Below are 140,867 nucleotides of genomic sequence, written 5' to 3'. Positions count from 1 at the left end.
ATATATTATTTTGATATAATAATATATATTAATAATATAAAAATATAGTCCAGGTCAATATGAAACCATCAGTAGAAATAAGGCCGATAACACAGTAGAAAATGGGCAAAGATTTGAACACGCCCTTCTCAACGGGGGAACTCTAAATGGCCAATGAACAGTGCTCCGCCTCATCGAGGGTCAGGGAAAAACTACAGTACGACATCATCAGGTGCCACGGCGCTGCCGAAAGGTCAAAGATCTGGTAACGATACCAAGCGTTGGCAAGGGTACGGCGCGGCTGGAACCGGAGCTCCCGGCCGCCGGGCGGATAAACTAGCTCCACGCTTTAGAAAACTCTCGGCACTGTACGCGCCTCCGAGCAGCCTTCCTCCTCCTGTCTAAGGAGCACACAGCCCAGAACGGTCCACGGGCCCTGGAGAGGCTCAGGGACACGCGCCCCGAGGAGCGCGTGTGGGACGGTCAGCGGCAGTCCCGGGCGCGGTCATCGCAAGGCACCGAGGGCCGGGGGCTTGAACCCGACCTGCCCCCCATGTCCGTGCGGGTGGCCGGGGGCGCCGCCTCACGCCTCAGCAGGCGTTTCATGCCCAGGCCTCTCTTCCGGGTTTGCAGGGGACCGTCCCCCCCGGTCGTCCCTCCGTGTGTCCGTGTACTCACCTGCACGGGTCACGCGGAACAGGGTCCCATCCCAACAGCCTCATTTAACTTAATTACCTCCTCAAAGGCCTGATCCCCACATATTGTCGCCTTCCGAGGTGCCGGGTGGTCAGGACTTCATGTGAATTTTGGGGTGGGGGGGAACACAATTCGGCCCAGAGCACAAACTCAATCAAGCCTGTCAGCAGGAGGGCGGATGAGGAACTCGTGGCGTCTTCATGCCGTGGAAATCGGCCGCAGTGCAAACCGCTGAACATACGTGAGGAAAAGCGCGAGTGACTCTGACGGAAACAGGACTGAGCTAAAGAAGCCGTCGGACTCTGCGATGTGCCCCTTGGCCTCCTCCTCCAGGAACGGCTGGACGCCGCAGCCGCGGGGGGCGCACCTGGCCGGCGCCTTCGGCCGCTGCTCCTCCGGGGGGACTTCGGTTACAGACGGCTGCCTCGCCCAGGGCTCGCCCACCCAGGACCTCGCGTGATGACTAATCGTTGTGGTCATCGCGGCCCGTCCTGGGACGCCAGATGCCTGGGTTTAATTCGATCAGTTTTGCATTTAACTGAAATATGGGTAAACAAAAGGTCACGAAATAGTCAAAAGTAACTTATAACTGATAAGGAATCATAGCTATTTAAATAAGAGAAATTATTATTTCTATTCGTATTATTTCCCATGTTCAATCTTACCATTTTACTGGATAGAATCCATGATTTGACGAGCACTAGGTTCTTTATCTTTTTTTTGCAACTAAGGTCTTCAAATCCTCTTTTACTAGGTTATTTTTTCTGACCGCCTAAATCTGAAATGAAACTGTAATTGTTAGACTGTTTGGGGCAGGGATCTAGTGTGCGAATCGTTCAGGAGAAGAGAATTCAGATCTGAGATTTGGAAACGCTGCGGTGTGTCTAAGCGAGTCAGCAAGGCGCAGCTGCCCCCTGGGCACGCCCGGGGTTGGTTTGCTGATGTTTGGCGAGTTCATTAGTTACACACACAAACTGGGCACTATGCTCGACCGCTCTGTGAATGTAAGAGAACACCCGAGTGCAGAGGACACTGTCTCTGTCCTCGTAGCAGTCACGACCCAGCGGGCGAGTCTGACAAATGAAGGACTAGTTGTGGTCACATGAGAGGCAAAGGGCGGGAAGTGGCCGGTGCCAACTGAGAAAGGCTCTTGAAATAGGATGTGCTCGAGCTGCGCCTTCGAGGCCACGTGGAGGAGCTACCCAGGCAGAGGACGTGAGATGCAAGCCCGCGCCCACTGCAGGGAGGAGAGAGAGCATCGGGCGATGGGGACCGAGGGGGACACGGGGTCAGAGGCTGTTGTGAAGAGGGGAGAGAGTTGTTGGCCAGCCAGACCGAGGTCATTCAAGTTCAGCCAGGGAGGCCGAAGGGAATTTGCAGGGTGGGCAGGAATTCAGCAGGTCGGGCCAGTCCGGCAAACTGTGCCCAGGTCGCGGGGCCGTGCGCCTGGGCTGGGCTGTCCGGGGTCTGTGCGCCTGGGCTCACCCTGAAGTTAAAGTAATTTTTCTGATGTGGCCGGCGCACTGCTTCTACCTTTCACTCATCTTCGCCATTTTTCCTAATTCTTCCCTGACATTCAGGAAGTTTTCGTCCTGCGTAGAGCAGGCACTTTGTTATTAGGGGGTCCGAGAACAGACAACGGAAAAAAAGTAGAGGGAATGAAGCAGGTGTTTGTTACATGTCATCAGCTGTATGACATTTAACGCCATCGCTGCTAAAAAGGGTCACTTCGTCGTGGAATCACAATGTGTCTACACTGTACCCAGTAGAACCATGAACCAGCTGGGCTATAGGAAGAAAAGGTAACAGGTGTTTGCTAAAAGTCATCAGCTGGAAGTGAGTTCATGCCGTCTAGGGAGCTGATGAGATGTCATGTCTGATATAATTATGGGTGTGGCCAGGACACCCAGTGAGTCATTCACTCAGGGATCTGTCTGAGCTCAGACAATTCCTAAAAAGCCTTTTGTGTCAAACCACCAAGGATGTTCTCAAGATGCCATCATCTCTGGGAATGGGAAGCTAATGGCGAAGAAAAGAAAAAAGAAGTTGTAACGATTCCCACTACAACTTGAGGGGGTGAGGGGAGGGGCAGGTAACTTTACCGAAAGGATCGGGTTGATTTCGATCCCAACGGTTTGTTCTTTGTCTCCATGTCAGTCATAAGAGAGGGAACATTCTCGGAGTGGAATCTGTAACCTGTCCCTTTAGAAGAACACATTAAAGCACCCAGTCCTAAGTGGTTTTGAGCACACAGCATCACAGGACTCGATAAATAATTGATATAAATTAATGCCCAATGAAAGACACATATCTGCACTGATCTATAATTACTGGAAGCAACCTCATCTATTTTTCATAAAAGTGTTTCATTGCAGTTTTTTTTTTTTTCTTTAAAACTCAGTGTCTTTAGAATATAAATGGCTTTCAATAATTGCTTTGACCGCCTTCGGCGGCAGGGCTTCTCCGCCAGCACGGGCATCGGATCAGGCTGTTCTTTCTCATCTTCTGTTCTGCCTGGCTCTCTGACCTGGGGCGGTGATGCCACGGGAGGAGATTGGGACAAGCAGGGACCCCTGTGGACACACCTCGGTTGTCGGCACTCTGCACATGGCTCCCACCAGGCCTCAGGGCGAATGCCATGGCTTCCGAAGTTTGTGGGAGCGGAAGCCAGGTCCAAGGTTGGCCCGAGAGCGAGCTCACAGCCCAGCCGAGTCACGGTTTCATTGGGTACACTGTAGACACATTGTGGTTCCACGACGAAGTGACTCTTTTTAGCAGCGATGGAGTTTTCAGCGAGTGTTGTGAATGAACTTCCCCCAAACAATCATTCAGACGAGTCAACAGGAATGAAAACCTGGTCCCGCTCTGGGAGGAAACTGGCCTTTGTTATCAAGGCTGTGAGCTCTGGAGTCGGACAAACTGGGTTTCAATTCCTGGCTCTGACACTTGCTGGCTAAACTCGGGCAAGTTGCTTCATACTTTTGAGCCTCAATTTCCTCATCTGTGAACTGGAATAATAATACCTGCTCTATGGGTTGAGTTACATGATTAAATGAATTGAAATATCTAAAGCTTTCGGTACAATAACTGAAAGCTAGTGTTTGACAACCGATCAGGACAGTTGAAATTGATCATTTGAAAAGATCTGTCCCCAAGGTGTGCATGTGCCTGTGGGTCCACGTGGACCACGCGGGGAGAGCAGCAAAGAGCAGGGCCACATCATGAAAAGACGACGAAGTTTTGACAATCAAACTTATCAATGAGGAACTGGTGCGTATGGTATTTTTCTTTCGATGTGTTTTTGAACATACAAATTGCAAATTTCCTGTTAAGTGTTGTATGTTGGAAAACCCTATTTCCCACCATTAGAAATGATTTCCTATCATAACATGCAACATTACAACCTTCGGCTGAAGACTGGGCTAAGGGTTAACACAAACGAGAATTCCGGAAAAACGTTGGGTTATAAACTCATTTGCGTTTCTTCTTGTCCTTCCTCTACTTTCTCTTTCACCACCAACCACTTCCTCCCTGTCTGCGTTTCTTCTTCTGTTCCTGATCGGCCTTGGGAATTTGAACTTTTTGCACACTGTCCGGAGCCATGAAGAGACGCTGAAGAAGTCCCGTAGCTGATAGCCATGAAGCAGCTGCTGAGACTGCTTAACAATGGTTCAAGGAATCAATATGTTAACTTAAACATTACTGACCCTGGGGGGAGACTTGCATCATAAAGAAACCCTTTTAAGGTAGTGGAATGTTTTACAGCCCAGAAAAGGATGTCCGTACCCTGAGGGAAGGATGTATAGGAACTTATGTAAGTGTCAGCATTCCTATGGTAATGTACTTTGTGCTTTGCCATTGTACTCTGTACTTTACTATTGTTCCCTGTGCTTTACTATGTTGTACCCTGTGCTTTGCTATTGTATCCAAAAACTTATATAAAGGCTGTTTTAAATAAACTCGGGGCTGCAGCAGTGACTGTATGCTCTCCCGAAGCGCTTTCCTATCTTCTTTTTTCTGAGGCTTCACCCCCTTCTTTCAGGTACTGATCGACTTTAGCCGGTTGGCTCCGGCAGCACATTAGGATGAAAAAGGTTTTTTTTCTTGTTTTGGTTTTGCCATGAATCATCAAATGTCGTAAAGATGTGGTGCCTTCCGGCTTCTGGTAGAGACCGGCTGGTCGTTCATAGGTCCTATTTTCTTTTCTTCCTGGTCATACAGCTAGACTCAGTGTCCGACCTCTGCAAGGCAGATGTAGGCACAGAGCTGAGTTCTGGCCGGTGTAATGCAGTTAGAAGCAGTATTTGTCACTTCCAGGCCCAGCCTCACAATGTCCCAGCCTTCCACTTGTCTGCGGCATTAACAGGTGATCTTACAGAAGACTCCAAGGCCCGGGGGAGGCCAGAGCCACAGAATGGAGGAGACTGGTCCTGGAATACCTTGTGGATAGCTACCTGTCGAACACTCATGTTCAGCTTGGACAGGAGCAAGAAAAACTTTTTTTGTATTAATTCTCAGAGGTCGGGGTTGCTTGTCTCAGCAGCTAGCCTGCCCTGACTGTTACAGAAATAGCCCTCGGGCACTTCTGCACATAGACGCCCCCATTTTATCCTCGCCGGAGCTGCTAAGGCACCGAGATGGCCCGAGAGGGTCTGTCTTTGATCTTAATTTCAGCTCACAGTATGTAGCACGGCCTTTTGAAGCAGGTCTCACGAACTGGTCAGTCAGCCAGCGTTTGCTGGGCGCTGGCCCGGTCAGGACCCACGGGGGCCACTGGTGTGGTGCCGGGCACTGTCCTCTCTAAGGCTTCGGGTTGTTTGCGCCTGAGACGTCGGGTCTCACGGCAGGCGGTGTTCCTTGGGCAGTCTGTGGGAAAGCGAATGACGGGCATTGGACATATTCGAGTCTGGATTATTTATCCCAGTTCAGGATTAGGAAAAAGCGAGTCAGGGGCCAAAAGAGTAAAAATACGCCAATGCCCCCGTGGTTCCCAGGACACCGCAAGTCTTGGCTGTCACCAGAGCCGTGACTTCTCTCGTGTGAGGGGTAGAGGTGCCTAAGTTGGAGCTGATCCTTAACCCGGAGTCTACAGTTGACCCGAGAGAGAGAGCACATTCGAAGGGAAGTTCGAGGCTTTCTTCTGTGTTCAGTGACTCTAGCGGTCTCCACCGGGGGGTTTGCTGCTGATTCGGGTGGCGGTGGCCGCTTCCCCCCAGAACCCTCCGGGAGACCTGCCGCCGCAGCATCCGCTAAGCCCGACTGAGCACCCGCACTTGCTGGCTGCACTTTCTCATGACCTTGGGGAACAGAGTAAGAGCCCCAGGGAGCAAGGGGAGACCAGGTGCCAGCAGATCATTTCCGCACGTGGGGACCCGACTTCTGAGACAGGGCGGGGGCTGCCTGCTTGGGCGGCACAGCTGAGGACATCGCGGGGCGGTGCCCTGAGTCCCAGAGCAAGCGCGGCGGCCGGCACTCAGATGAACCCAGAGAGGTTAAGAAACTCGCCCAAGGTCACCAAGGTGAAGTGGCGGAGCCAGGATCTTCGCCCAGGCCGTCTGCTCCTGGGGCCTGAGCTTCCAGCCTCTGCGCTACGTGCGAGCTCGAAGGTCTGGGGGAGCTCCAGACACGGCACATGGAGAGCAGCACCTGTAGCCTGCGGCAGGACATGGGGGAGACGCCGGGAGGGGAGGGCGCAGGGTCTTATCCCGGCTGTGCTGAGAAGCCCCATGAAGGTTCTAGAAAGGGACCCGGCGTGCTCTGACAAGTGCTTCGACGAGATGGCTCCGGAAGAGATTTGGAGCACACGCAGAAGCCAACAGTCCCGCCGGCTTCTGGGAAAGAGAGGGCAGCGCCCTGGACGACAGAAGCGCTGACCAGAAAAACGGTCAGACTTGGGGCGCACGAACCAGCCGGAGGCAGAGCCGACAAGCAGCTGCCTCCCCGTGCCTCTAATCTGAGTAACCTGGAGTGTGTGTCGCTGTGCATCTGTGAGCGCGTGTGTGTGTGTGTGTGCGCGCGCGCAGGCATGTCTGCGTGTGCGCACGTCTCTGTGTGTGTCCATGTGTCTGCGTGTGTGCACGTCTGCATGCTTACGTGCTCATGCGTGTGTCTGGCAGTTTGTCAAAGAGGGTAAGCAGAGGCGTCTGGAAGCGGACAGCCTGCATCTCAACCCTGGCTCCGCCGGTTGCTAGTTACGTAACTTTGGGCAAACTTCTTTAATCTGTCTGCGCCTCAGTTGTGTTCTCTGTGAAACGGTGCCGGTGATTCTCACGGCGCCGACCTCCGGGTTTGCTCGGAGGCTCAGTGAGTCTCCGCGTGGAGCACTTAGGACTGCGCCTGGCCCGGAACAGGTGCCCAGTGGGTGTTAGCTGTTGCCGCGCGCACATGGCCGGAGAGAGCTTCAGGTTGTAAACTCGTTACCGACGGGGAGCGCTTCATCTGGTGGATGGTCCGATACTTTCCTGCTCGCGATATCACTGTCACAGAACGGATCTAAGGAAAAAGCTGGACGGAAAGCGTGTCCCCGGAGGCTGGCTGGAATGCGTCACGCAAACAGGACCGGATCCCCATAAAACCACCTGTTTCTTCATGCCTAACGTGGTTTTCACTGGCCTGAATTCCTCGTGTGCGGGGCCTCGTTTCCAGCGTGTTTGAATTCACAGTCCCCAGCCCAATGCCAGGTACCCCATACCGGTATGATGGATGGGGACAGGGCTTCTAGGGGTCAGCTTACTGTGGTGCCCACTGTCCCCGTGGAAAATGTCCTTCCCGTCAGGTTACTTTGGGGGCAAATATTCAATGATCATCTAAGGTCGCTGAGCTATTTTCACGCCTGACATTTGAACCCTGTTCCACTCAGGGACCGCTCTGTGGGATGGTGATACTTCTAATAATCCTAATTGTCCACTGCTTTTCATGTTCTCTTTCCATTACACTCCGTCCCCTGTAGCCATCACGCTTTTAAGCGGCATCGGGCATCTCTCGCCTGGTGGGTTTTCATCCCCCGAAGCAGAGGCAGATGGAGCAGTTCTGCGAACCCAAGTGGGCCTGGAATGTGTTTTTCTTCCCGTCCCATTACCACATAAAAGTGGTCAGAAATCACTCAGAACTTATTTTGTCTCCTTAGGCAAAGTTTCGGTAATTTGGATAAAAAGGAGGAAATGGGTTCTTATTGCCTGGAGCTTTAAAATGGGGCAGAGCGGGGTCACATAGGCCACATTGAGGACTTGTGTGAATTTCAGTGCTCAAAGTGGTTTCATTTCCTCTCACACTCAGGAGCTTGGGCTGGAGCCAGGGCAAAATATTTCCTCAAAAGACCCCCTCCGGCACCCAGGTCCCTTTGTCTATTCGAATGGCAGATTTTTAAACGCAGGTTCTTCCGAGGCTCTTTGAAATCACATGCTTTAGGTCTCAAACCCCGTTCCTAATTCCTCGTTTATAAGCACCAGAGACAAGCTTGTCTCCTAGCCACGAATGCTCGTGCATGGCTGTGTGACAGGCACAGCTCGGCAGCCATGCACGCTCACCGATTCTTTCCTCTGAGTCGTGGCACCTGAGCTGAGAGCGTTACAGGTGAGGACACTAGGCTCAGAGAGGTCGGGGACCTCGCTCGAGGTTTCCCTAAAGCCTGGACTTCAATCCAGACCTGTCCCCCCGGGATGGCATCCTTAACGACTATGGTATCCTGCCCAGTGCCGAGCGATTTACTATAAACGCCTAAGACGGTCACTGTTTATTTATGCCGGTGAATATCAAATACTTGGTCTGTGAGACGGAGTTATTCTCGGTCCTTGTCCCTTTGATATTCCATCCTCTCTCTCTGTCTCCATCACTTTCTACTTCCGTCCTCATCCGTATCCACACCCACCTCCGTCATCTCTCTCTCTGTCACTCTTACCTCCATCATCTCCATCAGCCCATTCTCCATCATCTCCACCTCCATCTCTTTATTTGTCTCTATCTCCATTTCTAGTTCCGTCTGCGTCAACTACCGTTTAGTCTGGTGTCTGGTCCCAGTGTGGGTTCTCATACGCGAAGAAACTTGGATGCCTGATATATATTAAAAAAAAAATTATTGATTAGCTTCCTTTAGCCCCTTATGTCTGGTATCACGGAGCGAGGCTCCCCACAAGCATGAGTTTCAAGCTCCCGCTTTTTACCAAATCACTCACAACCTTGTCTCTAAAGAGGGGTCGGCCCCACGGTTCCCTAGCGAGGTTCCCTTGAATGGATTTGGAAAGGTGCAAGTTTAAATAAGGTGTTCAGAGCGGGCCAGGCTAAGGCCGGCCGATGCTGGAACAGTGGCTTCTCACTTCAGAACAGGAGAGACACACTGGTGCTGGAAAGAGCTGACGAGGTCCTATTCTGTCAGGGGGAGCAGAGGTCCAGGGGCTGGGGCGACATCTGAAGAACACCAAATCCAGAGGGGCCCCTTCCCCCCTGCATTCACCTGATGGGCCACCTCCAGCTGGACGGCAAGTTATCTTGGCCACTCTTCTGGCTTCTACGGTTCTCATGGCTGCTGGCCTTGGAGCTGACCGTGGTGCTGGCGGGAATTGGGTTTTCCCTGGGTCCTTGCTATTCAAAGAGTGCTCATGGACCAGCAGCACCGGATCACTGATTCACCTGGACATGAGCGTTTGAGAAGTGAGCTTTTCCTTACCCTGCTGCAGAACCCCTGGGGGTGTGCAAAGGAAGGCTAAAGGCAGAAGGGAATCGTAAAAGATGGTGTAGATGCATGGATTTGGTTCACGTTAGGGTTGATACGTGAGGAGCCTTACTTAGGGCTTCCGTAGTTTTTGCAAGGGCAGGTGATAGATGCTGGAAGGTGCATGTTTCCGGGGCCTGTAAACGCGCCCTTTGTACTGTTCATGGTGTGACAGAAAGTCCTGTGGCTATCTGCCTCGGGGCCTGTAAACACACCCTTTTTACTGTTCATAGTGTGACAGAAAGTCCTGTGGCTATCTGCCTTGGGGCCTGTAAACACACCCTTTTTACTGTTCATTGGTGTGACAGAAAGTCCTGTGGCTATCTGCCTTGGCTAGACGTTCCTCCAGGTACAAAAATGTGGTTCAGAGGAGGTCGGGATGAAGCCACAGTCCCTATGGAATGGTGCATTGTTGATGGGGGAGTTGCCTCAGTCATAAGCAATGCTGAGCTGGTGGGATAGCGGCCCAGCCACGTAGCAGTCTGGCCAAGGCCTTCGTTTCTTTTCGACTGTCAGCGTGTCGGTCATGTGGCTCGTGGAACCCGGGCGGGGAACTGAGGGCTGTGGCCAGAGAGCAGTGGCCAGGTGTCTGGGGGGTTAGCGTACGGCTTTGATGAGGGACGTGAAAGGGTTTGGTGGAGCTGCAGTGCAGAGGGCAAAGCAAGTGAAAGGAAGAGAGGCATGACCGCCGGGAGACCACGAGGGGACCGTCCCCACGGGGACAGCTCAACGATCAGACGCAGGCGGCCTCAGACTGTGCGCCTGCGCTCACGGGCTCAAGGGCGTTGGGCTGGCTGTGGTGCCGCCAGCTCCTCCGGGGCATGGCCATGCTTCGGGACCCGTCTGCGTCGCCCACCAAAGCACAGACCTGGCCTCAGCCGGGCCCGCCGGTGGGGCAGATGCCCTCTACTCGATGCCCTCTGGGTTTTCCTCGGATGCCTCTGAGAAGCCAGGGGCTGGCGCGGTCAGCCCACGGGTCTGGAGTGAACACGCTTATTGGGGCAGATGCAGGGCCTGGCGCCAGAGCTAGTGTACATTCGCACTCCTGGCGCCATGGTAACCTCGCTCCTCCGTGATGAGCTGTGTGTTCTTTGGCATTCGTAAAGGGCAGAAGTGGTTGGTGGCCGCAGGTGAGCAGAAGCCATGGAGCTTGCAGAAGTGAAGGGTAAGCTGTTGGTTCTCCTGGAAAAGGTGGGACCTTGGGTGTCCTTCCAGGAGAGGCCAGGAGGTGGGGTTCAGGGCGGCACCCCCTCTACCCTTGTACTAGAGGAGGGGAGGCTCTGTGAGTTGACGGGTCTCTTGCATGTTGGTCATCAGTGAGTGTGTGCGGTTAGTATCTGTGCTTCCTGGACCAGGCCTGGCCCAAGAGATGCCTGATCTTTGAACAACCCAAGTTCTAACAAGGGGCAGGTGCCCGCCTCCGTCTAGCACTACCAGTGTGCACAATTCTCTCCTCTGATTGGCCAGGGCAAAGACTAGTTGAGAGGAGCAGAATGTGCCTGCTGGTCCTCTCTCCAGCTGCTAGATTTGGGGTTTCTGGCCATGGGAAGTCGCCTCTTCCTGCAGTGTGCACCAGCTGCCCCTGGACCATGTGCCCACTCAGCTAGAACCTGAGGCCTCTCTCCTCACCCAGGCTTTGGGGGAATCCTGGGGCTCTGGTCGAAAGGCAGGGCCAGGGCCCACCTGGGACTCCAGCTTCATGCAGACGGTCTGGGAAGAACACAAGTTCACGGAGAGTTGCAAATGTACCTCCACACAAAGGGCAGATTCTCGGGTAATGTCCAAGTGGGCCTTCCTGCGTGGGGGCAGCAGCCACATCCTCCCAGCCAGGTCTGGCGGAGCCAACTCTGCTGGAGGGCAGGGCTGCCATGCACGGCTGTGCCCAGTGTCCAGGGGCGGGGAGAGCCATCCCGATTCCTGGAGAGGAGGTAACCCTCGGAAGGCCAGGAAGCCTGGAGTTTGGAGAGGGAAGACAAAATTGGGAGCAGTCTGGGGAGATGGCAGGGGCCCTGGCCGAGGGCCTCGTACACCTGCTGACGTCCGGCTTAGTTTCATGGCCGGCATGTCTCCTGTAGTGCTAGAGGTGTGGTGGCCACTTGGCTCCGGCATTGCCCGTGTGCTGGAGGTGGGCAGGACAGCGGGGCTTTCAAGCGGGGTTTGTTGGGAGCACAGGTGGCCAAGAAATATGTCCCACAACCCACAGGGTCTACAGTAGCTGAGAACCAGCATATGGAATATACCGTACACATACTATATGTACGTAGTACACACTGGACCAGTACGCACTGAGCCAGCGTAGCAGAAGAACCCAGGCTTGGGTGAAAGGTGCTGGTGTTGACCTTTTCCTTCCCTTGCAGGCAGCGAGCCTTGGGGCTGAAGTCAGCGTGCGCCCCCAGGAGTGGGCCCGCCACCCTCGCGGCTGGCTGCCCGGCTCCTGCCAGCCCCCCTCTGCACACTCGCCCCGGCTCGGAAGGCTCTGTTTTTGCCTTGTTCCTACTGAGCGATGGGATTTCTTCTGATCTCCCTTGTTTCTTCAGAGCTGCGATCCTCTAATTCTATCGAACTTGAGAATCATCCCATTTCTCAGACCCGCCCAGAGATCCTGGTTCAGCAGGTCTGGGGTGAGGCCGGAGTGTCATTTCAACTCATGCCCCCGAAATGCTGAGGCAGGTGGTCATGGGCCCCCCACCTAGCAATGCTGGCGGCAGCGTGTAGGGCTCAGTGTCCATGGGGGGTGGGCTGCAGAAGAAAGGGACCCCCTCTCCCTGCTCTCATCTGCAGAGGGCGACCCCAACCCCAAGGACACTGAGCTAGAGGACAAAAGAAATCAGAGAGGAGGACGCTGGTGTGGTTGGTGCGCACACTGGGGCTGGTCCTGACAGGATGGCCCCTCCACCAGGTCCTGACGCCGTCTGAGCCACCGGCCTTAGGGCTCCGTGTGCCGGAGGGGGGCCTGGGCTCGGGTTTGTCCGAGCTCCCACACTTAGCTCAGAGTCCGCGCTCAAACCCCCAGCAGGCCCATTCCGTAGTTTTAAACATTATTTTTATTGTGACAAAATAAACATAAAAGAAAATGTCCCATGTTGCCCACCGTAATGCGATTCGGTGGCGTTAAATGCATTCGCGCTGTCGCGCAGCCATCGGGACGTGTTTCCTCACGGCACAAAAAATGGCAAAGAAAGCCGAGAGTCGGGTCTCCGTATTTAGGAGGGAGCGTGCCGGCAGGCTCTGCTCGTCTTAGTGGGGCAAAGAAGGGTCTGGAGCAACACACCAGGCCAATGTTGTCACGCACCTGCGACACCAGCGTGCGGGCGGATGAAAACGTCTCTCCTGCAGCCGCTGGTTTTGCTCACGGGAGCCACCTTCTGGCACTGAAAGGTACTGCAACAACCTAACGTTTAATAAAAAATCTTTAAAAAAAATTCTCGTATTTGCCTCAGTCGAGGAACTGGGGCACTTTGTTAGGTCTTGGATAAAATGGCAGCTCTGTAGGTTATGTACCTATATACCTGTACATCTCATCTGTACCTGTGCACCTCTGTCTCTGGCTTATCTGCCCCCTGGCCCGAGAGTGTGTACCTCCAGCAAGGATCCGTCAACCAGGATGCCTGGAAGACGTTTGAATGGAATTGTTTCTGCCAGATGCTTATTGCTGTAGATACAACACATGTGGAATGAGAAGGAAAATCAGGATAGAACAAAGAACTTGATGGTTTAATAATCAAAGAAATGAATGAGAAATGTCCCCACTACCCCCAGTTAATATCACTTTGAGACCAGGACAGGGTCTCTCGGCTGTGCACGTTTCTGGCAGTCACAGCGAAAGCCCCTCTGCTGCCCCTCGTGTGGACCCGCTGAGCTGTGCAGTGCTGAAGGCGGAGGCCTGGCGTGGGGGCCAGAGGCTTTCATAGAAATTCTCTGTTCTTCCGTGCTGGTCCTGGCTGTCTCAAGGGAGGGGTGGACAACCATGCCTGGTCTCGGGGTCTGTGTTAGTCTGCTAGGCTGCGGGGGATTTAAACCACAAAAGTTTCTTTCCTTATAGTCCCAGAGACTGGAAGTCCAAGGTCAAGTCGGCAGGGCCGGTTTCTTCTGAGGCCTCAGTCTGTAGCTCGCAGGTGGCCTCCTTCTCCCTGTGGCTCACGTGGACGTCCGTCTGTGTGTCTGTGACTCATCTCCTCTTTTTATGAGGTTAGGCCCGTCCTAGCGAACTCGTGTAACCTTGACGCTGTAAAAACCCTTTCTCTGAGACTATCGCAGGGCTTGGAACTTCTCCTATGAATGTAGCCTGGGGGATGGGGCTGAATCCAGCGTCCTGGGGGAGGCGGCAGAGCTGAGCGCGGCTGCGTGGCTGCGGGGGGCGGGGCGGGCACGCAGCAGGTGCGGCCTCCGGGCCTGGGTGTGGGCCCTTCTCATGCTCGGGAGACCCGGCTTCCCCGAGCCCCCTCAGGACTGCATCCGCCTGGAGACCCTCCTGTGTGCCACGCCGACGCCTCCAGCGGCACGTGACTTCCGGCAGACCTGCGTCTCCTGTCACTGTCAAGGACCTGTGGGGCGTGGCTCACCAACTAGAAGCCGAGGCCCCCAGCCCGGCACTCAGAGCCCCGCCGTCCTGTTATTCCTCGGCCGTGACACCCCCCGGTGCCAGCCCCCAGGCTCCTGACACCACCCCTCGACTTCGGTCCCCAAGCCGGCCTCCTTGCCCTCCGCACCTTCCGCTTCTTCGCCGCTAGGTGTTTTACACCCGAGATGAAACTGGGTACCCCGTTTTGCACCTGACACGGGTCCCTCGGCCACGTGTATTTTGACTCTTTTCCTGTCAACACGGCCCTAAATCAAGGCGTCTAACGGCTCCACGGCACCCCATCCGATGAAAGCATCGTTCTCCCCCAGCGCCTCTCATTCCTCACTCCGCGCCCCTTCCCCTCCCGCGGCCGGCTTCGTCCTGCCCGCCTGGGGGCCCGGCGCCGGCGCGTTCTGCACGGCAGGTCCGCGTGCCCTTTGGACGTCAGTCTCTACCCTTCCCTAGTCTTTTCCAGTTCATTTTCTGGTTTTCGAACTAGATGTTAGGACTGTTTTCCCGTTCCTTTGCCTCTGGAAATACCTGGGAGCATGCCGGTTAGACTGCGGCCTAAGGAGAGAGGGTGCCCTGGCTCTGTCCGGCAGGTGTGGGGGGGGGGGGGGGCGGGGGCGGGAATGGCGGGCAGTGGCGTCTTTTAACCCTGGGGTCCACGTCGGGCAACTTCGAGATTTCTCTGATCCCCTCTCCCGTTATTTCGCGGATTCGCCTTAGTTTCCCCCCTTTCTGGCTGATCCTGTGGGTCTCCACGCACATCCTCCCTTCCCTATAGCCTTACGCTCCATTCGTTTTCATTACCTGTCTGACCCTTGGAGCGCTCGAGTTTGTGGTTCTATCTTAAGTGTCTGTGTCTCTTTGTCAAAAGGGTTTTCTCCCCGAGTCGCATGTGCTCTCTGTCGCGATGACCACGGTAGCTTATCGCATATCTAATCTCTTGGATTTTGCCCGAGTCCCTCCGCCTTTACAAAATCCCAGCCGGCACCCATTACGTTCAGCCTCCAACCCCTTCGCATTTGTTTGTGTCCTGTAATCAACTTTTAAATTACACTGTTCTATTTCTACTTGTCTGCGACATATACTTCACATATAAATACATAATAAAAATAATAGCCAACACTCAAGGGGCATTAGCTATCACAGAACTATTTAAACATTTGTGGTGTATCAGTGAGATACGGCCCCCGATAGCTGCCCACTGGCTGTTCCCGCCACCCCTGCCCAGCTAGCCCGGGGCTGAATGTACAGTGGCGAGGAGAAAGTTATCAAAATCTGCAAAACAAAAACAAAAACAGAAACAAAAACAAACAATGTGACATTTTCTCTGTTTAAGAATTTCCCCTTAATTAAAAGCTTCTAATCTGCTAATTATTCTTGTCATTACTCTCCATAATCAACATTTCCTATTTTATTTGTGGCTTTTAAAAGGTGCCACTAAGTGGAGAAATCCCATTCTAGCATGTTTCAGCACTGCGATACTGTTGGGAAAGAAAGCAAGAGTGGGAATTTTGCAGCTTTACCGTATGAACATTTAACATACCAGGTTTCACGATCATGTGAACCTGACTCATCTTCACTTGCTAAATTGCTACCGAATGCCATGGTCTTTTAAGAGTCTTCTTTCGGTGGCTTCAGGGTTTTTTTTTTTTTTTTTTTTTCTATTTCTCTTAAAAGAGCCTCAGAGAAGAGGCGGAGCGAGGAGCCTTGGGTTATAAAAGCCTCTGTCCTCCTGCAAGGCTGGGGGCAGAGCCTTTGGAGGGAAAACGCAGCCCGGACCTCTGTCACGGTATGTCACCCGCCTTTGCCTCTCCGCAAATGCTGCAGGTGTGGGAACTTGTGGAATCCACGCGAGTTTAGTGTCTCTGAGGAGGGCGTCCTGTAGTTTTTCTATGAAGATTTGAAACTAAGGGAAGGCAAAATTTGAAATTTCTCAAGCTGTGGGGATATGCAAAAGACTAGTTCACAGGTATACGTAGCACTATTTGGGTTCATTTAGAAAGGCAGAAATCTTTGCTAGATTTTTCAATGATTTTAAATATAAGTATAGCCTTTTTTTCCTCCTATTTTCCCTCTGATTGACAGAGTCACAGATTTCCTCAAACGCGCTTTAGCAAAAAGTTCACGGACATCTTAAGTCTGTGGCTGGCTATCTAACCCAATCCTATGTTCTAAACCTCTTGGAAACATAATGAAACAGTTTTCCTTAAATCAAGACTATGCCAAAACATTAGTTAACATCGAGAAAGAATGCATTCAAGTAGGCAGTACTCTTTGATAGTAAAAGGAGAAAAGTATCTTTGACTTACTTTTACATATTGTGGCTCCTTTCATTTTTTTTTTTCAGCTTCTGAAACATGCTCATCATTTATATTAGTTAGAAGCAAGAGAGAAATGCTAAGGGGTTGGATGAATAATTAAAGGTTTTCTTTCTATTTAATTTTGAACCCATTATTGCCAGTGCTGACTTTTTCAGTGTGAAGGTTCGTAGGCTGGAAATAAGGGAATGGTTACAGCTTCATTCTGTTCTCTCTGCGCTGAGGCTAGTGTACTTGTCACAAGAGGCATTTCAGTTCATCGGTCTCTTGAGAGAGTAAAGAAGTTTCTTTCAAAGTCGTGACTTTGGATTTATAATTCTTTAAACTTTGGAACAAAGTTGTCCTCCATTGTCATTTATTTTTTCTTTTGTCTTGCTTAAGCACCGATGTTACTCGTAGCATCTGTGAAGACGATAGGGTCCCAGGTTCCATGGGGACCCCTGCCTTTCCCCTTATTCTAGGGGGTTCTCAGGAAATGGCACCTTCAAGCAGCGTCTGTTGCCGGGTCCCGCCTCTTGTCTGTGTGTGTGTGTGTGTGTGTGTGTGTGTGTGTCTGTGTGTGTGTGTGTGTCTGTCTGTCTATCTGTGTGTGTGTGTGTGTCTGTCTGTATGTGTGTCTGTCTGTCTCTGTGTGTCCGTCCGTCTGTCCATCTGTCCGTCCATCCATCTATCCATCCATTGGGGCAGGAAACACCGGGATCGGTGGCTTCAGGAGCTTCCAGTGGCTTTCATCATTTGCCCCAGTTTTTACCCATCTATTCAAACTTCAGAAATGTGGCCGTTAGAAGCGCAGGGCGATGCCTGTAACACAACGAATCTCAGTCCCCAGGCGGCGGCGAGTGGGGTGCGGAGGCCGCGTGTGCATCTTTGCCCCGCGAGGTCGTTGTCAATCCCTGTGTACCGCAAGTGCGCCGTTGCCCAAAGGGGAACCGAGGCCATGTCTCCGGGTGGTGTCGTTTATGCTCGCAGCTTCTGAAAGTGTCACGCTCTCCATCATAGTGAATAATTGATGGCAGATAAGAGTGGAGATGCGGGCCCTTTGGAACCTTCTCGTCAGGGCATGAAATTTAGGTCTTTCAGGCGTAACATAAGGAGAATTTATTCATTCGTTCTTTTTTCCTTTATTTTATTATTACTATTTTTTACCATAAGTAAACTTAGAACTATACATCCTGCTTGAAAATGGCATCCTAGGACTGGTTCGACTGTGGCAATGGGCAGGAGAAAATAAAATTAAAAAAAACATGCCTAATGCCATTCTTATATTAGGACGATAATCAGTATTAGCAGATTGGTTTTTGTTTTTGTTTTTGTTTTTTTCCATTGGGCTCAGATGATACAAGAGTATTCTGTTGTGAGTGGGTGACTTAGAGATTCTTTAAAATTATTCATGAGCGCCAATAATAAAAAGAACATTAGGCCAGCCTCTCCCTCAACCAACAAACTGAGGTTTCTAATCTTTTATTAATATTTTGATACTGTTTTAATATGGTAAAAATGACAATCTGTCTCTTTGCAAAGAGGTATTCGTATTAAAATCGCACAGACCAGCTTAATGTTTAAGGATTGTGCTCTCAGGCTAGCCAGTTTGGGTTTGAGACCTGCATCCTCTACTTATCAGCTGCGTGACTTTGTGGAAGTTACTTGATGTCTCTGTGCCTTGTTTTCCCGTCTGTTTAAGTGGGAGCATAATAACTCATAAAACTGATGGGAGACTTCAGAGTTGATACATAAGAGTGTAGCATGATGCCCGGCACGTAACAGGCCTTTCATGAGACATAGCAGTTACTTTCTCCCGGTATTAGGATGCTAATCCTGTCCCGATGAAGATGCATGTTTCACGTGTAGCAGAACAAATTGCACTGTTCACAAATCCAAATTGCGATCACAGAAGAATACTAAGCCAAGATTGGTATGATACTGCCTCTTAAGCATCCCATCAATTACATGCTTTAAAAAGATTCAGTTACAAGTTCTGAAAAAACGTGATTGCAGCCTAAGACAAGGGGTCGTTGGTGTCTCCTGCAGCATCTGGTTTAGCCCCCTGGTTCCCTAACTGGGGCCCCCTGACCAGCAGCAGCAGCAGCAGCAGCAGCAGCTGGGAACTCGTTAGAGATGCGGAACCTGTGACCCACCCCGGAGCTGCCGGGTGCTTTAGGCGGGGCCCCAAATCTGAGTCTCCACGAGGCCTCTGGCGATTCAATCTGTCCAGCGGGGGTGTGACTGTCTGGGTGGGAAACCGGAAGCTGTCAGTCCTGAGTTCGGGGATGCCATCAGTCCTGGTATGTGTGGGAGCAGCAGCTCTGTGCTCTACTGTGAAATTTCAGAAAATGCGAGTGGAATTTCAGAGCCCACCTCATATTTCAGTGTTTCCGAGGGAACCTCCATGGTGGGTGTTAGGGTTCCGTTAATTTCCTCAGACCCCTCTGCGGTCTTTGAGAGTAAGGACCACAAATAAAAATAATTAAGATATTGATGAAACTTACGAGAGCAAAGCTTTCCCGTGGTTGAACAAGCAAGTCCTAAATCCGGCCGCGCTCTCAGCGAGTGCTGTCCCGGGGGGTTCCACACGGGGCTGCCACCGAATGCTGCTTCGGTGATGGACCTTCGGCTGCCTTCGGGGCTTCGTAAGGGCCCCGCGGGTGCGTGCTGTGAGCGTTGCGGGGTGTTACCTGGGATGTTTCCTACTGCCTGGCCCAGAGTTCTTTTTACACAGGAGTTTTTTTTCCCTTTAACTTATTATTTTAAAATAATGATAGATTGACAGGGAGTTGGGGCGTAGTACAGAGAGGTCCCACGTACCTTCGCCCAGTCTCCCTTGGTGCCAGCGTCACACACAGCCATCGTACAATGTCAGAACCAGGAAATTCATGTCCGTGTAGTGCCCAGACTATATTCAGATTTCATGAGTTTCCCACGTTCTCATCCAAGTGTATTGTTTCGTACCATTTTAGCACAAGGGGATTTGTGTGACCCCCGCCACGATCGAGTTATGCAGCTGTTCGTTACCGGAAAGACCCCCTCGTGCTGCCCCTTTGGGGTCACACCCGTGCCCCTGGCCCCGTCCCCTGCCTGCGGGAGCTCTTTGTCGGCTGGCCTCTGAGTCCGGGCACAGGGGTGTGATTTTATGTCTCCGGTGCGGCGAAGGTCGCACTGAGCATGTTCATCCCTTTGCGTTGGCCCTGGAAAGAGCAGGGCGCAGCTCCCAGCGACCCCCCACGAGCGGGCTTGCCGAGGCGCATGCGGGCGCCTCGCTTTGCCAGTTCCTCTCTCCTTCCTTTTGGTGGAACGCCCTACTGATAGAAGTTTAGGTTGTTTCCAAGTGCCCCTATTATAAACGACTCAGCAACGAACGTCTTTCGTGTACAACTTTGCACGTGTTTCTCATGGCTTCTTTGGTCCCGGTTCTCCAAAGCCGTCTCATTGGGTCGACAGGATGGTATTTAAGGGCCTTGCCGCGTGATAGCCACATTGCTTCGCTGGCTCCAGAATGATTTTACCCCCCAGTTAACCGTCTTCTATCCTCACTCATCACCCTTCTTCCCTGCATCAAACACTATCATCTGAAACCATCTCCTCTTGGCCTTCCATTGTTGAATTTGTATCATTGTTATAATAAGGGAGGCGTCGCGCATTTAGCGTATTTTCGCATTTATAGGCAATTTGTGTTCCCTGATTTGGTGGATTTGGATTTTAGCCCTTCGCTCATTTTTCCGCTGGGTTTTTGCACTGTTCAGCCTGGCGGGACGACTTCCTTCCCTTTCCTCGGCGCGTTGCCGTGCCGACTGACCCCTCCCGGGTGTGGCTTTGACGTCTTCCTCCCCCTCTTGGCTGTCATCTTACTCTTCCAGTTCACTCATCCTGTCCCGAGGTCCCTGGGGCACCCCGGGGACCCTCTCCTTTCACTCTTCAGCAACCCCACCCCCCTCCACCGCCAACCCCGCCGGGACCTCTTCTGACCTTTCCCCTCCGTCCTTGGTCCTGGGTCCCTTCTCCTAGTGGCCTGGCTTCTTTCAGACCTAAGTCTTAACTTCTTTCTGTGTTTCGCTGACGCCGGACGGTGAAGCTGGGACGCCCGTCCCGTGAGACACTGGGCAGGTGCCTGGACACCCAGTCAGTCGCCCCGAACGTCGCCCGGCCTCCGACGGCCAGTCAGAAGCCCATACCAAGCAAAGGCGTTTGAGACCTCAGAGCAGGGCGGCTTGCCGCTCGCCTCACGGGCTTCCCCACGTCTTCAGTGATCAAAATGCAAAACGACAGTTTCCCCTGAAATGAAAGGAGCAGCTTCTTCGCTGCGAGGCTGATGAAACCGTTTCCGGACCTTGGGAGCCCTCCTTAGAAGCACTTTGCTGCGCGGGGATCATCGTACAGACCTCGCAGGATTGATTTGTGGTTTTACAATAATGTATGTAAAGTACCAATTAATACTCGGCTGCGCCTCTCTGCGAAACGCCTGGGGAGAGAAGTAAAGGGAGCTCTCACTGTGTTAAACAGCCTGGACCGCCTGTTTCGGTAGAGGTGTAAAGAGGCTTCCTGTCCCTGAGGGGTCCGGGAGGGGGGGTGTCAGAGGCTGGCCGGGACAGGGGAGTCAGGCCCACAGGGCCGAGGGGTCGGGAGCAGCATGGTTGAGTGTGGGCCTTAGGCCTTTCCACATCGGGGGTCATAGAAGGTGATGAGGACCGTAGTCTGCCAACGGAAGGGGGATTTGGAGGGTGAGGAGTGTTACTTCCACGTTTAAATTATTCACTCACTAAATATTTGTATAGCTCTACTCTGTGCGCTGGGCCGGGCCCTGGGAAATAAGTCCTGGGCAAGACCGCTCTGGTCCATGGCTGGAGCAAGCCAACAGGGGCCACACACGTCGTGAAACAAAGCAGACGGTCAGAAGCTGCTGCAGGACCAGGGTACCTCCCTGAAGAAGGGGTGCATCAGAGAGACGAGTGGGGGATGGGCTGATGGAGAGGGCCTGGGGCGGAGGGCTCCAGGGGTGACTGAAGACGGGCAACGGGGCCGACAGCGGCGGGCCCGGAAGGAGAGGAAGCAAGTGGGCCGGGGGCCGCTGGGGGCTGCTGGAGAGGCCAGAGGGGGAGAAGGAAGGGGGACTGCCCCTTGGGTGTGGTGGTGACAGGGGGGTGTCCTGGGCGGCTGGGAGCTTTGTGCCAGAAGGAGGCCCGGGGAGCCGGGGCGTGCAGAAAGGGGGTCGCTTTCGCTCTAGCAGCGTCGTGCTTACTGTGTGGGGGCGCCGCGCGGGGCTGTGGAGTAGCCGGTGGTGGTTGCTGCCTGCAGCCTGGGGTAAGGTCTGCGTGGTGTTGGGGAGCAGGGCTCCTGTGGTGAGATGGGGAGGGGGCTCCGGGCGTGGGAAGAGCAGGAGGTTCAGCCTGAGGCATCCCCATGACAGGGCCGCGGGCTCCGAGCCTGGGAGGGCATCGCCTGCATCCCCAGGGCCTGCGGCGGCCGCAAATCTCGGGGTGACCAGGGGCAGCATGCCGGCCCTGCTGCGGCCGTCCGCCAAGGCCCTCCTCCCTGCTCACTTGCTGGGATCAGGGCCAGGAGCCCTCCCTCCCCGACCCGCCAGCTGCAGTTCGTTCTGCAAGTTCCCTTGACTCCAAGTTCATTCCCTCGGAGGTGGCTGTTTCGCACCTGCAGTGCACGGTGGTCTGGGATGACGCCCCACTGCTGAGAGGGCCGCTGGGAGGGCCCCGCCCCGGGCGTGAGGGACCAGGGAAGGTGTACGAAGGACAGACACTCAAGCTGGGCCTCGGAGGAGGAAGAGGAGGAGGAGGAGGGGGAGGGGGAGGGGGAGGAGGAGGAGGGGGACCGGCATCCGGTCTCCTCGTTGCGGCCGGCCAGAGCCTGGGCGCGCTGCGCGTGGCCAGCCGCGGAGGGCGCAGGGCGCAGGGCGAGGGCTTCTCGATAAAGAGTTCAGGGAAGTCCTGCCCCTGTTTGTAACTCAGACCGTCTTTGCCCCCGAATCTCCGCAGGAGAAGACATGGCTTTCGAGGGCGCCAGGCTCAGCATGCGGAGCAGGAGGAACGGCACGCCGGACAGCACGCGGACGCTGTACTCCAGCGCGTCGCGCAGCACGGACGTGTCCTACGGCGAGAGCGTGAGTGGGGGGCGCGCGCCCCGCGCGGCGTCGCCGTGGCAGTCAGGCTTGTTTGGGGACCGAGAGTCCTTCTGTAAAAAGGTCGTCTCTTAACGTGGGGTATTCTGTCCTGAGGGTTATTTTTTTGTTGTTAAATGTAGAAGCGTTTTGTTTTTCTGTGTTGTGTTTCAAGCATCCAACGATTGTTTCTATAACCTGAGATAAGTTAAGTCATGCATTCCTTCGCCGAGTTTTCCGAACATGTGAGCAACGGCACTTCTGACGTTCATTCCGCTGCTGAGTGCTTGGCGTTCTGGCTGGCGCTCGCATCAGACCGCCTCAGAAGTGATTCTCGATTCTGTCCTTCGCATTAACTCTAAGGCTGGGGTCTCGCCAGAGCTCCTAACTTGTTCCACAGGACGTGGGGGGGGGGCACACCGTCATCCCTTCCTGGATGAGCCGGGCTCGAGGGCGGGTGCCAACAGAAGGCACCCTCTCTTCGTGCCGGGCGCGTGGGAGTTTTGCCCTGGCAGGTGGTTCCATGGGCTGATTTTGTGATATGCCAGTGAGCTGTTAAAAACAAACAAACAAACAGACAAGCAAAAACGCTCCCCCCTCCCCGCCCCGCCGCCCCAACTGCGTGTTTAAGGAGGTGCTGGCTCCCAAGCGCTGTCTGGCTGTCCACGCTCCCCACACCAGGCACCTCGGCCCTGTGAGAAGTAAGCAGGGGGCAAGGGACAGTGGTGGCCTCTCCAGCACTGTCCTCTGCTAGCTTTGAGTGATGAGAGACCCCCGGGGGGCAAGAAGGTCTTTCTGGATCACAAGAGGACTCCGGCCTGCGTGCCCCAGGGGGTGGGGTACGGGCGAGACTGGGTCTTTCCCTTGCTGCACTCCGGTGAGCTCCCACGGCACCCCCGATTTCCTGCTCCCCTGCACTCACGAGCTGTGCATCTGCTGGGTTTTTGTTGTTCGTGTTATGTAGACTTAAAATTAGTTAGGAGTAGTAGAGAAAAAATACGAAGAAGAACGAGCATCCTAGGTTTTCAACATTTTTGCACTCAGATGAATGTAGAAATTATTTTTGCTTCCTACATTTTTATTGTCCACGGAAACGAATGTATAAGTGGAAATTTCCAGCCTAAGGAAGGGTAACGGAATGAGCATTCTTGTACCACCAGCCCAAGGATCGGGGCGTCACCAGGACTTCCGAAGCCGTCTATGTGACCCCCGTTCCCCGGGCGAGAGGCGACCACTACCCTGAGTCGCTACCCGTCCCTGCTTTTATTTGAATATATATCCCTAAACAGTATGGTTTAGCTTTGTCTGTTTTTGCTCTGTGTGGGATTATACACTATGTATTCCTTGGCGAGTTTTTGTTTTGCTCACTTGTTTCTGAGATTCGGGGTGTTGACAGGTGTAGCAATTGCCGGTTCATTTCACAGCTGTGCGCCCCCCAACATGTGCGTTTATCCAGCCAAGGGGGTGTGTGTGTGTGTGTGTGTGTGTGTGTGTGTGTGTGTGTGTGTGTGTGTGTTGTGCGTGTGTGTGACTGTTTGGGTTTTCAGGCTTTGTGCTGAGGAGCATGCCGCTCCGGACGTTGTATGTGTGAGCTGAGGCTCCTGGAGATCGTGGGAAATGGGTTCGGGCTGCCAGCGCCCCCTCCGCAGGGCGAGAGGGCCCCCTGCAGCTGACGGCCCACCCACCGCCAGGCACTGGGGACAACCCCCCTTTCTCTCCACGGGGCCTGATTTCCAGCGGCGTAACTCTACTCCCTAGAAATCGGGGCCAGTGTTCTAGGCCGGTCCTCCCGATGTTCTCACCCCTGCAGTGGGCCCCCCCATGGCCTGGCCTCGCGCAGAATCGCTGCCGATTGCCTTTCTCATTGTCCCAGCCCGTGGGCGTGCGGCGGGGGCGGGGGCGGGACGTCACTGTGCTTCCGCTTCACGGTTCCCTCGTTGCCGACAGGTCGTGCGCGCTCCTTTGCGCGCACGTGCGGGTTATTCGCGCGTCCTCTTTCGCGCCTCGGCTTCTCCAGTCGTTTGCCGTTGTTCCCGTGAGGGGATCTGTCGTATTCTCAGTGGTTTATAGTTCTCTGTATATTCTGTTTACCAACTGTACGATTAATGTCTGTCGCAAATATCTTCTCTCCCTTTGAGGAGCGTTGGCGGTTTTGAAGTATTTTTCATCTGTTCCCAAATAGTTTGCTCCTGCCAATTAAAAAAGGGAGCTTTTGGCTTACAAAATCTCTTGGCTGTTTGTCAGAATTAGGTCCCGGGTATGCCAGACTGCCTTGCACGCGGGGGAGAAACACAACTGTGGATGGAGTTTTGGGAATTTATCTACTTTTGAAAAGCAAGCAGGAGAGGAATGGCATCTGCAATAATACGCTGTTTAGGCTAAACCACCCACAAACGCTTTAATTCCCCCCGTAGCGCAAGAGACAAAAAAACGTAATTTGTATGTGTGTAATGACATGTATTACAAGACAACTCCAAGTAATTTTCAGAAAAATTTGCATTTAGTTATAAAAATGTAAACAAATGCCTCTTCTAAAAAAACTTTATATACTCCAAAAGTGTGAACAGATGTGGGTGCTGCGAATTTGTGGTAAGTTCCTGACCCTTTGAAGGTTTAGGTCACATGTCGGATTCGTCGGGAGCAGCAGGGGGTAAGAATAAATCAGTGACGTGTTGTCCGATTTTCTTTCTCCAAAGGACTTGGTGAATTTTATTCAAGCAAATTTTAAGAAACGGGAATGTGTCTTCTTCACCAAAGACGCTAAAGCCATGTAAGCAACACTTTTCCCTCCGTTTTTGCTTCCATGTTTGAAGATAAATTATTAACACCCATTACGACAAGCAAACAGATGCTCACTAGTTCATTATTAAAGCTGTTTTCATCTTGCCATTCTCAGAAATGGTGCTTGAGCAGGAAGAATCTGGCGAGTAGCTTCAACTCGGTCCCCAGAGTGGTCACATTCTGATTTACGTTTTTAGCTTTGGCGATAGTTGGTAAAGGTGCTAAGAGGGGACGTCACCCCCTTCGGCATCCCCGCAAGCCTGGGAGCCCGCCCCCCGCCCCCGCGCGGCCGCGGCAATGCATGCTGCCGCTTCACGGTGGTCCGCGGCATCGCCCAGCACGTGCACTTGTGTAGTTTGACTGGCTCCTCTGTCAGGCCGTTGACCTTGGGCCTTCCTGGCCAAGCGGCGCTCATCTCCTGTGAGTCTCCTGTGTTCTGGAACATTGAGGCTGGGTTCCAAAAGCCCTGGGGAGCAGCCCCCGGCGGCGGCGATGCGCGGGGGAGGTCCTCAGCGGAGGATCGCTAAGGAGCAGGTGAGCAGTGGACTGACTTCCGGTCTTTGCCACGGAACACGCCCCAGGACCGAATGCAACAATGTAGCCCTGGACCCTTCCTCTCCTCTGGGTCCTCTCTGCCGCCTCTCTTTCTCTGCTGGTGACAGAACAGTGCAGCTATTAATTAGCTCGTCGGATGGGTGTCGTTGCGGTTTGTAATGAACACGTTGACCCTCTGCCGAGTGGAGGCAGTGAACACAGGATAAGGACAGCCCGAGCCCAGCCCTGGCCTGGCTGCCTGCTCACTGCGTAACCTTGAGCCAAGTGCTCTCTTCTGAACGGAATTCTCTTATTCTCAAATGCGGGCAAAGTGTATATCTCACGGGCTGTGGTGAGGATTCAATGGGGTAACAAGTACAATACCTGTCAGAGGGCCTCAGAGCATAAAAGCTTATGATAAAATGCTTTTCCTTACTTTGTGGGAGTTAGAACATGAACACCAGAAACACTAAGAATCGCTTTTGTCATTGGTGTGAATTTCCCCATCACGAGTCACCTGACGGTATAAACTCCGTGGGTCGCCTGTTTACTCCCTGAATGTTTCGCTGAGGCATTTTGCTGTTAATCTCTTCGACTGGCAGAAAACATGGTTTGGATGCACCTGCCACGCAGCAAGCATTTCCCGGACAGCTGCCGAGCCACGGGGCCTTCGCGCGCCCGGTTGCTAATCCTGCAGTTTCGCTGCAAGTTAGCTGCGGTCGTCTCGTTATCTGAGGTCACGTGGCCAGTGGGAGACAGACGAGGGCCTGAACCCAGGTTTCCTGACTCCTAGGCTGTCGTTCTTTTCATCCGACCTTTTCTAGGACCAGCACCGCCTCAGGCAGACTGAACCACCTCCCCCCCCCCCCCCGGACCTCCTTAGCGGCAGGTGGCCGGTCTGACTGGCTGCTGTGAAAGGGGTCGTAATGGAAGCGCGTGCCTGAAGAGCACAGCTACATCAAGAGTTCACTGTCACCAGGACCCTGTCCCTTTCCGCCTGTCGTTTCTGCCCTTCTCGGGTTGGGCAGGCTCGTCACGGTGTTAGCAAAATGGCCACCGTATCTTTGATTTATGTGTTATCAATTTACCGTTTTACCCGTGGGGCAGGAGGGTGCCTCGTTTCTAGAGATTCCACCGAAAGTCCGGGGCTGACGTTCGCAGCTCTTACTGGCCCGACCTGGGGCCTGAGTCCCTCTCTACACTGATCCCTGGGCCGGGGGATGGAACGTGTTGATTGGCAGGCGCAGGTTGTGTGCCCACGTGGACCCTGTGATTCCTCCCAGGAAAATCCTGCTGCCCCTACGAGCAGAAGGGGTGGCGGGTTGAGACGGGAAGCCTGGAGCCGACCTCCTCGCAGTGCGTGATTACAGCTTGAGTCTGGCTCTGAGCGCCGGGAGGGGCAGTGCCGGGTGGTCCCCGCCCCCAGCGACACACGCAGGGGACAGGCGTGCCTCAGAGCCCGCCAGGCCCCGGCTCACACGGCTGTGAGGCTGCCGGCCAGCGTCAGGACCCTGTCCTCTGTGCGCTCCCCCGTACTTGTGAATTTTTACCTCTCTGTAGACGGAATACTCTGTTAATCCGAACTACCCGTCAGACGGGAATCCAATGAAGTGACTGTTCATACTGCCACCCCGGCTTTGCTGCTGCTTGTCACACTGGCTGACGTAGGCTGCCCAGGACTCCCGACAGTGTCCCTGCGTCTGCCTCAGGAGCTGAGCCCAGCACACCCTTGTCTCCCCACTCGAAGCCCCGCCGATGTCTATTTCTTGGTGGCCACTGGAGACTGATGTCCTACCATTGCCCCCACACCCGGTGCCCAGCTCAGGGGCCTGGCCTTCCTGGCCTCTTCTCCATTTGTAATCAGACGTGTGACTTCCAGCAGGGCCCGCACCGAGGTGTCGCTCACGGCAGAGGGTGAGCTGCTTGTGGAGCTTCCTGCCAGGATACGTTTGTTTCTCATTATGAAATACCTTTGCTGCATGACTTCGGCAGTTACCCCAGGCTTCTGCTGCTTCAAAAACAGATCTCTATTAGTGGAGAAACTCATTCCCCACCGCACAGCTGAAGCCAGTGGCTTCCAGGCAGTAAAACCTCGGCCACAGCTGGAATCCATCTGCTCCTGGAGCAGTCAGAAAACCTGCCTACAAAGCAGCTAGCTTCTGCTCCTATTGTATTTTTAGAAGCAGTCGCAGAGAAGAAACACATCATTGCAATCATTTTACAAAATGAAAATGTGACCTACGACCATGGACTGCTTTTAGAAGGCATTCTACACTTGGCCATCTTTCCAATAAGCGCATCGGTGAAGAAGACCTAGAGACTACGGCCCTTCCCCTGGTCATGACAGCTGTGTACGCACACTTACGTCCACCTTCTAGAAGGCAAAAATACTTACTTTGCATAAATCATTGAGGAAAGATGAGGATCCAGACTATTTACAAGACCCATCATTGTGTTCATTCACTCGTTTATTTCTTCCTCATTGGGAGGATATTTGCTGAAGTCCTTGTGCTCTAGGAGCACAGAGTGAAAGATGAAGAGAGTCCAGCTGGAAGCAAACCCTGCGGGTTTCCTGTTTGTGTACCTTTATTTGAGCCAGCCCGTCCAGGAAGTCCTTGCTCCAGGGTCATCATGTATAGTCGTCTGGGTTGTATACTTTGCAGAGGTGCCGGGAGCCGGTGGGGGGTGGATGCTGTGCTCTCCCTGCACCCCAGCCAGGCCCACGCCTGCCAGAGGGGGCATCTCTCCTAGCGGGTTGGTGATCACGGCGACTGTGTACTTTATTGTGGCACCTGGGACCCCGGTAAGAGAGACGGAGGCACCGATCCTACTAGGGCTTGGGCGGCAGGGGAGACCTGGGGCTGTTTTGGGTGAACCAGGACATTTGCTCACACACTGCGGGCGGCACTGTCTGGCTCCCCTGTCCCTTTGCCCTCTCAGGAAAAGGAGAGCTCTACCCCTGAGGCCAAACGCATCTCTCACCTGTCAACTCCTCAGCCCCTTGGGACAGGACCCTGTGTTCTCCTCGCCCCTGGCTGTGGCCCCTTGAATTCTTAGCACCCTTCCGAACCTTGCCCAAAGACTGATTGATGGGAGAGAGAAGGGGGAGAACCAGGTGGGCGGGACAGGCAGAAACCGCCAGGAGCGTGAGCTGCATCTCGCCGGGAGACTGGCTTTGGCTGCCTTAGAATTTCGTTGTGGTCATTTGGCTCTGGGGACCACGGCCTGAACAGAGGAGCCAGTCGTCTTGGGCGCGGTTTTAGATTTGCTTGTTTACTGCATTTTTGCTTCCTTTCTGCTGCCTCTGCCTTGGCCGTTCCTTGATTTGCATGTATGGCATCACCGTAACCTGAAGGCGCTGGGCAGAGCCTGCACCACGTGCCCGGCCGGATGCTCTGCGTCCTTTCCAGGCCTCTCGGCGAGCCTGAGAGGAGAGGGGTCGTGCAAGGACAAACAGAGGTGTTTCGTTTGTTCCTTGCTGCATGCTGCCAGGTGTACTTTTCCTGAGAGATCGCCGGCAGCTAGAGGGCCAGACGTCCCCTGGGTGCCCTGGAGTTCAGCCAAGGTCTGACTCCCAGTGGATTTTCAATTCCTATCTGTTGAACGATTGTAGCATGTTGAGCGGGGGAAGGGGGGGAGGCTCTACCACTTCCTGTGCGTCTTTTCATCTCCGATTTCACATCACGCACATGTCATTTAACAATTAAACTCAGTTCTGTTGTCCTTTCAATGGAAAGAAAGAACGTTCATTCACTGCACGGTCTGCCCTTGTCTGGTCCAAACTATTGAAAGTGCCCGGCGGCTGAGGTCCCATACAGAAAGGATGGGCTTTCTAAACTCTGGAATGCTTTGCGCCCCCGTGGGGAGCCACCCATGGAAGGGGGCCTCCCTTGAGAAGAGCATCACTGGCCTCGTGCCACTGAGACCGCCCCCGGGGGGCCTGCGTATTGTGGAGTCTCCGAATCTGTAAGACTCCGCCCCAGAATAACCGCACGGCTACTTATGCAGAGGCTGGACTCCTAGGGGCCAGGTCTGCTGTCCCTAGGTCTGTCCTGGCTCTCGACGCAGAGCCCGCTTTCTGGTGGGCGGCCCACAGACAACAGAGACAAAACACCAAGATCGTTTTTAAACAACCAACCGAGATGATGAAAACAGTCTGACAGTAAGACTTGACTGTCCGGTCTCTCTGTCTGTGTCTACTCGAGCCAGTCATGTGTGGTTTATTCTAAACGCGTGAACGGAGTAGGTGGAATGAAATCTTCCTGTCAATGTCACCCTGCTCAGGGACAGCGTGTGTAAGTGTGGCTATGCCCAGAGCCAGCACGTCGCAGGCACCCAGGTCAACCAGAACGAGAAATGGAACTACAAGAAACACACCAAGGAATTCCCCACGGACGCCTTTGGGGACATTCAGTTTGAGACTCTGGGGAAGAAAGGGAAGGTAAGCGATGGTTTTCGACTTCACTAGCCAATGTCTGTGCGGACATGACTCGGGCTTCCTTGAGATGCCTTAAATTGTCCAGTAGCACGGAGGCAGGACAGATGGGCGGTCAGTCCACAAACTACCGTGGGAAGAGGGTCAACCTCGTGAACGTATGAAAGCCGTGATTATATCACGTGCACCTGGAAAACCCAGCAGGCGATGACCAGCTTGTCACTCGGCGGCCTTTCCCTGCACACGGCAGGTGTTCAGGTAACACCCGTGTTGACCCTCAGGGCTCCAAGACGCCCCACGAACTCTTCTGTGAATCGTCCCATTTAGCTGGGTGGATGGCATTCCTGAGAGCGCGCGTGGCCCCCAGTGAGGTGACCTCTCCCTCCACACGCCCACAGTGTAGGCTCTTACGTGGGGTTTCACAGGAAGCTTCACGATTAGCAAGTATGTCTCTGTAAATCCTCCTGTGTCCTGTCTCAGTGCCGCAGCCGTGTGCAGGCGGCCGGGAGCCTGGGCCTTGGCTCCCCGAGCCCTCCGCCGAGTGTGTCCCCAGCATCTCTGCCCTAGGACGCCACCGCTTTCCCTAGCCGCCCCCCCCCACCAGTCCTGTTCCTCTATTTCTGGTCAACACCACCACAGGAGGACCCCCTACCATGCCGATCCCACCTGTGTCTACTCCGCTGCAAAGCCCTCACAGGTGCCCCAGTGCCTTTAGGATAAAGTCCCAGGCGCTCCAGCTGGCCTGGGGGGCCCCGTGGTGGCACCCGCGCGCCCCCAGCCTGCCCCACCTGCGCTGCCCCGCGGTCGGGAGCAGGCGAGCGGACTCCGATGCTCTCCCCCTTCCCCACAGTACCTCCGCTTGTCCTGTGACACGGACGCCGAGACCCTCTACGAGCTGCTGACCCAGCACTGGCACCTGAAAACGCCCAACCTGGTCATTTCCGTGACCGGCGGCGCCAAGAACTTCGCCCTGAAGCCGCGCATGCGCAAGATCTTCAGCCGCCTGATCTACATCGCGCAGTCCAAGGGTGCGCAGGGTCCCTGCGGCGGGAGGTGGCCCCCGGGTCAGCCCCTCCGGGCTGCGCAAAGGCTCGTCCTGCCTGCGCAGAACGAAGTTCTCACGTGCAGAACCCAGATGCTCGGGAACTGGAGGGCTGAACATCGACTTCTAAAAAGCGAGACCCCCAAACGACCAGACAGACAGGGAGCCGGGCAGGTGGTGCAGCGGGGGTCACAGAGTAGCTCTTTAAACTCAGCCTCGAGGTGCTTCCTGGTGGATAAGTTTATGTTTAGTTGTCTAAGGTTTTCATTTTTCTGATTTCCACCTGTAAAATTTTACCCAGAATATTCTGGTGGATCAAAAAGGGGAGTTTAATTGTGATATCAGCGATGCGTTTTGGAAATCGTGCCTGGCAGGTTGTCAGCACCGCCTAGGGGTTCGGTAGAGATCAAAGCGAGTAACCGTGGCTTCCTTACTTGAAACGTGTAGCTTATTATCATTTTTGGTCTTTGAAACATTTTATTATGAAAAATTTCAAACCTGCAGAAGGGTTGTAAGAATAACTACACAGAACACCTGTACGCTCTTCACTTAGCCTCACTGGCTGTTACCTGTCCCACCTCTGTCTTCTCTCCGTAAATATCCCATTACCATATTTAGGGGAATCATTTCAGAGTCAGTTGCAGGCATCATGACCCTGAGCCCCCCACCTACATCAGCACGCACCTCCCAACCACAGGGGCGTTCTCTCAAGTAACCCAGGATGATTTTCAAACCCAAGAAAGTGAACGTTGACCGATACTATTATCTAACAGACAGTCCCTATTTTAAGTTTGCCAATTATCCCAACAGTGTCCTTTAGAACAGAATTGCTCTCAGCCTTTCTTCATCTTTCTGGACGTTTTCGAAGAGCATAGCAAATTGGTTTTGCGGACTGTCCCTCTGTTTGAGCTTGACAGTGGTTCCAACGTCATGAGGTTCAGTTTGTCGAAGACCGACATTTTCAAAATGTCCCTATTGGCTGACAGAACTGGGGAAGCATGTCTTATGTTAGATATGAGTTTCCTTTACTATTAAGAAGCAACTGCGAGGTATTTTTTCCCCCATTTATTCTTCTTAATTTCCTGGTCAACCGGAGGGGGCACAGGCAGAAGGCGGTTCCTCTGTTATGAAACTGAGCAACTCAGCTTCCTTACTGCTCAGTCCTGAACACTCCTTCATTCACTCAGCAAATGCTTCTGAAATGCCTACTGTGCGTCAGGAACTGTTTTATGTGTTGGGGATACAGTAGAACACAATGGACAGAACCCCTGGCCTGGGAGATCCACTTAGACGAAGCGAGGGGCCAGAGCTGGGCACTTCACGGTCTCCTTGGTCTCTGTGTTGGCCACAATGAGTGCTAACGTCACTTCCGGCGGCCTCATTTTAGAGGGGTGCGGACACCGACTACGAAAATCTGTCGTAAGGAAGGAGACTGGGTGCCGAGGGGTCTCACGGTCGCACCTAGTCAGAACCGGCTGATGAAAGTGGGTGTGAAACGTCTAAGGACCCTGTCGTGTTTACCTTAAAATAGCGAAAGGACTTTTACAAGGGAGATGACCCAACTTGTTCCTCACTGCTGAGGACAGTGGCAACAGTAGAAAACTGAGACAAATGGAGAACGAAAGGACTTTAGTGGTTGGGGGAGGGGCTGCCTCGGGTGTCTGCCAGCAGGTGCCTGCGTGGGGCGAATGTTAGGCTAGGGTCACTTCTGACTTTAGATTCTATGATTATGCTAAGTAATGTCTTGTGGGTCTTTTATTTATTTGAACTTTGGAAACCAAACCAAACCAAAAACCATGCAAAACCCCTGGCGTTGTGAAGATCACCAAGTGTAAAAGTCAAAATACCAGTGTGTGAAACTGTGTAATTATAGAGTTAAACCGTAGGCAACGAGGTCAGGCCGGGAAGATCACGCAGATTCACGAGGTGGGGTGGGGGCCTGGTGGCAGAGGGCCCCGCTCTCCATGGGGGGGCACCGCCTGACTTATACGGAGGCTCAGGCCGGCATTTATTACCCATAAAAACATTTCCCCGAGGGGCGGGTCATGATGCACGCCCCTGGCCCCGCCTTCCGGAGAGTGCGATGCTGTAGGTCTGGCGGGCAGAGTCTGTATCTAACCCACGTGTCCTAGAGGCTCCGAGATCCTCCCCTTCCTACCTTCCTTCCCATGGGCTTGTTGACGAGGCCCGTCCCACGGCCCGTCCCACGGTGTGCGGCCGGCAGCGCCCCATCCTGCTCGTGGGCGGGGGCCTCTCGGGATCCGCCAGCCCAGGACGGGAGCCTTGGCCCGGCCAGCGGAGCACATTCTCTTCTCCCTCCTCGACAGGCGCTTGGATCCTCACCGGGGGCACCCATTACGGCCTGATGAAGTACATCGGGGAGGTCGTGAGAGACAACACCATCAGCAGGAACTCCGAGGAGAACATCGTGGCCATCGGCATAGCGGCCTGGGGCATGGTCTCCAACAGGGACACCCTCATCAGGAATTGTGACGTCGAGGTACAGGCGGGGTGGGAAGAGGTCTGTGGGGTTTCGCGGGAGGAGGACCCTGGCGTGGACTGTGGCCTGGCGCCGGGCTCCGTGACGGAGTCAGCTCACGGGAGAGCCGGCCTTACGAGGAAGGCCTTGTGAGGATGACATAATCAGCCCTGGGGAGGAGAGGCCAGCGGATGTGTTTCATTCAGTAAAATCTGTTCCCAGCAAATTGCGTTAGGCTTGGGCTCTTCATTCTTCATCCCTATGACCTCCCAGGAGGGCTCGGCCTGGCTGCCATTCCTCGTTGCTTGGCCACACTCACGGGGATTGAAGTTAATGCTGCAGCTTCTGGTTAACTGCCGTTATGAGGGCTGAGGGTCACCCGTCCCCCACAGTTTCCTGTGAACACATACAGAGGGCAATCAAACGGGCATTTCACGTTCGAAAATACAAGGCAGACACGTGGGGCTTTGTATGAAGTGTGAAATGCTGGAAGCGGCAGCGAGGCGAGGACTTTCTAAGCAACAGGTGTCCTCCGCCCAGAAGCTTTGGGCCACACGCCTGGCCGTCCTGACTGAGTCTGCGCCTTCTCCCGCCTGGGATTCCTTAGACGTTCAGGCAGGAAGTGGTCAGGATTCGGAGGAAGTCCCGTGGTCCTTTTTATATTCAAAGCTTATTTTGCTTTTGTGTCCATTCCCATTTTTGAACGAGCCACAACAGAGGAGAGCAGGCCTGCAGCGTGGCCGGGGGGGGGGGAGGCGGGCTTTGGGGACCGGAAGTCTGGCTGAGAGTGCACCCTCCTTTCCCAGCTGCCTCATCTGCAGAGAGATGCCATCTCCACATTTTTATAACAACCTTGCGTTGTTACGGCACCAGCTCACTGAACAATGGCTTCTGTCGTTATTACCAGACACTCTGCCGAGGATGGCAAACGCCTTCCTGTCGAATGCCAACTCAGAGGGCGGGAGTGGCTGGGGAGGTTCGTCAGCTCTTTTCCTTCGGGTCTGTTTGACACTTTAAAAGTCACTGTCACGTTAACATCAGCATGAAAAAAGATGGCCCACGCCTCCACTCATCATTATCCTTTGTCAACATACAACCTCAAGACAAATTCCTTTGTCAGGATACAGCCACGATAAAATAAAAAGAACAACACAATAAAAATTTCCCACTCAGCAAGTGGAATCATGTAAACCTACAAGCCGACGCAGGAAAAACCGGAGTCGTTACGATATCAAGTCCTCGTCCAGTGATATGATACGTCTCTCAGTTTATGCAAGCCTGTGATTTTTCAGGAGAGTCTATGGTTTTCCTCATTAGGTCCCGCATGTTTCTACTTAATGTTATTTCTAGAGATTTGATATTGTTATTGTTGCGAAGGGGGCATCTCTTCAACGTAACTGGTATGTATATAAAAAGGAGTTTGCCGTTTTGAATAAGACAATACATAAACTCTTGTTCTAGCAGTTTTCAGTAGATTCTCCGGGTGTTGTACGTTTGCCACCATATTATTGGTAAATAGTGTTATTTTAAAAAAATAGCTCTTCCGTTTCATTATACTTCGCATTTTTTGCGCATCTTGTTGTCTCAGCTAAAATGTCCAGGGTCATGTCAAATGACAGTGGTGACAGCTGGCAGGCATCCGAACACCTGGTTTCCCAGTCAGCGGGGCTGAGTCCAGTATCCCAGCAGTGGATAGGATTTGGAGAAAGGTTCAAAGTACATATATTTTTAGAAAGTATCATAAGGCATCCTTCTTTTATTTCTCATTTTTTAATTTTTTGAATCAAGACTGAATGCCGAGTATGAAATGTCTTTTTGCTTCTGTTGGGTTATGTTTCTCCTTTAAACTGTAATCTAATGGACTGGAAACAGCCCTGATGGTTCCTGGGTAACCTTTCACACAGGTGCGTGTGTGTGTGTGTGTGTGTGTCTGCGTGTAGATGTGTTGTATAAGCATGCTAGCCTTTCCTGAATGCTATCAGAGTCAGTGAATTCATTCAAAAGAATGCAGGTGATAGAACAAGAACGAGACTGGGAATCTGATCCTTACACTGTCGTTGGGCATTTATGTGAAAACAGACAGGTGACCCAGCCATTCAGAACCTTCGTGTCTCCGTAGTAGAACGAAGGCCGGTACTGTAAGATTGCTACGTCCCTTCCGAGCTTAGGACTCTGGGAGGATGCATCGGTGCGGGTGAACCCAAAGGGCCAGCCTTCATGGGGACGTACAGAAATGTCACCATGCGTCCTGGCCCACGAACGACATGGCAAAGGCAGGTTTCCGTGTGCTTCTCAGGGGTACTTCTCAGCCCAGTACATCATGGATGACTTCAAGAGAGACCCTCTGTACATCCTGGACAGCAATCACACCCACTTGCTGCTGGTGGACAATGGCTGCCACGGGCACCCCGCCGTCGAGGCGAAGCTCCGGAATCAGCTGGAGAAGTACCTCTCGGAGCGCACCATTCAAGGTCGGGCTTTGGGGAGAGGGCCGTTAGACAGACGGAGTTATGCGAGGGTGGCAGCTGCACCACCACTGACAGCCGCCGATTACCGAGGGGGCACGGAGACCCAGCAGACTAGGTGTCCTGTTGCCAAGGAAGCGTCGTGTTTTTCTCTCTCTTTTTTCTTTAACGTGCTCGGAGCGCTCCGCCAGGGCCACCGTGATGGGACCCCGTCATTGTGCTGCAGCAATGACAAATGCTGCCCCGTCCCACTCTGGGGTGTCAGTGTAGAAAGACGGCCGGCTTCGCTTCTGCTAAACAACACTTAAGAAGTAAAATTCGCGATGGCAAATACGAGCTTACAAAGCAATGCCATTAGCCGGCACAGAAACCGTAAAAACCAACCCTCCGGTTTTATGGCAGGGTGGTTGAGTTCTTCAAATCTTGGCTACTTCTGTATAATACACCACCAATAAAGGGGCAAATCCAGAAACCGAGTGAGTGAAAGCCCTTATTTGCCATGAAAAGTGACAGACTCCTCCTGTCATTGAGATGTTGGTGTTGAGGTGACAGACTTCACAACAGGTGTTGGAGCTGTTCTCACCTGTACCCCTTTCTCAGTGGGACATCCATGAAGGAAGACATTTATATGTGCGAATCTCATTTGAGAGAACACGTATGCAAATTTTTTACCCACCCAAGAAAGCAATGGATTAGGCAAATGAGAGTGTAGCTATTGTTAAACCTGGCTTAATATATATTAGCAAAAGTAAATCATTTACAGACTTTAGCATTTTTAAATTTTATTTTAATTTATTTTTAATTTTTTATTATATTTATTATTGTTTATTTTATTTATTTTATTATTTATTTTATTTTATTTATTTAATTTTATATTTAATTTAATTTATTTTTTTAATTAAAAAAATATATTTTTTTGTTAATGCCTACAGTACCTGGTCTTCCTAGGTGGTCTCCCATCCAAGTACTAACCAGTCCCAACCCTGCTTAGCTTCCAAGATCAGACGTGATCGGGCATGGTCAGGGTGGCATGGCCCTAGACTATCATTTCTAATATCAGCAACAAATTGCAACATGACTCGTGTCATGCTGTTGGTGGTTTGGGGCACAAAGACATATCCATCATGATCGACGGACACATAGTCAAACCCGTGAGATCTGTACCGATCACCCCATGCCTCAAGGCCATAGGGCAGAAGCTTCTGGTCCACTTCTACCTTAAGGTAGATGAGTCTTTTATTTTTTTTTTTTTTTAAAATAAAGAATAGGTGAAGTCTATTTGGTTAAAATCTTTTATAGGTGAAGTCTATTTGGTTAAAATCTTTTATATATATCGTTATTTTCAAATGTGGCATTGTCTCCAAAATGTAGGTGGTCGTTAAGAATTTGTCAACTAGAGCATCCTGTCAAATGCGGGTTTCCAGCAAGCCCCAGGCAAGCTTTGCATCCCATGTTTTGCAGATTCCAACTACGGTGGCAAGATCCCCATTGTGTGTTTTGCCCAAGGAGGTGGAAAAGAGACTTTGAAAGTGAGTCTTGCTTTGGTTTTCTAGAAGATTGGTTAACAGGCTTACCCTGCACATTTGTAAGTTCAGGGTTTGGGGCTTACCTAATCTAAACCAGCTAATTTGCTTTACTGCAGCAAGTAGGTAGCGTTTTCTCCACCACGCAGTGTTTCCCTAACCGGCTAAGATTGTTTCATCAGCTGAGAAGAGTTAGGAAGAGAACTTGAAGTGATGTGAATAGCCTGAATATTCAGTGTTGGCTTTGGCCATCAACCTGCCAAAGAGAAGGGTTGACATCAGTCGTGAGACTTAAGGCCCGTAACCAGCACTGCCCGCCGCCCCATCTGCCTGGAGATGCGCTGTGGTCATACACACCGATTGCCCCCACATCGGTCTTCCCAGACCACCGGAAGCCCACCCGTGCGGCTCCACCCACCTGAAGGACCGCGAAGCCCTGAGTGACTCTGGGATCATGGAAAGCACCTCGAGCGAGTCCCCAGGGTTGGCCTGAGTCCCGCTCCATCCCTGTAGACCCCAGAGAACTGAGATTGCCTTGCCTGTAGCCAGACGTCTGTTCGACTTCTGAAAAAGCATCCGGTGACTGCATTTTAGTCAGGGATCGAAGGCATGAGGTCATTTTCATGATCTCATTTTCTAGGAATAGGACATTACGAGAATATAATTTTAACTCTGTCTTTTAATTAATTTCCACATTGAATTGCATATCCCCCAACTTCCCCCGTTTTGACTCTAAGATAGGGTTAGATTACAAATATCTGACACCCCGACCCTCTCCCCTCCCTTTACCAGAGTACACCCCTAGAGTTACAAGTAATTTCTGGCAAGGTTATTTGGAATCATAACCTAGCAGTTATCTTTGTTTATTCTTTTATATAACAAAGATTATTTTCATTCATTCATTCATTCATTCATATATTCAGTCATCAACAGGTATGTATTGAGCTCCTGCTTTGAACTCTACTACTGAACATTGTTAAATAAAAGTCTTTTGGGGAAAGACTTTCCAGGGGAAAATTAGAGATGTTTTTTCACTATGCAGTTGTCAGCATGTGAACGCTCGCAGACGCCTCCTCGTAAAAGAGAAATCGAGAGGAAGTAACTGAAAGATGGCTCCGTATGTTATCTTTCTCAAAATGTAGATTTACAATTCAGCCTCCCAGAGAGCCGCTGCGGGCCGAGGGCCCCGCATTTCCATGGCACTTTCCGGAAATGTCCGCGCGGCCAGTTCATGACCCGCAGAGCGCGGGGAAGGCGGGGACACTTCTAGCCGAGCATCGAGCATCGGTCAGCTCTTCAGCCCCTTGCCTCTCAGGCCCCGGTCATCCCCACCCCCGCCGCAGCCCGGCCCGACACCCACCGTTAGCGCAGGTAGTGAGGTGAAGATGGGGCCGCGCTCTGACCCACGGATCAGCCTCCTACCTGCTCTGATGAAGGGACCACACGCTTCCTGGGCAGCGTCTTCCCCCAGGCAACTGTTCAGGCTAAAGGAAGGGGCTTTGCAGCTTCTTCCATACCTGTCTGCAGAGCACTTCGTCTTGTCGTCAAGGAATTAAAATGCTTAAGACCCGATTCCCCTGTGCTGGTGTCCGTGGTCTCTGTAGAGGAAATAAAAGTGGGCAGGTGTTTATCCAGGAAGCGAGCATATTTTTATTCTCTTTTAATAAAGGAGCAAGGGAAATTAATTAAGGCGCAAACACACGAGTCAACATAATATGAATCGGCTGCTTTGAAGGTGTTTTCAGATGCCTCAGAGAAGCTAGCGATGACAGTGTGGAATGCCGTCTTAAGAGCTGTCACTCACATCTGTGGTGGCGATGTTTGGAAGGCTCAGTCATGTACCTAAGGATATTTTCAAGCGTCACTTATGGAAAACTTCGGCTAGTCATGCATGTCCTTATTGCATTGGTATTAGCATGGGACGTGACTCCACTGGCTTACATGTCTCATTCATAAAGCAACAGCAAATGTATGTCAGCTTCTGATTGGAAATAAAGCCCCAGATGCAGGGATGAGTCCGCGTGTTGGATTGACCACCTTGGTTTAGGACCTCGGTCCCATGCGGGGTTCTGGCGACCCCAGTGTCTTGTCCATCCGGTTGGCCCTGTCTCTCCTTCTCCCAGGCCATCAACACCTCCATCAAAAGTAAGATTCCCTGCGTGGTGGTGGAAGGCTCGGGGCAGGTGGCCGATGTGATCGCGAGCCTGGTGGAGGTAGAGGACACCCTGACGTCCTCCATGGTCAAGGAGAAGTTGGTGCGCTTCTTACCCCGCACCGTGGCGCGGCTGCCGGAGGAGGAGACCGAGAGCTGGATCAGATGGGTGAGTGGCGGGGGGCTTAGCGCCCTGGGAGGTGGCGGGGGGAGGGAGGATGCCCGAAATGTGGCTGCTGGTGCTGTGTATGTTTCGGTGACTTTGAAGCCGTATTTCTGGCCCAACACACCTTCTTACGGGAACTCGAAGCTCACATAAGTTCAGTGGCTCTCCAAGTCTCCATACCTCATGAGGCAGTAGCAGCTGGGGTTTGAACTCCAGTCAGTCTGCTTGCAAAGCTGGTAATCCTTCTTTCACGCCGCAATGTGAACAAACATTTCGTGTGAACTGTACTGTGCGTGCATCCGTGGCTGTGAGGGAGGGGACCCCCAGGCAACACTGTTGTAGAAACACGGATTCTAATTTGAGTCTCCGTCTATCTGTATCCGAGAAGCTGTGACTACAGAATAATTGCCTTTCTGGATTAACTGGCCTGTGATTCAGTTCAGAATCTCTCACCTTTCTCATTAGATCGTGTAAGAAATACGGCCTCATCGGAATGTCTGTTACGCCTCTGACACCGGGCGGTGCTCCCTCGTTTTTCTCTCTGTTTTACGACTGCTGTCGACTTGAAACGGCTTTCATTTTCTTGACTGCTCAGCTTGTTAGAACGCTCGCAGTAATGTCGGTAGGCACATTCGCGTCAGCTCGTTCAAAGGTGGCTTTCTCTATTTGGACATTTTTTAGGAGCGCGTCCTATCGCTTGGAATTTTTTTTCCGTAGAGGGAAGAGCAGGCTGTGAATAACAGAAGTCATTTTAATCGTAGAGTCCGTTTCATCTTGAGGGTCGAAGGTGGGATTTAGTATAAATAATAATCTCAAAAATCTGGAACTAGATTGGCATTTCAACCATTGTGGGAAGCGCCTCGAAATATCAAATAGAGCAAACGGAAATCTTGGAATAGTGGAGATAATCTTCTCGCTTCTTGTAAATGTGGAGTAAATTAACACTAGTGGGGCCCTCTTGGCCTACGTTAACTGCGGATGAATGGGCAGCCAGGCCATCGTCCTGATGAGACGAAGCAGGATCGATAGGACCAGGAAACAAGTCCTTTCTGGAATGAGCCCCATTATCTAAAGAATTGAACAACGGAGGTGCATCTCCTTCTCATAGCCGAGAGTCGGTGTTGGTGTTGATGGATGCCCTGCCCAACAAACACGTCTAGGATGTTCCTATGTGTGATAGTGAAGATTTTACTGAAAAAGGTAAAGCTGGTAGTTTCATGGGAAAGTTCATGCTGGGATTTTTGCATATGTTGGCCAAGTTCAGTTGTGAGACAGACACAAAGAACCAGGTGGTCAAAATTTCACCAGCTTCATTGACGATGAAGGCAAAGTCGAAGGGTGTGGCTTAGGGGTGCGGCCACAGCGGCCTCCTCATGCTGAGAGCCAGAATGAGACAGGTGAGCCCACACAGACAGAAGCAGCCCTGGGCGTGTGCTGCCCGCCGCCGGGCTAGGCGTGCGGCTCGCAGCAGGCCGGAGCACGAGCACTCTGCAAGGAGCAGATCCCAGCGGAGAAGCAGGAAAGGGCTGGCTGGCAAGACCAAGTCGCCATTCGGATGTGTCGCTCCCTTGCCCTGAGCAGGAAGTGAAGGGGCGGGGAATGTCCAGGGTCCAGTCCGGATGGAGCTCCCTCTGCATGGAAACACGCGGGTGACGGAGAGGAACCCTCCCGCCCCAAAGTGCTTCTAGGTTTTCGGTTCTCCACACATTCAGATCTGAACAGTTCGAGCCATTCCAAACGGACCAGGGGAGCAGTCCTCAAGTGTAAATATCAGCGTAAGACCATGTGTGTCGGGTGCCGTATTCGAGGAAGTTTCCGGTGACGGGCGGAAGGGATTCAGTGGCTGGTCCAAGGACACCCACAGAGGAGGGGACGGGTCACTCTTAACTCACCCACCAAAGGTGGCACTGGGCCGTTCTGGTGGCTTTCATCTCACTGCTCATGCAGGTTGGCCGTAGGTTCCAGATCAGGTCCTGTCCTAAAGGTCATGACCTAATGGGTCCCCACACGCTTTGTGAGCGGATTGTGATTTCTGCCTCAGGAAAACCGTTACAGGCGGCTTATGCAAAACAGGCCGACAGCCGGACCCATTTCAGCTTCTGCAATTATGTTGTCCGTTCTGGGATCCACATCTAGTTAATATTCATATCTAACATGCTAATGAGAGATCATAATTATAATCATGTCAGTAAGAAGACATACATCGATAATGAAAACGAGTCTGGGATTTTCATTACGCGTGTGGGGTTTTGCAATTGGTACAGATTTTCCCAAAGACCGATCTCAAGAGTAGAATTATTAATGAATGAATGTATGCATTCAATCAGATGTTAATTGAGCGATCTCTTAAGCTGAATGTGGATGAGCTCAGTGGTCCTGTGGACAGCCAATTCCAAAACCTGGTCTCCGTTTCTGCAGAGGGACCCAGACCTTCTCCACTGAAACCACGCCCTCCCCTCTCCTGCTCCTTACCTGCTCCTCACCTTCGCAAGAACTTGACCCTTCATAGCCCCCGAATCTATCAGTCAGCCTAAATATCAGTCATTCATTCATTTAATATATACATGTATTTCATTGATATTTATGGCGCACGTAACCACCTGACAGGTACTGGAGCAAGCGCTTCAGAGAGAATAGCGCACGTGATAGAGAGGATCCTCGTCCTCACGGAGAAAACAGAAATCGAAAGGGAGTTCCCGCTGAGCGATCACAATTCAATGCGCCGTGTAATTTCAAACTGCACCGGGTGTTCTGAAGAAAGGTAGCATGGATACGGAGGCACGAGCTAAGGGAGCCCGGCCTGGCGCGGAAGGCGTCTCCGGGGAAGGCGTCACAGGGAAGGGACATGGGGGCTGCGATCCGAAGGCCTGATGGAGTTCGCGGGGTGAAGGCTGGGATAACGGTGGCGAGAATGACACGTGCAGTGGTCCTGAGGTGCGATGCAAGCATGGCTTTACCTAAGGGCCATGAGATGGCAGTGAAGGTAGAAACCGAGCGGAAGAGAGACAGCTTATCGCGGGCATGACGGGAAGTTTTTCCTTAGGGTTTAAGCCCTTGTGACTGCACTCGGACCATTTCTGTGATTTTCTGTTGCCCTTTCCTCATTTATCATTCAACAGTTGAGCACCTACTATGTGCCAGGCTTGGTCTCACGCACACACATGCATGGGCACACACACTCACTCCCCGGTCAATGAGTCTCTCAGCTTTTCGATGGGAGCTTTTTGATACGTGTGCCTTTGTAACCAGTCCTCTATTCTCATAGAATAATGGTCCATGACTCATTATTCTAATTTAGAAATCAGACACTGTGGATACAGGTGCTGTAGGTAAGGGAAGGAGACCTGGAACTCCCTTGCAGATGGTCTTTTTCAAAAAGTGGAATGAAAGGTTTCTCACCCAAAGAGTGAAGTTTGTGCTCCTCATGTCTAAAATCAGTTGGCTGACAACTCTGTTCTTTAAATGTTGCCAGCTCAAAGAAATTCTCGAAAGTTCTCATCTGTTAACAGTTATAAAAATGGAAGAAGCTGGGGACGAAATTGTGAGCAACGCCATTTCCTATGCTTTGTACAAAGGTGAGTAAAAATAGCCCGTCTAGAAGTTTCGGCTTCCTGTTGCTTTCTGCATTTATATTTTTAAAACATCTTTCTTAACCATAATCTTGCACTTAATTTTGATTATCATTGTTTGGAAGCTAGAATCATGACTATTGATTGACCTGATGAGTTAAACCTCCTGGGTTGTATGTTTTTAATAGAACAGAAATTTGATGTCATTAAAATACCAGTGAAATCCAATCGTTTTTCAAAGACCTGTCTCTAACAGTGGTTTGAAATCGTTTTCTGCATCCCAGCTGCTTTTGAGCGTGTGCTAAAGCTGCAGGCCTTTGTCCCAGGGTCTCATGTGCATGTGTGCACATGTACACACGCCTCACGTACCTCAGTGACTCTGCATTCATCTTCCGGGTTTACAGATCACCTGACGCTTAGCAGTGAAGCTCAGGTTAAAAACTCTCATCTGTGATCTTTGTTGTCCTAGAATTTCATCAAGGTGGCTGACACCCAAAGTCAAAAGTTCCTTTTCAAGGGCATCTGGAGTTGTTGCCTGATTATGGTTGTAAGATGCAGGCGATTTGAACGTTAGCTTTTTATTAGAATCGTTCTTATTGCGCTTGCCAGGAATTTGGTGGTAAGAATTTTTATTAAAATGGGATTTATATCTATACAGCAGCATAGACACAGAACATATTAGCTCCCGAAAAGACAAACGTGGCTCATGATTTCATAGATTTAGATGCAGTATCAGACAGATATGGTCCTTGAAATGTAACATTTATGGAATCTGAATCTATGGAAAAATATCAATATACCATAGTTACACTGTTAGGATGTGAAATGGAAAGATACTATTATTGCCTGAATTGATCCTCGCTGTATACTTTGGGACGTACAGAACACCTGTGGGAATGAGTGACAATAAAGTGAAATGACAGTCGTGAGCGTCTGGTTCTAGGAGAACAGGCTTGGGATCTCCTGTGGTGCGCGGCTCTGATAATTGGCCATATGGAATGGTTCTGACTCTTATTTCTGGGTCTTTGCCGAGTTTTCTGTCCCATCCTCTTACAGCCTTTAGCACCAATGAACAGGATAAGGATAACTGGAACGGGCAGCTGAAGCTTCTGCTGGAGTGGAACCAGCTGGACTTAGCCAATGATGAGATTTTCACCAATGACCGCCGATGGGAGGTAAGTAAGATGTGCTCCCGGGTTAGTCCGGTGTCGGGTCTGGTCCATTTCTAACAAGATTCAGCGTCGAATCTCATCAAGGACCGTTCCATTTTGATGTTTCCCAGCCTCGCTTTCTTGGTCCGTAGTTTGGGATAATAACATTACCTTAGTAGGTCTGTCGCGAAGAGATAATAAAAATAAATGCACGGATGGGAGAAACTCTGAGTCCGTTCACACCCTCCAGAGTTTACGGCCCTCGCAGACCTGGGGGTGGATGGCTGAAGGATGGGGAAAATACATGCAGGTGACTGAAAGGGGACCAGAGGAGCCCAGCTGACAATCAAGGCAGCAGGACCCATTTCGCACCTGGCCCTGTCTACCTAGCTAAGTTCTGAAGAGAGCAGTGAGATGCCTACGGGAAAACCGGCAGAACTGCATTGAAGACATGCACGGAATGGCTCAGAGCTGGAGAATCGGCTTGAAGAGAATCAACGGGCCCCTTAAATATGGACGTTTCATGTCCAATAAAAACTTTTCTTTTTCAGGAGACTGACCTTCTCGCTTTTGCTTTGATCAGTTATAGAACTGCATTTTCCAGCAGCACGACTGAATTAAATCAGCTCAGGGACGGGGGGCGGTGGGGCGGGGGACAGGGGGCTGTGTTTCCTAGGAGCAGTTACAGACCCTCACACTTGGGTCTGTGTGCTTTGTCTCCAGCTCTTCTGAGTTCATTCGAGTCGTTAGTGGGCAGCTAGAATTTATTTAATTGGACACATGTACATGTAGATTTGAAGGGGCGTATGCTTCAGAACTGTCGTCCTCCGCAGCCAAGGTTCAGAAAACTCTTTCAGGCCTGCTTTCGTGGAATCAAAGAGGAAGACTCGATCAGTTTCAACAATAGAATGCAAATAAAGGAATGGCTTGTGGAAGTTGAGGTTATTCATTGTCTCGTGTTCGGTCTTTGCAGTTTAATGAACCCTATTGCACGTTGCCAGGGTTTAGTTACTTGAAGGAATGTGGGATTATAAGTAGATCTAATTAATTGATTTATAAATGGATCCCTGTGTGCAAAATGGCCCATTTAAAGAAGGTCAGATGGTACAAATAAACGTGAACTCAGCCCTGTGGTGAAGGGACATTTAATTTTATAAACTCAGCCTAAGAGAGTTAAGGGTAAAGGGCAGAACGGTGAGGCACGGGCTCTGGGGCCAGACCAGCCGCACGGCTTAACCTCTTAACCTCTCTCTGCCTCAGTTTCCTCGTTCGGTGGCGTGTTGGGGCCAGCTCATGCCAGCTCGCAGGAACTGACTGCTAAAGTTTTAGAGATTTTTGTGAGTCCGTTGTTGAAAGACAGTCATGAAAAATTCAACCATATGAACTTAGAACTAAATACATCTTTATTAAAAACGAAGGTAGTAAGTAATCGAAACATCACTTTTTAATTATTTTACTACGTTTGCTATTCCCTGCGCTCTGGAGGCCGTTTCCGTCTGTCGTATCTGCGCGCTGGAAATGCTGCAGGCGGTGAGCTACTTCGTGTCTGTCCTCAACGCCGCGTCCCATGATGCCGCACTGGCAGCTGGAGACCAGCTGCGGAGGGAACGTTTACGCCTCAGGCATCGGCAGAGACAACGAATCAGGGTCCGTCCGGTGTGTTCTTCCGGGGAGCTGGTTAGGTGTTTCCTAGCACACCGCCGAGGATGGAGACGGGATGGCAGCTCCTACCTCACCGGGTGGCTTGTTAGTGATGATTAAGTCACATAATGTGTCTGTAGTGCTCAGAACATTGGCTCGTGTTACGAACTCTGTAAGTTATGTGTGTAAAAATGCGTAGGAATCACTGGGGAATGGTAGTATCGGTGTAACTAACCCCTTACACTGCACGGAGTCTCGTCATGTCGGCTCCCATGCCCCTCGCGCCAGCCCATAGTGGGGAACATCTTATTTGGCTGGTCAATAAGCAGGATGCACGGGTACCACAGGATGGGGAGTCACTGACGGTTTTTTGAGGGCCTGCTCTGAACTTGAATTTCTCAAGGCATCTTGACCTATGTTATCTCCTTTCATCCCTTAAGCACCTGTTTCATAGAACAAACTGAGGCACAGAGACGCAACCTTGCCCTAGGTCACGCGTCTGTGTAATGGTAGAACCAAGGTTTGGAAGCAGAGGTGTGTTCACCTGCGAAGACTTTCTCCTTCCCATATACCAGGGGTCCTTAAGGCATGCTCCCTGGGCCTGTGGAGCATGGGCCTCACCTCAGAACTTGTTAGCCAGACAAATGATGTGACTGTAGCTCAGGCTCATTAACGGAGAGATTCCGAGGTTGACTCCAGTAAGCCCTCCGGGCGACTCTGAAGTCTGAGGACCACTGCCCTGTGCTAGCCGGTGTGTGACCAATGGAAAGGCAAGCAGACATAGAAGGAAACCCTGGGCACGGGGAACACGCCTTGAGGACAGAGAATGTACAGCTGCGGCCACCTCTTCTCTTTCCTGTCCCACCTGGAGTCCCAGCGTGGGGACTCAAGGGACCCTTGGCATTTTCTTCTCCAGGCAAAGTGTGATCCCCAGGAGTCCAATGTTAGACAGAAACAGAAACTGCTAAGGCTGCCCGGGGCAGGAGACAGTCACCTGAACCAGGGGTCGGGCGAGTGACATGAGTGAAGTGGGCTGGGTGGCAGCAATGCCTGGTGGGACCCCTGGGGGCTGGAGGCCTGGGCTCCGGGGGTGGCCGCCGCTCGGCTCCAGCCGATGGTTCTCCATGTTGTCAGAGCTTCTGGATTTTAATGTTGGAAATATGGATTTTTATGAACCTTCTAATTTTTTATGTCGGCGACTGCATCGAATTGTAAGAAATACTATGGAAGACAAGCAGAACGTGTCCGAGATCATATCTCAAGAGCCTATAGACCACCAGTCTGTGTCTGAAGTACACATTGATTTTCTGTATTATTAAGATTCTCAGTAAGCATCTCTGGGATATGTTTTATGAGGCGCCCAGAAAGTGGAGATAAAAAATAATAGCCAGGTATAAGAGTCAAGCGTTCCAGTGACTCGGTGTGATGTGACACATGTGCTGGGTGGCCAGTGGCTTGAAGGACAGCAGGAAGTGCCTGTGGCCCAGAGCGAAGCATTGGCCGCTGGCTGGCTCACGGTCGCAGACTTCAGGGAAGTGCCGTGAGCTCCACTCCGCCCCGATCCCTGACCGAGCGCTTCCTCTCTGCCAGGCACGGGGACGAATCCTTGACCAGCATCATCCCTCCGTGGGTATAATCATGCCCACTTCACAGCAGCGAGAGGCCACGTCTCATCTGGGACCTCACCCGGCTGATTTCAAAGATCCTACCGTGCCTCTCTCCCTGTCTAGACGTTCGAGCTATCACCCAGTGTTGTGTTACAGTCGAAAAGATACATTTTCTCCCCAAACAGGACTGTGAGGGAAGCTGAAGATGCTCTCACTTGGGAAGTAGGACGTGGCTGGGAGAGAAAGCCTCGCGCCTCCTTCGTCGGGCTGAGTGTTCTCCCTGCTCTTCCTCCGCAGTCCGCCGACCTGCAGGAAGTCATGTTCACGGCCCTCATCAAGGACAGACCCAAGTTCGTCCGCCTCTTCCTGGAGAACGGCTTGAACCTGCGCAAGTTTCTCACCAACGACGTGCTCACCGAGCTCTTCTCCAACCACTTCAGCGCCCTCGTCTACCGGAACCTGCAGATCGCCAAGAACTCCTACAACGACGCCCTGCTCACCTTCGTCTGGAAGCTGGTGGCGAATTTCCGAAGAGGCTTCCGGAAGGAAGACAGAAACAGCAGGGACGAGACGGACCTGGAGCTTCACGTACGTACTGCGAGCGTTGCTCGAATCCCCTGACCTTTTGAGCCTTCAGAAAAGTTCCCTACTCCCGCCTTTCCCGCTCCTGACCTCATAAAGTGGCTAAGACCTGGGCGTCGTTAATTTTTTTCTACTGCTTTCGGTTAAGGCAATAAGTGGACCTGGTGAGTTTTCCGATGTCTCGCTTCATGCTCTGTGCTAGGTTTCAAACCACTCGTTGTAGTTTTTCTTCGCTGCGAAGCGTGGCGTGGCACACCCTTTCCAAAGCCATCTTACCGCGGAGCAGGGACAAATGAACGGCTGCCCACTCGTGGCGTGGCCTTGTGGACACGCGCTGCCCGAACTAGTTCTCAGCTGCCCGTGCAAAGGACTGGAGAGCTTCCAGCTTTTCTTTCGTAGGTAGAAGGGGCATTGGGTATTTCCAGAGGGGCGATCCAGGCTTCCCCTGGAGAGGATGTGGGTGCACCGTCATGCCCCTGCGGGCTTTCCTGTTTTAAGCACAGGATGCCCAGTTCCCAGCTGCCAGCACCTGCAGCTCTTTGCGGAAGGTTCGCTCTAGGCAGACCCCGATGGCTGCCAGGGGTCGGCGTGTAAACACACCAGCTCCCGCCCCGTGTGGAGGAGGTGGTGCCGAGGTAGCACTCGATGCTGGCTCACGGGGCTGCCTAGCGGGACTCGTGCCTAGCTGGCCATCCGGACACCTCGTCGACGATGCACCCTTATTGGTCCTTTCTCTCAGATCTTGTTGGCTCGCTCTTGGTTTTCCTGGATTCACCCCTCAGATAAACTACTCGCCTCAAATTCTTGTCTCAGGATTGCTTCTGGGGAAACTGAGTCATTACCTTTTGCTGTTTTAGGATTTTAATGTGAGTCTGTATTGCAAACATCTAAATGAGACTCGGTGCTTGAAAGAATTGGAAGTGTTTAGAAGGCGTCTGTTTGGTGCTGCTTATGTTAAAACCCTCTGCAGGATCCATGGCTGTGCCTGGCGCAGGTTGGGTCCTGTCAAACCGGTAAGGGTTTTAAAAGGCATATGTACACTTAGTTGTCTTCTATCTGAAAAATTCCATTGGAAGATATGGGATGCTGGAGAGGAGCTGGGATTCTAATCGACGTGTCAGAAACTGCAACTTAGAATGATGCGCAGAGAAATACATGTGGTTTTGTGTTGTGATACTGAATTTAAACTGTAGGAAAGTCAGAATTTAGTTTGCATGATTTTTCTAGGTGAGAAATAGATTTGTATGATGAGAGGGAGTTGCTTTCTCTTCAGCCATCAGAAGCCATTCAGTTTTTAAAATGCCGTCAGCAAGAGTTTTTCACCCTTTATACCTCTCCATCTAGTTGTAACGTTGTCTTTTATGATAGATAAAAGGTTTTGTGTCAAACCATTACCACCTGGTGAAATGCGGAGCTGAAAATCCCATCCCTGTGTGGTTATGATGGATCCCTTTGCCAAGTTAGGGAGCCCTGCAAACACGGGGCGCTGCTGTCTAGGGCATCCTGACCCCGTTGTCATTCGCGAGGGGTGCAGCTTCTGTGACGCTCCCTTCCCTCGTGCTGACCACGTGCTCTGACCCACCCCCCCTAGGACGTGTCTCCCATTACGCGGCACCCTCTGCAAGCGCTCTTCATCTGGGCCATCCTACAGAACAAGAGAGAACTCTCCAAAGTCATTTGGGAGCAGGTAAACGCGCACGCGCACACGCACGCGCACGCCGGACGTCTGCTTCGCCGTGGTTCCGACCCCCGAACTCTCGCTCCTCAATAAAATGGGGTGTCCGCTGTCAGATGAGTACGCCAGTGCCTGTTCCCATGGCGACGGAGGCGTCTGGGAAGGGAGGTCCCCGGAAGGGAGCTGTGCTTGGCGGGCAACCCAGTGAGCCAGCACCTGCTTCTCAGGTGCGTGTGGGTGTGGGGTCGTTTCTAGGTGGACGAGGCTTCTAAGTTCAATATAGAAAGTTAATTTCTAGCTTTATTGGACAGGAAGTAGGGCCTGGACAGGTGTGCCTTTGGGAAATTTCTGGAGATTTTTCTTTGCGATTTAGCACATAAACAAGGTTTTGTAAATGATTTATGGGCAGTTGAAAAGAAGCTACGTTCTCCATTTCTAGCATGTAAAATTGGATACTGAGTGTTGAGCTCACACCCAGACTCACTAACTACGCTAGCAAGTCTTCCATGTCCTGTCCACTCCCCCCCTTGACCGGTGACAGTGTGATACTGGACACTCCATCCTCTTGCTGTCGCTTTCCCGTGGCAGTTACTCTGATATTGTCCTTTTATCTGCCGATTTCATTTTCAAGAGAGTGAGTTTGTTTCCGTTGACGACTGTTTTATGCCCATCTCAGTTGGTCCCTTGAGTCACTACAAACAGTTCAGACTTTGCCGTTTCCCGCCTTTGCTGTGAGTTCGTCCTCGTCTGACCTTGGTGTTGACTCGACCGCTTGGAGGGATTATGGGTTAACCCTAAGGTCCTCCTCCCTCCTAAAGACCAGGGGCTGCACACTGGCCGCCCTGGGAGCCAGCAAGCTCCTGAAGACTCTGGCCAAGGTGAAGAATGACATCAATGCCGCCGGCGAGTCTGAGGAGCTGGCCAATGAGTACGAGACCCGCGCAGTGGGTAAGCCCCCGGGACGGGCTGCCGCGTGGGCACTGGCATGCCAGGCGGCCGGTGTGGGCCTGTGGCATTCACGTGCCGGGTGGCCGAGTCAGCGGCATGCCCACGCTCCTGCCTCTGGCCTGATTCAAGGGCTGCAGACCCCTGGGCAAGGGCACACACGCCGTGGCAGAAGCCATAGGCCCTGCATCCTGGCGTTTACTGACTTCCCCGAGAATGGAAGTAGAAACCCTGGGCTCCCTTGTCCCTGTCTCGTTCCCGGGGCCCAGGTCTGAGTAACTCAGCACCACGGACAGCTTTGGGGTGTTTCGGTTTGGGTGCTGTTAAGGCGCTGTGACAGGTCTGAGGTTTTACCCGACTTCCAAGTCATCGAGCCGGCTGGCCACTTTCACTTACGTATGCTGACAGAAGACCCCAGACCCCTGCTGACAGAAGACCCCAGACCCCTGCTTTATCACCAATGGCAAGGGCAGCAGCCAGAGAAGCATCTTGGGTTGGCCCCCATGCCTTGATTTCCCCGTAGTGATATGAATAGGGCTGGCGTTGCCTTCCCTGCAGCTCCCCAACATTAAGGGGCTCGAAGCTTCTATCAGGGCTGCAGCTGACCTGCCCACATGCCCCCTCCAGGACGCGATCACTCATTACCTGCAGTGGGAGAGGGTAGAGGCCGCACTAGGTTCTGGAATGTCTTTCTTCTGCTCTTCGATCGTCTCTGAGCAAAGCTGGTCAGCGCCCTTTGCTCAGAGGGACAGACTGTGCAGGGAGCATGGGAAATCAGGGTTAACAGCCCCTCAACAGCAGAGTAAGTTTGCCGTGTGGTACGCTGCAGAATGCACGGATGTTTTCCTCTTATCATTGCTAATGAAAAAAGTACTCCTGGGTTTAGCTTCTCTGGGTTGGAAAAAAAGGTGTCTGATGATTTCTTTTTAATATATGATCGTATACCAATTCCTGACTGGCCTCTAGCAGGCAATGGCTCTTGATAGCTAAAAACATTTTCCGAGGACCTCCACTCCGATGTCTTTGTCATCAGGTCTCAAACGCAAGCCTGCCCATGAGGAGTAGGTCAGTCTTCTTGCATTTTTTATTTTTTATTTTTATTTTTTTTTGCCTTATCTGCAAAGAGACCTCACCAGGAAAGCACAGGATGTAAACTAGATGCCCTCGGAAGGGAGGCAGGGGGTCTTCATACTCACCCCAGTGGCTGAGCCCCACCAAAGAGGGGGTCCCCGTGCTCAGTGCAGCTCAGTGCAGTGGGCACGTGCTGCCTCGAGGAGCCGGGCTGGGGATGGCGCGCCATGGAGAGCCCCGTGTTCAGTGAGGAAGCATGCCATGCTGGTGTTCTCCAGGCTTCCGCAGACCAGGACGCTCACGCGGGCTTTTCTTGAAGCTGGGGCCTGGCCGGGGGGCGGGGGGGGGGGGGTGGACGGTGCGGGTGTTGGCCGGCCCTGCCTCCAGCTCCCCCTCTCTCTGGGCCGCTGTGACCGTAGAGCTGTTCACCGAGTGTTACAGCAGCGACGAGGACCTGGCGGAGCAGCTGCTGGTCTATTCCTGCGAGGCCTGGGGCGGGAGCAACTGCTTGGAGCTGGCGGTGGAGGCGACAGACCAGCACTTCATTGCCCAGCCCGGGGTCCAGGTAAAGTGCGCGGCCACCCGACGCCACGCCCAGAAACGGGCCTTCGACATCGGACGCTGTCAGTGACGCTGAGAAACGTGACGTCTCAGCAGACCTGCTCCTCCAGTGTGAGGCCGCAGCAGGGGAAGGTGGGGATGTCACAGGAGGGGGCAGGGCTCCCGCACCTGCAGGGATCTGTGCTTCGGGAGACGGCACGGGACAGAGAGCGTTCTTGCATTTCCACAAAGCACACAGTCCAGCACCGAGGTCCGGTCTGAGTCCCAGTCCTCTGTATCCGGTCGGGTGTGGGGTGAGGGGCCCTGGTTCCCCTCTGTGAAAAGGGCGCACTAGGGGTGACAGGGAGGGGACGCTGTGAGGACCCGATGAGATGCCGCGTGGGAGGTGCCAGCCCGTCACGTCGGCTGCTGGCGTTGCGGTCGGTGCTAGCCGCCGCGGCAGAGGAGCTGGGGTGAAGCGGCCACAGCCGGTGCGAGGCTTTCCGCACTGAATTAAATTACGAACGGTTCGCACCTGGCGTCTCAGGTGGCAGAGGGGAGAATTTCCACCCGCGGTCCCAGTTGGAGGGGGCCGGGTGTGAAGTGGGGGGCAGGACGGGCTGACACTCGTCTGCCACACCGGCGACCACATTCCGTCTACACAGAGTGCCTCGAGGTGAACATCGTCCCATTTTACTGATGATTCAGGAGCTCAGGGAGGTTCTAAAACATCCTCCAGGTGGCGCTGCTAGGATGTAGCAGAACTGGGGTTCGATTCCATGTTAACGATCCGTCTCATGCATCGTCGTTACTCAGGCATCGTACTGCGCGGCCAGTGTTCATAGCACAGTGTTCGTGCAAAACTCGGCGGCAATCGCAGCTAAGTCAGGTTAAGCCGGGCAGTCGTGTGTGACCAGGCTCACACGAGGGACGAGTCTTGCCGTTGCTGCGTTTCGGCCTCCGGACCGGGGCGGGCTGGAGCGAGGCCGGCACCACGGTGCGGGTTGCCCGGGAGGCTGGCGGGCTAACTGCCAAGGCGGTCACCGTCTGCTCACAGCTTCTGAGGCCCCAAGCCCCACCCTCCCCGGAGCTTTGGGCCCCGGGGACGCTGACTCATTCTCTTGTCCCGAGGCTTTCAAGTACATGCCAGTTCCATTGATGTTCACGGGAAATCTCCCTGCAGGCCCAGGGGCCCGGGCAGCTAGCTTCCTGTAGGCAGGCTGCTGGGTGGGGTCAGAGGTCACCACTCGGCAGAGGCCCGCTGTGCTCGTCGCCCCGGCGGGGACATGGGAGTGCGGAAGGCTGGGCGTCACCTGTCTTTGTTCGAGGCCCCCCGGAAGCAGGCCCCAAGTGGAGGGTTTACCGCATCAGCCTGATCTGGCGGTGGGGCCCGGGAGCGTGGGCGGGCGTGGGCAGCGGCAGGGGAAGGGAGGGAGGCAGACACAGGCGAGCGGAGGAGCGCGTTGCACTGTGCAGAACTGGGCCGGCAGGAGAAGCCCCCTTTCCCAAAGGGCGGTGACGGGGCGGTGGGCGGGGCCGCCCGTCCTACCCCGCCCCCCTCCCATGCTCCCCACGCCTCCGGGTTTCCGCTTGCCCTGCCCGGAGACACACCTGTCCCCCTTGGATGGACACGTTCTTTTGAGAGCCCTGCAGCCCTTGGGTGGGGACCAGTCTATGCCCACCCCTTTCGTGCTGACGTGTAGCGTGGCTCTCAGAGGCAGCCCGAGTGTCCTAACCGCCACCTCCACGGGAGGTCCCCGTCCCACCTGTCTCTGGTTGGCGCAGTCTGGGAAACACTTTTTCATGCATTTCAGCTCAAATCATCTCGTTCAGGCGACAGTGGCCGCTCCCTTTCCAACTCTGGCCCTGATTTCAAACTGGTAGGGGCGGGGTCACGTCTTCACTATCTCAGAAATGAATCTCACCAGATAGAACCCAGTTTGGGAAAGGACTGAAACTCGAACGGAATTTAAATTGTTCGCCACAGGCAACTAATACAAGAGAAGAAGAACCCTGATTCGGAGCTACTTACGGTGGGGGGCGGGGGGGAGGCGCGGGCGCTGGGCGGAGGGGCCGCCCACCCTCCGGCGCGTCCTCGCGGTCACGAGGACCCGTGTCCTTTGTCTCCGCTTCCCTGCAGAATTTCCTCTCCAAGCAGTGGTATGGGGAGATTTCCCGAGACACCAAGAACTGGAAGATCATCCTGTGCCTGTTCATCATTCCCTTGGTCGGCTGCGGCTTCGTGTCGTTTCGGTATGAAGCCGCGTGCGCGACCGTGTGTGCGCGTGCACGCTCCCGTGGGCGGGATCCTCAGGCCTGGGGCGTGCGGCTGTCCCGCCGCTGCCTGCAGCGGGGTCCGGGAGGCTCTGGCTTCTCCCGGGGTCGATTTCAGACGGGCGGAGCCGGGGTCCGGGCTTCAGCGTCTCAGGCAGCACCGCAGATTTGCTAACCCTGCAGTGCCGAGGGCCAGACCAGGCCGGGTCAGCCTTAGAGCACGGTTTGACCCCACCCCAGCCGTGGGTCTGTCGTCACCTCCGTCCCGAGGGAGGCCTGCAGCCCGCGCAGCGGCGTTGGCCCTTGGCCGGCTCGGTGACGCCGCTCTGGCCTCCGGGCGCAGGAAGAAGCCGGTGGACAAGCACAGGAAGCTCCTGTGGCACTACGTGGCCTTCTTCACCTCCCCCTTCGTGGTCTTCTCCTGGAACGTGATCTTCTACATCGCCTTCCTCCTGCTCTTCGCCTACGTGCTGCTCATGGATTTCCAGACCGTGCCGCGCTCGCCCGAGCTGGTCCTCTACGTGCTGGTCTTCGTCCTGTTCTGCGACGAAGTGAGACAGGTGGGACAGTCCCCGCGCGCGGCTTCCCTTTCCCCCCTCGCCAGGCGCCTGTCTTCTCGGTAGGTGGCGGCCCTGAGCTCCCGGGGCTGCCTCCCCCGCCCCTTAGCGCTCCCGCGAGGTCTCTGCGCCAAGGCGCCAAGCGCACTCACTCTTCGCTCGCTAATTAGTGTTTATTGGTGGACGGTGGACGCAGCGCCGGCCACGAGTCGGAAGAGCAGGTTGACCTTGGACTGTGACCAGCTCCGTCCTCAGGAGCCGTTCGTGTTCGGCAGGCGCCTTCGCCGGGGGAGGCAGTGGGATGAGTGGCGGGGGACCGGGGTGGGCTTTAGCCTCTTAACGCCCAGCCTGTCAGAGTGACGATGCCGGAAAGCCATGTAAGTCCCTGCGGATTTCGGCCAGTTTGCGTGAATTATTATTCGTGGTGCTTTTTTTTTGTTGCGGTTTCTTGGGCTCTGAAGGCTTGGGCATCCTTTCTCCGCCACTGAACCCAAAACTTTAGCCCAGGCCTGGCACGTAGCAGGCTCCCGGCTAGTAATTGTCCAATAAATAAGTATCGATGTGTGAAGGACAGTGCTGATTCCTAAACCGTCAGGAAAAGTCATCCCAGAAAATCGTTTCAGGCTCAGCAACTTACAGTTTATTCGAGAACTGCTGTCACTGTCACTCCCGTTGTCCCTTCTGAGACCGAACCCAACATCGAATCCGCTCAACTCGTATGGCCCGGGTGCCGTCCCAGAGTCTGTCCCAGGCCTCCGCCCGCCGTTTATGAGACGCCGCGCCAAGCGCGGTGGGGAGTCGGAGGGGTGGGGAATGCTGTTCTCGCCGTTCAGAGTCACCCCCTGGGAGGCGGGGGTGCAGACGGGGGAGGCGAGCGGGCGGCGGGGGAAGGCGAAGGACGCAGGTCAGGGTTGAGCATGGTCGGCAAGAAGTCCGAGCCCTCGGCTGCTGCTCGCTGCCCCGCCCCGTGCTCCCGCTTCTCCGACAGCCCCGGTCCCGGCCCCTCCGCCTCTGTCGCCTTAAGAGCCGAGGCCGTGAAAGTCCACACGTTGCTTGGTTCCTGCGGGCAGCCAGAAGGGCCGCGTGTCTAAAGACAGCACTTCGGGGCGGCTCCGAGGGCAGAGCTCGGCCTCGGCGGAAGGTGCAGAGGCGCGGGGGCGCCGGGGGGCACAGCTCGGTTTGAGCCAGACGCCTCACGCACGCATTCTTCCCTTCGACAAACACTCACTGAGCACCTGCTGGGTGCCGGGCACCGGCGTGGACGCCGGGGAGTCAGCAGTGACCCCACAGACAAACGTCTGGGTTCTGTGGGGCCTCCCGCCTCGTAGAGGTGGCTGGCAGGGTCGCTGCACGTTGCGGCGGGCGCCCCTGGCCGAACGAGTCACACACTCACCATGGGGCCGGCCTGGAGGACCTGCCACAGGAACATTTGCCCTGATGTCACACACACGTCCAGACACCTGTCGGAGGGCACATAACAGCTCAGTCCCTCTCACAGTCGTGCAGGAAGGGGGCTCGGGGCAGGTGCGTTTTGCTGGGAGAAGGGTCCTGGGCAGACGTCGTTGGGGGCCCAGGAGGGGCGGACCGGCGCGGGGACACGGAGCGGGAGCAGGCGGGCGGGTGGAGGAACCTCAGGGAGGCGGCTGGGGAAGACGGTGCACTTCCCGGTCATTCCCGGGGCCTGCCTGGAGGAAGTGGTGCCCACCCGGTCTGGCCAGGTCCCAGCCGTTCCGCCTCCCTTCCTAATGGGAGATGCTGGATACAGAGGGCGGTGAGGAGGACATACAGGTTTGTCCAAGTGTGTCTTCCTTCTCTTTTTCAAAGTTACTTTTGAATGGGCCGATTTCCATTCAGCAATACCGGTGGCGTGGGAAGCGCCCTCTCCTGTGGGTTACGGGTGGGTTCAAGGTCAGCTGGGCGGGTTCAAGGTCAGCTGGCCCTTTGAGGACAGCGAGTCTGCAGAACGCAGCCTTGGAGCTTCCTGCCATGGCTGGAGTCTGACACGAGGGGGCGCCGTTTCTCTTCCTGTCCGTGGACTCCCAGCCTGGTGATCCACGCTCAGAATGGTTTCCTCTGAGGACAGGTTCTGCGGCCCCCTGCAGCCTTAATTAACATAATCTGTACTTGCTGAAAATACCGAAACCAAGCAGGATGTTGCTTAGATTGTGTCTGGGTGCAGGAGGGTGCTCTTCAGTGTCTCCCGGCTCCCCTCCCCAGGGGCAGGTATCAATATGCTAAATTGGAAATTTCAAACAAGGCAGTCGGTGAGCTCAAACATGGTTGTTAAATAACTCTTGGGTCCACAAAACAGATTGTGGATGTTTATTTAAGATGAGATAAATTCCGTCATCTCTTCACGAAGAGCCCTGTGCAGTCTTGAGGCCCTTTGAATCCCCACATCCTGAAAGGTCTGATGAAATATGGCCCCGGTACTCCAGGAATAATAGCCCATATCCGGTGTTTCCTTCAGAAAAGAGGCCTCGATTCATTTTTTAAAAACATTTCTTCACTGCAGCAGTGCCTCTGAGACCCAGAATCGATCTCCTCATCACACAGGCCAGGCTTCTGGGAGTCTTGTAGGCAGAGGCCCAGCCGGGCCCGGGGTGGCCGAGTCACCCCGTGCCCCGAGACCAGGGTTTTGAAGGGGGAACGGGCAGTGGGGGTGGGGGAGGCTGGGAAACTTTAATATTTTCTTGGCGCCTGATTTCCTAGTGCACTCACCGACCCTCTTTGTCCACAGAAGTTGCTATTCGGATTTATACATGAATGCCAGGAAGTGCTCGAGAAACAAGTGATGCTTTTTGAACCCCTTCCGAGTCTAAGATTTCGGGGTCTCTGTGGGATCTACAGAAGCAGTGTGATGTTGGGGAGAAGAAACTAAGATTCAGAACCCTGGGACAGCCGCTCGTGGCCGTCCTTGGCTTTCTTGTTTTCCTCAGGCCTTGGTTTTAGCTCCAAAACAGGAAATATAATATCTGAACATCAGACAGACGCACACTGGCGAGTTCATTTAGTAAGACTGAGAAGTGCCACGTCCCTGTGATGACTGTTTTTCCCTGCCCCGCACGACTAAGTGTGCTGGCTTTGCACCAGGGCAGGCTTGGGCCTTCGGCGTTACCTCCCCTCCGGCCCGTTTGATTTCAAACGCGTTTAAATGCCGTTCTTTCCCAAGAGCTCAGGATTTCTGGAAACTCAGCACTGCACCTGATCCCGTCTTTGTGTTCCCGGGGGGCCTGGCACAGGTGCCCGGAAGGCTGTGGGCTGGAGGTACACGTGCCTTGCGTGGACGCAGGCATGTAGGGCCGGACGACCCCCGGGGGTCAGCCCCGTCCCGCCGCCGGGTCGCAGAGAGGCTGGCCTGACGCCGTCCCCCCGCGGGTGACCCTCTTCCCCGCCCTCTCGGTGTTGACCCCGTGCGCTTCCTTCCAAGATGTCACAACCGATGTGTAGAGATGCCTGTCACTCGCTTCTGTGACCACATTGGTCCTCGTAGGCGTCACATGTATAAAGCAGCACCGTGCAAATGAGAAAAAAAAAAGAAAGTTCCTTTTTTTATCAAGATGTTGAATTGCTGCATGTGGGAAAATGTTTGCGATAAGTGCAGAGATCTGTGACGACGGGGTGGGTGAGCTTCTCGTGCGCGGTGCGCGGCCCGCGCCCCGGGCTCTCCGCGGCTGGCGCCACTCTCTGCACGCGCCCCTCCAGGAACGGTGAGGGCACGCGAGCCCTTCCTGTTGGCTTTGTCCACAGCACATGACCGGCAGGACAGCAAGCACGCGAGGAGCTTCCGGGCGCCCCGGGCTCGCGCGGCCCCTCGCCGGCTCGGGCGGGGTCTGGGGAGCAGCGTGTGACCGCCCGGCAGTCCGGAGGCCGTCGGCGTCTCCCGGCGGCTCACGCGCCCTCTCTGCCCCTCTCCGCCCTGCAGTGGTACATGAACGGGGTGAACTACTTTACCGATCTCTGGAACGTCATGGACACGCTCGGCCTTTTTTACTTCATCGCGGGAATCGTGTTTCGGTGAGTCGTCCTCACCACTTTCCCGTTTCAGGTGGTTTGGGGTGGTCCTGGGAGAAAAGGTGAAGGGCAGGTCTCGGACGGCGAACCCCAAGATCAGCCCGTTCCCCCCGCCGTCAGAAACGGGTGCGGGAGATTCTGTCCCTGCTCCTCAGAGACGCGGCCGGGCTGGCGGAAAGCCGTGGCCCGGCTCGTCCTCCCTCCTCGCGGTCCGTCCCTGAGCCGGGATTCCTCGCGGGATTTCTTCCCGTGCCCGTGGAGCCCGGGGAGAAGGAGACGATGATGAGGATGTGAACTATCGCGCGGCGTTTTCATTTGGGGCCGCGTGACCTTCTGAAATGCCCTTCAGTTCAGCTCGGATGCAGGCTGCGGAGGCCACCCTTCCAGTGACAAGCATGTTTCCCGTCTAGAAGCAGTCAGCTTAGAAAAACCAGTCTAAAAGTACCGCTGAAGGCAAAGAGCCACGCGCAGTCTGCGTGATGGGGGAATCGGGGTGCACCCAGCACCGTGGCCCGTGTCACGTCCCTCCAGGCCCGACCACCCGCCTTTGCACCCACCGAGGACGAGACGGTCCACAAGCCGTGCTCATGCTACGACCGGAAGGGAGGAAAAGCTCCCTCGGGGTCCCCCCCGCCCCAGGACCTCCCTTTCTGTCTGGATTGAGCAACCCGCTCTTGAATCGCAGTTGGTAGGACGCGATTTCCAGAACATTCCAGTTAGAAAGCACGCATGGCTTTCGGTGGACACATCGGCGTGCGGTCAGCTAATCAGACGATCTGGTGCGACCGACGTGAATTGTCATGAGGGCAAACCTGGCGGCGTCCCCTCCCAGGTGGCCGCGGTGGGGCGGGGGCGGGGTGGCCACAGTGGGACCCGAGGAGGGAGGGCTGGAGTGGCGGGGGCCCAGGGAAGCTCCGTTCTGTGTGACGTCCTTGCCTCTGCCGGAGTTCCCGGGGGAAGAAGGCCACGGTCCTTGGTCTCCGCCGATGGACAGGTGGGCGGTGTCCACGGCCTGTCCCCACTCACTCCCGGTCCCCCGGCTCCCAGCTGTTTTTGTCACATCTGGTTATTTTTTTAAAAAACAAAACTTGGAAGTGTGATGTCAGGATCTCGTGACTTCTGTTTCTCTGCTCTCCATAGGCTCCACCCGTCTAATAAAACCTCTCTGTATTCCGGACGAGTCATTTTTTGCCTGGATTACATTATATTCACTCTAAGGTTAATCCACATTTTTACCGTAAGCAGAAATTTAGGACCGAAGATCATCATGTTGCAGAGGATGGTAAGAATGAAGGACGTTCGTAGTTGTCCATTTTCTTGCTGTGTCAGGGGTTTTTTTAAATGTCGATGGAAGGGTTTCGTCCACAGAGTGACTGTAGCATTTCGCAATGAGTGAGATTTGCTCTCCTTGATGAGCTTTCAGCAGGGGCCCCTCCCAGGTTGAAATCTGACGAAAGATGACTGTTGGGAGCAGACGGCTTAATTCGAGGAATTGCTAGTAAAGGTATCCGTGTAGATTTTACGCTTACCACGTGCTTTCGTTCGAGTCTTGACGATTCACCAGGAGCATAGGCAGGATGTGGACATCCCTCCCCGTTTTATAGATGCGCTCGGTTGGGTCCGGGGAGGTTACGGTGTTTGTCTGGAGGCATGCGGGTTGCTCGGAGCGCAGCGAGGGTCGGGACTTGGGTCTTACAGCCACGTGACTCGCACGGGTGCGGGGGGGGGGGGGGCCCGGCCCGCATCGTAACGTGGCGGAGCGAGACTCCCACGCCCACCGCGTCGCTCTCCTCAGCTTGTTCTCCAGATGCCCCGAACCTCTCGCGCGTCCGTCCTTAAATCAAACGGACGCTCGGATCAGCTCGCCCGCAGGTCCCTTCCCGACACTGAGGTTCTGCGCCTTTGTGGTTTTAAAATTCAAAGCATATCTGAGGCATCCAGTCACCATGAAGTCATGCTCTGTGTGCAAAAAAAAAAATTTTTTCTTAATTAAAGTATGCATTCTTTGTATAATAAGGGTAGCTTTTATTTTTCTCAAAAAGAAAAACAAACAAACAAACACTAAACCAAAAACCAGCAAACTTAGGACATACTCTAGGGATTGAAAGAGTGTAGGCATCACGAGATGCAGAGAAGGAGAAGGTGCCCTAAGCCAGGGCCTTCTTTGCTCTCGAGCTGCTCCCTCATCAGGAAGCTTCTGTCGCTGAGCTGGTCGGGAAGCCTGCAAGCAGAAACGCGTCAGGCAGTTTTCATTCTGGAAAACAGAGGCACCCAGACCCAAAGGCGACGCGGCCGTGTTTAAAGGCAGTGAGGAAATGCCGGTGGCTTAGGTCCCGCAGGCCCTGGCCCCTCTGCTCTCTCCGTGGCCAGCCGAGGGGACTGGCCGCCCCTGACACCGTCCTGACTCGCTCCTCCTGTCCTCCCTCGGCAGATGATTGACGTGTTCTTCTTCCTGTTCCTCTTCGCCGTGTGGATGGTGGCCTTCGGCGTGGCCAGGCAAGGGATCCTCAGGCAAAACGAGCATCGCTGGAGGTGGATCTTCCGCTCCGTCATCTACGAGCCCTACCTGGCCATGTTCGGCCAGGTGCCCAGTGATGTGGACGGTGAGCCTGACGTGGCCCGGGGACACTGGGAGGAGGCGGCAGCTTCCGGAACCAACCTCCGGGGCTCCCCGTTCTGTCCCCCGGGGCAGAGCAGTATTGAAACATTTGCATCAGAACCTGGCATTTAACCGTTCAGTGTCAGCCTGCTGTGCACTGTTCTGGAGGTGGCCTCACGGTGGCTCGGGTGGCCGGAATTTGCCCACACCCGGGTTACGCTGGGCACGTGGGGGGCGTGTGCAAACCGGTGTGTGTTTTGAATGAGCTGTCTAAAGCATCCTCATGATCCTGACGATGGCCCGGGCTTGCTATGTCCTGTCCTTCCACGGAAAAACGGTTCTCACGTTCACCCCGCCCTGCGGGTCACACCTGTCCGCTCCCCGGCATTCTCCCGATCACCCTCGCGGCCTCGCACGGCCTTCCTGGCTTCCTCTGCGGCACCCTCGGCCGAGGTCCGAGACGTGGCTCCTTGTCCGCGCAGTGACGGAAGGGCCTCTCGTAATCGTTAGTCCCCGGCAGCCCTCGGGGCCCTCCGTTTTACGTAAGCGAGCATGATGTGTCGTCCCGATACCCCTCCACGTTTTCCGTCCTGTGGGAGGCAGCTCACGGTCCCCTAAAGAGCAGGTGGGGTTCCAACCCGGCCAGCCATGAGTGCGCATGCCCCGGGAAGGCTCTCGACCTCGCTGCCTCTCGGTTCCCTGCCGGTTCACGCCATCTCCCCTGTGGGACGCGGGCCCCAGAGTCACTCCCTCGGATGCTCGGACCGGGACCCCGAGCCCAGCACGCCTCGCTTACACCCACCGTCCCCTCGGGGGTCTGCCAGCACGCCCCAGCCAAAGCGCTCCATCCCCCGCCCCAGGCTCGGACCTCCTCCGAGGCCCGCAGTCGAGGGTCCATCGCCACGGTGCACACGGCGCCCGGATCGGAAGCTTCGGGGTCTCGTCCTTGCATCCAGTTCGGCGGCTCGTTTTGTTGGTTTTGTCTCCTGAACGTCTTTGGTGTCAACCGCGTTTTATCCTCCCCGCCGCCACCGCCCCGCACCACCCCGCGCCCGCGTGTGTGGCTGCCGGTGGCAAACGCCTCACGCGCCCTCTGGCTCCTGGCCGCCCATGCTGCGGCCAGAGCATCCCCGAGTAAACCGCTTAAAGCAGTTAAATGGCAACGCGTAGTTTCCAGGATGGAGATGAAAGGAACCCACGTGTCTGGTCCCTGCCCGGCAGGTCCTCTCAGCTCCACAGAAGTTTCCGCCCCGACCACGGGGCCCGCGCACATGCCGGGCCCCGTCTGGGTTCTCTGGGCGCCCACCTGTCCCGGTTTACGTAGCCGGCTCCTGCTCTCAGTTCGGGGGCCCTCCCTTCGGTTTAGGGAGCTGCTGCTGGGTGAGCCACCCCAGTTTTTTATGCCCGCGGAGCGCACGGCATGTCCTCCTCAGCACTTCTCACGGGCTGAAAGTTTACCCTCGCGTGGTCGGTCATCCGCCTATCCGAAGAGGCTGCACCTGCCAAAGGGCCGAGTTCCCGTCCACCTTTCCTCCCCCATCCCGGTGAGGTCCCAGGCTCGCCCTAGCTGCTCGGGGAGCACGTGCGAGTAGACGAAGAACCCGCGACTCCGAGGCGTACGCCTGGTTTGGACAAAGCCCTTGGAACGGCGCCCGGCACGTGGCCCAATCTCCGCCACGTGCCCTCCTCCCGGGGGGGGGGGTGCTCCTCACTTCGCCCTCCGGTTTCCCCACCTCAGGAACCACGTACGACTTCTCGCACTGCACCTTCACGGGGAACGAGTCCAAGCCGCTGTGCGTGGAGCTGGACGAGCACAGCCTGCCGCGCTTCCCCGAGTGGATCACCATCCCCCTGGTGTGCGTCTACATGCTCTCCACCAACATCCTGCTGGTCAACCTGCTGGTCGCCATGTTCGGGTACGTGTCGTGGGGCTGGGGGAGCTGGGGGCGGAGCCGCAGAGGCCCGCCCTGGGGGAGCTCACGCTGCAGCCTCAGGGGACCGGCTGGTGGTCTGGAGGGGGCGGGGCCTGCAAGGGACCCGGTTGAGAATCCCACGTGGCCCGATTGGCTGTGCCGTATGCTTGTTTGACACCGAAGACCCGCCCCTGTCACGCCTTCTCGGCCGGTCAGACTCCACGTTTAGCATCCGCGGAGCAGCGCCCCCTGAGCGCGTGGTGTCGGGGTGGTGGCAACTGCAGTGCGGGTGGCCTCGTCCCCGAGGCTCTCCTCTCCTTTCCTGCGGGCGTGCTGGTCTGGGTTCTGGGGCCTAAAGGACTCAGCCTTTGCTTAGTGTAAATACAAGTAGCGAGAGGCAGGAGAGTGACCGTCCTTTGGGGCTTGTGGCTGACGAGGTCGAAGGAGAGCGCGATGGTGACTCTACCGTATTTTTGGTGCCTGTGGCGATTCTCCTGGTGCATTTAGAACACCGCGGTTGTCATTCTCCCTTCGTCTTTCTTAGGAAGGTTTCAGAGAGCCCGGCGTGGCAGTAGCTTAGTTTTATGCTGTTGCTTTAAGGTAGGTGGCGATTTTAAGTACGTGAATCCGCCTGGCACAGACAGACAATTTAGCAAGAAAATGCAAATTTTAAAATTATTTGTTAAACTTTAGGGGGAAGAGAAACCCTTGGTTTAGGCCGAACAGGGGTGCATGCCTCTGGGGACATGACTCATCAGAGGGGCCGCGCAGCGAGTGGCCGTCCGGTTCTCCCGCGCACGGAGAAGTCCTCCCCTAAGCTTCTACGCCATGACCACAGTGATGCTTCAGAAATGTCACTGCCCTGCTTCAAGTCAGTCGCGGGAGCTTTTCAGCACTTCCCCATGGGTGGCGTTGGGGTAATTGCAGGTTCCTCAGCTCCCTCCCCCTCCCCCAAGCCATCTTTGACCCTGGCCTTTGGACACACCTCCAGACTTCTCTCCAGCTGTTTGTCCTGGGCAGGTACCCAGTCATCTGTCCCTACACGGGGTGCTCCGTCATGCCTGACGATTTTGCAAATGCTAGTTAATCCCTTTTTCGGGGTTTCCTGTTCCATCTTGACTTTTTCCTGTCCTGTCCCCGCCTGCCCCTGGAGGAACCAGCCATCATCCTTTGCCCGATGGTCCCCGATGCCCTCTCCTCTTGGCATAGAAGCTCCCAGGGTCCCCAGCACAGCGACGGCCTTCTCCGTGCCCGATACTCGTGGGCTCGTTTGTGAATGAATGAATAGGACAGGTCGTTTCCCGTTATTCAGTTACCAGTGGGAGCTCAGCTACCCAGGCTCTTGTTTCCTGAGAAGGGTCAGTGGTGACTGACAGGCCCGCGAGGGGTCCGTCACGTAGACTGTCACCTTCGTTCTGTGCCACGTGGACTTTAAGAGGGACTGTGCAAGCCCCTCTCCGGCACTGGTCCTAACCGAGGGCCGGGGAGGGCTCAGGAATCGTGGGCCCAGGCGGCTTGCGGGAAGCCGGGCGGTGCCACGCTGCCCGAGCGGCCCAGGTCCGGGCTCGCGGAGAGCGGCAGCCGGGAATGGGTGATTCTGTGTCCGCGTGAGGGCAGGGAAGGGAGAACCAGCTCCCAAATGCGGAGCAAGGGAACGGTGTGGTTCGGGTCCTATTTTACGTGACAACAGATCCTGCTGACCCTCACACTGCGTCCTGGGCAGTCCTCGTACAAACCGACCACTGATGTAATTTCCGCAGAAAGGAGACAAATGGGCTGGCAGCTCCCCACCCCCGACCGCCAGGCCGCACGTAAAGGTTTGGTAAACATTGGGCAGAGTGTGGGGGTGCTCGGAACCCCCCACCCCCAGAGCTTTGTGCTGTGCACTGTCCACGGAAGCTATCCTCAAAGAGCATAGCGACACATCTGTAATGCATTATCTGCATGACAGTCACCAAATGGTAGAACTTGGAGCCCAGCCCGTCGTGTTCAGGTCAAGGGCATGGAAGTCCCACGGCTTGGTGTGGCCCTGGCCACATTGCTGTCCCGCTCGAGCCGCTGCGCTGCACCCCACTGTCACCCCGTTCGCTGCTTAAGTGTGACGGCGCAGGGACGTGCCCTCCCCAGGCCTCCGGGACTCTTCGTTGTTAAGCCGGTGGCCTCGTCTCCTGGGACCCTGCCTGCTGCTAGCGCGGCCTCCCGTGGCCCTCGGGCTAAATCATCGGAGTTTCCGATGGCTGTGACGGCCGTTCCGGGCACGCTCCGCGAGCGATGGCCCCGGACCGTGAGCCGCCTGGCGCCACATCACATTGCCATGTAGAAGCTTCACCGTACCCCACGCGACCTCACGCACAGTACCAGAAATGCACGCGTGGGAATTGAAAAGCCGCGCCGGAGGCCTCTCTCCCGGCGGTGTTTGGCGGGGGAAGGAGGTGGCCGCGAACATCTGCGATCATTCTACGTGAAAGCCGCCGGTCTCCGGAAACGACTGGCTCCTCCTCACGCAGGGCTGTGGCGCTTCGAGGCGCCGCGTCCCGAGGGTCACCCCGCCCCTGCGTCTCTTCCGGGAAGACCTCATCCAGCACGCCCTGACCTGGCGCCGTCCCTCACAGGGACATGTCTCTTCGGTCTTAGGAATAGTATGTTCCTTATACCTATGTAGAAAAGTAGAAAAAGGGTAGATAATCACCGGATGTGGACTAAAGGTTCGGGTGCTACTTCAGCAGGCTAAGGGAGGCTTATTAAGATGGGGTGAAAAGCGGAAAAAAAAGAGCAGGCAGTCGTAATAACAAGAGTAGCTAATATTTATTGACACTTTGCCGTGCGAGGCACACCCGGGCGCTTTACAAGTGCGACCTCGTTTCATTATTAATTATTTTTGCGTAGGTGCAAATCACTTTTATCATCGGTTGTTTACCGATGAGGCCTTGGAGGGAGAGGTGGGCATGGACACATATTAATGTAATAACATAAAGCAATATAATACACTCAGCGGGAGAGGCTGTTCGCCAAGGACTGTGGTTGTGTGGTTATGTTAGAGGAGGGGGTTATTGATTTCGACCAAACCGATGTTAGGGGTGGGGCCACGAGCAGCTGCAGTGAGCAGGGGCGACATTTGCTCAGGGGACCCTGTGCCCGGAGCCCAGAGCCTGGCCCGGGAGGGAGAAGCAGGGGAGACGAAGCTGGCCGGGGGACACTCGGCGACCGGAGGGCGGCAGGGGAGGCAGGGGCTGGGTTACGCAGCGTGTTTTATGCCATGGTACAGGGTTTGGGCGTTTTCCTGAAGATGAGGGGAGGCTCGTGGTTCTTCACACGGGCCTACGTCCTGGGAGGGCCGGCCGCACGCTGAATCGCATCAGCACTTCAAACATCAGCGCGATGGAACCCATCTCTTACCCTTGGCTTTGAACCCGCGCTTTCCGATGCCGCCAGCGGGAGGGGAGCCGGGACGTGTGGACGGAGTGTGCCGCGTGCCACTCTGGCCCTGGCGCTGCGAGGGCGCAGGACATCGGGGTCCCCAGGGGTCCCGGGCAGCACTGGCTGGGGGTCGCTGGCAGGTCGGGGAGGAATAACACACAGAAAAGGTGTGAACCCCGAGAAGAGCTCGGAGGCGCTGACCCGAGTGGCGTCCAGCCGGCAGGCGTCTAATAGCTCAGTTTCTTCTGAAATTCCGCCGTTGTTCTAGCATCTACTTTTTTCCTCTTTGTGAGTTTTTTGCAGACTTTTCATTCCGGTCTGTTGAGCGATCGTTCTATTTTGGTTTTTACCACCAAATGGCTTTAATTACTACGTAAAAAAAAAAACAAAACCGTTTAACATCTGTCGAGCAAGTGACCCTCGCATTCTTAGTCAAACTTCCCTGGCTTTTCCCGTGTATTTCATCAGATGGGGGCGCCGAAGCCTCGTCTTCTGAAATCCCGTGTCCTTTCCCCTTCGGAAAATAAAATCTTGCGAATTTTATTGGGATGATGTTAACTTTGTCGAATCATGTAGGGAAAGTAGACGTTTTTTTTAAAAAAAAAAATGATATCTTTACCATCCAGAAAAAAATATATGATTTTCCATTTATCCAAATATATGTAGTTTCTCTGAGAAGTTTTATGGTTTTATTCGTACGGATCTGGCAGATTTTTTGTTACTTTTTTCTTATCCGTTTATCATGAGTTTTTTTCCTAATGTATTTTTTTTTAGTAACCGCTTTTTGATATGTAGGAAAGCTATCAAAGTTTGGCTTCTTTATTTCAGAACAAATCTCCTTACTGAATTCTTTTCTTTTTATCATGTCATGGAAGTTTCTTATTTCTTATTTATTAAGCGGTTGTCTTAATTTTCTCTTCCCCTTCCTCCTTCTCCTTATCAGAATGAATGTTGAATATTATTGCCAACAGACCGCCTAGTTATGACTGAAATAACATTTTTTCCTTTTGGTCTGTGATGGAGTATGAAAACGGCGAATGATGTAAACGTTCCTAATATTTAGTCATCCTCTGTTCTTTAACGTACCGCTGCATTTCATTTGTGTACAAGGCTATCTGAATCCTGAACTTTTGTTACCTCTCAATAACATTTTCAGCATCGGTGAATTCCTGAAAACTTGTGTCTCTGTCGGGCCCCTGCCGCCTCCTCCTTCTCCCCTGCTCGGAGGATGTAAAGGGCTCATGTGGCTGTGGCAGACTGAGCTCAGTTGGCATCACAAATCTCCCGCCCACTGGGGAGCAAGGGCACAGAGCACCTGGACGTGGAGTTGGAGCGGTCCCTGCAGGATGTGTCTCAGGGAGACGCTGGGTGGTCGCGGGTTGGCAGGGAGACTGAGCCACCTGGGTGGGGGGTGGGTGACGACCCGGATGGGAGAGACGACCTCGGAGCTGCCCAGATGTCGGGTGTGCTGAGGGGGTGCCTTTGCCCCCACCGGAACTCGGCCTCTCCTCTCCAGAAATGGAAAACCATCCCTAAAGAACGTAGAGAATGTTCTGGCAAGGCAGTTGGAAGCAGCACTTGATTTTCGGCCTTGCCTCGAGAACCCTCATGTCTCTTTGGCTGAGTCTGGAGCCGACTCAGAGAGAGAGGGACCAGTCTTGAAGTGCTGCCATGTGGGAAGGTGGCCCGCAGTGTGTAAACAGACCTCAGCAGGTCAGTCCGGGAAGTGCGTCGTTTATGCAAAGTGGCTTTTGGGTATTACCGTCCCATAATCAGCTCGCCTGCCCGCCCGCCCTGGGACATGGAGAAGAGTTTTGACTGTTCGCCCAGAACAGAACGCTGCTCGCTGGGTCCCCCTGCGCCCAGAGGTGCAGAGGGAGCGGAGGCTCCAGTAAGGGGCTCCTTGTGGTCACCTGGCTTGCCCTGAGGAACGAGGAAAACAGCAGCAGGAGGCAGAGTTTTTCAAAACAGCCAGACGCACAAATGCGAAGCCTAACTGTGGGCGCCGGCCTAACTGCGTTCTAGACCAAGGACTGGCGACTTTCTGTGAGGTCAGCTAGGGTCTCCCCTTTGGCCGGATGCACCAAAGAAGCACCCCATCCCCACCTTTCTGTCTTTAAAAACCATTTCAGCTTATGGTCCCCACAAATCAGGTTGGGGCTTGGAGAAGGCGGCAGTTGGCCAGTCACTGTTCTAGAGGGTCCAGAAGACCTGGGATGTTCTCGCCGCCTCCAAGGGGCAGTCGGGATGCAAATCTCTTCCTTCTTGGACCCTTCTCAGCTGCTCCCGAGGGAGGTGGGGACGACTTCCTGCTCCGGGCACCCTAAGTGTCCTTCTCTTCGGGAGGAGTTATTAATTCATTTTGAATAAAGCCCCACCGGACAACATTTACTGCATTAAAATGGATGCAATTTGTGTGTGCGTGTTTGAATTTTGGGTGTGGAAGGGACTGTCAGTATAATCTATTTTTAACTAGATAGGAAAGACTTTAAGATGCTCCTAGGGACAGTCATTTGAATGGTGACACTCCTTCTGGCACAAAGTAGTAAACCGTGTTTCTGGCAAGTTCTTGCCTGGATGGCCGTAATCTGGGTGTGTCCGTCGTCCTCCCCGATGGCAGTGGCAGACGCCCACAGCGCCCTTCACAGACGTGGGACTAGCCAGGGACTTCCGAGGACGGGTAACGATGGATCACGTCAGCCTCAAAGCAACCCGACCTACGTTAGGAAGACAGGCCGGAGAGCTGCTGGGTTCGGCTTGCTGCACGCTCACACCTCACCGCCCCGTCTGTTGTTCACTTAAAAAACGGACCGCTGAGAGCTGACACGGGGCTCAGTCAAGGAGCGTTTTGCATGCCCAGTATAAGCGCTCACGTGTAGATGTCCAGTAAACATTCGTTCCCACCCCTTTGAAGACCACGCCCCGTGGAAGAGGCTCTTGCCGCAAAAGCTGCCCCGCACGGACCCCAGGACCCAGCGTAGACCTCGGAGGCGTCCGACCCATCAGTGAACGCCAAGATAAGCGAAGCCCAGCTTGCGAGCAAAAAGTCACACCCGTGAGCGCCGTAGGTTAGTGATCCGCTTGTGCGTGTGACCTTCTCTGAGCTCGAGATGTTTACGTTTTAGATTGTCATGCGTCAAGGGGCAGGAGTGAGGTCTCCAGCCTCTCCGCCTCGTCACCTCTTTCAGGTTTGGACTCTGAAGTGTTACCAGAATTTAGCGAATTCAATGCATCTCCACTCAGGATTTGCTTGGCGAGATTTCAAAGGGTTCGTGGCTGCCGCTTTGGCTCTAGGAGGGGTGATTGGATATTAGCAATTAAAGTAGCGTGGATTGTTGACCTTCACAAACAGTGAGATGCTTCGTAGGTATGTTTTACTAAGTATTCCCATCAAATACTTTTGAAATACAGCACAGCTCAAACCCTTTTTTTTTTTTTTTTTTTTTTCCGAGATAGAGGGCAGCTCGAAACATTTCATGGTCCGCTTCGTGAGGTGGCATCGTGTAAGGGAAAGCACACAGAGGCTTGGGCAGCAATGCAGGGCCCGAAGGGACCTTGTCACTCAGATGATTTGCTGTGCCTCAGTTTCCCGATCTGTTAATCGTAGGTGATAACAGGACTTACATCCTACAGAACTGTTCGCAGATTAAACCAATTGATAAAAGTAGGCAGCTTAGAACAGTGTCTGGCTTATAAGTGTTATCTATCTTAACATTCTTGGGTTAACTCATGACTGATAAATCAGTGGTATAATCAGACATTTTCATGATAAATAGATTTTATTATTTTTTTCCTAATTATGTAAGTAATTCACGTTCATTGCCCAGTGCTCGGAAAGCACACGTAAAAGAGAATAAAGAGCGCCCATGACGGGATGCCGGAGATGACCACCATTAATGGCGCTGTACGCAGTGAGATTACGTTGTAAGTTACTAGTCTGAGCCTCACTGTTTTCACGTAACGTATGTGATCGGCGTTTTCCCAAAGTGTGAAACTCGGCTGCAGACATAGCTTTTAAGGGCTGCATAACGCAGTCGTGTCGACGAACCGTCACGTGTGACACATCTTTTGGCGTCCAGCGTCCTAGGGGTTTGGCCCATTCTGCTGGGGTGGAGACTCGGGGCAGCTACGACTCGGAGCGCTGCGGCAAACGGCCGTGCGTGCACATCCCCTCAACGTCCGGTCCGTCCTCGGTGTCTCCTCCGTCTCAGGCGAAATTTCCAGAAGGAAAGCCACCGAGTCAGAAAGACGAACATTTCAAAAATTATGTCTTTCATTTTTAAATTATAGTTGGCATTCCATATTATATTAGTTTCAGGCGCACAGCATGGTGGTTTGGCATCTATGTAACTTACGAAGTGACCACCCTAATAAATCTAGTACCCACCTGTCACCATACATAGTTATTACAATATTATTAACTGTATTCCCTGATGTGTGGTACTTCACATCCCCATGACTATTTCGAAGGACTCATTCGTCCTTCTTAATCCCTTCCCCGTTTTTGCCCTGCCCACCCCGAATCTAGCCAACTATCACTGTGATCTCGGTGTCTATGAGTCTGTTTCTATTTTGTTTGTCTATTTTGCTTTTCAGATTTTACATACAGGTGAAATCATACGGTATTTGTCTTTCTCTGTCTGACTTATTTCACTTAGCATAATACTTTCTAATACTTTTCCATGCCACCACAAATGGTAAGATTTCATTCTTTTTTTGTGGCCGAGTAATATTCCATTGTATATATGTACCACCTCTTCCTTACCCAGTTGTATATTGATGGGCGTTAGTTTGCTTCCATATCTTGAATATTGTAAATAATGCTGCAAGAACATAGGGATGCATATATCTTTTAGAATTAATGTTTTAGATATTTTTCAGATAAAAACCCAGAAGTGGAATTTTATTTGTTTATTTTTTTGAGGAACTTCCATACTTGTCGTTTGTCAATTAATTGATGAGAACCACCTTGACAGGTGGAGGTGATATCTCATTCTCTGATTATTAGCGATGCTGAGCATCTTTTCATATGCCTATTGGCCATCCGTACATCTGTACATCCTCTTTGGGAAAATGTCTATTCAGTTCCTCTGCCCATTTTTTACCTGGGTTGTTGATTTCTTTTGGAGTTCCGTTATGTGAGTTCCTCATGTATTTCGGGTAGTAACCCCTTATTGGATGTATCATTGGTGAATATCTTCCTGTCTGTTTTGTCGATAGTTTCCTTTACTGTGTAAAAACCTTTTAGATTGATGTAGTCCCATTTGTTGTTGTTGTTGTTGTTGTTGTTTCTCTTCTGTTTGCCTTGCCCAGGGAGATATGTCCAAAAAGATATTACAGAGAGTACTGTCAAAGAATGTACCGCCTGCGTTTCCTTCTAGGAGTTTTGTGGCTTGGGGGCTTACATTTAAATCTTTAATCTGTTTTGAGTTTGTTCTTATGGGTGGCACGAGAAGGCGGTCTGATTTCATTTTTCTGCGTGTGTCTGCCCAGCTTTCCCAACACCGTTTATCGAAGAGACTGTCTTTACCCAAGTCCACATTCTCGTCCCTTTTGTCACAGATTAATTGACTACATAAGCGTGGGTTTATTTCTCGGCTCTCTGTTCCATTGATCTATGTGTCTCTTTTTTAAATGCTAGTACCATGCTGTTTTGATGACTATATCCTTGTAGTATATTTTGATGTCAAGTACCATTGATACTTCCAGCTTTGTTTTTTCTTTCTCACGATTGCTGTGGCTATTTGGGGTCTATTGTAGTTTCACATAAATTTTAGGATTATTTGTTCTAGTTCTGAGAAATTCCATTGGCTTTTGGATAGGGATTGCATTGAATCTACAGATTGCGTTGGGCGGTATGGACGTTTCAATGCTCTTAATTCTTCCTAGCCACGAGCACGGAATGTGCTTCCATTTATTTCTATCTTCTTCGGTTTCTCTCTTCAGCGTGTTATAATTTTTCAAGTACAGGTCTTTTATCTCCTTGGTTGAATTTATTCCTAGGTATTTAATTAATTTATTTGTATTTTTTGATGCAATTGTTAACGGGAGAGGGATGAACATTTTTAAGGCCATTGATGGATGATAACAAATCACTTTCCCTAATCGTTTACAGTTAAACTCTCACAGCGTGAGGGCAAAATATTACTACGGGAGCATCTAACATAATAATAGACGAATGGAAAAAGAGAGTCCTCGGAAGGTCTTGAAATAAAAATAATTTTTAAGTTCATTGGACATTTTTTGTGTGCGTGATCAAAAACAAAAACACACACACACAACAAAACCAAAGCCAGGCACGACTCTGGCGCCGACTGAATTGGGGAGCACCTGGTGCCGAGCCGTGGCCCTGGCAGCGGCAAGGGCACTTCCCTCCTGCCTGGACCGGAACCATCGCGGTGCAGTGGTGGCTTTGAGCCAGCATCGCTGCGCCTGGCGGTCGAGCGACAGGCGCGCGGAAGCCGCGGCTTGACCCTGTCTCCCCTCCCGCCAGCTACACCGTGGGCACGGTCCAGGAGAACAACGACCAGGTGTGGAAGTTCCAGAGGTACTTCCTGGTGCAGGAGTACTGCAGCCGCCTCAACATCCCATTCCCGTTTGTGGTCTTCGCCTACTTCTACATGGTGGTGAAGAAGTGCTTCAGGTGCTGCTGCGAGGGGGCGCGCGCGGAGCCGTCCGCCTGCTGTGAGTGGCAAACCCTGCGGGGCCCGGGGTCGCGGGCTCTGACTAGTCCCCGGGGGGAGGGGGGGCGTGCGGGGTCCACGCCGCAGCAGCAGCGCCCTCACCTGTCTGTCCGTAAAGCTCAGGCAGCCGGCCAGCCAGTGACTGACTCGAGAGACAGAGTCCAGAGCGGGTTGAGAGCACCTCGCCCCGCCCCGCAGCCGGGAGAGCCCTCTGTGGGGGAAATAACTTTTGGACAGACACGATGATACAGTAAATAGGATGTGGAATGGGCTTGATTTATGATACTTTGTTTTTGCTGCCCGTTGCTGCTGCGAAATTTACTCCCTGGGAAATATCCCCCTTGACTCCAGCAGGGCTCACGACTTTTCTGCTCGCCCTTAGGGAATTAGAAAGTTCACAGTTACTGGGGTGCGGTGGGGAGGGTGCAGCTTCTGGGCCAACTTCTCCATCAGGCCCAGCTCCAGAGCCTGTGTGCTTCAGGGTCCACGGAAGTCTTTTAAAAATCAGAAGAAAAAGAATGAACTTTTAGTCCACAGAAAATACATTGGTAGGTATGTGTCTTTATACCGACCCAGCCATTAGATAATTTTAGTAATTATTTTTTTTTTAATCCGGGGAGGGACTCATGAGGACAAAAGTACCCGAGGGCCTGGGTGGCCGACGTGGCCTGGTTTGCCCAGAACCGCCCCGTCTTAGTACTGAGCATTCTGCGTCTGGGGAGCGCAGAGGGGCTGGGGTGCATTAATGCAACACATCCGTGGCAAGCACCTACCACGAGGCAGCTTGGGGGCCTCGTGCCATGCTGGAAAAGTAGAGGTTATCCGTGCCCTTGACCGTAATTGAGACGTGTGGGAAGCGCTAATTTTAAAAAACGGGCAAGGCTCCATGATGGCCGCACCATGGACACTTTCAACCCCAGACTAGAGTAAATCAGGGAAGACTTCCTGGAAGAAGGGGCTATTTAAGCTGAGACCCCAGAGGTGATAGGGATAGGGGCAGATGCTGGAGGAGGGCCTCGGAGTGAGGCGCGCCCAGGGAGAGGAGGACGTTATGGAGGTCAAACGAGGGGGACATGGGGACCCAGGGACCCAGGGCTGCAGCGCTGCTGACAAAGGGCCCCGTGCTGTGTCCTCCAGCCAGGTTCTAGCTCCTCACAGTCAACCTAGAGAGTGGGGAGCAGGGCAGCGTCTCGAAGTGTGCCCCCCCCCCACTGGGACACTAATGGTAAAAAAAAAAAAAAAAGTCTCTGTTAAATGGAAAAATGGATATCGAGGGCAGTTGGGAAGGGGGCGATCTAAGGCAGAGTCTGGTGCAAATAATTAAAGGACACGGTTAGGTCGTTCTCGGCTCCATGTCGGTTTCGGCCGGGGCGAGTGCGAGGTTTTCCGCCCCGTCTGGGCCTTGGCCACAGGTGCCGTGTTGCTCAGGGGCCGCTGGGCGAGTGCGTGTGCCTTGTGCTCTGGCCTGGCCTCCGTGGGACCTGGAGGCGGCCCCCGACTTCCGTCGGTGGAGTCACGTTGCGCGTTGGGTGGCTCATCGCTGTCACTTCGTGCCACCCAAATATTTTGATGATTCGGAAAGTAAAAAATACAAGTTCCACTAACCTAAATATGGTGATTGGTGGCAATTAAGAACAGTTTAACTTGCCAAGCACCATCAATTTTTTTTTTTTGCGATGTTCTTCGCATAGAAACGGAGGCAAGTTACTGATGGGTACGACCCTCAGGTCGGTCCCAAAGCACTGCTGCGGTGTCCCTGGAGCTTCGGTCCCCTAAAGTCTGGCTCTCGGAATGCAAGCCCGTGTCACGGTCTAAGGGATCCTATAGCCTGCTCTTCTAACAGCATAATTTCAAGACATTAAGTGTCACTTTATGAGATGTCATTAGCTATCACACGTTGTAATTGCCCTTCTTGATGAAGAAAAGTGTTTTGACAATTTCAGGAAGCTGCTGCCTTTCCCCCCATCATTTTGCCTTTGAAGACAAAGTGAGTAATTTCTAACTAAAAGGATGAAATGTCTTTATGTCAGAGATGGAATTAGAAGTCGAGACCTAGAATTTGATTATCCTCAAAGACCACGCCCAAAGGTCAGAGGCATGTGATGATGTATCTCAGAACGATCTTTGGTTGTCTGGAAGCCATGTGTGTCTTGGATAAGTGTCTCCAGGGCATAGGGGAAGGCTCAGGGGACAATCTATGCCTTCAGATTTGGAGTCAAGTGCAGAGTCAGTTGAGGAGATGAATTGTCAGCTAGAGCTTCTGGAAATAAGTTTTATATTTTTTTTCTTGCATGGTTCCAAAGAAGAAAAAACAAACGATGGATAAACAGTGCAGTGAGGAAGGTTTGGACTCAGTATAAATTAAAAACAATGTCTAACAATTAGTGACGTCTAGGAAAACTATGAGTAGTCGTGTGAGGTAGTGAATTCCTCAACCCTAAGTGGATCTAGTCAGGGGGTGTATGTGGAGGCTATGTGAGATGAAAGTCCCCTCTCTAAAGATGCCCTGAGCTCAGTCCAGGGTCAACAGAGCCAGGAAACTCAGCGTGTAAGTGAGAACAACTCAGTCCTCTGGACTTAGCTGGAGTCAAGAAGGCGGGACGGAATGCATCCCATTTTCCCAAAACTTACTGAATGATTAAGCACGATATGAACATAAAAATGGCAACAGAGCCCTCAATTTGGGCAGCAAATGGACAGGAGCTTCAGCTAGAGGAAGAAAACAGGTCAGAGGGGACCCTGGCAGGCCGACGGTCTTAGGACAAGTGGGGGCACAGTGTGCACCCTCGACTTCCTTTCTCCACAAACAGTCCTTATTCTCAGGAAGGAGCCAAGAAGTAGGGGGCGTGGGGGACCACAGAGGGACAGGGCCCTTGTCCACCCGATCGGCGGTGATGACGAGGGAGGGCACTGAGAGCCCAGTGTCCTCACTGGACACTCGGAGGTGGCCGGTCTCCTCGGAGACCTCTGAATCCAAACGCCGCAACGCTCTTGGGCTTGCCACGGCCTCTCGTGGTAATTCATTTCCTAAATTTACCTCTCGTCTGCCTCTGCTGATGGAGAAGCCATGGGATTTAAGCTCAAAATTGTTCTGCTTTGGAGGAAAATGCAAGATTTTTCAAACAACTTTCAGAAAAGGTAGAATCCAAACTTTCATTTTTGGTACTTTTTTTGGTGACACCTTCAATTAATACCAAAAAAAAAAGTATTATATTTTTATAAAATTTAGTATTTTCATGATTGAAAAAATACTCGATTTTCATTAATAGAACATTTGAAAAATGTAGAAAAACACAAAGAAGAAAGAGCAAGGCACATGTCACCCAGCACCCGGAGAGAAATGTTATTGGCACGTTAGTGTTCACTCTGCTGTTCTCGTCTGGGTGTGTAGTAATTTGACTGCTCTGTGCATATACATTCGTAATCTAATTTGTCTCTTTAACGAATAATGCATCATGGCCATTTCCCACATCCATAAATGTAAATCCGCGTGACAGTTTTTAACTGGAATAGTCCGTTGTGTCGCTGGACCTTAATTAACTGAACCGATCCCATGTTGGTAAGACATCGTTTTGACTCTTTTGTTATGATATAAGACTGTGATAAACAATTTTATGCATTCCTTTTTGAGCACATCGGTGATTTTTTTTCCCTCTGAGTTGTTTCTAGAAGAGAAATCTCTACGTGTAAGTCTTTTGCTATTGTCTGTCCCCACCGCTCTTCCCCCGCCCCCTGGGACTGTAGCAATTTAGATTTCCCAGGATAGGGAAAATTTGCTTGTCCAAATCTTTACCAACACGGGGCGTGGTCGTTGTTACAGACCTACCGATTTTCTGGATTGGTGGTGAAAACGGCCCGCCATCATTTCCACCAGCATTTCCTTGACTGCCGAGAAGCTGGGCAGTTCTTCCATGGTCACTTGTCATTCTCGATCTTCGGCCACCTGTGTACAGGAGACCTCGGCCTTTCCTCGCTGGTGTTTTATGTACTCCTATTGGGCTTCCACCTGCTTTAGTTTGAGGGTGATGCATCGGAAATTACGTTGCTAGGGAAAATACAAAAGACTTTCAGTTAGGAAATAGTTTCTAAAGTGAGTAACCACCATTTAAAAAAATCCGAAAAAAAAAAAATAATCAAAGAAGAAGGAAGAGAAAAAAAAAGAATTCTGAATTTGCTGTGCCTACAATTTTCTTCAATCCCGCCACGTGCTTAGTGGCTCCGTCTTTGACTCCCAGGTGACTCTTCTTAAATCCAGGGAGATTATATAACTCCCCCTAAACGCTCAACGTGTCGATGAACAAGTTTAAAAGCACAAACTAGATGCATTTACTCCAAGTGGACACCTGCGTCCAGAACGGAGGATGGCCGTCCATCGCTCCGGTGCCTGAGGCCAGGCGACATTTCGTTCTGTTCTTTTGTTTTGTTGCATCTGGAAGTCAAGGTGCTGGAGGAAACTGAGCGGAGGGTCTTGCTGGAACGTGCTGTGGGCTCGTCGGGCAGCACGCCCTGGCGCAGGCAGGGGGAAGAGACTGGATATAGGCATGTCCGTGGGGGTCTGCGCCCAGCCCTCGGGGGGACGGGCCGCGCTGTCGTCGGGGCTTCCTTGCCTCTTCCCCAAACTTCCTGCCCCCATTTTAGGTCGAGGCTAGTCAAATCCGTCAGTAATTATTCAGCACAGGGATCAGTTTCGCATTTTTATGTCATCAAAATAGAGGAGGGGCGCATGGGAAATGTGGGAACCACATTCATCAGTGAAATAACGATGACGCTCAGTCACAAAACCCAGAGGCAGGCTTTGGGTCGAGCTCTGCTCGGAATCAAGATTGCATCCTGTCCCATGCAGACTGCTCGGTTCCTCGCCGTTACTGAGAGGGTCACTAACGTCCCATTGCTCGGCTGCTGTCACTAGCAGGTGACGTCAGGCAGATCAGCTTGTGCAGGACGAATCTGATTCTCCTGCTTCCGGAAGCACAAAATGCCCAACGGGTGTTGATTCGGGGGTAAGGGGCAAAGGAAACAAATCTGAATGTTTTTCTTTGTCTTTATTCAAGGTTCGAAAAACGAAGACACCGAGACTCTGGCGTGGGAGGGTGTCATGAAAGAAAATTACCTCGTCAAGATCAACACGAAAGCCAGCGACACCTCGGAGGAGTATGCCGGCCGTTCGTTTCTGCTCCTTGGGGCACCCCCGGGGTCCGTGTGCCCGCAGAGCGTGGGCGGCTTATCCGAGCCAGCTCTGTCAGGAGGTTACATGAGAGTAATAGCACCAAAAAGATATTGCCCGGGCGATCGAAGGTGGCAAACGCATACATGCATGTCAGCCTTTCAGGAAGGGTCAAAGCCACCACCCTGCCATCCCGATGGGCCTCCAGGGCCCTGGGAAAGAAAGGCGTCTTTGGAGCCTGCAGGGCAGGGCCTGGGAACCAGGTGACAAGAGCGAGGTCCCTCTGCCACAGCCATAGAGGTAGATTCTGGGAAGACCACACAGGTCACAGGCAGTGGGCAGCACCTTGTGGTGCCACACACGGACCTCTGCCATGAAGCAGCGAGGTCGGGGGATGGAAAAGCTCCGTGGTTGGCCCGTCACCAACTGCCCCGGAGAAGTCTTGAGTGTCACATGGAGTCGTCATGAACATCCCATAGCTCTAGATACATCCATAGGAGGTCCGCCAGTAACGTGCTATGCGGGGCCTCGGGGGTGTGCCCCTGTACTGTGTGTGGGGGTGGGCACGGTCAAAGGTCAGATGTCACAGACACTGAGCGCCCCAAACGCATGTCGAAATCGCGCTCTGACGAAAACAGTAAATGTAAGCACAACAGATCTTTCCGTCAGGTCCCGCACGGCTCCTGGGGGTTGGGGGGGGGTGTGGCATGGGACACTGTGCTTTTTCTTTGGGTGCCGAAGCAGGTGCCCTAAGCCTCCTGCGTTCCTAGACTCTGAGGCTTGGGTTTCAGAAATGAGGGACGAACCTGATGGGTCATCTCTCACCACCCCATCGGCACAGGCAGACTTATTCGCTGCACTTCTAACAGGGCTGAGAACAGAATTCTGCTTCGCTTGGGTATTAGGAAGAAAGTAAACAAACAAACAAACAAACAAACAAAAAACATAAATGCAACTGACATCGATTTAGTGAAAAATGAAAACGAACTGTATTTTGTTCTTTAAAAGACTGTAAAGTGGAGCCTAACAGCCCTTTCTCAATTTCTCTTTCTCTCTCTTTTGTTCTTTCCCTTTTTTAAAAAAAAATTTCCTTGAAGAATGAGGCACCGGTTTAGACAGCTGGATACAAAGGTACGGTTCTGGCGATAGTTTAAGAAGTATTATTTTTATTATCTCTATTATCATTGTGCTTCCAGTTAGAGGTCAGTGGCTATGGTCCAAAAAGACAAGAAGTTCATTATTTAGAAAGGAAAACAGGTGTGACTGTTCGCATTTGGCGCTCTATGCTCGCCGCTGACGGGCCGGGCGCAGGGCGGGCCCGTGGCTCGGTCGCTCCAGCCCACGTGGCGTGGTCCTGAAGTCCCACTTCCACGGCCTCCGATGCCTTGTCTGTCTGACCCAGGACTGCCTCTCTGTAGAGTCAGGCGGAAGACGCCGGCCACCCCGGGGAGAACCACAGAGGCCTGGAGAGTGGCTCGGGAGCCTGGGAGCCTTCCTGCCGGCCTTCGGTGTGGCTCGAATTTGTCGCCCATTGGATGTGAAGGGTGTCGCGAATGCACACGCTCGTGGGGCCGCGCCGGGCGTGGGGAGAGGGTGTCCGCACCCGCCCCGAGGGGGAGAGCCAGAAGCCGTGGTTAGGCTCGGCCGAGGTGGCAGTCGGCTCGCTAACATGGGACCACGTTAGGCTCTGACGAGGAGCTGGTACCTGGCACTTTATCGTGGTACCCTGGAGATGCCATCGAGGGTGGTGACATTCACGTCGCCTCCCAGGGCCTCGCTGTTTGGCAGCCAGACAATCCTGCCTCCAGCACCCAGCACCTCACCCGCAGAGGGTTTTGCTGGGCACTGGCGGAAGGCGCCCCAGCAGACCTCCCGCACGAGCACGCACCAGGGTCACAGTCTCTTGGTGATTAATTTGTGGTATGGACCATCAGGTCCCAGCTCCTGAGCTCTGGGCTCGTGCAGGACGGTGGGTCCGTGCCCGGTGCCTTCCTGGCCCCCCAGTTAGTCTCTTCCTCCCGAGTCGCCCCCCCCCCCCCCGCCTCCCCTGGAACTGTCGGCTGTGTATATTGGTATCAGCTCCTCGGGATGATGGTCCGTTCTGTGCCGACAGTCGAATGTTCTCGCCACAGTTAGCTATTGCCGCGTAACAAACGACCCCGCACTTCGGTGGCTTCACACAGCCGTTTTATTTGCTCTTGCTTCTGCGGGCCAGGAATTTGGGCCCGGCTGGGCAGTTCTGCTTTACGTTTGCTCAGCGGGCCTTTCCGGGCTGGATTCAGCTGGTGGCGAGGCCAGGGTCTCGCTCCTCGGTGTGCCTCCTTGTGACCCCTCTGATCCCTGTGGCTTGGGCTTGTAACCTACCTTTTGATGTGAGAGTGGCGCATGTGTACAGGGAGAAGGGGACAGGTGGCAGTCACCTTTGGAGACACGCTGTCACGCACGAGTATGTCTTCTTGTGGCCACTCTCATTCCGATGCCACATGCGTACCGATTTTTAATAGAGTCACCAGAGAGATGCCTATTTCGTTAGAGTTGAGTACTGTACACACGTGGTCATGTTAGGACGTATATCATGGCCGTGACGTGAAGAGGAAAAAGGAAAGTGCTGGACATTTTTAAAGATCAGAGGAAATTTATAGATATGAAAGGCGCTCTAAGGGACCGTATTCTAAGATTAGAATGTGCAATCTATAATGCACATAAAACCTTATGATCTATTCATTGTTCTGCATTGTACATTTTTGTTTAAATGTATTGTCCGCTGCATCTATACCTAAGCCACAAAGCACATAATATGTACTGAGCACCTTCCACGTGCCGGGCGCTGGGCTCAGTGCCATCAAAGCAGACACGGCCCCTCGATCTCACGAATGGACGCTTCGTTAAGTGGTTTGGGACCGGAGCGTTTTCAGGCTGAGCTGTGTCGGATTAGGGAGCGGTCACGATTCTCTAAGCGGTAGCCACACACATTCCGGATTGCCTGGGCGTCGTGTTTGTAGAGAAAACGGGCTCTTTTCATTCATTTCTTTGTTTTACGTGCGGGTTCGCCTCGCCGGTTTGGGAGGGCATTTTTGGAAAGTCGGCTTAGGAGTCGGGCCGAAGCTTCCTCAAGCCACGCCTGCCACTGAGACCCCTGCCAGGCCCGGGTCAGGGGTCATCGGACAAGCCGACCTCCAAACGGCGAGGGTCTGAGGGTGGCTTGGGTTTGTCGCAGCATGGAGGTCTCGAGACAGTCCCCCTGCTCACCTACTGGCTGGCCTCCAAGAGCGAGGAGGCAGGAGCCACCGAAGGAGGGACAGGGGCCTGAACAGTGGGGGTGGCGGGGGTGGCGGGGGTGTGGGCTGAGGGAGTCACGCACGATGAAGTAATGGAAGGCTGTCCGCACACATGTGCGAGCCAGGGGTCTCCGGGGACCTCAGAGACGTGCTTGCCGGCCCCCTCGGTGTCCCCCTGGCCGCCGAGCTCAGCCGCTTCCTGGCTCCCACCAGAAGCCCACCTACACCCTGCATTTTGCAGGGTTGGGGAGAAATTGGGTGGGTCCCACGGGAGACTGAACTTCACAGCGCAGAGCGAAGACCGTCCGTTGCCCGTGGGATTCCGCTACCTCCCGCTTCTCGCCCGATGCCCTGCCCCGTCTCTCCTGTTTACCCCTCCTCCGTCCTGTGCGCCTCATCTTCTGAGCAGCAGAGAAGTCTCCTTCCCATCCACAGGGGACTTTAGGGATGGTCACTTGTTTCTTGAGCAAGCTCCTGGAGTGAGTGTATGCCCTAAACAGGTGCGTCAACAAGCACCCTACATCAACAGAGGCTCCCGAGAGCCCCTCCTGTGAATAGATAATGTACCAGAAAACAAAGTCGTTGACGATTGACCTTAAGTCTGTAAGGAGGGATCTGACTATGCCTTCCTCCTTTAGGCGGCCACCGGCCCTTCTGGTTTCTTTTTGTTCTCTAAAAAAAGAAATGTAAATGATGAGGTCGTTACTGGAAATAAGCCCAAGTTAAACACAGGTTTTTCCTTGAGTTAGAGATATAGCAAGTTAGAAACCAACTTATAGAAATGGCATTATGTCTACAGCTTTTATCAAGTGTATCAATATGGCGTATAATTTAAAATGAGCTTCATGCATTACAAGTAAACTTGTGAAATATGCGTGTCTCAGAAATAATTTTATTATGCCTTTTATAATTTATACTGGTTTTTCGTGAGGGGAGACATTTTATTTGCGAAAACTTGATTTATTAGTATTTTGCTTGTATCAAAGCAAGACTTTATTGGCATCTTATAATTTCATTAGTATTCGTTACATATAACGTTATAATTCATACATATCATTTCTCTGCGTTCTTAAAATCTGTTGTTTCTAGTGGTTTGCGTTTGAGAGAACGTAATGCTAACTGGTGCTAATGATCGTTTGTTAGTGATGCGATTTCAGAACGTGAGCTATGGACAGAGTCCGAAATGTCATGTCGCTCATTCTGCCCTATTCCAGCCATGCACCAGACTCACTGTGTGCGTGTGAGTGTGTGCGTGTGTGCGTGTGTGCGTGTGTGCGTGTGTGTGTAATGGAACAGCTATAGAGCGATCATTTAAAATTCAGAGTTGGAAAATTGACCCTAAGACCAGTTCTATCTTTTTCCCTTTCCAAGCTTAATGATCTCAAGGGTCTTCTGAAAGAGATCGCTAATAAAATCAAATAAAACTCGTGGACTCTGATGGAGAAAAATCTAATTATAACAAGGTAAGCCATTGTAATGCTTTTTTTTTTTTTTTTGCTCTGTAAATTTATATATTCTAAGACTAATTCAAAATTACGATCTTTTTCTCAGTTATTTCACTTTCACATACTATCAGGTTTGAAAATAGTGCACCATGTGAAAAATTCAAACAGCGCGGGGCGGTGGGAAGGAACCGGGGTGGGGGGGCCCTCTTGTATTACTTTCCCCACCACCCGGCTCCCAGGCCGAGGCCGCCACAGCCAGCACTGGGTACACGTGGTTTTTTTTTGCAACCTGTGTAGCTATTTTGGCATTAATTGAATCGAGGTCCCCCTATTCTGAGACTCGACATTTTTTTTTTCTTCCTTAAGTCTCTGTCGTGGGTGTCATTACAGATCGGTGCCTCAACCATGACCCTCAGTCACATGAGACATCACTATGTTTATTGCTGTGGGATATGGAAATGTGTGTTTGTTTGCTTCGCTATCGGGAAGTGTACGTTGATCACATTTTACTATCGAAGATGTTTTTAGTAAGGCATTCAAGGTCTTTAGCAATAGCTCGCTTGCGCGATAAAAATGTAATTCAGTTAAATGGCAAAGTTGAACCCAAGGCTTTGCTCTATGATCTTACTATTTACTTTAATTATGATTTCCCATGATCTGTTTAAATTCTGAAAACAAGTGTTCAAAATATTGCTAGGGGCATGAAGAGCTAGGGAAAAAAAAGCAGTGGACATGCCATTTGACTAGAATTTTTTGAGAAAGTTATTTGCAAGGAATGAAAACATGTGACTCCCGCCCTTCCTCCCTCCCTTCCTCCTTCCCTCCCTCTCTCCTCCCTTCCTCCCTCCCTCCTTCCCTCCCTCCCTCCTTCCCTCCCTCTCTCCCTCCCTTCCTTCCTTCTCTTCCTTTAATATTTATCGAGGGTCTATTAAGTGCTGAGGGAGCCGTGCTGGGGCCTGTGCTCAGGCACTGATTATTAAATACTCACACTGCAGAATTTCTGTTTATGGAGCAATTGTGTTACAGGGTAATTGTGATCATCAAGTTCCTTTCAATATTTCTGGTCACTCAATGCTTTTCCTTTGGGTTCTAACAATTATAGATTATATTAAAAAGCTCTCTATCATGGAGAACTTGGTTAGAATAAGATTAATGCATATTTTATCTAATCGGAAAGGCAGGTATAGCCTCTCGAGTCGCTCAAGTAAATAAACGTTGCATAATCAGAGGGAATGTGTTGCAACTCTTTCATAATGGTGTTAAATGAAAACAATATTTTACCTTACAATAAATTCGGTTTGCGTTTTGGAACATTTGCCATTTTCTTTAATTTATGAATTGAAATATTTTAAAAATCAGGAAGAGATAAAACATTTTAAATGATTTTTTTATAAGCCACTGAGGTGTAATAATCAGAAAAGTTTCAGAAGGAGAGTTGCGTACCTGCCTCCCCCAGCCTGATTCCCCTCATCTCTCATTCTCTTCCAAGCGTGCTGACTGTGAGGACGGTGAGCGAACACACCGGCTTCCTGTCGGCTTGCCCTCCGCTTAAACTTAAATTTAAGCAGAGTCATTAATCAGTGAAGGAAAATGAGTCGGGAGAAGGACATTGCTTCCCTTCTGTGTGACCCTTCACGAAAGAAAAAGGACGAGAATTGCCTATGAGGGAAGAGCTGCCCCGCAAATTCTTAACCACGCCTGTCTCTAGAAACGAGGAATTGGGCATATGCGATCTTTTGGCATACTTTTTTCTTCCGGATGCGAGGTCCATTTTCTCTTCTGGATGTTGTCTGTCTGGCCAATCTTTAAGAATGTCACCGAAAATGCAGTTTTACAGGCAACCAGCTACACGCTGCTAAGACATCATTCTGCTGCCGCCTCCTTGACAGGTCTTTCCCCGGAGGGGCGAAGGTGATCCCCCCTTGATGCAGGGACGAGGGAGGAGAACGCCACCCAGGCAGAGGGAGCTGACAGCAGTGGGGGTGGACGCTCGGGGTGGCTCTTTGTCCTTCCCCCATCCGGCTCTTCATCACCGAATCGGCCTTTGATACAGCGATTCGTGACGGCATAAACACATCATTGGATGTGCATTCCTTCCTCCTCCCACAGCGAGGCGAATGCAGACAGACCCGGGGTGAGAGCGAAGCCATTTGCTTCCTCGCACCTTCACACTTAGGGCGCGAGGGCCACGGGGCAGGTGCGGCCCCCGGATGGTTAATCCCTGCATCATAACCCACGGAGTCTCGTGTTTGCCGCCCTTACAATCCGGTTCAGTTGAAGGATTTGGAATTCCTTTGGGACCCGTCATGAAACTTCATTTAGACAAATTATCGCAGTTTCTTAGGTTTATTATCAACTGATCCTTTTCTTTATGCAGAAAATAAAGCACCCCAAGACTTTGTGAGTCTTAATCAGTCGCCGACCATTCAACTGTGATCGGTTATTCTGTGTCTCACTGGCAAACTGGTCAGGACTCACATCTTTAAGAGAAACAAACAAACAAACAAACGAACGGTCTCACAGCCACTTCGACACCGGAAGAGAACCTCGCAGTTTCTGGCGGTGAATTCGGGCCCCGTGCCCGTGCGTCGCCCGTCGGTTTTGCAGCAGGCGGGAGCGTGAGAAGGAGCGCGAGAAACCCGCGCCCCACACGGCTCTTCGTTTGCTTTGTTTCCACAGGTGACATCAGACGGCCGAACGGAAAAGACCCAAGGAGTGCGGACGAGCGAGCGGCCTGGTGACCGAGGACCGCTCGGCCCTCGGCTGCCCGGCGGGCGGTTTTAACCACCCGCTGTGCTATAATCTGACACCGAGGCCTGTGATTGATTTCGCCCTCCAAGGGGCGGTCAAGGCAGGGCGTCGCCTCCATGGGCCCCGCCGGCGGCTGCCCTCTGGGCCTCCGCGACCAGGGCTTGCTGTTGGCAGTGTCAGAGCGGTTCCCACGTCCTCCGCCGTCCTTCCCGTTTCCTGCTTTTGACGCCCACCTGTCAAGGAGAGCGTCTCCTCCGGGGGCTGAGGGCGGCCGCGGTTTCCGGCCTCCGCCTGTGCTGTCGCTTTGTCTCCATTTGAGTCTCTGTTATTCTTCCTTTTTTGTATCATGTGACTAATTAGTTGGCATGTCGTTACGAGTCTCCCGAATCAGGTCTTCTGTTGGAAGAGGACCTCGCTCTTTTTGGGAGAGACCGTTTCCCTATCCCATTGTGCTTTTTATCAATTCGAGGAGGAGGCAAACCCGCACCTCCCCCTCTCACCGGCACCAGGACAGGGTGAAGATCACCCCAAAATGGACCCTTGAGACGAACCACTGCTTAGTTTTCAACGGGTGCTCCTCTTCTTCCTCCTATTTATTATCTTCTTACTAAAAAGAATTCATAGATATTATAGAAAACGTAGGCCATGTAAAAGATAGAAAGACTATAAATAGTCCCACTACCTAAAGATAATCACATTTCAGGGTGTTTTTCCAAGTCCATTTTTTTCTATGCATGTCTCTTTCTCTTTTAAAAAATTTTACATAATGTCATCATGCCATACGCACAATTTTATATAAGCTTCGCACTCAATATTTTATCAAAGATGGCTTCTTTATATTTATGGCCTTCTTAAACATTATATTAATGATGACATAGTGTTCAGCCTCTTCCAGTGAGCTCCACCACGTTGATCATCGAAGGCTGTCTCCAGTTGGTCAGTGGGATGAGTGTCTTTGTGCGTGAGTCTTTCAGCATTTGGGGAAGTTTCCCGTGGCTCAGGCCCCACGATTATGTACTGATGGTCAAACCACTTACCAAGCCTTTTCACTAATGTATAGCAAATAGGAATTATTAACTCGAGTATAAGATAGGAGCTATGTGAACCTAGAACTCTTAACAAAATAGTATATTTAATCCCTAGTTTAGGAAGAAGCCAATAGACTTATCTAAATATTACGGGTGGTGATGGCATTGGTGTCAAACTGGAGAGAGTATCTTTTCTAACAGTCCTAGACCCAGCTTTCCCTGGAAGGGACGTTATCTTCATCCCAAAGAGATGGTCCAGAAGTCCCTGAGGCCGTTGACATGTCCACAATTCGTTTTTGTTTTTGTTTTTGTTTTTTTGTTCTCGGCTTTGAATAGACTATAAAAACTCGGTGGCTGAAGAAGAAAATCTGGGAAGGAAACTATCAAAAGATCATCTAATTAGAAAAATGACAGGAGCGTGCACCAAGCGAGAAAAAGCTTTTTCCGTTTTGCCCGGGAGTCGCGGAAATGCCTCCCCTCGGCGGCGTTCGTGCTGTCCACGGCCCCCGACGCGAGCGGGAGGCGCCTCTTCACTCACACCCCGTTAACGGCCTGAGCGGGACTCTGCTTCATCGGGGTTGGGCAGCTCACGGTTCCGGGTGCTGAAAGTACATGGGATAAAATGTGCGTGACAGAAACGGTCAACGAATGGCATTTTCAGCATTTCCCTGTTGGTGCGAGAATGTCGCTTTCATTTCACCGTGGCAACCAGAATGTCTGCCCTTTCTGAAGCCACCAAGCAGAGGCTTGTGTCATCTCCAAACCGACCGGAAAAATAAAGAGTATGGCACCGTGCGGAAGACCTGCAGAGAGAAACAGCAGCCCCATCGTCTTACCCTCACTGCAAGTAGGGAATTTGCATAAAACCAGCCAGTCGAATTGAAAACCTCCCGGAAGACGGAGTTTAGCATAACTGTTGGCTAATCCCCTTAGACACATTTGTCCCATATATTTCCACTGCCCACATTTGTGTTAGGTTAAGAAACAGGCTGATGTGCACATCAGTATCAGCAGCAAGAGGAAGTATTGATGCTAAACACAGAGAACTTGAACGAGTCACTTGCAGCAGGGAGGGAACTGTCCGCTGTCTTCAGCTCGTCCTGCCCGGGAGATAGTTTTGTGTGGTTAGGCGCTCTGCGACTTTGGCATATGCGAAGTCATTATTTTAGGCGCGGCTCATGAAAATAGCACAGGTATTGAACGCACCGCTAATGGAAGGTGCTACGTCCTTGCGTGTGGTTCTAAAAGTGTCCTGTGTACCTGCCTGTCCATCACCACTCCTGGGAATCCTGCAGCCCGGTTTAACTCAGTGCATCGACGAATTAAATAAAGGAGGAATCGTCATCGTTTGTGTCCTGCTTCTGAGAGGGGAGAAAGGGAAATTCCTGAGTTCGGTCAGACGTGTCGCTGTAGAGATTGGTTCTCAGAGTGGGCTGCCGTCTCTAAGCAGAGGACTAGCACATTCTGAGTTAATGGGAGCAGAAGGCTGTCACCTGGGTCTGGGTCTCACCAGCATGGCCAGGGTCGCCATGGCCCACCATGCGGTCCCCACCCCCCACCCCCGCCCCCCGCTGGGCCCCCGTCTGCGGCTCCCGGGTCTCCAGCTTTGTTGCCTCAGGACCTGCTCCTCATGTCACCACCCCACAGGCATGCCGGGCTATTTCTGAGAACGCAGGGGTCACCTCTGGGATCACCAACGGGGCTCTAATGAGCTCTCTGTCATCCACACCTGCACAGGACGGGAAGAGGAAGCCTCAGGCCCAGCCGGGGCATGATTTCCTTGTTGACGTTGACAGCAGAGTCCTCCTGCTCCAAAGCCACATTTGTTTCAGGGAGGGTTGGGGAAGTATGTCTCCCCGATGAGGACTGAGCCCTGTGGTTGTCATGGAGACAGCCCCTGCCCGCAGCCTCTGTCTGGGAAATAGCCAGGCCCTCAGCCTAGCTGATGTTGGAAGCAAACTCCCGACTGCCCTCCCTGACCCCCGACCCCCAACCCCTGGCCCAGGCACACGTGGATGGGAATCCACGTGAAGATGGGAAGCGTTAGGGACGAAGCAACTTCAGTGGCCGCCCCGCGTGCCAATGGGACCCGAGCGGACGTCTCTGTACCACGGTTGGTTTGGGATCGAGCTGGGGCTTCGGGGGCTGCACAGTCACATTCAGAACATCGATTTTTAAAGCGGTTTTTCTTTCCACTACGGACGTCTCATTTGACACGGAGACATTTTCCCTGTTCTGTGTGCCACACATTGTGATGACCTGCCCACTTGGGTAATAAGAATGGTTCAAAATAAATAAAAGGAAGAGGAGGCCTCTGCCCTCCACCGTCTTACAATCTAGTAGAGGAGGTGAGGCTGGTTTAAGAAACCGAATTAACGCCCAAAGCAGTGTGCCACACGCGGGGCAGAGGCCAGGGCAGTGGGCGTAGACTGAGGGGACAGCGGTGTGGGGTGGGGGTCTTAAAGAAGAGCTTATTTGTGCAGTAGGCGGAGGAAAAGGGCTTGCCCCAGATTCCTCTCCAGGACGTCCTTCCCCTGTTTGCACGGCAGAAATGCCCTGAGGAGCCCCTCGGGGTAGAGAGTGAGAGGTCCAGGTGGCCCAGGTGGCCCAGGTGGCTACAGACGGTCCCTGATGGCACATGGGCATGGGGCGGCATCTGAGGTCGCTGGGCGAGCACCCAGGAGGATTTGTCGAGACAGGGACACCGAGCAAAGAAGCAGTGAGGGGGACATGTGAGAGAGAGAGCACTGTGTTCGAGGCCCCCTCCCTGTGACGATGCCAGTCTCCAGAACAGAAACACACGAGCCACAGAGCGATCACGGCAGCGGATCGCGGGCGACCTGGAGCGCGGGCGCGTCATGCCTGTGAGTCCCCACGGCCTCCTGCTGTGCCGAACCACAGCGATACCCGTCAAGCACGCTGTCGTCGAAGCTGTCACCTCTCCCGACTCGTGTCACCGCTCTGAGAGTCGGGGGTCAGGGGTGTCAGGGGCGTACCATCCCCACTCACGAATCTTCAGTGGCTCCCTACTTACTAAGTCCTGTCCGACCCCCTCGTCTGGAGTGTGTGACATCGGCAGCCTGGCCCTTACTCACTCTGCAGGGGCATGGCGTGACACTTCTGTCTGGTTCCCAAACTCCAGACACACCTGGCACAGACTCCATGCCAAGTGCCCGTGCGGCCCTCCTGGCCAGAGCCAAATGCCGTGTCCCCTTCCCAGCGCGTTACTCACCACTGACCGCCCAGCACGCCGCGTCATGGGAAAACCACGCTGCTGTGTCCCCCGTCCCCCTGGACTTCTTCCCTCTCTTTGTTTCAAGCCTCAGTGGACTTTCTAATTGTGTAGTGCTGGGGTTCAGAACTGTGAGACCCCAGCTTCACTCTTTGCGGGCTGTGTGACTTCAGGAAGGTTACTTACACTCTCTGTGCCTTGATTTGCTCATTTGTAAAGTGACCCCCTCCCCCAGAGGGCTGAGAGGATCGAATGAGATAATGAGAGGTCCCAAGGTCCCGGCCGGCACTTCGCGACTGCTCTGCGGATGTTTGCTCCCTCTTGTCACCACTCTCAGCTCTTCCCGTGTCCAAAGTCTTGCTGGTGAACCCTTATCTGACAGCAGGGAGGGCCCAGCTCGAGAATCACCTCCTCCAGGAAGCCTGCCTTGATCCTCCACTCTCAGAGCAGCTCCGTCCTACGAGAGCTCCCCGACCCGACCTCACAGCATGTGTGGGCAACAGAAGCACCTGAGGGTCGCTTAAAGACGAGGACTTCTGGAGGCCACAGGCTCTGGTCAGGCCCCACTGAGCTGCCCAAGGCTGAAGGCTCTGCAGCTTGGACCCTGTCCCTTGCATCCCTAACCAAGCACCATCTGGTTCTCTTCCCACACCGCTGGGTGAGGTCACCGGTCCTTCCCCCTGCGAGTTTGAAATCTGATTTGCAAACTTGACTGCAGCCCTTCCAGCCTGTCTACTGGGCCGCCTTGGCCATTAGATAGGGGTCTGTGCCCTCACTGGACCCCTCATAGGGCAAAGACCTGGCCTTTCCCATAATTTTAATTCATGCATTCAGACACGGGAACTGTGTACCTTGCTGGGTCTGGACATGACGCTAAGCTGGTCCTTGGGGGGCCTGACTGTCTACGGAGAGAGCCAAGTTCAAGATGGTTGCAGTTCTGAGTCACTGTGGGCTCCGGTGGGAACTGTACTGCAGAAGTCCAGGGAGCAGGCAGAGGGGGTCCCAGCTGAGCCCTGGGGTAGAGGCAGGAAGGTACCCCAGAACCAGCCCGAGCGATGGAGAGGACTAATTAATTGCAGGGAGCTCAGGGTGGGTGCTGGAGGGAGAGGGAGCACACATGGGCGAGAGGGCGAGCACACAGGCTTGAACCTTTCCCCGGGTGCAAGGGATGCTGAACGCCTACACCTGTGCCCGCAAGCAGCCCACACTCCCACAACGTTAGTCGTTGGATCTGGAGGTCACTTAGCAACTTCGTTAAGCGTTTCACGTGGATTATCCTGTGACATTCACCCTCAGATGGCAGGAAAGATTTTTCCAGGAAAACTGAAATCGAGCCAAATGCGCCCAGGGCGTCTTCCTTGTACAGGTAAAGAGGACGGGGTTTCCGGCTGGGCCACGGGGGACCCATGCAGTGGGGGGCATTGAGGCACATGTTGGGAGCTATAAAAACAATACTTTCTCTCCCACCTTCTTAGTTCTTCTAGCCAGGCTAATAATCAAATTGACGGAGAGATATTAATGAGTGAAATCAAATTTAATACTCCTGCATGAGGAATTCACACAGGTGTGAAAATTCCAAAAACACTGGAGTAAAATTGGGTATACATGTGCTATTCTGGACAGAGATGGCAGAAGCAGTGATGGGATCTCAGAGGAAGCAGGAAATGACAGGTAGCTGAGGAAGAGAGGAACATCTACTTTTACCTCGCAACCCAGAAACAGTGGGGCGGGGGCGGCCTCCAATGCAGGCCGCGGGGCCGCCTTCTGGCCTGCCGTGCTTACTTCCGAGCAGACTGACGAGAACATCCTCAGTTTCCCTCCCAGGCTGGTCTTTCCCTCTGACTTTCTTGGGCAGGAAGAGGGAGGGTCAAGGTTCTTTCTGAGTCTTTTGTTTCTTAATAACCGGCTTAAAATCGATATCCCAAAAGGCACAGTCTGGGCGGGGGGGGGCGCAGCCTCAGTCCCCTTCCCACCCGCGGCCCCGACGTGCACTGGTCACACGATCGAGGGCTTGCTTTTATTTTATTTTCTTATTTTTTAGTTTTAAAAGAAAGCAAAAGAGAAATAGCTCCCGGTTAAGAGCGTTAGCAGTTTCATCTTTTGTTTTTGTTGGTTTGTTCATTGCTGAGGTCGGGGAACGGCATTTGCCTTCGGTCCCCTCACGCGGTGGGGAGGGAAGTGCCCTGCGCTGGTTTTGCTGCTGCTAAGTCGCTGCGCAAGGACCACGATGTCGCCAGAGATGCTGCGAAGCCTGAGAGTCCAGGACCAGGTCAGCCGGCTTCCGGCTTCCGGCTTCCGGCTTCCGGCTTCCGGTTAGGAGGGCGGCGTCGCTGCCGTTTCCGCCGCCCCCGCCCCAGGCTGCTCCGTCCTCGCTGCTCCTCAGCGTCCCTCTCCTTTCGCTTCGGCGCTGGCAAGCGGCGCTAATGTCTAGTCAGTTTTTCTCGGAGAAGAGTGACGAGTAAAGGAGAGAGCTTCCGCCTCCCCTGTCCTCCGGCCGAGTCTCACTCCCGGGTCCTCGGCTGCACCCCTGCGCAGCTCGCGGATCAGTCCAGAAACGGCTTTCCTTTCAAGCCTGCTGCCCGTTTCTTTCCGGCGGCTCAGGCGCTGTGTGGGCGCTGCAGCCGGCCGCTGTGCCTGCAGTGACCCAGCGCTGAAGACGCCGGGGGGACGCCGGGAGGTGAGGGGGCTTCTGCACACCCCCTCGGCTTTCCCCGACGGCCCACCTCCCCAGGGAGGCCCAGGCATCCCTGCCCGCCCCCATCTAAGGCCCAGGCTTTGACCCCACTGTCCTTGGAGTGTGTGTGTGTGGGGTGGGGGGCGGCGGGCAGGGAACTCACTCCACGCAAGCGTTGTTATCCAGCAGGAGGGCGAGTCCCCGTCCACTCCTGGGAGCGCTCTGCGTCCCAACCCCCCCCCCCCCCCCCAGTCCCAGGTTCAGGTCCCAGATTTATGAGCTTTCCTCTTCGGATCCTTCTGGAACGAAGTGGCACACTTTCTCTCCCTGTTAAACAGAGAGGAGGTGTTCCTGCTCGGACCCGGAATGCGTTTGATCTGGAGGAAGCTTTGGAGCTGGGAGGAGGGAAGATAAAGTCACTTTCATCAAGTCCCCGCTGCCACCACTGTACCCGGGGCCGGGGGATTGATTCCCTGTATGTCACCTCAAAGAACACAGAGCCCCCACGGGTGAGACGGATCCCTCAAAGCCCCTCGTTAGAGAAAGGACACATGGAACTAAATCATCGCCCAGGCTGTCCCCTCTGAAACACTCGCGACTCCCTGAATAAAGGAAGGTGATCTCGCCTTCGGTCAGAGCGTCGGTGGACCTTCCCTTCCAGGTCATCTGGGTCCCTCTGAGTCAATTTCTGGGAATGTGACAGAGATGAAAAGACTAATACAAATTACGAGTGGCGACGATTTCCTTCCGCCTTGCCGGCTGCCCCAGCCTCCGGAGGAGGAGAGATTGTGGCGCGGTTCAGAGGGCCACCTCTCGTGGTGGGATGATGAGGGAGGGGCACAGGGCAGGCAAGTGGAAAGGAGGCAGGAGGCCTGGCTGGCTGGATGTGAGAGAATTCTTGGAGCGTGGAGACTTCAGCTCCTGCCCTGCGTGCGTGTGTCTGCGTGCATCCGTGACAGTCACAGCTTGGCTGGAACCTCAGACCCGTCACGGTTCTTGATGTTTATCAGAGTCGTCCTGTTTCATTCATCCTGCGTATTATTATTTTTTTTTTTTTGGATGTCGGTGTCCAGAAAGGGAGCGCGTCACGGCCTCTGGCACCAGGTCCCGTCATTCCCGCCTCACACACTGCATCCCCGTGGGCGGAGCCCTCCTGGGAGGCGATCGGGGCTATGCAATGGTCTCGCCGCCCGTCTCTCCCATGGCCTCTCTGGTCTGTTCTCTTTTATTCCTTCGCATTTTGTTACTTTCCCCCTCCCGGGTCAGAGTCCACGTTCTATTCCCTCTCGAGTGGTCGAGCTAATTTCTTCTGCAGTGTTCACTGAATTTTATAGGGGGCTCTTAAAGAGGAAAAACATTCGAGATTTAGTAAAGTATCGTAGAAAAGCTGTGGAGCAGAAACGAGGAGACATCACTTTTAGAACTGTTCCGGCGTAACGAGTCGCACGAACGTGGGCGGGCCACGAAACTCCCGTTCCCTCGCTCTTCGTTCATTCCCTCATTCGTTCGTTCCACAGTCACTCGTCGCGTTGTCTGAACTAAGCGACATTGTTTACGCAGTGGCCTTCGATGGGACCGACGTCCTGACGAGGGTGACGGGAGAACTCGAGGCGCCCACACAGCATGGACAGCGAGATGGCAGAGGACTCCTGGAGTGCCACGCGGGGCCGTGAGGGCGGGCACCAGGGCGAGAGCCGGCAGAGCAAGCTGAGCCCGCAGCCGCCCGCAGCTGGGGCCTGAGCCGAGTCTGGTGGGGCAAGACATTGGCTACAAAGGGGTTTGAACCCAAAGGAGAAAGTCCCCACAGCCCCTGCTGACCCCGTCCCCAGCTCTGCCTCTGCAGGGAACTCCCCCAAAGCTCCAGCAGAGAGTCCTCATCACTCCCAAGGACACAGCGCGTGTACCTGGCGGGAAGCTAGAGAGCGATGCAGGGAGGAGCCCAGGGATGCCCCTCCGCCCACAGTCTGGGTGCAGATTTCCGGTCTGCCAAGAGGGGATCACGTTAGGGTCCCCCGCAGGGTGGGTGTGGGGAAGCGAGTGCTCAGCACAGCCCTTGGTATGTGGCAAACATCCAAGTGACTGTGTCGAAACCGGGGGAATGCTTTAGAAATTATTCAGGCACTTTGATTTTCGCCTCTTTGAGTACACGACCTTCTCCCCAGTTGGCCCAGGATACCCATCTGCCTGGGGCGGGAGGAGGGCGTGGGGGTAGGGGTATCTCAGGCTCTTGTAGGGAGGCACGGGTCACTCTCAGTTTGTACCGTGCATGACAGGGTTGGGCAGCGGGAGGTTAGCCTTGAAAGGCAAGATATTAACTCGAGTTAGGATGACGAGTTCTTTCCCCATCTCGAATCTTCTCCCACTGACACCTTCATCACGGCCTCAAGAAGAAGACGAGGACAGTTCAGGCATCTGGTGAGAAGATGCAAGACTGCCATCATTATTTATGTCTATGGGCATCAATAAAAAGAGTTTAAAAGCCTCAGTTGCGGGGGGGTTGCTTTCCCCACCCGGAAGCCTGAAGGAAGACAGCTGTGCCGCCCCCAAACAGCCCCCCCGCCCCGCGTTCTTCAAAGAAGCACATGCCGGAAAATGACCGTTCTAAAAATACCCATACCTTACCGGGTAGAAAAAATATATATTTACTATCTCTTACTCATTTGAGAGGTACTATATTTTACTCTCTCTTACTCATTTCAGAGAGGTACAAAGTGATCCCAAGAATTCGGAAGCATTCCAGAAGCTTTTCGATGCATCTTTGGAGCACTTTGTGGCTGAGCTCACGAACAGGTCCACTGACCTACATCTTTAAAAGGAAAGTGTGTTGTTTTAAAATTAGGCGGATTCCAGCCTCATCGAAATAGTGTTGTGCTTCCGAGGGGATGGCACAGGGTTAGACGCGATTATTGGGAGTGGAAAAGCCTGCCAATCACCCCTCCAGGGGGGTTAATGAGCTCTTCAGGGTTCTTTGCTTGTTTGTTGGTTATGCGAATGGGAACGGACCCAGAATTCGCTCCTCCGGGTCTGAGCACCCGAAGCCGAGTGGCAAAGACCCGACGAGGGATCTCATCTCATTCCTCTGTTTTCCTCCTGAGGCATCGACATGTGGCCATGGCGTGCATTCAGCAGATAAGGCGACCATCAGAACCAAGTATGTGCGGCATTTCCTCCTAGCCTTGGAATTTGAAATGTGATTTCTTTTCCTTCCAAAATAATATTTGACATATTTCGAAACGCCAAAAATCACCAGCAGGCTCAAACTGAAAAATAGTGTTGCCCCACCCAACCTTAACCAAGAACAGAGGCAAACGCTTAGAAGTCTTTGCCCATTTGTTCTGCTCTTTTTTTTTTCTCTTTCCATATTTCTATATCCGTATTTCTATAGGCTTGTAATGCAATTTTTTGAGTTGTGGAAGATGAGGACTCAGTGCTTTTTTGCCCTACCCCTCCCCACCCCCACGCAGTAAATACTTCTCAGAACATTCCCCTAGCTCTTTCTTCTTTTTTTTACATTTAAAAAAATTTTATTAAATTTATTGGGGTGAAATTACGTAATCATGACAATGTAAATGTTGCTCACAGAAACGCCGTGTTTCCTCTTGTGATTGCCACTTAGAGCTCTGTGTCGAATACTTGGGATTCTCCCTTCGGGGTACTTGGCAGGATTTCTTTCCTGCTCCCTGTGAATTTAGGGAGAGTGATGTAATTTCGCCGCTGGCGTGAAATTCTCCGGAGCTCTCCATGCATCTGGCTCTGCTCGCCCCCAAAGTTTGAGACGTGGGACACTCTACCAGCCTGGCTCCTTTGGGGACTGTCATGAGAGGAGCCCCTGGACAACTGGCAGTGAACACTCTGCATAAGCAAAAAGTAGAGTTGTATTGTGTTAGGCCCCTGCAGTTTGAGGGATGTTTGTTACCACACTGTAACTGGGGTTTTTCTAACTGATAATGCCTTCTAGAACAGGTGTTTATTTTTCCTGGAAATAACAATGCCTTGCTTAAAAAGTTTGCTTAATTTTCTCTTTACCCATCAGAAATTCAACTCAAACTCTCCACTAAAAGCAGAAATGTCTTCTCCATATTCTTTATCAGGGACTCTATTCATTTCATCTTTTTTTTTTTTTCTGGATCTCTTCATTCAAGGGTTGCTCTCTAGCCTCCTGCACAACTGTCTTCCTGGGGGTCCCTTTCACCCTCTACTATGGAGCGTAAGTCCCCTGGTTCCTACAGCTCATGTTGGTAAAGATGATGAGTTGCTACTCCAACCTCCAGTCTCCCAGGTGATGGGTCACATTTCCTAGCCTCCCTTGTAGGAAGGTGGCCTTGTAACTTACTTTTGGCCAATGAGATGTAAGCAGTAATTTGTATGTGACCTTTCAAAAGTGTCCTTAAAGAGAAGAGGCTCCTCTTTCTTTGTCTTTTCCTTCATTAAGCTCCATGGACTAGACTGTGATGGCTGGCTCTCCAGCAGCCATTTTGGATATGATAACAAGGATATCTTGAAAGAGTCTATGTCCCTGATAGTGGGGGCCACCAAAGAAGCCCTGCATCTCATCACCACATTTTATTTTTTTTTAATGTGAGAAATAAACGTCTATATTATTTAACTGATATTGAATTTTTGGTCACGTGAAGATGAAGCTGATTCAAACTGACCCTTCTTTGCATTTAGCTAATCCCTCGTTTTGGTGAAGCGCATCCTCTTATCAGTCATGGCTTGCTCAGGAAATAGAAGTGACTCTGTATCTTAGGCATAAAGGGTTTTATAGAATAAAGAAAGGGTTAAGTCATTACTTCATGACGTTTATCAAAATCAATTCCAAATGCATCAAACAATTAAAGTGTAAGAGGGAAATCATAACACATAGGTAAATATTTATATGATTTTAAACTGGAGGAAGATCTTCTAAAAACGGCATTAGTAGAGACCAAAAACAAGCTGAGCGGGCTTAAACCAAAAATCGAATCCTTTATAGGACATGAAACACCAAAAACAAAGTTGAAAGAATAAAAATGAGCAGGAAGCCGTAACTGGAACTCAGGGCCGCCGATCGAAGCTCCTCCCCGTTACCCAGGGCTTCTCACCCTCGGCACCGCTGACATTATGAGCGGGATAATTCTTTGTGTTGGGGACTGTCCTGTGCACTGTGAGGTGTTCAGAAGCATCCCCAGCCTCCACCCACTAGACGCCCAGTAGCGCCATCTCCCCTGGCTGCCGACAACTGAACATGTCTCCAGACATTGCCACGCATCCTCCAGGGCAAGCGCACCCTCGGCGGGTGTCACACCGGAGTGTGCATCAGAATCACCTGGAGGACTCAAAAACCCAGGCGGCTGGGTCTTCTCCCCAGGGGTTCTGATGTCATAGGTCTGGGACAGGTTTGACAGTTTGCATTTTCAGTAAGTTCCCGGCTGCAGCTGCTGGTCTGGGTGCCACACTCTGAGAGCCTCTGATCGGTACGACTTTGCTCGCAAATAAACATGTCATCCCCCAGGAAATGAAGGTAACGATACTATTGACATTTCCAGGATATGGAAGGGTTGTGACTACAGGCAGTCAAGGTACATCTTAACAGGAGAATTCAGGAGTTTAGAAAGCCTGTTATCACAAAAAATTGGATGATAGCCACAAAATTTGTGGTTTATTAATCAGATAAAGATTTGGGTTCCATTTGCTCTAAACTTAGTGATTTTTCCCAAATGACATTACTATAGAGATGACCAAAGGAAAGGAAACAATTTCAAGAGAGGTGATAAGGAGGATAACAATAAATCTTCGTCTATGATACGCATGTCCACCCATCTGCATTCGGCCTTTCCCAGTTGCTTATTAAGCTTCCTGCGATGAATTCTACATAAATTTCCATGGGCTACGTATATATAAAAAGCTATGCGACACTCTTCACTTAGTGCCACGTGATTTTTAATGCCTTAACTAAATCATTTTCGTTGAAACAGCAGAAAATGGCTGGAATTAATGTCGTACCATTTCTGCAGATAGGAGAAAGAATAATGGAAGAAATCATTATGGCCTGGATATCAGCGGATGGCTTACGTTTAATCTTAAGGATTATTAGACATGACGGAACTCTGCAGAGGCACTTTTAGATCATCAATGTTTAGCGCTAATCAGCGCCCGCTCTGCATGCCCGTTGCCAGCGTTTATCGTAGGCAAGTGAATCTGAGAAATAACGGACCTCTGAACGCACCGGCAAGCCGCACGCAAATCAATAGCCCTGTGCTGGCAACGTTGTTTTATTGCTGTCGCTGTAATCTCCTCTACTCTTTTGCAATTACCTTTATCATTACTGCTCACTGAATGAGACCCTGGAGTTGGGAGCCAGATGGTGCTGATCGTTAAATCTGGAAGACTCTAATGGAATTGAGTTCAAACCGGGTTAAGAGTAATAGAATTACAAATCTCGGTGGCCGCCGTCCCGCGGCACCCCGCGGTGTTTACCGCTTCTGCACCAGGGACGCCCGTAGGCTCCCAACAGGAAGAGTTGGATTGAGGTTCAGAGAGACCAAGTGTGCTCACTCACTCATTCACTCACTCACTCATTCATTCATTCATTCACTTATTCATTCACCTGTTCGTTCGGCAAAGATTTAACTGTGTCCCTAGCTGGGTGTCGCAGCGCCGCATGAACAAGGCGGCCACGGTCTCTGCCTCACAGAGCTCGTGGCCTCCGAGAAGAGAAACGACCTCAAAGGGAGAAGCAAGGTCACGGCGCGTTGTGACGCGCAAGGAGGGAAGCAGGGGAGCGCCGACGTCGTGGGCGAGGATCGCGGGGTGGGGGGGGGCGGGGCGGCCGGCGAGGGACGCGTCTGAGGGGCCGCGATTTACGCCGAGACCCAGATGACGGAAGGAGCCGATTGGGGGAAAGCCAGGGGAATGTCGTTCCTGTCGTTGGAAGGACTCACACGGGCCAAAGCCACCTGGCGTCCCCGAGGACCTGTAAGGACCCCTGGACAGCTGCAACCCAGTGAGGGAAGGCGGGGGCCCGAGATGAGGCCAGACGCTTCTAGATGCAGAGGTGTCACGTGGGGCCAAGGGGCATTTAGACACTGAGGTTACGCGGGGATCCGAAGACACTTTCATGCCAATGGGCTGATGCGTAGGACTTGCAGAAAGAACACTTTCTGGGTCCAGGCAGGAAATACCCAAGATCTGGATCCCACGTGAGGTCAGAAGCATGATTCTAAACCTTTGTGCAGAGGGCAGGCAGAACAGAGGCAATATTGTCATTAATAAAGTGGCCTGACGTAGGAGCAATCACTTGAAATTTTCATCACGGCGCTTCCTGTAGGGCGCATCACCGTGTCGAGTCCACCTGCCTCTCTCCTCCTCCCCCTTAGTGCGGTAGTGATTCCCGGCCTCGGGCGAGCGTCGCTCTCCGGCACTGCGTCCTTTGGTCACCGGCTGCAGTCCCCTCCCCATGGTTTCCTTTCTGCTACTTCTTCCCGGCCTCAGCTCCTTCTTTCCCGCTGAACGCTTCTGCATCTGTCAGAGCCCAGTTCAAGACACCACCTCCTGGGGACCGAGGTCAGGGGGAGCGTGGGAACTGCCAGTGTCCCCACGACCTCCAAGAAATCTTAGAGCAATCACACTTCCCTTGTCGGCACTTACGTTTGAGCAGGTGAGCTGCACGATGAGCTCGTTCAGAGATCCCTGGGCCCGTTGCCTTATTCGCAGCGGACGCTAAAAACTACTCATCGAACTGAATTCTCGTTAGCAGTTGCCATTTATTGAGCAATGAATTTTCCAAGCGCTCTTTCAAGGCTTTGTGATTTAATTTTTCTGTGATGATTAGCTTCACACGTCGACTTGGCCGTGGTGCCCAGATATTTGGTCAAATATTATTCTGGATGTTTCTCTGAAGAGATTGTAAAGATGAGACTAACATTTAAATCAATAGACTGTGAGTAAAGCATGTTACTCCCTACAGCGTGGACGGGCCTCATCCAATCAGTCGAAGGCCTTAGTAGGCAAGTTAGTAGGCCTCAGTAGGCCCGAGCAGGAGGGAATTCTGCTTGTGGATTGCATCTCTTTCCTGGGGCTCCAGCCTGCAGGGCCATCCTCTGAAGCTCTTGGACTCACCAGAGCTCTGGCACTGTGTTAGCCAATTCCTTAAAATAAGACTCTATCTATCTGTCTAACTAGCTATCAGAGTATAAATTTATATATAAGCACCAATTATATATATCTATTACATCTGTAAACATGTAAGTGCACGAAACATCAACATATAAACCTAATACATGTTATAATATATGACATACACAAACAGGATACGTATGCAAACACCCCGTTGGTTCCGTCTCTCCGGAGAACCCTGACATCTTACCACTTGCATCTAACCATTTACGCCACGTTACAGGTGGGGAGGTTGAGGTTCATAGATGCTGAGGGTCATGACCAAGGGCACACTCCCGAAACGATGGCGCCACGAACGTCCGGGTCTTTCTGAGCCACGGCACAGCGTCCGACCCGTGACGACAGAATGACCTGCACGTAACCCGAGCTGTGTTTACCGTGAAGTATCTCCGTGCTGTAATGACTCACAAACTACTGCAGGATTTCGTGGTCCACGAGAACCATCACTGTGCAAATGCCCCATTATCCAGGCGAAGTGCACGGCTGCCCTTAGCAGAGGAGGGTGGTAGATGGGGAGGCGCGTCACAGTGAGTCGTTGCCTATGTCCGTGAGAGGTGGACGTAAGCCTCCTACGGATTAAATTGTCTGCTTTGCAGTTACAATTTCCAGAAAGATCTTGGTATAACCACACGCTTTTCATAAACAGTCAACCGCAAGATCTTCAGGAACACGAGCGGGAACTAACAGACGGCAAAAGTTAATCATTGTGTTGAAAATAAAATTAAAATGCAGAGAATTCAGCTGTACATGAGGGTAAAATTAAGACCGAGGCAGAACAAACAGCGCACAGGAGCCCCCGGGCCTCTGGATGCCTTTGCCGTGGGCGAAAGTCCCATGTCGAGGTCGAAACTTCAAACGCGGCCCCACGCTGGCACCAGGCCACAGGAAGGGGCCTCAGTAAACATCTGCCGCGGGATCGATTGTTCCTGGCGGAGCTGCGGACCGCGCCAGTCAGAGCGAGCAAACCAGGTCACGTTGGCCGAAGAGCCGCCTCGGGAGGCCCTGCCGCCCCCGAGCGCACAACCACAGCCGCCCCGGCTCTGAACGAAACCTCCTCTCCCCGGAATGGAGCAAGCAGTGCTGAGGACGGCGCTCGTGGTGTTGGTCCTTGGAACGCAGCGCTGGCCTTGCACAGGTAAGGGACCGGACGACGAGGCCCCCGCCCGCAACCCGCGGGACCCCGGGCTCACGGCGCCCCGTGTGCTTGTGTGCCCAGCCTTCCCGGTGTATGACTACGACCCGTCCTCCCTGCGGGAAGCCCTCAGCGCGTCCGTGGCCAAGGTGAACGCTCAGGCCCTGAGCCCGTACCTGTTCCGGGCGTTCAGAAGCTCCCTCAGAAGAGTAAGTAGGCATCCCCGCTTCGCCGCGGGTCCGCCCTGCCCCCCGGCTTGCTTTCCCTTTTGCTCATGTGTTGGATGTGCGCTTTTTTTTTTTTTAATTTGTTTTTCCAGTGTAAACCGATGACAGCTAGTCGTCTCCTTCGCAGGGTTTTTGTTGTTGTTGTTGTTGTTATTGTTTTGACAGAGAAAGGATTTAATTGCAATTCTCGTCTCAAGGCCCTCCGAGCTCCTTTGGAGCCTGATTCTTCTGCCATATTCTTCCCTCCGGCCCCGTTTCCCGTTGCCAGATGTTCCCCCCCACCCCCCCGCCAAAGTCCCCGTGGGTCCTCTCGAGATGCCTTATTGAGAACTGCTCGTTTATTAGAAACGAGGCTTTTTTAAGTTCAGCAGTTCTGCTTCTAATATTTCTGGGAAATAAATTCTGGCTTTTGAGCTAAAGAAATCCACCTTCCCTTGTCAATTTAACACTAGTCTGTTTCCTGTTAACTCTGGGAAACGGAAAGATGGATTTTCTCGGGCTTCCAATGGCTCCATCTGTGACAGGCGAAGAAAGAGACGCAAAACTATCCTTCAAAGGAAATGAGAAGTGTAGACAGCTAGTCGCCTCCCCGCGTCCGGACCCCCAGGCGTTTTTACTGCCTGATGGTTCCGGCACTGAGGGGCAGGAACGCCCTCAAAATGCCCTCAAAACGCCCTCAAAATGCCCTCCAGCTAGTTCAGGTCGGACGGGAGGTGGGGATGCTCTATTCAGTTACAGGTCCTACAGGTGGGCCGGGAGCAGGGGCCTGGCCGGGAGCCCCCGTCGTCAGAGGCCCGGTGCTCCTTGCTTCCTCTGCCTGTCCGCTCACGTAGCCCACCCCGGCCGGGTGCCACCTTAGCCGGCACTCCCCTCGCTCCCTCTCTCACCATGAAGAACGCCTGGCTCATGGTTTCTTAGCCCTGGTCTCCAAATACGGCACATTCATCATGACCCTTCGCTGCAGAAAATGGCTCAGCATCCAATTTCCAGAGTCCTAGGAAATTCTTCGAATTTTCTGGTTGGGCCATAGGTCCTGAGGATGGCGGGCTCTCGTTAGGTGCCCAGCCCACGACCAGGCCACTGTGGCTCAGAGAGGAGCCTGTGCATTGTGGCGTGGTGGCAATGTGACATGCCAGCAGTCGTCTGCCAGGGCGAGGTGTGACTTCTTTCTTCTGGCAGATACGGGGCCTGAAGAGAGAATCCCATTCCTGGCATCCTGCCATAGTGGTTTCTATCTTTTGCATTTCACGAAACCCACTTGTGGTGTGCAGAAATCAGCGTCCTCTTGTGGAACTGGCGGATGAATAGCTACTTGTCATTTAGCTGGCGCTCACCACAGAAGAAAGTGAGTGGTTAATTAAACGCGAGGATAGGCCCTGGGAGAGCCAATTACCGGCAGGCACCTTGGCGGTCTGGCCCGGGAGGTGAGCTGGCACGAGGCGTCGCCCCCCGGGCCACGTTCTAGCACGCAGACCGGAGCCCAGACACGCGTGCGCCTGCACATAAACACACTTAGCTGTGCGTGCAGCGAGCCTTAATGAGCGCGTCCCTAAGCGAGAGCTGTCCGCCCGGTGCGCGCTGCAGTTCGAGGGGGAAGGCCGCCTCCTCTCGGTCCTCTCCGGCCTTTTCCGGTCGCAGGCGACGTTCACCGGCCTCCTACCATGCACACTTGGTTTGCTCTCCGTTCGGAAGGAAAACTCTGATCTCTCCCGTCTGTCAACACGTCCTTTCTCTTAGGAGTGGGTCGCATTTGTTTTACTGTACATAGGAGTCGCACATTTTACAAACGCTCTAAAAACAGTCCCCAATATACAGCTCCCTCCACACTAGTAGCCACGAGAGACACACTCAGAGGCAGCAGGATCCTCAGGAGAGAGATGAAAAAAGGGATCACTGGCTCTTGGAAGAAGAAATGCAAATCGGCATGAAAAATGTTCGACCCCCCGATAGCCAAACAAATCGGACTTAAAATAACACGGTGAAATGGAAGGATAACAGGCGGAAAAGAACTCGCACTTGCACGAGAGCGTGCAATCAGGAAAATGTATCTTTGGGAGGCAATTCGGAAACGCGTATCAAGCATATTTATTAGCATGTTAAACAAAGCCGTAACTTTCGATCTCATAGTTTCACTTCTAGGAATATGTCCAAAGGAGTCGCGTGGTTTGGTCATGTTTATATACGTGCCGGAGGTCGGGGGCAGAGTTCAGTGGCCTTAGGGCGAAGGGTCGGCCCCGCTACTTAATTCTGGAGTTTGCTGAGTCAGCCCGCTGGCTCTAACCCCACCCGGGAGCTTGAAATGCCCCCTAGTTCGGGGGGGGGGGGGGGCATCTCTGTCTCCCGGGGCGGGGCTCGTATTCCTACCTGTTTGTCCTCCAGGTCATTCTGCTCTGTGGCCCACTGGGCCTTACCTGCGAACCAGGATCAAATTCTCTTGCTACTGGTTTTAACTGACTTACCTCTTGGGCACCACATGTGAAAGAGGATGAGAAAAACGAGGCGCGCGACTCGGGCAGCGACGGCGTCCTTGCCTCCCATCGTCGCCGTCAGGCTCGCTCCGACTGCTCCCTCGGGGGACGCCCGTGCAGAGAGGAAAGGCGGCCACAGGCCTCGTGCCGAGGACGGGGAGAGAAGCAGGGCGACCCGGCGGAGCTTTCTCAGAGCTCAGACCCCACCGGGCAGGGAGAGGAAGTGAAGGGCGGGGCTGGGGAGGGGGACGGGAGGAAGGCGCACAGTTCCACAAACGAATGACGTTGTTTCAGAGACCGGGAGACACTGTGCAGGAAACAGATCACGTTGATGGACGAATGGGCGGGGGCTGGGTCTCACCCAGCGACAAGAAGTTCCGGGGATGAGAAGACCACTGGGAGGCCCTTGAAGGACCCCAAGAGAGAGTCCGGCTAGAACCACATGAGCAGGGCTGAGGTCAGAGAAGCGGACCTGAGCTGGGACCGTGGGCAGCCCCTGCCGGGGGCCGGGAGGGCTCGAAACAAAGAGAGGCCTTGAGGATCTTCGCATTTGCAGGAGATCTCCCTAGTTGCCGTGTGGAGTGGGCGGGAGGGAAGAAGCCGAGACAGTGACCTCAGGAAGCCGACAGCGAGGAAGGGCAGCCAGGCCTCACGTGGGAGCAGGGTGGGGGGCTCGGGGACATTTGGGGGCAAAGTCACAGAAGCTTTGGGGCTCTTCGTGTCTATGCCCACTTCTGTCCATTTTTCCTTTCACATTCTTTGCATGTCTTGCTTTTTGGCTTTCTAAATTATTCTTTACCCGCTATCATTGATCTGATCTTTACTTTTTACCTAATAAGAAGAGCTTATTAGGTAAATCGCCGTCTTAGTCAGACTTCGCCAGGTAGAACCACTAGAGCGTATGTTCTACTGTCTGTCTATCTATCACCTATCTATCCATCTGTCTATTTATCTATCTATTATCTATCATCTCTCTACTTATCTATCTGAGAATGTTTGTTTGATTGACTGACTTGGCAGGCCAGCAGGCTGGAGACCCAGGGAAGTGTTTTAGTTCAAATCTCAAGGGTCATCTACTGGTAGAATTTCTTTTTGCTTGAGGGAGGTCAGTTTTTGTTCTATTCAGGATTTTGACTGATTGGGCGAGACCCACCCAAATTATGGAGGGTAGTCTGCTTTACTCAAGATCCACTAATTTAAATGTCAATCTCATCCAAAAACACTTCCACAGAAATATCCACAATAATGTTCGACCAAATATTTGGGCCCTGTAGCCCAGTCATGATGACACATGAAAGTAAGCATTACAACGATCAAATAGAACTGTGATGGGTCTTCCAGTGCTTGTATGTTTTTATTTCTCTTTGAAATTAGGAATCAAAACATGCTCCCTATAAAAAGTCAGAAAGTACAACAAAAAAAGAAAAACTAAAAGTAACGTCCATTATCCATTCCTCTGAGATCTTCACTATGACTACGTGAGAGAATACCTTCTGGTCTCCTTTTCTCTTCATATGTAGGTATAAAATATATATTTTAAGGAGAACAGAACCATATTGTAACACCAGTTGTAAAAGTACTATGATTTGTTTCAGCAGCAATGCTGGGTTTTGGATTTTCTCCAGTTGATTTCTTGTTGTTGAGCAGTTAGGTCGCTCTACCTTTTGCAAACAACACAGAGCAGAAATTCACCGGCTGAATGTGAGTCCAAATGAAAAAGCGAAGCTACTAGGCTTTTTAAATCTACTTTAGAAAAAGCGCTTACAGATGCAAAAATACTTTGCAAAATCATCTTAGAGTTCGATAAAATTATCTGTACTCAAAAACCCAGTTTCACTTTTTTTTTTTTAAACTAAGCGTCTGTGTCTCTGTTTGCTTTCATCGAATTGCTTGAAGGGAAATTTCTGAAGCGTGATCAAAGTCGAAGACCTGGAAATGCTCCCCCGCTGGTGGGAGAGCTTTTTATTTTTTATGAGGCTCAGATTTAATATTCAGTCTTCTAAAATTATAAATGCACGTGGTAGTAACTGATGGCCAGGTTGTTTTTGCCCTACTTGTTTTCAGAAAACCCCCCTGTGCTGCGTCCTCACTCCTCGAGGACTCTCGTGTCAGAAAAAGACACAGCAACGCCCTTCCTGAGTGCGGAGCTGGCCACTTATTTCCTAAACAACATGTTTTTTTACACGAGCCTGTTATTCCCACCCATAAGTGGTCTGCGCTTCTCACAGAACGTTCTCACCGATGGCCTCCCCATTGGGCAGTGGGGTGAATGAGTCGCCGACTCAGATTTGCCAAGAGGTGAGCTGAGGAGCTGGAGGGAAGAGGTTTTGGAGCCTGGGGGAATTGCTGGTACTGGACCACGGGGGGCCCCACCTGGTGCCATCCCGTCCCTGCCCCCCATGTGTTGTTCTTGAAGCAGCCGTGGTGACTCAGCTCTGATCTCTCAAAACCCTCCGAGGACTTCTCATTGCGTGAGAATGAACTCTAAGCCCCTTACGGGCCGCAGGACCGTCAGTCGCCTGGCACAGCTCCCTCTGCCACGCCGTGCGTGATTCTCCACACCCACCCCTGCCCCGCCCCGCCTGATTCTCGTCTTGTCCATCCTGCTCCGGCCGCACCAGCCACGTTCCTTCTGCCACGAGATGCGGCCTCCGCTTTTCCTCATGTGCGAGCTCCTACCCCACCTTTAAGTCTCAGCTGAAACACGCCTTCCTCAGGAGGATTCCTCTGGTGCTTTCTCTAGAGTAGCCGCTTCCTCCCGGCCACCCCCGTTAGCATATTGTCCTTCATAGCGCTATAACCTTCTGGAATGGTCTCATTTGGTTTCCTTACTGTGTTTGTCGTGGGGCACGCGCCCCCACTAGGATCTACGTGGCCTTGAACCTCCCCCACTCTGCCGCTGGTGCTGGGCACACAGTGGGCGCTCGGTGAGTCACGAGGCTTCTGCGTCCTCAGAACGCCGCAGGTTCATCGGGAAGCATCCCATCCTTGGGGGAAGGGAGTTGAACATCGAGGGAAGTCAGTCATAAGTCAGAACCGATGAAGCAGAAAGAGGGGCTGGGTACCCCTGGACAGCAGAGATGTTCTTGCCACTTAATGACTCACGAAAGGAATTAAGACATTCTGAAGCATTCTTTTGGGAAAAGGATACTTAAAGACACATGGAGTTCACGGGCGTTATATTCTGTGAGGCCGCGAGGACTGGCTTCATAAACCCTGAATGTTTGCTTCTACGGGAATGGCGGCGAGTTTCCTGCAAGCCTCCGGTCGCGATATCTTCATCAAGCGGTCAAAATATCACCGTGTTTTATGTGTGTTTACAGACACCTTGTGTGTTAGCATTGGACTCACAGCCGACGGCGCCGTAACTCATGCGTGACAAAGCTTATGTGGCACCTGGATTTTCTGCATAAGACATGTCACAGCCTTTTGCACGTAGGAACACTAGACAGCACTTCGGCACTCACTTGCTACACCTGGGGGCCATTTTAAACAGAAGATCACAGCACAAAAGGCAAAAAGCATGGCACACATAGGACCCTGAGAATGACCCTTGACTACATGCAGTGTGAAAGCCGAAACGAGAGGGCGGAGTGTCGCCCTATTTGAGCCCAGTTGGGAACCCGTGCGTCGGGTGACAAGTTTTTTGCCATTCTGTGCGTGCCCGTGAATGACCTCAAAGAGACCTTGAGAATTGAAATTCGGGGTTACAAATAAATTTTAGCTAGTAGGCAGCATGGAGTCTGCGAAAAATGAGGATCGATTGTAAATGCAAGTCATCAGATGCGACGCTTCCTTGGAGGTAGGACATACATATTCCTATTTCATCTTCTCCCTGAAGCTTTGTGTGTCTTTAGTAAAAAGCGCCTTTTCCTCTGGTTTTCGGCGTGAGGGCGTGGAACTAGGCGACTGGTTGCCTTATTGGTGGATGATTCGATAACGCTTTCTCCTCATGCAGCGCCGTGAACTTCAGAAACACACCGATGGCAAAACTGAGGCTTTGTTTTCCTGAAGGTCAACGTCCTGGATGAGGACAGCTTGAGCATGGACCTAGAGTTCAGCATTCGTGAGACGACGTGCAGGAGCAGTTCTGGAGAGGACCCCGCTACCTGCGACTTCCAGAGGGGCTATTACATGGTAAGCGTGCTAGGAAAAGCCGCCGCGCCAGAAGCCAGCGCGAGGAAGCGCCTCGTCTGCTTCCGTGACCTGTTTCCAAGTCACGCGGAGAGCTTGGCCGCTGGCTGGGGTGCGGCCGCACTGGGGGCACTGACCGGGTCCACCCTGTGTTGCCCGGGTGGGGTGTCGCCCAGTGGAAGCAGACTTGAGCTCTGGGGTCCTGAGTGGTCCTGGCGAATCATTTAATCCCCGTTGCTTCGGTCTCCTGCTCTTTAAAATGGGACGATGATGGCGAAGTGAATACAAGGAGGCCGACAGCCCCAGAGACGTTTCGAATTTTACTTCCAATAATTTGAAACACCAGCAGTGAGATTCACATTATTTTGTGGTCGAGCGCTGTGTAATATCTGTCTCCCCCACTAGCTCCGGCTCCCTGGGGTCGGGACCCTGGCGTGTCCAGTTTTCTGTCCCCAGTGACCAGAACGCGGTCCACGCTCGGTCAGCACCCACCCATGGGCGGCACCGTCAGCCCAGCGTTTGCTTCCCGAGGCGTTTGTGTTCTGATGTGTGAATTCTGGGGTTTTGACGCAATCGGCTTGATTACGTCAGGGTTGCTTCAGGATGATGTAAATCCTGAAAAGAAATCCTTTGTTTTGTTATTTGTTGCGTGAAACTTTCCTCTGTGCCTGGTTTACAAAGGACCCACCTGTCAACAAGCGTCTGTTTCTCATGAAATCGGAGGCTGACGAAGAGGAAAGCAGAGTCCTTTGGGTTTTTCCCATTTCTTTTTTTTTTCTTTTATCTTTTTGGAGCCCGGTCGGTGCTCATGAAGGGAGCGCTCGCTTTCCCTGGGGACTCATAGCAAACGCCTCAAGGATATTTAAATATTTCATTTGTTTCCGCTTAAGGCCTTGAGGAATTTTCATTTCGGGAAACGCGAAATGCCTCTGCGAGTTTCCCTCTCTGTCTGCGCCATTTCGCCCGGCCCCGCGGGGCCGCCGATTTCTCGGGCAGGCCCTAACCTTTCTGTGGGCCGCCGGGGACGGGGACGGGACTCACTGTTGCGCGTTTTCCAGCCAGCAGCCGTCTGCAGAAGCACCGTGCGGATGTCGGCCCAGCGCGTGCAGGACGTGTGGGTTTACTGCCGCTGGTCCTCCAGCTCCGAGTCTAGCAGCAGTGAAGAGGTATGGCCAGGGCTGCGATGTCCCCCGGGACGGCCCCCCTTCGGGTCCGTGTGTCTGTGACAAGCAGACTGGTGTGACGGAGTAGCCAGAACGTCACCCGGCCATGGGCAAGCGCAGCTCTGCTTCCTCACTCTGAGTCCTCTAAGATCTCCTTCCTAATATTCCTCACTTCCTCCTGGGGTTCACCCTCTCCGTCTCTCTCTCCCTCCCTCCCTGTCTCTCCCTCCTTCTCTCAGCTCTCATTCTCTCTCTATTCCCCACCCCCCCAACAACACACCCAGATTAGGAAAACAGCTTAAGGTACCAATTAGCAAACCTTCGAAGTTTTAGGTCTGGGCACGTAGCTCGATGCCACTGAGGTTTACTAGAAAACAAAGAGGGTCATTTATTGGACCCATGTTCAAAACTATTTGCCCTCAACTTCATGATCTGTAGCTTCTTCATCTGTTAAATGCCAGGCCCAAGGCCCCCTGCGAGGCTGTTGAGTTGGTGAACATGACAGACCTGCGCTAGCATCCTCACATAACAGACGTGCAGCGGACGGCGGGGCACGTCTCGCCTCCTTCGCCTGCAATGAAATGATTTGTAATAATTCTATAGCATTAGCAATACTTACGTGTCTGACTTGAAATCGTATTACATATTTATTTGTCTGTCTGTTCGTCGTCTGTCTGCTTTTCTTACTAGAAGGTATGGCTCACGAGGGCGGGGATTATTTTTTTGTTGGTCTAGAATGGGGTTTGATTCGGGCGAGGTGTTTGGTAAGTACTTGTTGAATGAATAGAAAATCGCTGAGGGGGAGGTGGTCAGGAGCACAATAGAGAAGGATGTCTCTTGACTCCAGGAATAAAAACGTAACTGTTACCTTATTTGCTTATTCATAACGGGATAATATTCTTGACAGTGTTTTAAAAAAGCTTTTTACCATTATATAGCCAAATCTGTCCAATGACATCGTTCCCCACCCATATTTTTATTGCGTTTTTCGAGATTTAAGTCTGTAGTGAAAATTACATTAAAAGAGCATACAATTTCAACTTCAAGAATTACACATAAAAGTTACTATCCCGTATTATTAACATATCTATGCTTTAAATATTTTATGTGGAAGCCCATTTCATTTTTTATTTATTTTTTAAATTTACTTTTCAGTTACAGTTGACATACAGTATTATATGAGTTTCAGGTAGAAACGTAGTGACTAGACATTTGCATAACTCACGAAGCGATCACCCCAAAAGCCTTCCTTATGGAAGCCCACTTCAGAATTAGGAAGTGATGCATCTAGCGTCCTTAGTTACGGGGACAGTGTTATTGGTGCAGGGAGAACTTTGCATAGGCTACTAGGACCACACAAAGTGAAGAACGTAACCGATTGCTGGACCTCGTTCACACTGGCAGCTTTTGAGGATTAACCCCCAAGTGATTTCCAGGGTGCTCTCCTCAGGATCCTATTTTCTTGGTCCCAAGGCATATACAAAACACTTGCTTTTCTAGACGCCATTAAAATATCTGGAAGGTCAGATGTGGTTCACAGCTAACATATCTGTGTGCTCATTGCCCGGCTAGCCCAGGTAGGACAAGGACCTAGCGTGTCGTTTCAGAAGCATTTTGTCGGTGCTGATTTTGTGGTTTCTGTGGGAAAAGCTTGGGAGGCCGCGAGGAGCAAGGCAAGCATAGTCCTGGCCCTGTGGCCTTTATAGATGAGCCTGAGTGACATCCACCAACCAGGGCGAGCATTTGGGAGCATGTGAGAAGACAGAATGTTGTGTGGAGGGCAGGGGGTGCTCTCCTGGAACACTGAAATTCAGACAGAACTAGAGGGTGGGCGGACGTCAGGACAGAGGGGAGGGGAGGTCACGGGGGAGCGCCCTAAAGCGTGAGAAGCTGGAGGTTGAAATGAACAGAAACCCATTATGAGCAAATGACAGAGAGAGGCGTAGGGGCGGGGCTGGAGAGGATGACGGACAGCTCAAGGTCAGTCTCACGGGTCATGTGGGGCACCGCTGGTTGATCCTAATGGCGAACGGACCTTGAAGGGTTCTAATTAGGGCAGTAGCGGAGTAGGCGAGGAGTAGATGGGAATTAGCCAGGGGCGGATGGGGGCTCCAGCAGGACAAGGGCGAGACAGTGCTGACTGGGGCCAGGAGCCCGGAGTGAGCGCTGAGAGCAATGGATTCCAGTTCATTCTATGACCTTTAACGCACATGGCGTTAATTTAATTGAGGGTGCACTAAATTCACTCCTCTGCCACGTTTGATTCGGGAGGTTGCTTCCGGGCAACCCGTAAACCCGTTGCGACTTTATCATCGCAATGTGAAGAAGGCCGCTCGCTGCTCTTCCGATCCCAAATTTTTGAAGGAGACTCTGACGTGAAGTTAAGTTAGCGCCCGAAACAAACCAGATTTTAGCGCAAACTCCCAGGTCGCTTTTCCTCAACGATTAGGAGTTCGTAAAGAATGGTGAGCAGATTAATGCAAATAATTTCTGAAATTAAAGAATTCTGCAATTCATAAGAATGAGAAGAAAGCAGAAGGAGATTTAAAGTAAATCCTGGAAACTCTAAAACAGATTTCTTACAAGAAATGGAAAACAAATTAGAAAATAGCCATTAACCATTTTCAGTGAAATAAATGTTGACACTACAAACATGAAAGCTAGTAGACGGACGGATTCCGACGCAGAACAAATAAACCATTGTTGGAAGTCGAAAATAGAAGAAATAAAACTGAAAAGAAAACAAAAAACCCAGAGTCATCTGGTAAGGATATAATGAGAGAAATTGTCTCGAATGTAAGAAACTTGGATTTTCCATGGCATAATTTTAAAAGGTATAAAAGCTATAAAGAAATTTGAGAAAATAAATTTCTGAACTTGCTTATAGTCTCCTCTCCTTAACCAAATAGATCTTTGAATTATGGGTAGTGAGTATTTTTTTATTTATTTATTTTTCATTTTGAAGGAGGACTGTGTAGAGGAGAAAAGGTTTCTATACAGTGCATGGACTCTGCAGTCACCACCAAGAGCGCAATCCTAACACCTGTAGGTTGACGATTGAACTTGACTTTAGACGAGACCTTCTGATTTGGAGTGGGTGGGGTGAGTTTTGGCTGAGATTTCAGTCAGGAGACCCAAAAACAGTCCGAAGGGGAGAACCCGAGGAAGAATAACTGAACAGAAGTTCTGCACTCAGGGGAGGAGAGGCAATAAGTATTGTATTTATCTACTTCCTTCCATTTTAAGAGCCGGAAATTTGACCATAGATAGCCTACGCCCAAATGGGACAATGCCCCGGACCCGGATCGCATTCCCAGAAAGGGAGGGGAGGGTTGGCTAATGGACAACTCAGTTTAGGAACCTCCAGCACTGTCTGGGCCGCTTCCAGTTTCTTCTTCTCCCTGTCCTTATCCCTCTCCTCCTCCCTCCGCCTCCCCTCCCTCTCTTCCTCCCTCTCTTCCTGCAGGTGACCTTCCTTTTTCCTTGCAGCAGGAAGCAAGGTTACAGGCGATGCCAGGCTCACATTCTCTAAACTTAGGAGGAAGAGGGAGCGTTTCTCTCTAGTTCTGGCTGGAGATGTGTATGTCTCGGTGTTACTCCCATGGGCCTGACCTAGACACACGTCCCTATTATTTTTTAAATAACGCTTTTACTGAGCTATAATTCCGTACCATAAAAGTCGCCCTTTTTAATGTGTGCAGTTCGGCGGTTTTAGCGCATTCATCATGTCGTACAACTGTCATTGCGACACGAATCCAGCACTTTGCATCATCTCTGACAGAAACCTCATACCCGTTCGTAGTCGTTCTCCGCTCCCCGTCCTCCCGGCTCCTCTCATCTACTTCCCGTGTCTGTAGATTTGCCTCTTCTGGGCATGTCATATAAATGGAATCATGAAACGTGTGTTGTTCTGTGGCTGGCTTACTTCACTTAGCATCATCGGAGGTCCATGAAGCGTGTGTCAGAACTTCATTGCTTCATGTTATTGAATAGGATTTCATCGTATAGATGCTCTACGTTTGATTTACCCATTTATTAGTCGATCGACTCTTCAGTTATTTCCCTTTTTGACTTCTGTAAATAATGAGCATTTGAGTGCAAGTTTTTGTGTGGACGTATATTTTTACATAATCTTTCACCTAACTGAACACATATGAAGACTTCGTAGAGAGAAAACTCCAAATTCTGACCTAAACACAGCCTGTCTGCAAGTCCATATAACACGCTTCCATCGGTCTGGCCTGCAGTATTCGGAGGTAATTCTGAGTCTAGCGGAAAGCGTTTTAGTTCATTTGAACTTCACGTAAATTACTTTTCCCCACGTACTCTCTTAGATGTACATGCTTGATATCATATACGGTTATTTAATATAATATATTGCCGCGTTTTATTAAAAATGAATTACATGATACACCAGAGTCCTCCACAGCCCTTTGCATTTTTTACAGTGTCTTTCTTTTTTCTCTCTTTCATGTACCGATACGTACCGGCGCCTAAATTAACGTAGATGGTTTTTGGGGATATATTGGGATCTTCTAGATGGAGAAACGATTATCTACTCGGTAAGTTGAAATCTGTTCTTTTTAATGTTTCTCTCTTGAGACAACTTTCTGTGAAGCTTTCTGTTAGTGAGTCATTTAAAACCAGAAATACCTATACACAACCTTTGAACAATTACAGTAATTACAGAAAATAAACATATCCTTTTATTCCTGTTTTTTTTTTTTCTTAACATGAGACAATAGCGATACAACTTCCATCTAGGTACCCCTTTGTATCTGCGCAGAGCCTTTCCATGTATGATTTCATGTGCTGGCCCGACGTCTCTGTCAGACAGGCAAGGGAGATGTTGGTTTTGACCTTGAGAGGGTTTCCAAGCGTAAACGCGCTTGCTCCCTCCTGGATGCGCAGCCCGAGTTACGGGGTTGAGGTGTGCACTACCGTGTGGCTGGCAGTTGTGGGTGGAATGTCATCTCACCGGCTGAGGCCGAGTTCGGTGACTCCGGCTGTGTGACGAGAGCTCTGTGAGCCGCGGATGGGGTGGGGGGCTCTTTTCTTCCTTCTTGCGCCACGTCTCTTTTGAAGCGGGATTGGTTAATGTTCTGTGTGAGGCTTGAGAGCCATTTTTTTTGTTCCCGAGGCGTTTTCCTATTGGTGCTGACCATGGCAAAACCCTGGGGATCTCCCACTGCCTCCTCCTTGCTCACGAGGCATACATGGGACATCAATAATAGAATCACAGAACATTCTGGAAGGGGGCGGAGGGGCCTTGCCTTATGACTGACTGTGTTACAGGTCTCCTTCCTGACAGACCCGGAAACGAGCAGTTTTATGAACGATCCCTCGGTAAGTGGTCCTACTTTCTTCTTCAGCACAGAAACAGGCCCTGCTGCGTGAAGCCATTTCTTGGGAGATGAATCCCTGAAATGCAAACTATTTTAAGTGAAAACAGAAAGATAGTACAATGCTGCATAAACCTGCTTTGCATATTATTTAAAAAGGTAATCTTGAAGCATTAAAACTCACTTACGAGGTACCAGGAATCCAAAGGTCACCTCTGGCTCTGGACGTCGGCGCCGACCTCTTCCCCCGCTCCACCTGTGGGCTTTCTGCGTAGCCCACGCCCTTTCCATCTCTTCTTTGCCCTCCGCCCTCCGCCCTCTACTGGACTTCGTGGTGAGCAGATGAATTTAACAGTTAATTAGCTTCTCCCTTTTACAGATCAGTTTCCTCATTTAATCTTTGTGATAGCTCTGTCGACCAGGTGTGTTACCTGCTCATAGGGAAGACATGACTGATAATGCATGGCATTAATTGTGTAGACAAAATGCTCACTCTGTGCGACCTGCTTGACTCAGTTCCTCCTTCAGCCTTCGCCATCGTCCTATGAGGCGGCACCGGCTTCCTCCTCATCCTGCAGAAGAGCCAGCTGAGGCTCCGTGGGTTTCTGTAACTTGTCAGAGGCCACATGGCCAGCATAGGACTTTGATCCAGTTAGTGAGTGGCAGAGGCAGGACTTTGATATAGATCTGTCAGACTCTAAAACCTCAGTTTTTTTTTCCATGCTGCTTTCCAGAAGGATTGTGAAATTCACCTGATGTTCTGAGATCTCCATTAGCATGAATAACACAGTAATATTTCATCGAGTTCAGTGTCTGGTCCTCATTAGAGATTCTCCAATTTATTTGAAGTTCCAGGGCTTGTGATCTGAGGCTTGATTAAAAAATAATGTCCAGGTTTTAGATCTTCTCCAAGTGGTCACTTGGGAGAATACACAGTTATTCCAACAGTGTGACCACTGTGGGACATTTTTCGAACATTTCTTTTAGAATTGCCTCCAGAATCTATAGCCCATTCTTTTGAATCTCTGTACTGTTGGAAAATATTTGCCATTAAATTCGATTTTGGAAATACCCAAAAGATATTTAGAAAGAGATCTGATTAATCAAATTAATAAGCAACTTGGGTACATGAGTTATCTATTGCTGTGTCAAATTACCCCATCTTAAATCAACAAAAGTTAATTATCTCACGGTTTTTGAGGACTAGGGACCCAGAGGCAGCTTTGCTGGGTGTTTCGGGCTCAGGGTCTCTAATAAGGCTTGTGACAAGATGTTGACTGAGGCTGCGACCTCAATAGATGGCCTGCCCAGCGCCGAGGAATCCACTTCTAAGGTTACACGGTTGTTGGCTGGTCTCGGTTCTTCATGGGCTGTTGGACTTCTGTTTCTCATCATATAGGCCTTTCCTCAGGACTGTCTGAATGTCCTTGAAACATGACAGCTGGCTTTCTGCAGATAAAATTATGAGAGAGAGAGAGCGTGTGCGCACAGAGCACCCAGGACAAAAGGAATAGTCTTTTATTAGCAATAAAAGAAGTGACATTCCATCACTCCTGCATTATTTTATTAATCACACAGCCCATCTCTGGTTCAGTGTGGGAGGGAAATGCCCAAGAGTATGAATATCTGGAGGCCATCTTGGAGGCTGGCTACCACATTGGAAAAATACCACGTAAATTAACGGGGCTGATCCTTTTTGCATGTCTCAGAGGGTAATTCCAGAGCCAAATTCTAAATAAACTTTTTTGGCCTTGAAAACATCACTGACGCGGATGTGCGGCTGCCCCAGAGACTGCTCAGAACGTGGCATTTTAATTAGGCTCAGCAACTCTGCGTGACAAGCACCGGGAAGACCCCACAGGACCGAGAGAGAAACGCGACGGTCCCCGTGCTTGCGGGCGCGCAGTGGTGGCTGAGACCGATCACACGTGGTAACACAGTGGGCGCCGGGCGTGGCCGTCACACCACGCAGGGAGCGCCTGGCAGGGCTCGACGCGGAGGGCGAAGCCGCCGTGACCTTGGGTGCTCCTGGGGCCGTCCGCGCGCGGGCTGCGCCGGTCACCATCCTTCACGTCGATGTGTGGCCACGCGGTCCACGCCGCCTTAGATCGCGACGGGATTGACAGACCCACACATCCGTGTCTATTTTCAGAGATCGGGAGACGGGTCCTTCCTCCCGGAAACAGAAGGCGCTCGCACCAGGGGCACAGAGCGAGAATCAACACGGGCTTCGAGTAACAGCCTGGAGGTAAGGGGACCCGGGTCGAAAACACGCGTATTTAGAAATAGAAGCTACGTGGGGCGGCCGCCTTCAGACTGTGGCCCCCACGCCTGAGGACGTCCCTGCCTCTCCGCCCCTCCTCGCCCCTCTCCTCCCAGATCCTGCTTCCCACCTGTCTCTTCGCTATCGCGGCCTCAATCTTCTTCCCGGGGCTTTTGCATTTTGCATTTGTCGCCATCGGCAGGGTCAGGGTTCCCCGCTTCGACAAACGACGGAGGTCAAGCGGAACAGCCCCTCGCCACCCCAGCAGCTGCCCCCGACCCGACCTCGGCTCAGCTTCTCGAGGTCGCTGTGCTCTAGGCTCCCGATACGCCTCCCCACCCCCCTTCTCCTTTCCGTCTTCGTGCGAACCGGGTTTTCATCCTGCGATCCCGTGACATCTGCTCTGCCTTCCGTTTCCTCCTCGGCGGTTTAGATCCTGGTGGCGGTCCGCACCATCTCCTCAGCCCGGTTCTTTCCTCCCTCTGTAGATAACTGCCCGTCGCTCCCCTTTGCCGGGCTGTGTCTCTGCTGTGAAATTCCTTCCAGACGTGCACCTCGTGCCATGCTCTGCCTGGGACGCAGGCCCTGGAGCCGGCTGCCCACTAGGCGCAGTTGCTGTGGCCGCCCCACCCCACCCCCGGGAGCGACCACAGCGCCACCGGCCTCCTCTCCGGCGCTTTCTTATTCGGAGGCGTCACCCTTCACCCACTTTTCACACGCCCAAAATGTCCGAGCGTCTCCGATTCTCCTTTCCCCCCGTGTCCCTCCGACGTCGCCGGGCGTTTGGTCTCCCCGGTGCGGCCCACGCGTGTCGTCTGGCCATGGCCCAGCCCTCCACGACCCTCGCCGCGAGCTGTCGCTCGACCTCTTGCCTCAGGGCTTGGTCTCACACCATCCACCTCGCGCGCCGTCCTCAGGCTCATCTGGAAATTCAGAGGAGGCTCTGGTCCTTCTCCACGTAAAGCCCCGCGTGCCCGCTTCACTTCCGGGCTGTGCAAAGGGCCGACCCCGAGCCAAGAGGAAGAGCCGCGGCTCGGCCCCAGGGCTGTGTGGGGGTCAGACTCGGCCCGGTTTTCCAGACCCCCGCTGAGCATCACCGCGTCTCACGGGCACAGAAATTCCCAGTTATTCGGGATGGGAGCAAATGTACCTATGTAGTTTCGAAGGCTCCTAAGTGGTCAAGGGGCATCATAAAGGACACACTTAAAAGGAATCTTCAGATTTATCACTTCAGTACACGTTCCTTTTGCACACACACACACACACACACACGTGAATAAGGGAGCCTGAGCCTTCATGGGTTTTGCGGCTGCCATAGCACTGTATGCTTTTAGGAAAAAGTCTGGGCTCCCTAGCGTGGCCCACGAAAACCTTGGTGACCTGGCCCTGCCCGGGTCCCTAGCTTCCTCCCTCACAGGTCTGCCTGGCCCCTCAGCTCCTGCCATGCTCGAATGCCTGCAGGTTTCTCTGCTGTGACCTCTGCCTCGAACATCCATCCACCCGGCCAATTCCTCCTCCCCATCCGGGCCTCAGCTCAGCGTCGCCTCCCAAGTCGGAAAGGCGTCCCTCGTGGGCCTCCCTAAGTCCTCGTCACGGGGCACGGCCGTCGCTGCCTCCTCTCTGCCCCACCTGTCCCCACCAGACGCCCTGGGCTCGGGGCTCAGGGAACTCCGTCGGCTCCCAGGTCCCTGCACAGAGCTGGGCACGCAGCAAGCACGCAGGAAGTATTTTTTCTAAGCGAATGATAAAATCCTTTATTTTGAGTTTTCGAGATCTTTTTATCCCCCCCTCCCCCAAACCAGCTAAACATAGCATAATTAATTTTTAACTGCCAGAATTTGAAAGAAATCAACTGACTTCTTACTAAAATAGAAGGAAAATTTGTCAGTGAGGTCATACTGGATGAAAGATGCAAATGGTAGGCTTTCTTTCGAATCTGTACACACCCTAAAAATAAAAAACAGCTTCGTACTGAGATCAAGAAACTACTCATTATGAAGAAACGGACTCATCACATTCTTTTTTCGTAAATTTAAATTATTTATTTATTTATTTATTTTGGTTTACAGAGCATCCCTCAGGGTAGAAAACAGACTTCTCCCTGGATTGGCTGTATTTCGTTTGTGAGCTGTAAGCCTAGACGGGGCGTGTGCACATACATGTATCACAATATGGATTTGCGGCCTGATGTCTATAAAAACCGATCACAGCCAAAACGTCTCTTTGAAGGCAGCACAGACCGAAGGGTGAAGGCCGCCACCTGGCCTGGCCACTAACTGGGACTGTGGTCCCGCCTGTGTCCCCGGCCTCCCGTGACCTTCAGCAGGGCAGGTGTCTGCCCTGCTCCCAGTTTCCTACCAGGACAGCAGGGCCTGGCAAGGCCAGCACAGGGGTCCGGCGGGCAGGCGGGGCTGCGGGGTGCGGGTCGGCAGGCCTTGCGAGCAGGGATCCTCACGAGCAGAGACAGTGACCCGGCCCCTTAACTTCTCGGGCTCTGATTCTTCAAAGGCTTATTATTATTATTATTATTATTATTATTATTATTATTATTTTAACTTTTTTTCCCTCTCCTGAACCACGAACTCCTGGGGGACACCCTACCTTGTTATCCCTATTAATCATTTTAGTTTAACAACAAGAAGAATAAGATTAATGGTGTCTGCTTTAAATTCTTGATAATAACATCTTTTGTTTCATAATGCTAAAAGCGGTGTCTAGAACGTAGCAAGGGTTCAGTCAGGTCGCAAGGCGGGAAGGGGCGACCGGGGTCAGGGAGGCTTCACACTGGGAGCTATGCTTTCATTGTGGTTAGCTTCCTGGAGGAGGGGACTTTGGCTCGCGTACCCCGGAATCCTCAGAGCCTGGCCCAGTTTCTGGAACAAAACGGGAGCTGAGTGAGCGATTTTGTAACTGAACATGCGCTCTTCCAGGATTCCTTCAGGTTGCTAGGACATCATTTCGCATAGCGAAGCGGCTAGTGAGAGCGACTATTTTAACAAAGGGCTCTGAATTTCGTTTTCCTATTTGCTATTCCAAAGTAGGAAATACGGCACCTCAGGTCCCAGCTCTCATGTTGCAAAGACTCTGTTTGGGGGGCTCGCGCTTTCTTGATCGTTGCGGCTGGAAGAGTCCAGACGTTTTCCTTGCGTAGTGGCAGGAAGACCGGCAGCCACACCGAGCGCCCGGCGCGGAGCAGCGTGAGCCAAGCGCTGTCCCTCGCGTCGGCCGTCAGTACGGACGGGCTTCTCCGACTCCTCCGCCCGAGGGCCGGGAAGGTGGCGATCCTCGGCGGGGCCGTCGTCACTCGCTGCCTGGCGAAGAGAACCAGGCCCGTGGTTTTAACAATTTGTTCAACGCAGGTTCCCCGAATGCCCATTTCGGGCCTGTCCCCTGCCCAGACGAAGACTGGCACTCCCGAGGGGCCCGGGCCTGTTTGGGCCCGGCACGCACTTTGATGACGTCCACCTCGCCACTGTCCCGATGACGCTGCGTCGTTGGCACCTCTGTTTCGGAGACGAGGGTGCTGGGGCCTCACTCTGTGACATGCGTCTGTCTCCGAGGCCCTCCTTGCCTTGCCCGTGCGGCTCTACCGCGTGACGGTATCTCCCTGTCCGGAAAACGGCGCGGGAGGGCAAAGCGAGGGTGATTAGTTGCAGACGCCATGTGCCGGGTGAGGCTGGGTGTGTCGTGGCCACCCGGAAGGCCAAGCCTTTGCTTGGCCGGAAGCGCTGACGACATACGTACCTCTCACCAGCTTCGTGGGAGGGGCGGCCTCCAAACGCGCGGCCTCCTCGCGAGCTTGCGGATGTCCACGCCGGGTGTCAGGCCCGCTACTGACTTCTTGTCACGAGCCCCCACGATTGCCCCCCAACACGAGACAGAGAAGACCCCGCCGGCGCTCAGGTCGGGCGTGGAGACCCGGCTGAGTGGGACTCTGCCTCCTGACCCCCCGCTCGGAGGCCCTGAGGCTCACTGCCCAGGCCTGCCGCCGGCGCCACGGAGCGCAGGCCCTCCTTGTCCCCCGCGTCACCCGGGGAGTCGCTGCGAACGCCGCTTAGCGAATGCCGACGACCCACCGCCGCCCCCGTGGGAGATACGGGGTGAGGTGCCCGCGGCCTCTGGTCACAATCGACGTGAGCGTCTGTTTAAAGGCACCTCGTTTAACGTCTGCAGTTGATTTATTAATGTCGAAAGCGCCACCGCCGGCTCATGGCTCGCGCCCGAGCGAAGCTCGTCCGACACACGCGTTACCCCCACGGGGCGCTTCGCGGCCTTCTTGTTCCCGGAACACTGGGGACCAGTTTGAGCAGCAAAAGCCCCAACGCAGGGGACAAAGTGCCAAGCCCGCGGCACTGAGCAGGCTGCCAGAAGGACACCTGTTTGCCGACCGCCGTCTCTGTCCCACGGCACCGGGGACATGCGAGCTGGGAGGCGCAGCCCGTTCTTCCCCCTGAGCTCGTCCCGGACGGAGCGTGAAAGCGCGGGCGACTCCCCCGCGTGCCCGGCCCAGGCCCAGGCTCCGCCCCGGCTGGCCCCGGCCGCCCGCGCTCCTCTTCAGTCTCTGTTTCCTTCTCATCAGGGCTTTGAAGAAAGGCCGGCCGCACTTGCTGCCCCCGGTCCCTCTCAGCGCTGGCCGTCCCTGCTCCGCGTCCGCCCCTAGGCCACCTCCCGGCCGCTGCTGCCCCCCTTCCCGCCGCGGCTGCGACGTCAGCCCCCTGCTTTGCGCCCCGCCCAGCTCTCCTCTCAGCCGCGGCTCCCCTCTGCCCCTCACAGGTCTGCCCTCTCCTCCTGCTCCCCGACGGCGATGCTCCCCCAGCTCCAGCCATGCCTCTCGCTCCACTCACTGTCCCCCATCTCCAGGTGCCGCCCAGCACCCCGGGCTTTCATGCCGCCCGTCTGGGGGTGGCGCCGACCTCTGCTTTCGCTGCCCTCTGGCCTGGAGCCTGACCGGGGCGGCGAGCCAGGCGCCTCCATCCGGTCTCCTGCCACACGCTCCAAGGGGAATTCTTCCCTTCCCGGCCAGTTCTTCCTCCTGGTTCCAACTCACCTCCCAGGTTACCCGGACCCCGAACAAAGCCATCCCGGCCCCCTCCCGCCCTCACCCGACCAGCCGCCCAGCTCTGCTCGCCCAGCTCTGCTCGCCCAGCTCTGCTCGCCCAGCTCTGCTCGCCAGCTCTGCTCGCCCAGCTCTGCTCGCCCTTCCTCTGGGCCGTTTCCAGCCCCGCGCCCTGCTCTCCGAGCTCTGGCCTCCTCATACCCGCTAGCCTGCTGAGGCCAGCGCCTTCCTCCCAGTCTCGTCCTGTGCCCCTCGCGGCCACCTCTGCCCTGCCACCAGAGCATGTCACCACCAGTCCCCGCAGGTCAAGGCCCTGCCCACCTGGAGGGAGGGGCCTAGACTCCCCAGCGACGCAGGACGGGTAGAGCGGGGCCTCCCCACACTGCCGTGGCCCCTGTCTGCAGCCCCTGCTTCTCTCTAGGGAGTCACACGGCTGATTAATCCTCCAGCACTCCCCGCCCCCCTCTGGGGCTGACCCGCATTGCCAGGCCCCCGCCCGCAGCCCGCCTGCAGACCTGTCTTCTCCAGGTGCCCCCCTCCGTGGGGTCCCTGCTCGCGGACCTCCCTGGAGTTGCACTTGCTGTACTGGACTCAACTGTCTCCCCTCCCTCAATCCCTCCCTCCCTTCCTTTCTTCCTCTCTCCTTTCCTTTTTTCCTTCTTCCTTCCTTCCTTCCTTCCTCCCCCCCTCCCTCCTTCCCTTTGGAGATGAGGGCTATATCTTATTGATCTTTGTAACCTCCCAAAAGATACTCAATGCATACATATTTATTGGACGGATGGATGGATGAAAGCATGACTGTCCCTACCTCCACCTGCTCGCCCCCGGATGACCACAGCTGAGGCCATCTGACTCCTTTACCAGCTTGACCGGTCCCTTCCTCCCGCTCTCCCACCACCTGGCTCAGGTCAGCTCGAGTCCCAGCACCTGGCCGTAGCCTTTCCTCAGGGCCCCTGGGGCCCTTCCCTTTCTGAGACTTGATCTTCCTTTTGGGGGCTGCGTCTTTGTTTCCTGGACCCAGATGACCGCCTCTCTTCCCCGTAGGTGTGTCTCACCCTGTTTCTTTCGTTCAAGGGGCCGGCCATGTGGCCCAGCTGCCCTGGTATCCAGTACCATCTTGGATTCCTTGTTGAATGGCGCCCAGGAGTCTGGGTCCTCCGGCTCTACCACAACCACTCGAGACACACACAGCAAGGTCTAACCTCTTCTCTTTCTCTCTCTTAACAGCAAACTGCGTTGGAAGGAACAGAGCTTCCAGCGAAGAAAGAGTCGTAATTTTCCCTCTGACCGGCTCCAGTCCTTAATAAATGTCTTACTTTTCCTCTTTCATCGCCTGATTTCTTTTAAAAATAGGAGTCACTATCAAATTTTTACATAAGAAGCTATGGTCACAAGATTAGCATTAGCTAAGAATTTTAGGAGTTGAGACTCACAAAGTGGCCATGTTCAGCGCAATGATGTCAAATGGATGTTTTAGATCAATAGTCATTGATCGTAAAATCTTTTTTCTTAAAAAAAAGCAAACAGCCCCAGGTGGCTCGGTGTCAAAACGTGTCTTTCCTTTTGTGATCGATGTTAATTTTTAAAAATAAATTATCTGGGGAGTAAGGGACGAGAGGCAAGCACCTCCCCACCTGCCAAAATGCTGCCGTAGGTTGGTCGGCTTTGGGCGTCTCAGTCCAGGAAGCCGATAGCCAACGCTGGCTTTTTGCCAAAGCAGCAGCACCAGGAAAACACCCAAGACCTGAGGTCCGTGTCCCCAAACCACATGCTGAGAAATTTGCTCCAGTGCGGTGCCCTATCCAGAGCCAGCACTTTGAGTGGTCAGCCTGCTGCAATCAGAAGATGTGAGAATCACCAGAATGGAAGGCAGCCAGGCCCTCGGCGGCGAGGCTGAAGCCCACATCCCTTTCTACAGTTTCCCACAAAGGCGTCGGGAGCCCCTGAGCACCACTCTCTGGATGGGTGATACAGTAAGACGTTCTGGGTCATTTGCACCTTGATGTAGACGTGGCTGTTTATTCCTGCTCGGCAGCAAACTGCTCTACCCGTGACAGCTTTTAAATGTCTGATCCGGCTGGGGACCACCTCGCTCCCCGTTGTCTATAATTTTTAGAACTTTCCTGGATAGTCTCGAAAATGCTTATTTTATTCTGACTTTAAGATCAACTTGCCAAGTTTTGAAAAAAAATTATGTCGATATTTTAAATCAAATTAATTATTTAAAATTTGTAGATTACTTTAGAAAACATCTTTGGACTTTTGAGTTTTGCTCTATAAGATATGGCTTTGGGTGGCAAACATACAATTCAACGTATGGATGATGTATTATAGAATCGTACACTAGAAAGCTATATAATTTTATTAACCAATGGCACCCCCAATAAATTTAATAAAATAAAAAAAAAATAAGATACACATTTCCATTTACTGAAGACTTCTTTTATGCCCCTTAACAGAGTTTAAAAGGTATGTATGTGTATGTTTGGCATAGTTCTTTTACAATTTATTTACTAGTCTATACTGGTATATTATTTTTGCCGTCATAAATGAAATCCTTTGTTATTATGTCTTATAACGTAAAGCTAATACATATAAGGTTTTCGGCCTATCTTTCTACCGAATTCTCATATTGTTTTTAATAGATTTTCAGTTGGTATTCTAGCGTATTCCACGGATATGTATAACTTTTGCAAATAATATTAATTTTGCCTTCTCCTCTTCAGTTTTCAAACGTCACATCTTTCTTTTTCCTGTTGTTTTTTTTTTTTTTTTAATATATTCCAACGAGGTTAGATAATAGCACAATGATAAGCATCCTTGCCTCGTTCCTTGTTTAACGTTCTAAGGAGCATTTTAGTGTTTCGGCGTTAAGCACGAGGCTGCCTTCTGGTTCGGTGTAAGGGGTGTTCACATTTTCAGTCACTTTAAGAGTGTGTCTCTCCTTTCTCTGTTACGAGGTTATAGCACACACACACTGAGCTTTATCAAACATCTTTCGAAATGTGTCTTTTTGGAATTTGAGTTTCGAAATTTGGAACTTGTCTTTCTTCCCCGACAACAAAATATGGTGAATTACGTTACAATATTGCTTATACTGAATCATTTTTGCATTCTTGGAACAACCCCCCCTGGGTTGCGGTTTACTATTCTTTAAATATGCTGCTGAGCCTAGTGATTACTGTTCCGTTTAGGTCGTTTATACTGACATTCATAAGCGAGAGTGACCTGTAGTTGATTTCTGTGCTGCCTTCATCTGCTTTGGGTATCGATGGTGTGACACCCGCATATGTTTACAATCTCTACATAGCATCTCCCCTGCCCTCCGACTCCCCGTCCCCTGGTTTAATAAAGGAACATCCACAGAAGGCAAGTGTGATTTCCTCCGTGGTCAGACTAGGATATCGACCACATGTAAAGTAAATGATATGTTTCTGTCATGTGCCAGCCTCTGAGTTCACTAGCCTTTCCCGAGCCTCTTTGCCAGCACGTTTCTTCCCCCTTCTTCAGGAGAGAGAGAATGGTGATAACCTCTGGGCCTGAAATGTCCAGTCCCCGTTTAGCAATAGTCATTGGTCCTAGGGCAGGAGTCTGCTGGGTCATGTATCTGGCTGAGGAACTGTCTGGTTTGGTCTGTAATTGTGTACATCTGGGCGTTTGTACGTCAGCAGAAAGAGAAACTCTCTTAGTGGGGACATGGGCTCATTGGCTGTGGGAAGCAACAGAGGTCTCACAAAAGACACAAATTGAGGGTACAGTTCCCACACACCCCATATGCTCAGCGGGGTTTCTTCTAAGAACAGACATGATCCGATTCCTCCAGGCAAGAACTCAAGTGAATAATTTTCTGTTCAGAAAGAGACCTTGTGGCTTTCCTTTGAACAATGCTTACCTGTCTTCCCAACTCTTTAGAAATCCGATATAAGACAAACATCCATAAAAATGTCACCATGCTACTTGGAGGCATGCAACCCAACAGTTCTGGCCTCTCTCCAGGGGCAGGTGTGGCCGGAGCCAAGCGGTAGGGAGTGACTTTTTACGAGGGAATCGGCGGCAGCTTGACAAGCGGAGTGATGTTGTGTTACTGGGTGCCTCTGGGGACGAGCGCACATCTCTGTGCATTGACTTTTCCTGTCCCTTCACAACTCGGATTAAAAATTGCCCAGAGTTCAAATATTTAATGTTCTTCCTTATTTCCCATTCCTGGCATGTCTCGGTGCAGTGTGGCTTCTTGCCGACCTGTCCCATGCCTCCTTCACCCAGGGTCACGCGCAAGGAGAGCCATAATGTCAGGTCCTGCTTCGGCCTGGGAATCCACCAGCATCTTCCACGCAGGTGGGCAGCTCTCTAGAACATTCCGCTTTGCATTATTTTCCTTTCCGGGTTGCGGCAGGAGATCGTAAGATCGATTTCATGCCTATTTCACGACGCGTGGCCTGATGTGTGTTCAGTGACGACGGGGTTTCTGTGGCTCGGAGAGCGGGGCCAGGGACAAGCTGAGAATCCTTCTGCAGAGTGTTCCGCACTGCGGGCGCCGAGGCGCGGCCTTCCGAAGCGAAGCCGAGGTCCGTGGCTCTGCGTTCCCGGAGCCCGCGTGGGCTTCCTCCCCGCTCCGTCCTCCTCCCGTCCCCTCCTTCGGGGTCCGCCACGCGGTCGGAGGAAGGCAACACCGAGGATTTGCCACCTCGGTCATGCTACCTCCCGCCGTCTTCGAAGCGGGGTCTTCGCCTCGAGATCTTTAACTCAATCACAGTTGCAAAAAAAAAAAAAAAAGAAAAAAGAAAAAACCCTGTTAGCGCGTAAGGTAACACGTTCACGGGTTCTGCCGATTTGGGTGTGGACACATTTGGGGGTCCGCTGTTCAGCCCACCACAGTGACCAGATCAAGACACCGAATATCGCACGTTGACTGAGCAGCGCAGACCGGCCCTGCACTCCGCAAGTCTCATCGCGTAATTCTTAAAACGACCCCCCTGGGTAGCTGCGGCTGGTACCCCGACTGCGCCGGCGAGGGGAACACGGCGCCGAGAAAACGCGTCCCAGTGCTCGAGAGAGGCACAGCCGCAGCTTACGGCTCGGCTCTCTGAACCCCGCCCTCCCGTCCTTAGAAACAAAATAAAACAAAATAGAATAAATCATAATTAAATCTCAAGAGAGTTGATAGATAGGTCCGAAGTTCTCTCAGGAGGCATGAGGCACGGAGGACGATAGCCAGCCTGTGGGCCGGCTGAGCCACTCCGGCCCCCTACACAGCCATCCCAAGGCCCCTCTGCGGACCCACCTGCCCTCTGACACACGTGCACTGGGCGAGACCCTGACAGAGTCCCTGAGCGAAGGTCTGGGCTCCTCGGCTCACAACAGCAGACAGCAGCTGGAGCTCCCTCCTGGTCCTTTGCCCGTGACCCCGGCATTCTTTGCTTTCGTGTCCAAGGAGACACTCCCTTGGCTACCGCTCAACAGAAAACTGGCATCTCTAAAAGCCAAACAAAACCAGTTTGGAAGAAAAAAACAAAATCAGTGAGCAGATAAGACAGCGGAGCCTTTCATCCTCTCAGCAGGAAGCCTGCAGGTCTCAGCTCTGTGGACGGAGCAGGGGGAGGGGGAGAGAAGCCGCTGCCTCTGGGCTCTCCGGCTTGGGGCTCCTCGGCTTGGGGCTCCCCGGCTTGGTGCTCCCAGGCCTGGGGCTCCCAGGGCTTGGGGTTCTGAGCCACGGGCACCGGGTGCCAGCATGTGCTCTGTGCGCCTCTGTGGGCTGGTGGCGAGGGGAGCAGACTTCCTGCTCTCTCCAGGGCGCAGTACCTGGGTCTCGGTCACACTGGGAAACGGTGTCATTTGCAGCTGCTTCGAAGGCAGAGCTGGCACGGTGACGGCCGGTGCCGAGGCCCGCCCGCTCGCTCCGCCTTTCCTCCCTCTCCTCTGTCTCCTGCTTCGCCAGAGTGTGTCCCTCTCCTGTGTCCCCTCTCTGGGCCAGGTCTGCGGGACATCACCTGGCTTAGCCCCAGGTGGCTCAGAGGGCAGGTGCGCTCACTGCGTCCCATTCCAAGGCATGGATCCGGTCAGGGACATTCTGTTCTCGACTCTAAAAGTGAGCTTTTGTGGAAGCAAACCCTGCATTTTCAAAAAAAGAATTATAAAAGGAAGCATTACGTTAAAAAAGAGATGAAAGTCACCCAAAATCCCACCACGTACATGAGTCTCTTGAGTTCCCTTTAGAATGTATCGTGCAAAACGTCCTCTGACCAAGAATGAGGAGCTGGCCGCCTCTCCGTCCTTCCTGATTGCTCTCGGATGATAAGAAGCTCTCCGGTTCGTTTCGGTCCTAAAGCAGATTCGCGTCTCTGATTAGAGCGATGCCGTGTTACGGGGCACACGTGCACGTGACCCGCTGCCGTGCACGTCCTGGCATGCGCCTATGACAGTCAAAGCTCTGAGGTGAGACGCCCCGTCTCCCCTCCTGGCCCAGACGCATTCGGGGCTGTCTGTCGTCACCGGCAGAGAGAGGGGGCTGCACACTTCTTCGGGGTCTGGGCAGATCTGTGCCCTGGAGCCAGACTCACAGCGAGGCTGCTTCCTCCGCTCAGCTTGTTTTAGAAACGCCTCTTGCTCTCCTCTCGTTTGTGTTCCGTTGGCCCCGGGCCCTGAGCAGACTCGTTCCAAGTGGTCCCCGTGACTCTTTGCTCACTCAGCCCACCCCCCGTCTCCAGGCTTCTAACCCTGCCCCACAGCCACACTGGATTGACTCAAGAGGACCCCGTGCCAGCTGCCCTGGGTTGAATAGCGTCCCCTAAAAACTCACACCTCCCCAGAACCTTGCAGCGTGACCTTATCTGGATATAGGGTCTTTGCAGATGTATTTCGTTAAGATGGGGCGGGCCCTAATCCAGTGACTGGCATCCTCGTAAGAAAACAGTGACAGAGGCCGAGGGAGTGAGTCCATGTGACAGTGCAGGCAGGGACTGCAAGCCAAGCAGGCCGCCGGCCGCCGGGAGCAAGGCACGGACCGGATTCCCCGTCAGAGCCTCTGGAAGGAGCCACGCCGCTGACACCTCTAGAACGGCGAAGGACGAGTGTCGTCCTTTAAGCCGCTCGTTCGTGCGACTTCGTTATGGCAGCCGCGGGAAACGAATGCACAGACTTCTCCTCTAGTAACTCACAGGGTCCCAGGACACACCCGGGTACCGTCCACCTCGATGAACGCCAGAAGGCGGGCTGGTCCCCGAGGGCGGCCCTCGCCTGGCCCTGCCCGGCCAGCTCTTCCCTTACCCTCTCCATTCCCTGGTGGACTCAGTCTGCAGTCCATTTTCTCCTTCGTTGTGGATGAGACACCAGTTCTCGATAGAACCCAACTTCACCTTGACCGTCCCTGGGGAAGAGGATGGAGCACTGCAGCCCCACGCGAGCAGACACCTGGAGCCAACGGCAGCTGGAAGGGGCAAGGAGGAGTCCCCCGCCCCCCGGAGCCTTGGGTGCAGCCCGCCCTGCTGACACCTTGGCTGGCACCTCGATTTTGGACTTCTGGCCTCCACAGGGGCGAGAGAATAAATTCTATGGTTGGAAGTCACCCAGTCGTGGTAATTTGTCGTGACGGCCCTGGAAAACCACCACGCTAATTATATTACAAACGTTTCCCCATGTTATTAGACACCGTGGTAATTATTTTTAATGATAGCACACCATTCTGAAGTATAAGAAAGCCAATCAACGCTCTATTGTAAAATGTTTAATATTTGAAAATTGAGCTAACGAAATAATAAGGAATTAGGCGCACTCGAATGTACGTTTTGAGCATCTGGTGATTTCCCCAGGAGGGCTTCCTAGCGGCGGAGCTACGGGGTTGAGGGCCATGCCCTCCGCTCTGCCCGCGCTCTCCCCGCTGGAAGCTTGTTGCTCAGAACCTGTAATTTCCGTAAATATTATTTTCTTCTTGCTGGTCCAAGACATGTAATAACCCCATGACTCATTTCTGTAACAATACTTACAAATGCCATTCTCCTGAGAGCGAGAAGTGACCTTCTGAAAACCAGGCCGCCTGCCACTTAGCCTGTCTGGGGCGCCCGTCTGACAGATTTTCGTCCCGATTAGCTCATGCCCCTCGATTCTGGTGCCGGTCGTGTATGAAAGGTGCGTTTCTTTGCGCTTGTTCTTTTGTTGGTCTCAGCTCTAAAACCAAGTCCCGAACAACAGCCCGCCATCCGCAGGCACCGAGAACGAACGTGCCCTGGGTCAGTTCCTCCCTCTCCAGTACTTAGCAACCTAAACGCCAGAGCTGCCGGAAGTCCCGTCAGCCCAAGGCACCTCGGGGCATCTTTGTTCTAAAGAAATCAGCATCGAAGCAGTTACTGAAAACTGTATGTGGCTAGAGTCACAGGATTTGGGGTTCAACTTGTATTCGGCCAATACCTAATTATTTTTACCTTGGGAATGTTCGTATTACTTGACCTTGGTGTCGTCTTGTGGGCAGAGAGAGTAGTGGGCTAAATGAACTCCAGTGGTTCCAACATCCTGCCCTCCTGCAAATGTTCAAATAGCCCATCTGCGGGGCCTCGGCGTGTTCATGCCTAAGTGGCGGGGCGGACGAGTGTGACCTCCAGGGTGCGTCGCTCGAAGGCGGCATCTGGAGTTGAGAACTTGCCGAAAGAGCAGTCACGAAGACGCTCTCGATCACATTAAACCGATGCGCTTGTGCCAGGAGCCCATTTCATTTACTCAGTGGAATAAAACATTCGATTGTTATACAAACTGCTATCTTGATGCACAAGGTTATAGTTAGAGTCAATAATGTAAGTCACGAAAATATCACCTAGCTAGCTAGCGTGTCTCACCAGTAAGTTTGTGAGAGACCGTGGCCTGCCATAAACTTACACAAGATGTCTGTGTAATTCTGACTTGGAACCCGAAAATGGTTTTAACAATTTAGTCTAGGAAAAAGCTGATGAGTGCAATCAAATAGGAAATTCGTTATTAGTTCGGCCAATTCCTATTGAATAATATGCCTTCATCCTAAGAGAGAAATACAAACATGCACATACGTGTGTACACACGGGCGTGCGCGCGCGCGCGCGCGCACACACACACACACACACACACTAAAAAGTATGAAACAGACGCAAAGGAGCGTCTCCGTCCTCCTCCTCGTAGCCTCTTTAAGCCAGGGCTGCTCCTTCAGGAAGCGAGATTGGCAGGTGCACCAGGAGGAGCGGCCAGAGCATAAAACCACTGCAAAGGAGACGACGTCTCCACGTAACGCCTTTTCGCGGTTCACGAAGAGCTACCAGACGCCGGTCCTCAAGTGCACACACAGCGTCGCTAGGAGACCCAGGGACGATTTAGTTAAATTGTACGGAATTATTCTTCTTTAGTACTGTGGGGCGATTTTGGCTTCCTTAATTTTTCTGTTGTGACGCTTAGCACAAGTTTATTACGTGACCGACAGTGGGCTACATACTTTTATTTACATACCTGATTGCTGTCCAGAGAAAGCCTATTAATGCATATATTTATACACCCTTTTAAATGTTTATCGAGCATCTACTATATGCCAAGTACTGGCTGTGCTCGGCACTGAGACTGTAGCAGATGACAAAAAACTTTCCAGCGGGGCTTTACGGGACATAAATAACCCCATTTCCTGTGCTCAGTCAGGGTTCTGAACAGTTTCGCTTGGAAACACAAGTGCTGGCTATGAATCAAAATTCCTGCTTTGTTACTAATGGATTAGGAACTAGAGTTTGATCCCGAGTCCAAAATCATCCTTACTTGTCCATCAGGTGGTAGTGGAGACCGGCCAGGCCCAGCAGGAGAGGAGGGCCCTGTGGTGTGTGGGCAGGAGGGGTCGGGGTCGGCGAGGGCTGGGGGCCGGGGATGGTGCTTGCTCACAGTCTCTTCTCTCATGCCCTCCAAGGAGCAGGCAAGGTAGGAACGGCCGAGGTGGGCGCTGTTACAGAGTTGGCGTGCATTTCGTGGGAGGAAGAAGTTCTTGAGAGACTCTTCATACTCAAAGGACTTCACTGCCTTGTGGTTTTTCATGCCTGGGAGCCTTCCGTTTGCTCTGGCTGGACTTACCCATCATCCTCTGGATGGTTCTGTCCGGATCCTGGTTCCAGGATGCTTCAGCAAACCGGAGTTTGGATGGCTTTTGTGTCTCCGCAAATGCTCCAGGGCAGACGCGCGGTCTCACCTGTCGGCGGGTCTCCGATCGCAAAGTCAGCTCGGGGCTCTGCATTTACTTCCTTGTTCCTTCTCACCCCTCGCAAGGGTGACTCAGCGGCCCCAGCCAATCAGCTGCTTTCTATTGTTCTCTTCCTCGTCCTTTACTCTTTATTCTGTAAAAGCGTCCTGCCGTCTGCCCCATTTTGCAGTTTTCCGAATGAAGACCGTCCACGTTACTTGTTAACCGAAGTTCGCAGCGCCTAAGTCATCCGCTTTCATCCTCCTTCAACGGATACTTGTATGAACTGGAGTTTTCTGAGACAGCGAGAGAGGACGTGCAGTATTTTAAAGGGGAGCAAAATATGTCATCCCAAAATACGCCTCCTCTTTAGCATGAGGATTATTTTAAACTGATTATTTTGAGAAACGGCAGCCACAGACGGAGCTTCGAAAATGGAGTCGCAGCTCCCCTCGAAAAGGGACATTTCCATGTGACGAAGGAAATCCCCATGGGCGGAGGCGTCTCTCCATCTGTACCAGGAAGAGAAGGGTGGCTCCAAATCACAGGAAACTCCTGTCGGGGGCGAGGGCAGGGACCGGAACCCGTATGACGACCTCACCCCCGTTCACCGTGGCTCTCCCAGTGGCCGCCCTGTGACTGGCCTCCCGCACTGCCCAAGCGCCTTCTTTAGCTAAAGATGGATTTCAGCTGGTGGTGTCGGTACCTGAGGGAGTTACTCATTCTCCCCTGAGCATCTCCCATGCAAACGTGAAGCAGACATGTTAATAAAATCGGTTTGTTTTTCCTCTTGTTAATCTGTCTTTTATCATAGGAATCTCAATGGAAAACTCAGAAGCGTAGAAGGAAAATTATTTGTCCTCCTCTAACATGTCCTGAGTTTCTTTAATCAGACTTTTTCTCTCTCCTTCCTTTTTCTTGGTGGTGGGGGCGGGGGCGGGGCCCTGGTGGAGCTTCCCAAGGAAGTCTTTGGGAAGCATTAACGGAGAGTCATAGTTTACCAAATACCACTTAAACCCACTACCGTTGCCTGTTCTTAGCATTGCAACTTGGGGTTCGTAATTCGTTTTCCACAAAACAATGCAGCGAGACGGAACAGTACAATCGGAGCTGTAATCTGAGTGTGTGCGGGCAAGACAAGCGTTCGCGGAACGGTCTGGAAGACAAAGCACCAAGGACGGCACTGTCGCTAGAGGACCATCTACGCGGGGTCGCAAGCAGAGTAGAGACACACTCGTGGAATTCAGCCCAGGCTTAACTGGGGAGCCGACATCGCCGGCATTCTCAAAGCAAAGCTTTTTATCAAGCTTAAAATATGTATCACTTTCTGAATGACTGACTCTAACGTGCCAGCTTGTGCCTTAAATCCCGAGTCTTTCTTTCATGTTGACTTTTTCTTAAGAATTAAAAAAAAAAAAAAAAGCCCTGAGTAAATGTCTTACAATTATAATCAACTTTAATTACTTGTTGCTATGGAGTTTTGCTTGGTTACAAATTCTTCTGCTGCTCTTGTGTTTTGTTTTTTTTTAAATTCCACATTTTAAATATTATTGGCTTTATTCTATGATTCATGCTAGACGGCATCCCATCTAGTAGACAGAAAGGGACTCTGAAGAGCCGTGGAAAATGAAAGACCATTGTAGGCAGGCGAGGCAGGACAAGGAAGTTCCTAGCACAGAGTGAGTTTTGTTTCAGGCAAGGCCACCTTCGTTTGGGGGACAGCAGGTGTCTGCCAAGCAGCTGACCATGGTCATTCCAGATTGCCAAGCAGGTGACCATGGTCAGTCCAGATTGACGGGTTTAAGATTCCGCTCCTGGGAAAGGTTGAAACCGTGACAAAACTAGGTATTAAGTCTCTGTGTGGTGCTGTGGGGCTTAGCACAAGTGACTCCATTTGGGGCCTGTTGTCTCTTTTTAACTACTCTTACTTCAGCCCAAGTTTCAGTGGCTGAACAAATATTCTGACTCTAATGAGAGATCATACACAATTTTTTTAATAGTTTCACTCTTTATTCTAGCAACGCCTACCCAAGAAGTGCAAAAAAAAAAAAAAAAAAAAAAAACGAAAACAAACAAAAACAGGAGAGAGAGAGATTTTATAAGCGTTCTAATATAGATCTTCAAGAAGACAGATTTGGAATGCTTTCTTTTCTTCAGGATGGAAATTTTGTTGAAACAGCTTGAGAATGAGAAGGGCCATTTGTCAAAAGACTCGTTTTTCAGATTCATTTAAAACCCCAGATGTTGGTCTGGAAGCAGGCTCCCCCTCGGAAATTTTATGCCAGCTCGTTTTTCCTGAAGAAAACATGCTGCGTATTTGTCAAAATGATTTTGAAGATCTTAGTCCACATTTGATGGAGCTAAACAAAAATCAATGCTATGCCAGCCAGGTGGATTCAACAAAATCTTTTGTAAAAAGAAGAAATTATATTAAATGAGAGTAAAATCAAACTACCACGATGCGCAGGCCTTGTTTCAAACACTTGTATCCATACTACCCACGGAAGCCAAGTACTTGCCATTTTAAGTTCCTCAGGTGACCGTCCTCTTTGGCCATTTAAGAACGGAAGCCTGAGATGAAAGCTGAAGTATTTAGAGAAGAAATGGCCAAGTTTTTGAGGCTTGACTTGAAATGGTGGCTTTGTAATCTGTCACCTTGCTCATACTGAGCTACATTTCCCAGAATCCCATTTCTTGTACGTTTTGGGTAGGGTGGGCCCCCAAAAGATGTTCTTGGAGATTCTGAGGGCAGAAGGGATGTGGCGGCCATTTCGTAGGCCTTGCCCATCACCACGGTGCAGCCGGCTCACCTGTCACATTGTCGGCACGAGTAAGCCACCAGGCCTGCGACCAGCCCACCTTCCCCGGGATCCCCTCTCGGCTCCTCCCACGCCTGAGCCAGGTGTGTGTGTTTAGCCCCATGAGAGGCGGTTCCGGCTTCGGCAGGACACCTGGCTTCATCGAGGTCGCTGGTGGCAAGAACGACCTGAGTCTGCCTGCCGTAGACTTCACTGCTCTCTGGAGACATGTTATCTGTCCGTCCTTGTGGGGTTCCAGCCTTGAGCGCCTCCATTTTACGATAACCTTCCCTTCTGATTCCTGCCCTGTGCAGTTCGACCCCCAGCACCAGACATGAAGATACCAGCCTTACAGATATATGGGAACGAATATGGATGCGCAGCTATCTGCATATGCGTTGGCTTCGCCTGTGTGACCTGCTACACACACCTACCTACGCAGATAAGGTTACACGTACTATTGAAAAGATAAATGCGATAAACCGATAACAACGATTGAACCTACATAGCAAGTATACGAATGTTTATTTTACTAATCTTTCAACGTTTTTGTATGCTTGAACTTTTCTCTATAAATACTTTGGGGAAAGAAAGAATGAGTCTTAGTAATGAGCAAAGTTCACAGATTCTCAGTCCAAAGAGCTATGGAGTAATGTCTCAGCCAATACATTTTTTTAAGTGAAATTAAGTGAAACTTGCTCATTCAGTGAGTACTGAAATTCACCAGGGGCCAAGCACTGTTCCAGGTGCTGAGGATTCTGTGGTGAGTCCTCCAGCGTTCATGCCCTCACGGAGTTTGCACTCTAGTGATTTTTTTAATCATCTGTAATCCACGGGACAGCTTACATTTTGGCCCCTTACAGCCACCCCCAACATTAATCAATAATGCCAATGGCAGCCACCAAATGCAGATTTCCTCTGCTCTCTGAAGACTTAACTGACCTTCCCTGTTTACCAATTGGACCCAATTACACGCTTGGCCTGATGGACAGATAAGATGCCGGGGACTGTTTTGGGTTATGGTCTTCCAGGTGTGCGTAAACAGTAAAACGGACCCGAGCAAAGGAACCTTCAGAGTTGCCCAGGTCTCTTTTCCTCAGGAGGGGGGCCTCAAAGTTGCACATCTGGGCAGCGGTTTGTTTGAGAGTGGGGGAGGGGTGGTGCCAGATCCTGGAGACCTTGCCCCGGAGACAAGAGGATGTCGCACAGAGCGAAGCCAACGACCTGCCTGGCCTCACGGCGTGGCACCCGCCTCTGTTAAGGAGACCCAGGAGAACGCGTCTTCCATTTAAGGATTTTAAGTGTCTTAGATGACAGTGTTTTGGGGTCACTCCTTTTGCCCTTTTGCTGGATCCAAATAGGAAAAGCAAACCTGTATTGTCTGGACGGGAAGAAATAAATGACAGATTCAAATCTGAATATGATTTTTAAGAAACCAGCTCAGTTTCCGTAAGCTCAAAACCAGAGGAAAATTTGCCAGTTGTAGTACGATTGTCACCAATGAGTCGTCTCCAGTTCAGCGGCGTCGTCTCGAAAATCTAACCTGTCTGGGGGAGGGGACGCGATTAAGACAATAATTCACTAACAGACTGTGCTGAGGGAGAGAAAGACGAAGAAATGGTCTTCAACTGAAAACTTGGAGGAAAAAGCTGAGTGCATGCTTTGGGCCTGTTTTCTCTAAGATTTGCTCCTTCCCCAACTTTTTCTGTATCTCCTTTACTATAGTAGACAGAAAAATGGCCCCCAAAGGTGTCCATGCACTAATCTCCAGAACCTGTAAACATATATATTTTTTTACATGGCAAAAGGGACTTTGCAGGTGTGATTAAATTAGAGTCTTTGAGATGGAACTATTATCCTGAGTTTTCCAGGTGGGTCTGATGTCGGAAGTCAGAGTCAGAGCAGGAGCGGGCATAAGGGAAGCAGAGAGTAGGAACAGAAAGTCAGAGAAACGTAAAGCTGCTACTTTGCTGCCTTTGAGGGCAGAGGAAGGGGCTACGAGCCAAGGGTCGCAAAGCAGGCTTTTCTAGAACTGGAAAAGCGAGGAGACAGAGTCTCCCCTAGAGCCTCCAGGAGGAGCCAGTCCTGCCGACACTCAGATCCAGCCCAGCGAAACTCATTCTGGGCGTCCCCACTTCCGAACTGCAAGGTAATAAATTCGTGTCATCGTGCACCGGATGTCTGTACCGATTCGTTGCAGCAGCAGTAACCGGAATCTGATGCACTTGGCAGCTGGCTCCCGGGTAGGCTTGCTGGAGGTTGGAGGGCGAGCAAAGGGCAAGCCGAAGCATTGACTTTCCTCTTGCTCCGCCTCCGGCGGCATCACGGGCAGGGGCCCTGGGTCGTCCTCGGACTCCGCCCAGACCAGACGCGCCTGCCTGTGAGCGCGTGATCCCGCCTCTGTGCCGGTCCCGCTGTCTCTCCCTTTTGCTCCTCCACCCGGTGGCAGCATAGGCTTCCGGCTGCTACAGGTGTCTGGGTTGCCTCGCCGACTCCTGTCGGACTTTTCTACAGAAACACCTCAATGAGTTGCATGAAAAAGCCTGTTCGTAGTGCTCATACATATGCAGTGATTAACATGTACTTCGGCAAGTCCTATGGGTTGCCGCCATCACAGGCCACGTCACCATTTTATTAAAACAGTTTTGGTTTGTGGTAGAAATGTTTTTATCATCCATGTGCATCGATTCCGGTGATCTCTTTATTAATGAGAAAAATGCAATAAAAACCTTGCTTTAAGATGTTCGTATAAATCGTCAGCTATTAGATGGTCTGTTGTTCTTTTTATTGCATTCACGAATATATTATTATACAATATTTTGTAATCTCAGATAAAGATCATTTCACCTGCCACTTGTACCCCGTGTAGCACCAGCCTCTACAATGCCCGGAAGTGATTCTCATCTCCTCGTATTTACACGCTACACGTGGATCGGTCCTGGACCCGTGTGCTCAGTACAATGTAGCAGAAGTGACAAAGGGACTTCTGAGACTAGGTCGTAAAAGGTATTTTAATTTCTACTTTGGTCTTTTGTCTGTCTTTTATATCTTTACTGATTTTTTTTATCTTTTACTGAGTACAGAAGAACTGAAATCTCAAACTATAATGGTGAATGTATCAATTTCTCTTTTCATTTCTGTCAATTTTTGTTCTTTGAAGCTCTGTTATTAGATGCATGCACATTTAAAGTTGCTGTTCTCTTGGTGAATGGAATCTTTTATTATGATTAATGTTGCTTGTTCTAAGGTTTGCTTTGTCTGATGTTAATAAAACTGCTCCAGCTTTTTTTTTTTTTTGGATCAGTATTTACATGTTACATCTTTTTTTTTCTATTGTCTACTTTTAACCTATCTGTGTCTGTATTTAAAATGGATTTCTTACAGACAGCATATATTTGAGTTTTGCTGTTTTACTTATGTGAAATATCTCTGTCCTTTAATTATAGGTACATGAGTCAGGGTTCAACCAGAGGTGGGGAGCTAATAAGAAATATATGTGAACAGATTTACTGCAAAGAGTTGGCTTATGAGAATGTGGGAAGAGGCCGGACAAGTCTGAAATTTCCGAGGCGGCGGTCAGGGAGGGCAGGCTGGACTCTCAGGCACAAGCTGAAGCGGCTGCCTGGCAGAATTCCTTCTTCATCAAGGAAGCCTCAACTCTGCTCCTAAAGGCCTTTCAACTGATTGGGCCAGGCCCACCAAGAAAAAAAAATCTCACTTACTGACAGTCATCTGATAATGAACTTTAATCATAGCTACAAAATACAGTAACTGGATGACCGTTTCGTAACGTAGCCCAGACGACACATCAAAACCATCCCAGGAAGGCTGAGGCCGTTTACACTCAATCGCCGATAAGGCTGAGTTTAAATCTATCGTCTCGATGTCTATTTTATATTTGTCCAAACTTTTGCTTGTCCCTTTTTCTTATTCCTCCTACTTCTATTGAATTGAGCGTTTTTTACGATAGCTATTACTCTTCGTTTTATTCTTCGTCTTCTTTTTTCAGGGGTTCCCCAGGGATTTCCATTATACCTTTTTGACGTCGGAATCTATCTTCAGATGGAATTGTTTCACTTCACGTACGATGCAACAATGCTCAACGGCGCATTTCCCTGCCCCCCCCCCCCTCGCCCTTCGTGCTGCCATTATCACGCATCTTACTTCGGCACATGCTCTAAACCTAACAGCATATGATG

The 140,867-nt window shown here is 52.3% G+C and overlaps 2 protein-coding genes, 1 long non-coding RNA gene and 1 pseudogene across 7 annotated transcripts; 2 read left to right on the top strand and 2 right to left on the bottom strand.

Moving 5' to 3' along the window:
• Positions 1-22,259: 22,259 nt before the first annotated feature.
• Positions 22,260-89,198, top strand: TRPM8 (transient receptor potential cation channel subfamily M member 8). Its single transcript, XM_016158956.2, has 25 exons — positions 22,260-22,376; positions 25,070-25,143; positions 29,973-30,129; positions 30,974-31,151; positions 33,493-33,665; positions 35,941-36,115; positions 37,571-37,638; positions 39,756-39,953; positions 43,423-43,525; positions 44,576-44,694; positions 48,216-48,506; positions 50,092-50,187; positions 50,994-51,123; positions 52,611-52,756; positions 54,872-54,984; positions 55,349-55,565; positions 59,488-59,579; positions 60,717-60,858; positions 62,008-62,179; positions 63,914-64,091; positions 73,999-74,189; positions 79,240-79,339; positions 80,450-80,483; positions 84,002-84,093; positions 86,755-89,198. The coding sequence occupies exons 1-24, from the start codon at positions 22,260-22,262 to the stop codon at positions 84,050-84,052; spliced, it is 3,315 nt and encodes a 1,104-aa protein (XP_016014442.2). The 3' UTR covers positions 84,053-84,093; positions 86,755-89,198.
• Positions 37,033-37,151, bottom strand: LOC118614405 (annotated as a pseudogene).
• A 6,756-nt stretch (positions 89,199-95,954) lies between the features above and the next one.
• LOC118613717 lies at positions 95,955-97,199 on the bottom strand. Its single transcript, XR_004955745.1, has 2 exons — positions 96,452-97,199; positions 95,955-96,172 (listed from the first exon to the last, which is right to left on the bottom strand). It is a non-coding gene; the product is annotated as an uncharacterized LOC118613717 (long non-coding RNA).
• Positions 97,200-102,864: 5,665 nt separating this feature from the next.
• SPP2 (secreted phosphoprotein 2) lies at positions 102,865-125,031 on the top strand. Of its 5 annotated transcripts, none has more exons than XM_016158963.2 (8): positions 102,865-103,052; positions 103,134-103,258; positions 109,759-109,881; positions 110,937-111,044; positions 115,549-115,603; positions 116,337-116,387; positions 118,536-118,631; positions 124,930-125,031. In XM_016158963.2, the coding sequence occupies exons 1-7, from the start codon at positions 102,983-102,985 to the stop codon at positions 118,619-118,621; spliced, it is 618 nt and encodes a 205-aa protein (XP_016014449.2). In that variant the 5' UTR covers positions 102,865-102,982; the 3' UTR covers positions 118,622-118,631; positions 124,930-125,031. The 5 variants fall into 5 exon arrangements, with proteins under 5 accessions (XP_016014449.2, XP_016014452.2, XP_016014453.2 ...); XM_016158966.2 differs by lacking the exon at positions 124,930-125,031 and adding an exon at positions 120,716-121,154; XM_016158967.2 differs by lacking the exon at positions 124,930-125,031 and adding an exon at positions 120,108-120,621.
• Positions 125,032-140,867: the final 15,836 nt, after the last annotated feature.

The sequence above is a fragment of the Rousettus aegyptiacus genome, unplaced genomic scaffold (assembly GCF_014176215.1).
Source record: "Rousettus aegyptiacus isolate mRouAeg1 unplaced genomic scaffold, mRouAeg1.p scaffold_m13_p_2, whole genome shotgun sequence".
Classification (NCBI taxonomy): domain Eukaryota; kingdom Metazoa; phylum Chordata; class Mammalia; order Chiroptera; family Pteropodidae; genus Rousettus; species Rousettus aegyptiacus.
Note: the sequence above shows the minus strand (reverse complement) of the source record. Positions and strands in the feature narration are given on the sequence as shown.

Excerpts from the sequence above, each read along its gene's own strand:
- SPP2 (XM_016158963.2), top strand. The coding sequence starts at position 102,983 with ATGGAGCAAGCAGTGCTGAGGACGGCGCTCGTGGTGTTGGTCCTTGGA. Across the intron at positions 109,882-110,936 it reads TCCAGAGGGGCTATTACATG|CCAGCAGCCGTCTGCAGAAG; the intron begins GTAAGCGTGCTA and ends CGCGTTTTCCAG. Across the intron at positions 115,604-116,336 it reads GAGAAACGATTATCTACTCG|GTCTCCTTCCTGACAGACCC; the intron begins GTAAGTTGAAAT and ends ACTGTGTTACAG.
- TRPM8 (XM_016158956.2), top strand. The coding sequence starts at position 22,260 with ATGGCTTTCGAGGGCGCCAGGCTCAGCATGCGGAGCAGGAGGAACGGC. Across the intron at positions 36,116-37,570 it reads CTCGGAGCGCACCATTCAAG|ATTCCAACTACGGTGGCAAG; the intron begins GTCGGGCTTTGG and ends CATGTTTTGCAG. Across the intron at positions 51,124-52,610 it reads GTACGAGACCCGCGCAGTGG|AGCTGTTCACCGAGTGTTAC; the intron begins GTAAGCCCCCGG and ends CTGTGACCGTAG.